Source organism: Aphelocoma coerulescens, chromosome 13 (assembly GCF_041296385.1).
Source record: "Aphelocoma coerulescens isolate FSJ_1873_10779 chromosome 13, UR_Acoe_1.0, whole genome shotgun sequence".
Lineage (NCBI taxonomy): Eukaryota > Metazoa > Chordata > Aves > Passeriformes > Corvidae > Aphelocoma > Aphelocoma coerulescens.
Genome location: NC_091027.1, coordinates 8,892,954 through 9,017,741, shown reverse-complemented (window position 1 = coordinate 9,017,741; position 124,788 = coordinate 8,892,954). Strand labels below are relative to the sequence as shown.

Genomic DNA, 124,788 nt, shown 5'->3' with positions numbered 1-124,788 from the left:
CTTAGGCTTTTCCATTTGCATGTTAAAATGTATGCTGGAGTCAACCACTGAATGGGTGTGGAAAGGGTGTAAATATTTCAGAGCAAAGGACTTCCATGGGAAATTCATATCAGCACCCTTGGGCCTAGCCAGAAGAAAACACCTGCTCAGGAGACAGAGGCTGAGGCCAGACTAAGCCCCAGTGCTTAGCTCAGTCACAGGGACGTAGCTCTGACTCAGTTTCTTCAATTTAGGGTTAATTGGATTTATTTTGAAGAACACGCCTTACTCCACAGAACTTACCATATTCCATTTATTTCCACAAGTCCCCATCAGCTGCAGAAATTTCCTCCTTTGTTTCACTGCATTTGACAATAGAAGAGAATTTTCCTCTCAACTGGCAGATAAACCATTATGGTTAGTGAAAAACACTGTCCAACAGGGTTAAGGCATCCCACTTAGATGGCTTTGACTTTGCCATGCCAATTACTAATTTCCATTAAATTCAAAATATGTTTTATGCTGATAAAGCTTCTTAAAGCATTTTCTCTAAAGCTGTATTAAAGAAAGTGATGCTTACATAAGTCCTTTGGAATACCTAATGTGCTGTGACTTTTGCTATAAATATGTGCCAGTTCATAATTTTCACTAAAGTTCACAAGTGGGTAGGTATTGATTACTTTACAATTAAAAGGGAAAAATCTTGGATAATTGCACATGGTCTGGATAAGCTTGCAAAGCAATCTGCTGCCTTCAGTCTGGCCATGTGGGTGATTATTTTCCTGGATTTCCTACCTTCTGTTTCCTCCTGGGTTTTCATATTTTTATGCTGGACAGTAATTTGCTGCCTGTTAAAGGCGCTTTACTGATAGGATTCAACTAGAAAACTCTCTCCCCCAAGTCCAAATAGGTTTTTCACACCAGGGAAGAACCTTAAAAAAAGCAAGGATGGGAAGAGCTTTAGAAAAAATGTGAAGATGGGGTGGTGAGGGAATGTGAGTCCTGGCAGCTGGCTGTGGGTAGAGCCACCTAATCAAATAGAGGGTAGAGCAAATCCCTCCTCTATAGGATAGACAGGATTTAATGGATCTATCTGCACAATGGAGCAGCATCTCACACAATTTGCCCAAATTGGTCCTTGTTTGTCTCTGACTTCTACCTTAAAGCTCCTGTGGCCTCAGGGTGATGGGTTCCTGGTCCAGCACCCACAGCAGGCTGAGAGTCACTTTGGGATGTTTGTCCACATTGTTACATACAATTTAATTAGCCTGTCTGCCAGTTGATTGCCTGCTCCTCTTGCTAACAGGCCCAATAAAGCAAGTGAAGGGCTGTCAGTCTGGTGTGTTTTAGGCACCTTGGAGCAAATGCAGCGAGCCTGGCTGCTGATGAAACTGCTGTCAGCTGAAGGACATCGTGCACAGTGCTCTGGGGACGAGCCATCAGCTCTGGGCCACTTTGGTTTGCTGCTTTGCTTTTCCCTGTCATTTTCTCACACAGAAATAATTTCCAAGGTCTTGTGTTCTATTATAAAAGTCTATAAAATCATCTTTCTCTGACAAAAATAATTCAACACTGTCCACGGTCTTCTCACCTCTTCCATGGTTCAGGAGATTCACAGCCATGCTGGATGTGACCTCCAGTTAATCCTGAAATTTTGGAGTGTAACATGTCCTTTATTTCTGAATATCAGAAAGGAATTTGCTAATTAGGGGGAAACCAAGGTCTCTCACACGGGGAACATTTTGAGAAAGCAGAAGTGTCATTCTTCTGTGACAAATGACACTTAACAATGATAAAATAACATTTTGTAGCAGCAGAGGTTATTTGCTGCTGATATTGCAGAAGTCAGAAACTTTGAAGGACTTGAAAAACTTGATCTGTACTTCCAGCTTCATAAGACAGAAATAGAGAAAAGCAAAACACAATTCCTTACTTAAAATAAGAGAGGGGGTAGGAATGGAAGGAAGATGACTCTCCTACCTCCAAAGGGAAAGATGTCCAAAGCCCCATCTGGCATAGCTGAAGGAGCAGGCAGAGCTGATACTGCCACGTTGCAGCTTTTTACACTAACTTCTATCACCACACCTTCCCTCCACTCTGAAATTACCAGTGAGCTCAGTTCACTGTGGGAACTGGGTTAGGCTGAACTGGGGGTTATTAATTTTAGGGGGAAGAAGGAGGACTTAAGGCAAATGCTTGTGGCACTGATAATTCCCATCCTGGTAATTCCCATCCTGGCTGTTTCGCATTGGTTTCTCAGTGGAGGCAAGCCCTGAGGATGTGACTTTGATTATCTGAATCAGGCAGCTCCAGATTACCGTGATGTGGTGCTGACTTCATCTCATCTGGAGCACTCATGCCGAAAGGGTGATTAACCACGCAGCCATTAACCGAGCACGGCCGAAGGCAGCCGCGACCGGATCAGCTCCGGGGGCTTGGTGAAATCCTGCGAAATTGCCTGGTCTGGTTTGACACTGCACCAGAGCAGACTGGAACAGCAGCATCTGCTCCTGATGGATGAGCCCTAATTTATTTCCACTGCAAGAGGTTTTGGTGACACGGTTACCCTATAAATAATGTTTAAATTGTAATTTTGCTAAATACCCTTCTGCTGTAGGAAAAAAAAGAAAAATTGTTGCCTTCTTTGATTATTCCAGATATTCAGTAACCCATCCTCATGTCCAATGCTGTCTGTTATTTTATACAATATGTCTATTTTTGTATAATGTGTGAATCTATGTGTACATGTATTTATATATATATACACATATATGTATATAGATGTGTTATCAGGAGAAAGATAATTCATGGAGTGATGCTTGATCCACCTAAGATCTGCACAGGTCCATCAGAGCCATGGGCAGCCATCACAGCTGTACCTGCTGCAAGGTGACACATGGCACCATCCCTGTGGGACATCGTGTGCCATCTTCAGGAATGTGTCATCACAGCATTTGCTTCTAAGAGATTTCCTCTGGCTCACAAGAAATGAGGAGATGCTTTCTTCCTGACAAGCCGTGGACAGGAAGTGACTGAAATCAGACATCAGAGACACACACCAGTGTGGGGAAGGGGAGGCACAGCCCTGGGTGTGCGTCCCAGTTTCCAGGGCAGGGTGGAAGCTCAGTGGCACTGTGATCCCTGTCTGAATCTTTTCCTGGAAAGCCTCAAATATGGTTCTGGTTTGACGTGGAACAGAAGAAACATGGACAGATGACTTCCCATCCTGACTCCCTGATTTATTCTGATTCTCTTCACTGGGACATGGGGCAAATTAAAAACTGGGGCTGCTGCTGAGAGATCCAGTGGCATGTGCAGCACAGTGGCTGCTGTTTCCCAGCACTGTCTGTCATTTGTGTTCTCTCGGTGCTGGTGCTGGCTATGGCTTCATTAATAAGGAACTGACCTTTTCCGAGCAGCTTGTTAGCAGGAGAGGTTTCAGCTTGACAGCTTCTTGCTCCCAAACGTTACCTGGTGCCTGGCTGGGAGAAAGGCAAGCTGCGAACACAGCCTTGGAAAACCTCCTTCCCTGGGGGCATGTGGCAGAGCGGCTGCAAACTTTTCTCGGTTGATGCTTGAGCGTGATGGTTTCCCCTGCAAGTAGCTGGGACCTGACTGGTGTTTGGTTTAAAGGTTTAATTTTTAATAGAAATTTGGCACTTGATTTTGAGAACAGCTCACTCTAAAAAACCTGCATATATTTTAAAATAATTTTTCTACTATAGACCCTTGTTCTTTTTCTGTAGCCTTATTAGGGATGTGTCAGCCAGCAGAAGGCCAGCTGATGTCTCAGGTCCAGGCGTTTTGTCTTTAAAAAATGAGAAATATTAACATAAAACCGGGATGTAACAAGTGTGTAATTTAAACAAACTTCGGGGGAAACAAATGGGTATTTGTTTAAGTCTATCTTCAACGCTTTAGCAGACAGCTTAGAAACTCTTCTGCCTGTGAGCAGGTTTGCTGGAGCATGATGTGAGCTTGCAGCAATCCTGCCAAAAGCAGCATCGCCTGTTTTACGAGTGGGTGTATTGCAAACACTGTCTGGAAAAACTGTTTCGAGGGGTGTCATTGGAGGTGTTTCAGCCAGGATGACACCTGGGGTAGCACGGGCAGGTTTAGTGACACAACCCGGCTCATCCTGGACTCATCCCAGCCATGGCTGCAAGGAACAGCCCAGCCCCCGCTGCCCAGGGGGGTTGGCCCCATTACCAGCGCTCACACAGCACCTCCCCACGTTCGGGCTCTGCCAGGATGGAAGATAAATCTCCGGGGGTCATCTCCCCTCGGGGATTTTGGCAGCTGCAGCACATGGTGCCTTGCAGTGAAGCAAGTCTGTCTGCTTTTCCCAGCTCAGGGCTGTGTCTCCTCTTGGGTCAGATTCAGTCAATGAATCCTGTTTCCCCATCCCCTCAGAGACAAGCACGAAGGGCTGGATGGAGATTGCCTGAGGAGCACCAGGAACTGGCAGCAACAATTGCTCAGCACCTCCCCTAGAAGCCTACCCACTGCTTGGAGGATGTGGAGATGCATGTGGCATGACAAAGGTCACCAGTGGGTATGTGACACGAGGATGGCAAAAGTGAGGCACTCCAGATACCTACCCACCACTGGGAACTTACATTGGTGTGTTTATCCAGGCACAGGGGGAAGGAGTGTGCTGATATTTACAGCCATTAACTCAATTCTCAGTGCAGAATATTATTTACGTATTTACCTCAAAAAATCCCCTTCCAAACAATCTAAAAACCTTCATAGGGGAACCAAGGAATTTATAAGGGCATGTAATGGTAGGACAATGGGGAGTGGCTTCAAACAGAAAGGGAATAGGTCTAGATTAGGTATTAAGAAGAAATTCTTGCTTGTGAAGATGGTGAGGCCCTGGCACAGGTTGCCCAGAGAAGCTGTGACTGCCTCGTCCCTGGAAGTGTTCAAGGCCAGCTTGAACGGGGCTCTGAGCAACCTGGGATAGTGGAAGGTGTCCCTGCCCATGGCAGGGGGGTTGGAATGAGATGATCTTTCAGGTTCTTTCCAACCCAAACCTCTCTGTGATTCCACAATCCTGTGAAATAATCGAACTAAGAGAAGATGTTTGCAAAGGTCAAACAAGTGAGTTGTTCTGCCCTAGAGTCAGAGAAACTTCACTTGAGTCATAATTGATTTTTGTCCATGGAAGAAGTCTGAGACAGACCCTGAGACAGACATTCTGTCTACCCAGACATCAGGGAAGGACTTCTTTCAGTCCCAGGGATGTGACTGCACAGGACTCAGGACTGAGGGCTTGAGCTCCCTGATTCGCTGCAGTTATCTAATGGGAAGACTAATGTGAAAGGTGAGAAGGGTTCTCAATTATCAATTTATGTAGCTTAAAACTGCATTCCTGCCTCTCTGGAACACTGCTGCAATGAGACACTCACCGAGGAGCAAAGTGCAGAAGTCTTGGTTCAGCAGGTCCCATCACTGCCAGGTTAGAAGCCTGGAAAATCACAGGTTGCAGAAGCATACTGCCTTAACCTTAACTACAGATGTGCTCCGTAATTACAGTGCTGTTTATGTGCAGAGCCAAGTCTGCTGTGGGACACTGTTCTCAGCTGGAATTAATGAAAGAATCCAGCAGCCCCATTGACTGAGCAAATCAGGAGTCAGTTAAGTGCATTCTATCAGCAGAAGGTGATTTTAATACTAGGCTGTGGTCTATCATTAATTAAAATAAACATCTATTATTTGGTTTTGAGATTTTTCCAAGAAGAAAAATACAGTTTGGAAAGGTTTTCAAAGCTGATTACTTTGCACAGCTAGGGCTATGCTTGAGACAGGCACGAAGAGGATCTGGGAAAGGAAGACAAGGATCAGGAGGAACAAAAGGTGTTGAAATCAATGTCAGAAATTAGAGAAAGAACAGGCAGGGAGGGAACAGAAAAAGCAGCAGAATAAAACCAAAGAAGACAGATAAATGTGATTGATTGGGAGGGAGGGTGGCAGAAGACGGCTGAGTGACTGGTGGGGGTGGCAGCATAGATATGAAGCTGGGGAGGTGGGTCTGGAGACATCGTCCCTGGGGTCTCTAAGGACAGGCTGGGGAAACATTTGCCAGGCATGATGTTGGCATGGTCATTGCTCTCTGAGGTGGAGGTGGATGAGAGGACCCCAGAGGTCTCCTCCAGCTCTGGTTGTGCTCAGGCATCCCATGGCACCCTGTGCCTGCCCATCCCCTCACCCAGAGGGACTGCAGGTGGAGGCTTTACCTGTCAGATCTTCTCCCAGATCTCTTGCCAGCCCACACAGGAGGTAGCCAGATGCAGGAAAGGCTTGGAGACTCCTGCTTGGCCAACATCATCTCCATCCTGAGCACACACACAGAGCCCAGGGCCAGCTGCAGCACATGCTGTTCTTGTCCTGCTGTGGTTAACCAGCAGCAGATACCAGGTAAGCACAGCTTTCCTCTGGGAGTGGGGTAGAAATTCCTGGTACCTCCATTAAACATGTCCATAAAACATCTGTGTGTGCAGGGGGTGTCAGGGGAGTGCTCCAACCCCAAACCCACATTCCTCAGAGGCTTCCTTCACTGAGCAGATGAGCTTTTGTGGTGGCTGCTTGTCCTGCAGGGACCTTGAGTCCTCTGTTCTGTGGCTAGAGGAGAGGCAAGCCTGCACTTAGCCATAGTTTATGCTCTCTGTTTAGTTCCCAGCAGAACAAGGCGCTGTTATTTTATGGGAGGTGTGATGCAGATCTAAGGGCAGAAGGAGGGAAATGTAACAGAGCTTCACACCATCTCTGTAGACAAAAAAAAAAAATAACAGCAACTCCCTAAAATCAGAGGGTTTTTTATTGCTTGATGCTACACCTATAGAAATCAGAGGAGAATCTACCATTGAAACCAGATTAAATGCTGATATTGTCATTTTGGGTTTTATGTTGACCAATAATCTGTTGACTGTCAATAAGAGTAGACAATATGCAGAGAGTGCAAGGTCTGTAGGCAGAGAGAATTTTTTTTTAATTGCTCTGGTGTTACTGGAAAGTTAGGAGGGCTTTTCACAATCCAAGTGCTTGTAAGTAGGAATAGCAGCCTTCAAAATTAAATAGGAATTGAGAACAGCTGTTAAGAGCTTACCTGGATATCTGTCCCTTAGACCATGATGGGAGGGAAAGAAGCAGGTGTAGTACTGGCCAGCAGTGAGAGCAGCATCTCCTCATCAAGGGCTCCATGTCTTGTGTGCTTTTCTGAAGGTGTCTCAGGCTCCTGTGCCTGCTGCTGGCTGGGAGAGACAGGCAAGGAGGGAAATGGGAAATTCAGGCTCAACCTCAGCCGCCTCTGGACAGTTGAGATAACCCAGAGGGGGATATTCCAGTTAATGGGATGGGCATGGGATCGTGCATTGCATGACTCAGTGGGCACAGGCTGCAGCCTGGACAGTTGCCTCCCCCTGGAGCTGGGTACAAGGTGTCCTGAGAGAGTGCAGGGCTTGGGATGCTCAGATGGTTGGGAGTCTGGAGATCCTGTAGCCAGGTGCAGATTTCAAGGACCCACAACCCCAAAACATCAGGATATTTTATGCCTTTCAACTTCCACCTGCTCATTCTCATTCCTGACCCCCCATGGACCTTCATGCCCGGGGAATCCCATGTTGTGCATGCATCCATGTCACAACTGAGCACGTTTCCATCATTTTCCACTGCTGCAGAAAAGCCCTCAGGGATGCCTTGAGATTCCCGGGTGAATATAGACACAGACACAGCCTGAGCTGTGTGGCCCACATGCCATTTGATAAATTCTTAGATAAACTCCTTAATAGTATTTAACTCCCAGGGGGTTTTTAGTCTTTAATGTTAAAGCTAATGGTCAACAGTAGCAAAGAGTTGCCACAATATCAAATGTGAGATCAGAGATGTGGCATTGCTTATGTGCTCTACACTAGTGACTACTTTCAGAGCATTTGCTCAGACATCCTGTTGATGGGGGAATGTTTTCCTTCTTCCTGTAACTATTTCACACTTTAGAGAAATCAAAACCTGCTTTCCAAACAGCTACAGACACTGCCTGTTTTCAAGAAGGTATTTATGGAAAGATGCTCAGCACCTCCTACGTGGTTCTCTGCTCCCCTTGAGCAACAGCACCGTGCAGGATGAGGCCCCGTGTTGGCATCAATTCCTGAGTAAATTGCCTCTACAGAAATGGAGCATCTGTTTCTATTAGCAACAGCTGCTTCTGCATGTAAGAGTGTGCTAGTGCATTTAAACACCTCATTATTAAATTGTGTTTGTTTGTGGGTTTGGGGAGTTTGGGGGCTAGACGGTGAGGAAAGGGCTGCTACAGGAGAGCAGGTTACTGTCAGTGGGGGAGATGGGAGAGCACGATTCCTACACTCGCCTGCACAAGAGCCAGGCATCCCTCCAAACCCCCTATAAAACCTCCTGTAAAACAGGGTGTTTTGTCAGCCAGGGATGTGCCTGATGGCCAGAGAGGAGCAGAGGTGAGTGTGGCTGAGCGCCGTGCCCAGGGCCTTGCTGTGTGTCCTGCTCCTCCCAGCCAGCCAGGACAGACGGACACGGCAGATAGCAAAGGGGTGAGGTAACATGGGAAAGAACTTGTGGGGCAGTTCTCGTTCAGAATAACAGGATGCTGCCAGCATGTTCCTGTGGCTATTCCCGGTAGGTACAGGGAGACGGAAATGCCTTCTGCCGTGATGACTAAAGCAGCACGAGAAGAGCCGTCGGCTTTACCTTTCCCTGTCACAAGTGCCGGGTTCAGCATCGGCGGGCGGGGTGGGATGGGACCGAAGCCAAGCTGCTCGTTCGCTCGGTGGGCTGGGGGATGAAGCCCAGCATCTGCTGCACCTTCCCGGTACCCGCACGTCTGCAGCCTGCATCCACAGCAGGAAAATAAATAAACACTACGGAGAGGCTGGATGTGGGAGGGTGGGACGCTGCAAAACAGGAGCAGCTTCAGCAAAGAGCAGCTCTTGTTCACAGTGCAACCAGCCCAGCTAAAGGAAAGGCTGGAGAGCAGCCACAAAGCAGCCGTGAAAGTTTTTTCCTATTTAGCTGCAGGGATTTTGTTGCACGTCTGAAGGAGACTTTTTCATTTCCTTTGGAAAATAGGCTGCAATCACCCAGAGAAATGGCGTGTGACAAGATTAGGGCAGGAATCACCAGTGAGATGAGCATCCAAAGTGGGCAGGAATCACCAGTGAGATGAGCATGTTTCACTAAAGGTGTGAATATTTTGTTCTGCTGTGCTAAAGCTTCTATCGAAGTATCGGTATTTCCGCATCGAAGAAAACAAACCCACGAAACTCGGAGTGCACAAGGTGAAAATTACATTGAAGTTCCTCTCAGGCTCTGACTTCCTTTCATACAAGCTTTGTCCAAGTGGAACTTACCGTTTTCTGCCATGGAAACGCTAAATTCTTCTGACTCAAAAAGTTGTGCTGGAATGACTAAACAAATCCGACAGGCTTGTTTGGAAGGTTAATGCAAACCTTAAAAGCTGGGCCAAGTTTATAGCAAATTCAGCTAAGCAGATTAACATGTATGAATCTTGCAAGCTGCCAATCCCTTGCACAGGATTTGTATTGGGCACTTTGGACACTCTTGGCGAGTCCCTCTCGGCTGTCACTGCCTGCTCACTCCAGATTCACTGAGCAGGCAAACTTTTCTGCTCTTCTTGGGCTTTTGTACATCAGCTAGTTTCCCTGAGAAGGGGGAAGGGAAACACATTTACGTATTGCCATGGTTGCAAAACCTGGCATTCCAAAGGCAAATCAGCTCCCTTTGTGTGTTATTGGGTCAGCTGTGATGAAATGAGGGGCAAAGAATGTGTCTGAGCCCTTCAGCTTTTGAATGTTCAATGAGAGAAGCATTTAAAGGGCACCAGCAGGTCGGCTGTGATCTTGCTGCAGCAGCTGCAGAAAACATCTCCACTTGATGCTCACAACTCCTCAGCTGATAATAACCACTGTCACAGCCAAAGTTGACAAAAATTGCATAAAGGCTACTGTTTCTGCACAAAATCAGCTGGTTTATTTAAACAACCTTCATTGGTACAATTAGTGACCAACCCCTGTGAGCTGAGCTAGGATGGAGGGGGGTGGGAGGGGGAAGGTGTGCAGGCAGCGTCTGCATCTCCAGGTGACAGCAAACAGCCCGAGGGTTGGGGTGGAAGGAGGGCATGCATACAACTTCTTAAATGCCTCCAGGCAAGTTTCCTGGCACAACACGTGTTTTAGTCATCTTTTAAAAACAGCACAATGGTGAATACCTGAAAAGAGAGCACCTCTGCTGTTTGGGAAGCAGGTGGCAGCTGACTCCTGTGGGTTTCCTGGATCTCCGAGGTTTGCTCAGCAGACAGCGTAGGGAATACTTTCTAGTAGGGCTGCTGAAAGATCTTGCTTTTGCATGATGTTAAAAAAAAAAAAAAAAAGAAAAATAGGAAATGCTGCTGAGACTGCTCATTGCACCTCTCACTTACTCTGGCCTCGTTGCTGTTTGAGTATTTGCTGGTTTTCTCCTCCAGTGCTAATCCTGTGCCTTATTGCTGCCATGTACGTGATTTTTATCAACCCTCTAATGGATACCGTTGATGCTCTGCCCAGTAAGGCAGACGGTAGCCAGGAAAACACATTCCTGTGAGACCCTGCTCCAGAAAAATACATGCCGGGGCTGTACGAGTTCCCTGGGTCAGCAGTGGAGGTGCTGCCCTCTCTGCTGGCTGTCCACAACCTCCGCTGAGGTTGGAAGACAGGGGTTCAGGCTGGGATCATTCCTCCCAGGTATCCATCTCTAATCACCCTTACCTTCCGCAGTAGGAAGGAACTAATGTTGAAACCTATTTGCCTGGAAATGAGCTTTTCCTGAGCAGGCTCATGATTGGCTTCCTAGGTGAATTCCTATAAATGTGTTTATAATTATTTACCTAATTGCAAGTACTTTCACCAATGCTGTTGTTAGCGTTTACTGGGACTAAAGTGACCTCTGAAGTTATAGTAATGAAAACGTAATGCTACATGAGAGCATGATAACACCACCAAAAGGACTGGTCTGAGTGGGAGTAACATCTCAAGATCCCAGCTGTGGGTGGGTAGTTAGGAGCTCTCAGTGCAAGGAGTTGCTCTAAAGTGTGGACAGGCAAGGGGCATGGGGAGAAGGGAGATGGTAGGGATGTAGAAAAGAGGAGAATGTAGGACACCAGGAGATGAGGATCCTTTATTAGAAGCATTGTCAGGCTATAGGTGTCATGGGCACCAACAGAAAGAAATACTTTTTTTTTCAATTGAAAGGTTTGGTTGGTTTGGTTTTTTTGGTTTTTTTTTTTTTTTTTTGTTTTGGTTTGGTTTTTTTTTGTTTTTTTTTTTTAAAGTGACTGGTGCTCTGAATATAGCATCCTGGTTTTCATTGTCTTTTTCTTCTACAATGATGTGAGAATTGCAGGGTGGTCTTTATTGATGAAAAAAGACAGTTTCAGTCTAGAATACAGAGTCCATAGAGGGGAGTTCTGTGGAGAAGGTACAGAGGAACCTGTACTGAGTATGTGCTGAGTATTCAGCACCACTGGTGCAGGGCACAGCCCTTTGCCGACGCCCCTCCCCCGCAGGTAAGACTGGAGGTTAATGCTCCGTGGGACGGATCCAGAGGGACCATGCAAGGTGCAGAGGTGACATTACCCAGGCCATGAGGACACTTGGCCTCTGCCCGGGAGTACTTTTGTTTATAAATCAGTATCCACTTCCCAGGAAAATATTTTTGATGTTGACTTCAGACATCCTCTCTGGGAGACGGCCCAGCCTCCTGGCTTGCCCAAGAGACAATAGAAGGAAAACAAGCACAATAGGTGCATGTGCTAAACACTTTAATGAGCACTTCCACACCATTCTCCTGCATTTCCCCACAACCCCATGAGTCAATAAGCACCTCATGCAGCTTTCTAGATAGTGTGAAATAAACCGATGCAGCCACAGACCAGCCCGAACATCAGCTCTCATTCACTGAATAATTGATGGAGATGTGAAGTAATTTTGTGCCGTGTGTATTGTCTCAGTGACTATTCCCAGTAATCTCTGTGCCTGTGTAGGCCTCCTACAATGAGATTATGCTTAAAATATTTCAGATACAATTATACTCATTTGTGCAAGAGGCACTGAGACAATTTTTGCACATGCACAAATGCCCAGTTGATTGATCTGCACCTGCAAACAGAAAAGGGCCCTTGAATTTGTTGCCCTGTGGCTCTGGAGGATGTGTGTCTCTTGTTTTCTCTGGTTCATTTTGAATAGTAAGTTAATGACAGAGCACAAATCCCCAGTGATTATGCTCTGGTCTCCATTGTTACCCAACATAATGTCCTCCTCCTGGGGCTCTTTGTGATGATGCTCTGTGATGTACAGAACAGTCAATAAGTGCTGTAAGTTCAGTATTAGAAACTCAGCATTTATAGTAGTTAGTTGGGGCAATTTTATCTCCTGGAGACAGGGCTTTTAAATTGTGACTAATACATGCTATCTGGGAGTCTTTCATCTCCAGCTCTCTCTCAGATATTTAGCCCAGATATACTCCCAAACCACTCAGCCTTTCTCTTCCAATGCACACAAGAGAAATTTTTATGATTTATGTAAATGGAAAATTATCAGGCTTCAGAAAGTTTATTTATTTTTTAATATTGTTTACATACAACCAGTAAGAGGATCTGGACTGAGGGATGTGGATAACCGAGCTTTGCAAAGAGAAAAGAGGTGTGAGCAGAGAGGACTTAATTCTCATTCATTTAGACATAAATTAATAATAAATATGCTGGTTTGGGATGAAATTCTGCCTTCATGTCCACCAAGACCAGCTATTTTAATAAAGTTGGTTTGGCTCTGAGCTCTATGTTGGTTGCACCAGCTCAGGACCTGTTCTGATCATTCCTGCCTCTCTGCTGACTCTCTTTGAAAGTTTACCAACAGCTTTTCAATTATCTGAGCCTGTGAAAAGCTCATATAAGTATCTGATTTCATTTAGTGTTTTTCCATCATGCTCTAGGCTACACTCAGTGCTCATTATCTTTGCACATTTAGGAAGTGTGTGACTACAAATATAACTTAGTGTGAGTATTCAGAATTGGGGACTGTTGGGAACTTTTCAATGAAACATCTTTGCAGAAGAAAAAGAGTTCTCAAACTGGCAGTGCAGCACTAAACCCAACTACTGTACTAGGAAAGGTGATTGCTCAGGGTATTGGAGAATGGGATCCATTTTTCATGCTGCCTTCAGTAAATGCTGTAACTCGACCTTTGCACATCTGGGTTGGTATCTGAATCAGCTGAACTTATTGGAACAATTTTATTATCGAAACAGGGATTTTAGCCTTAATCTCTCAGACTGTACCCACACTAATATAATCAGCAATGCTTCCCAGGCACCCCACTCCAGCAATATACTTTCTCCTCTCCTCTGAGTGTTTGTCTTCTTGCAAAGGCAAGCCAAGACTGAGGCAAGAGTTCTTCTGCCCTCAGTGAGTGCATATCACTGAGGGAGTGATGTATCTGGTGCACTCTCAGCCATGTCCCACAGCCTGCTGGCCTGGCCTTGTTCCTCCTGACACAGAGACCTTCCATTAATTTTGGTTGGGGAAAAAGAAAAAAACCCCACATTTTTAGGAAGTTCTTCATTTCATCCCTCTGCCAAATCAGACCTTTCTGAGTCCTTTTGATGGCCAGAAGACTTTGGCAGAATGAGGCTATTCCTCACTGCCCTTTATAGCTTTAATCACTGTTTTCCCTGTTGTTCATATGATGAACTCCAAACCATAGCTTGGTTGGCAGCTCAGTATCTCTTTAAATCACTACTGGTTTCTCCTATGTCATTAATATTTTATTTATGTTGTATTAAATTTCGCATCAGTCTCCATGCCAACAGTTCATGCCAGCAGCAATGTCTGACAGAATAATTTAAATCCTCAGAGATATGAGCAATTTCTTTTTGAAAAGCATCACAAAGTTGGATTCATTTTGTCCTTGTTTTGCAGTGTCAAGAGTTAGGCCTGGACACAGAGGGGTTTGTGTTGGAAGGGACCTTAAAGATACCTTGTTCCAACCCCCTGCCATGGGCAGGGACACCTTCCACTACCCCAGTTTGCTCCAAGCCCCATCGAACCTGGCCTTGAACACTTCCAGGGATGTGGCAGCCACAGCCTCTCTGGGCAACCTGTGCCAGGGCCTCACCACCCTCACAGGGAAGAATTTATTCGTAATATCCAATCTAAACCTGCTCTTTTTCAGTTTGAAGCCATTCCCCTTGTCCTAGCACTACAAGCCCTTGTAAACAGCCTCTCTCCAGATTTCTTGTAGCCCCTTCAGATGCTCAAAGGCCACAGAAAGGCCACCCCAGAGCCTTCTCTCTCCACACTGAACAATCCCAATTCCCTCAGCCCTACGTGTTCCTCCTCTGGCCTGTGTCTGTGGGGACACCAACAGGGGCACCTCTTCACACAGAGAGAGCTGGTGACTAACACTCAACCCGGCATCAAATGTCATCTACGACTGACACCAAATCCTAAGGGAAAGGCAGAGCCTTTTGCTAAACCAGATAATAATTCTGGGAAAACAGAAGGGTTTGAATAGAAAGTCCCTTCCTCAGGACACTTACAAACTCTTGCTTGTGGAGTTGCACCATTCTGGCTACACCCCTGTTACTGCTCTCATTCCCATGTTAAGTGCAATCCATGTAATTATTTTTTTGTTTCCCTGTTTATATCGTTTATCTGAACTGAAGGTTCGTATCTGCTTGGCTGCTGTCAAGCAAATCTCTTTGACACTGATCTGGAGATAAAGACACTGAGAGGGAAAACCAACAGCCAGCTTAACTCCCCCTTAACCACATACGGTATGGTCTTAATTTGGATTTATTCATTTATTTATTGTTATTTCAGCCCTTAGTAGATCTCCAGTAAAGAGCAAGGAATGGTACTCTGTCCCAGAGGTTCAGCAAGAAGGGACAGCTCTATTGGGACTGCATGGCATCCATCCTGTCATCTCTGGGATGTCACACCAGCACCAGAGAAATGCAAAAACCAATAATAAAACAGTGAAAAGTTGAGTAGAAATAAAAAAGAAGAGTAAACACTTCAGATTTAACTAAGAGAAGAATACTCGAGAGTACAGCCAAAAATGGATGGAGTCTCAGGGGAAAGAGCAGCAAAAAAAGCTTGAGTGTGTTTCTTCATATTTAACAAAAAATGCATTCAAGGGACCCCTAAAGAATCGCTATTTGAATGTGAAGTCTGGATAAAATAATGTGTAAATGGGGATAATCTAATGCCACACAGGGAAGATTCGACACTCAAAACACTTTAGTCTCCTGGGGCCTGACAAATTCAAATTTTCTCCCACCATATTCTCAAAATCCCAAATCTGCAAGACTTGGGGAATGCCATTAATCACAGGTGTAGCCAGAGGCAGAGATCCAGGAATCACAACTGCCTTCATAAGCCTCCGCAGCAGAGGGGATTAGAGAGAAATGAGTTTACTCGAGGAACTGTGGAGTTAGCACATATCATCCCGAGGAGCAATTTGTCAATATTCAGCAACTCGCTGTGAGTGGAGGGGAAGGAAAGAAAGATCCAGGCAACAACTGCAGCTTATCCACATGGCTGTATTGATTTTCCATGCCAATTAATGCCAGCAAAGAATACATCCCTGGAGACCACACAGAACGAACTGTAGGTAAAATTGCCTCTCTTGAGACTGCTTTTGCAGCCTCATGGTATCAACCCTCCTTGTTTGCTTCTGCTTCTTTTATTAAAAATCCACAGTGGGAAAGAGGCTGGTGCACCTTCCTGCCCTCGAAATGTAGTTGAGGGAATATCCATCTGTTTCAACAAGCCAAATCTATCCTCTATCTTGTTATTGTTGTGTTTTGTTTTGTTCTTTGTGAAATATAATGAATGGTCTTGCTTCTTTCTCCCAACTAGCAATTACTTTAGAGATCAAATCACAAGCAGCCCTATAACCTTCTGACCGGGCAGGATTGTGAAAGACCTGCAGAAGTGTCATGCAGACTCTGCTGTGAAATATGACAATTTAAGAGGTTCCATCTTGGTCTAGGCAGTGATGATTTTTGATACTCTTTCAAAATATCCTGCCTTTTTTTTCTGCTCTGACAGGTATTGGAGAAATAAATGAAATCTGCAATCTTTCTGCAGATGGGAGGGCATTTGACGATTCACTGGCCTGGAGGGTGCTAACAGCCATCCTTTACATGTCTTGTCTTGGTTTAATAGGTGCTTTGCAGCTGTGGGATCATTGCTATATTTCACACTTTTGTTCTATTATTAGGTATTGGGGGAATATGAGACCATGGACAGTGTTGTGTTAAACTACCGGTTCCTGTATTTATGGGCACCACCTGGGGATTAGAACAGCTGCTGTCACTCTGCAGAGTTATCTTCAAAGCAGGGGAGATATCATGAATACATGATCAAAGCACCCTCACTTTGTCCCATTGTGCAGTAATTACAGATGGAAATGTTCTCTAAAAAGGCAGCGTTGGCTCAGGGGAAGCAGCAGACAGAAGCTTTGCCCTGACACGGGAAAGCAAAGCCAGTCATGGAATCATGGAATATCCTGAGCTGGGAGGGACCCACATCGAGTCCATCTCCTGGCCTTGCACAGGACAGCCCCAAAGATCTCACTCTGGGCCTGGCAGGGTTGTCCAAGCACTCACTGAGCTCTGTCAGGCTTGGTGCTGTGACCACGGCCCTGAGGAGCCTGTTCCAGTGCCCAGCCACCCTCGGGGTGAAGATATCCAACCAAAACCTTCCCTGACACAGCTTCATGCCAGTCCATGAGAGCTTCAGTGGTTCAAACACAGGAAATGCTCAATGGTTGTTTTGGCCCCCTGCAAAGAGGAAGCCTGTGAGAAATTAGACAACTCTTAGTTAAAAATTAAGATAATTTATTAAAAACAGAAAAATTGAAAAATTGCAAAAATTAGAAAAATATAAAAATTTGGGATCCTAGTGGCTCAGGAGGTATGCCTGCCCCAGGAGCGCAGGGATTAGAGATCTTCAGGCTTAGACAGCACTGGACCTCTGGTGGAAGAACTTGCAGTGCTGGGCTGACTTTTAGCTTATCCAAAAGTCAAAGGTAAAAATTATTAAAGGCTCCTTAAAAGGAGTAAGGCTTACCCAGCACTGACCTCTACCTCAGCAAAGCTGGAGAGAGAAAAAGGGGCGTGCCTTTCTCGGATGCCTTGTTTTATAGTGCTTTTGCTCCGCCCACAGCCCGCCCACAGCCCACCCCTTCGGTTCAAGGTGATTGGTGTTTTCCCTTTGACAGATTATCTCTGTCCACCAATGGCTCATCCTTGTCAGAGGGGTAGTATTAGTTGAGATAAGGGTCATTGAAATTCAGGTTGCCATGGACTTACAGGGTAATGGCTGTGGGGGCTGGGCTGTTTGTTGGAACTGGGGTTTTGAAATCTGCCTTGGAACCGAAGTAGAAGTAAAAACATAAAAAAAAAATACATCCAACACATCTTAAAACACTTGTAAAAGTATACAGTAAACACAGGAAAGATAACTCTTATGGTGTACAAGTGATTAATGGAACTTAATTTTTGGTACCTGGGCTGATGGGTTAATTTTAACATTCAATTTAAAAATATTTAACTCAAAATTAATTAATTAAAGCACTTCATATGCAAAGACCAAGCACAAATAGGGATTTCATGTATGACAAAGCCACAGCAGGAGAGTCGAGCAGTGCCCTCCAGGGCATGTGAATACCCGGGGGTAGCAAGATGGCTCCTTATTCACAGTGACCAGAACCACATTTACAACAAAAACTCTTTCCATGGCCTTTTGTGATAATTTCAGCTCATTCTGCCATGGTTCCTGGGCAAGATCCTGCCTCTCCAGAGGTTGGTTGGAATCTTTTCACCCAAGGAGAACTCTGCGCCCACGGGAAAACATATTTACCTTGAAAGTAGCCTGGTAATCTGTCCTTTAGAGGAGAATAGGAAGGAACTGTTGGAGCTGGGATGGTGTATGAAACCTGTGGCAGAGCCACCGGCATGTTCCTTGCATGGGCAAAAGGAACTCAATAAATAATGCAGCAAATGCATAATAAATAATTTAGGTACCATGTGGCTTGGATGAGATACACAAGAACCCCTCCTAAATTTAAAGTGCCTCTCCCTTTTTGCATGGCAGGATGGCATCATCCTCTAGGACCCGTGTTGGTGGCATCCTGAGTGTGCCACTGCCCATCACGGCTCCAGTTCAGCAAGTGACACACACTGAAAGGCAGCAGTTCCAGTAAAGGCCTGAGTGAGTAATTTGAACATTAATTTGCATTTATGTAAAGTGCAGCTCTGTCACATGACTGCAGCCCTGTGCAAGGTGATGTGCTGGAGGTGTGTGGTGGCTCTGGGTCAGTGAGTTTGTGGTAAGTCCTTTCTGGGACCTGCACGGTGTTGCAGTTCAAAGTTTGATGATAAGAGGGTGTTGTGGTTAATGATAAATGTGATCTTCCTCCTTCAAAAACTGTGGGAACTACTGAGGGGAATGTGAAGCTGGAGGCCAGTAAGAGAAAGGCAGGAGCTGGATCCCGACAGCCCTGTGTTCTAATGGAGCCCTCGGAATAATTATGAATAAAGCACTGTTCTTCCAAATCACTTTCTAAAATAAACCATCCAGATGGCTGTAGGGGAAGACCTAGTCATCAGTCTGAGTAATGCTTATTTTGAGTACATTAACCATGAAATGTGTACAGTTGTGCTGGATTGTGCACAATGAGGCTCAAACGGATGCAGAAGCAGGAATATCCCAAGTGCCAAACAGTGGTGGCCCACGCTGTCATTCTGGGCTTGGTCTGTGGGACAATCCTGAGAGCTGTTTCAGAGTGTCTCACATGTAACGTGTAGAGAGGAATGTCTTTTCTTTCCTACAGCTTTATTGGCTCTCGGATCACTCAGAAATACATATGAGGAGATACTCAGTGCTAAGAAAAGGTAAATGTTCTCTCTTTCCTTTTTGGGAGATGTGGAGAGGATAGAGACATTTTCTGATAGTCTGTGTGAACAAGGTTATTTGGCTTTTCAGTCAGTGCTGGGATTCTTGCCCCTCCTTGCCCCCAGAGGGTCTAATTCAAACTTGATAAAAATGAAATCTGAAAAGCAACACTCCCACAGAAAGGCAAAACCCCGGTGCTCTGATAGGGCTGCGTCTGCTGCAGTGTAATAGAGTGAACTAGAAATTCACAGAGGTGTTTTCCAGCTGCTGAGCCCAAGCTAACACCTTGTTTAGTGCTTGTACTGCACTTCCTGGTACGTGCAGAGCCGTGCTTGACTGCTTTTTATGGGGGCACTCAGCAGGATGGCTTCCAGCAGCATTCGTGCATAAGTGGTGAGGTATTGTCACTAGGGCAGCTGGAATTGTCACCAGGCTGAGGAATATTGGAAGGGTCTTGTTGGCTTCTGCCATTCCTCAAACCTTGAGTGAAAAGCTCTCCACAGGGAACACCCCCATCTGGCTGCTGGAAAGTGCTCCCCCAGTGCCAGGACAGGTGGAGGGGCCTTGCAGAGCCCCCACCCCACTGGGTCCCTTTCATTGGGCCCACCTGCACATGGCAGAGCTTCAGCTGAGAAAAATACCTCCTGAAACTCAGTTTGGCCACCACACACTAATTTGCATCACCAGACTTTGTGCTAAAATATAGCCTGAGTAATAGCAACTGCTGTATCTATCTAATTTTCCTGAATGCAATTTTTATTAGCTGTGAAATCAAGCCCTTTCTGGAAGTATGTGAGCAGCCTTACATATAGGAAGATTATAATGGTATAGCAGAAAAATCAAACCATTGGAAGCTCTTGAGGCATAAATTCAAACCCTCATTAATCTCTGTGGGCTGCATCTCAAATCTGAATTTTTATAGAACGTGGGTGGTGTTTTCAAAGTGAGTTGCTGGAACTGGTTGGCTGAGAGGATTGACTTAGATAACAATACGTTTCTGAACTGCAGCCTGCTGCCTGAACAAGATGCAGGCTGTGGTTCAGGCTGAGCACGTCGTGTACAGAGGGGTGCCTGTGGCGTGGGGGTGGCTCCAGGTCCCCACAGTTCAGGGCTGTGGGAAGCACAGGGAGCAGTGGGACTGACACACAGAGCTGTTGATAGACTCGTTTTGATGTTTCTGATGTTCACTAATTCAGTTACAGCACACTTTTATGTCTGCTTTATTCTTTTTTTCCAGAAACAGTTGAACTTCTTTATCTGGGCCAGCTCAGCTTTTTTACTGTGAATACCCAATTTAAATTGAGGTGTGGTGGGTGTGTCATCCCCATAATCCCATATCACTCCTGCCTTTCACCCCACCCCCACAGGAGTCCCTTACTACTGACAGAGCATCTCAGGTACTGCTGGAGACCTGAACACCAGGAATGAGTTAATGCTGGCTTTGGAGAGCTGCACTTGGCTCCTGAGTTTTCACCTGTCTCCTGTGCTTCTGCGAGCACCAAGGTCGTTGGTTTAAGCTGTTATAACACGAAGATTTCTGACTCACTTCTGCAAGAAGACTAGCAAGAAATAAACTAGTGCACTTATGGAACTTTAGGTTATGGCTGAAGTGCTGTCTTTAATCAAGGACAGGCTTTGTGCCTAGAAGGGGGAACAAGAAAGAGGCTTAAGGCTCAATTCCAGCTCCAAGAAGGATGAATGTTGGAGGGAATCCCCATCAGATTTTGGAAAAAAACTGTCAGTCATTCTGCTATCACAAACATCTTGGTACCTCAGATGTAAGAATTGTCCATATTTTGTTAGAAATACTCCTAAAATTGGAAGAATGGATTAAGGAAACCCTGCATGTGAGATGATAGCAGAAACATGATTTTATTTTCTAATTTAAAGCAGTTTGGTGTTGGCTTATGTCGGTACAGATTGGAAGGGAACCTAACCTTTATATTTTTAAATAAGTTTAAATAGCAGAATCTCTAATTTAAGGAAGCAGCATTTCTGGCCACAGTGGGTCCTACACACAAAATTCAGCTGAAGAGGGAATTTTCTTCTGGAGCTCTATGTCTACATTTTGTATGGTATGAATGAGAGAGATATTGAAAGGTGTGGTCCCCTGGGAGCCAGCAGAAACTTAAAAAAAAAATAAAGGGTAAGACAGCAAAAAGCAGAAGACTTCTTTGAGTTCATCAGAGTCAGCTGAAGAAGTATTGACTTTCTAACAAGAAAGCATCAGCTCAACATTTCTTTAATAACAGAGTTTAATAAGTGCCAGATCCTTGTGGCTTTATGGGCTGTTAAAACATGCAGGCAGGCTGCTGTAATGAGCTGGAGAAAAACCCTGCAGAAAGAGGAATGTTTTTTTCCTGTAGCTTTGCTTTTACTCCGGAGCATCCCAGAGGCAGAGCTGTGGATTTCTTGTTCGTGAGCACAACCTGCTGGCTTCCACCGCAATCAGCAGCGAGAGGCACGGGTCCATCTCCCTCCTCTCCCATCCACAGCAGTTTGTGTTTGGGAATGCTCTGGACTGTGTTTTCCCCTCGTGAATGCCTACTGAAATCCCTATGAGACATCTACAGCTTATTCTAAATCACGGAGAAAATATTAAAAAGCCAGGAAAAGACTCCTGAAAAAAAAAAACAATCGAACAAACAACAAACAGTTTCTCTCCTCTCAGAACACCGGGTTCTTGGGGGTCTTGGGCACTGAGGGCTTACTGCAGGCTGGGGCATCAGCTGACATTACCATGCACAATGATCCCTACCACCTTATGATGCTCTCTCTGAGCCACAGCCAGTGTCACAGCATCACAGAATGAACTAGCTTGGAAGAGACCTTTGAGGTCATCAAGTCCAACCTATGACCTAACACCTCCTCATCAACTAAACCATCTCAGTGGGTGCCACGTCCAGTCTTTTTCTAAGCACGTCCAGGGATGGTGACTCCACCACCTTCCTGGGCAGACGATTCCAGTGCCCAATCACTCTTTCAGTGAAGAATTTTTTCCTGATGTCGAACCTAAACTTCCTTTGGCACAGCTTAAGACTGTGTCCTCTCATTTTGTCAGTTGTTACCTGGGAGAAGAGATCAACCCCCACCCGGTTACAACCACCTTTCAGGGAGTTGAAGAGAGTGATAAGGTCTCCCCTGAGCCTCCTTTTCTCCAGGCTAAACAACCCCAGCTCCCTCAGCCATTCTTCATAGGGCTTGTGTTCCAAGCCCTTCACCAGCTTTGTTGCCCTCCTCTGGACACGTCTGAGCATCTCAACATCCTTCCTAAACTGAGGGGCCCAAGACTGGCTTTTGGCAGACTCTGTAGGTGTATCCATGCTCTGTTTATCCCCAGGGGCTAGCTCTGAGCCAGCACAGCTTGGGTAAAGGTGTTCACAAGCAGCAGTTAGTGCTGGTGGCTCTAACTCCAGTTGAGAAAGGGCTATTATTTTCTCTTATGCCTGCTGACACCCACTTTCTCCTCTCACTTAATTATACTTTTAGTTGCACCTTTCCTTCCTCATCATTTTCACTTAAGCCTGGGTGCAGAACATGAGTCCCCACCTTCCCCAATATTCTTCTAAATATTTAAAGAAACCCAGCAGTAAAACTCAGAGACCATGGCCTGTAATTCACCCCAAAGCTTAATGAGGCCCAGGCAGGTGATGCACAGCTCAGTCTCCATGCTACAGCTCAGTTGCCACAAGTGCAAATTTCCTCCCTCCTTCCCATGCCTCTCCTCCCTGCAGACACCTGCTCCCACCCTGTTCTGCTCTGAAAGCAAAACCTGCTATAAGTTTGTGGTTCAAATCTGTAATATCATTGCTTCCCTCCTGCCCTGGAGGAAAGTGGTAGCAGTTTTACCCCCAGACCCTGTTGCTCTCTGAAGCTTCTGTGCCTGTGCCATCACACCCCTCCACTGTATTTCCCACACTGATTCCTGTCACAGCAGGAATGCTGGCTCAGGAGCATCATGACAGAGGTGGCTCTGGTGCGATGCCTAGATGGCAGCAGGGACCGAGCCAGGTGCTACCAGGTACAAAATATACACTTAAGAGTGTTTAATAAGCACCAAAGTCTCCCTCTAGTTGTGTCTTTTCACTTTGCAGTGGATGCAGAGTGTCTGATGAGGTGTCTGTTATTCATTCCCTGTGGTACTTCGATCTCACTAATGCTTTGCCTGAAAGCTGGGAGCTCTCAGGTGTGCTTGGAGGCTGCCCCTCGAACAAGCCTGCTGGCCTCTTGTCACCTGAAGGCTTGCCTGAGATCTGTGACAAAAATAAAAATCCCTAAGCTGTGGGCTCACTTGGCTGCCTGCAAATGCACAGTTGGGAGGAGGAGTGTGGTCTTCTGAGTATCTTGCTGAAGCCCTGTCTGTCTGTCCCGGCTGGCTGCAGGAATGACTGACAAAACCAGCCAGCGCTGCTTCTAAACACATGAGCCCAACAAGCTTCTTTTCAGGATGAGCTCAATTTTTTAATTGCATTTCGGAATCATAAGGAAGATTTGGCCCAAAGCATATTATTGTACAGAGAACACTTTTGCATCAAACCCACTTTTTAATTTCATGGAAGCTTTCATCTTCAAATGAAAACCTTGGAGTGAGTTATTGCAATCCCTGCTGCAGAGCCCTTGCCATCAGGAGTGATGCTGGGTACCAGAGCAATGAGACTGAGAGCCCTGCTCCAAGGGGAGAGCAGGGCAGCAGTGCAGGATGCTCTCAGCTGACAGGGGACAGGGACAGGTTTCTATCAGCTTGTTTTCAGAAGCAAATTGCTATGGAGTCTGTGTGCCACCCACTTGGATGTGGGAACAACCTTCATCCTACGGAAGATCTCAGCCATCAATCTGCTCCCTCGCCACATGGACGTGCTGTGGTGCCAAAGCTGTGCTCACCACAGGGGCAGCCACTGGAGAAGAGCCTGGAGTCAGGGCAGTGACTCTGCACAGAAATTAATCTCCTCACCAGATCCCCCATGCTCCTGCTGTGTAAGCCTAATTAAAACTTTGCAGCACAATAATTAATCATTAGTAAGGGAATTAAATATTAGTCTGTATTATTGTAAACATTAGCTGTATATTAACAGGATCATTAGCTATTCATTAACTCTTTAAGCTCTTCAAAATCCCCTCTGTCACACTGCAGGTTTGTGTTAAATGTCTGTCTCAAATGACCTGAAGTGAGTGCCCTTTTACCTGCTGTTAGAGGCATCACAAATTCCAGAAGCAGTTTAGTTATTTTGCTCCTTTCATTATAATCTATTTGACTTTATTTAAATTCAGCTATACTGAAGACATATCATTGATATAGAGCCACTAAAACCTCCCAGGGATCAAAGGGAATGACTTCCCAAAATTATATATGGTCACTGAGGCAATCATTCTTTTTTTCTTCCCGTTGCTCTTGTGCTGCTGGCATCAGGCATTGGCAGACCTTATCCCTCACTGAGGAGTATATACCCTACAAAGATGCAGAACAGGGACTAAGAGAGGGCAAAGCTAATGATTATATTTTCATTCTAATAAGATTCAGAACCACAGTCCCATTTTTGGCCCCTTCCTTTCAGGTCATTAAGGCAAATCACTGAATTTCTCTGCACCTGCCTTCCTTCACTGGAAGCTAAGGTTATTTCATTTCCCCTGTGCAATCTCTATCCTTTCTCAATAAAAATGTAAGCTTTTAAGGCTGTAGTTTGTGCAGGCCGCTGTCCAGCACCAGGTGTGGTACCTGCAGGGTTTACAGCCCAGTCACAGCCAGGGTGAAATGGGAGTAATGGGACCTGCTGCCTGTAGCATCTAACATGGAGTGCAGAGGGATTTGTGGCCAAAGCAAGGGCAGCACTGTTTTGCAGGTCACAAGGAAAGTATTTATAGTGTCTGGATAGAGGAAACACCTACCCTTCCCATCTGAAAGCCACCCAGCCTTGGCTATGAAGTCGTGGCTTTCCTTCCCCTGCCTGTTGGTTAGCTGGGGAAGCAAACACAAGCCAACTGAGGAATGAAACGCCCTGTTTGTCAGGTTCTTGTTTGCCAGGCTCCTGCTTGTGCCTGGGAGGCAGCAGAGCTGTTCTGTGGCAGGGTGCTGCCCATCCTGCAGGACTGGTCCTGTCTCATCCCTCCCACCTGCAGCCCAGGGCTGCAGCCCAGACCTGGCCATGGCTCAGCAGAGATCTGCTCTCAGCTGGAGATGTGTTTGGAACCCTGTCCATGCTGCTCAAGTCTCCTGCCTTTGTGGTGATGGACTGTGTCCTGGCTTGTCCTTACTGAGTGATCATTCATTTCTTGCATCTTTTAATCAGGGCAATTTCTTTTGGCCTGCTGCAAATGCTTTCCTCATGTAGATTAATTAAAAATAAAGCCTAGCTCTGACAATTTAATATGAGCCCTGGTCAGGGTGCAGGCAGTCTTTTAAGCCATTATTCATTACACCATTCATATTCTTCTTCATATTTACTTTTAAACCATGTTTTTGGGAGCTGAGGACAGTATTTGTCAGTCATTCTCCATAAAGTTTCAGGCAGAATTAGTCCAGCTGGAGAGCAAAGATGTGCATGAAGCATCACATCTGCCCTGTGGCTGCACAGCCCATCTCTTGCTGCTGAAAGCAGGGGCATGATGCCAGCTGCCCTTGGACAGCTCCTTTGGTTTGGGGCTTGCACGTCTGGGCAACAGGGGTCCCTGGCTTAAAACCAGGCAGCTCAGCCCCATGAAATATCAAGTCCTGTTAATGCTTACTGCTGTTTGTTCCTCTCTGTTAGCAGCAGCTGACTGGTTTGGCCTTTGCAAGGTGTGAAACAACTGTCTAGAGACTTGGGCAGTCAATAAATCAATACTGGCTAGTGAATGATTTTGTTCTGATTTCCTCAGGGTGTCTATTTAAGTTCCAGTTTGATTGGCCTGGGGGATTTGCAGAATTACGACGATCCCTTGGAGAATATTCACCTTTCTGTGGACGACTTCAGACTAGTTTCATTTTTATATGACCTCTCTTATTTCCCATAAAAAGATATAATCCTATCTCTACAAATAATTGGGGTAAAGTTCCATCCCTTCACAGTATGAATTTGTCCAAGGAACATTAAAACCTGTATTACAAAGCCAAAGGTAAGAGGTGTTACAGACTGGACCAAACGCAACTCGGTGGGTGGTTGATGTGACACTGCACTGCCAGGAGGTCCCCCTGGTGATGGGAAATGGGACAGGGGACCCACATGTCTCAGGTCTAATCCAATCTGGGACTCACCTACCTTGATTCTTCCTCTGCAAACTCTCTAAGTTCTCCAAGGGATCTTTCAGTGAAGCTTCTTAATTTTAACTTCCTATAAACTGACCTTGGAGAATAAACCTTGCTCCTGCTGGCAGCCCAGTAATACACAGGGAGCAGCTCCTTTGGGTGTGCTACTGGGACCAGATGAGGAAAGTGCTCTGAGGAAGAGGGATTTTGCTTGTCATGAATATTTATATAAAGTCTCCATGCTTTGATACTTTCAAAAATGTAAGTGCAAAAGGGGAGGAAGCAGATTTTTTTAACAGTATTTTTAATACATCTTTTAGTCTACTTTTGAAGTCCTAGAGAATATTGTGCTCTTCCATGGCAGATTCCTGAGTGAGAGCAGCATGCCAACTACCTGTTGCAGGACTGCACTGCTTCACCTGTACAGATGCTGGAAGGACAGGAGCTGATGGGCACAGCTGCACCTCCACCTGGGACCCAAAAATTCAGCAAAGTTATTCACAGTACAGTGTTATTTGTGCTGACCAGACCATGCATTGATTGCAATATTTAGCAGCAGAAGAATATTCCCATAGGTGTTGCTGTACTGTAGATCAGGCATTTTGCTGAGCTGCATTTAAATATACAAAATATAAGTGCATCGTAGCATTTCCACTAATCCTTTTTGCAGGACTTGCATTCAATGTCATGAGAAATTTAAATTATGGTGGTTGTTGTAAGTTCTATCAAGAACAATTTTCCTTAAATCCCTGAAACACTAAATGGGAAGGGTAAAGCAATACTTTGATCAGGAGCCATGTGTAGAGCTGTAATCTGATTAAATTTTAAGACAGTGCCATGACAACAGGGCCGGTTTTTCAAATGGAAAAAAGTTTTACACAGTGGCTGGAAAGGTGGGGAGGGGGAAAGCAGTATTGCCATAACATATATTCCCTGTTCTTATGGGGAAAACTGAACATATATTGGCAGTACTTACTGTGGGAGAGCCCAAAGTGATGAGTAAATGCTGTTACCTGCAGTGTCTGATTTCTCCCACTGATGCTGGGTGTTTCATGCCAACACCACATTGCAGGAACTGTCACACAACAGGACAGATTTCCCACAGCTGCAACGAGGGGTTTGGGGGAGCAAAGCACCCCTCACCCAGATGGGGTGATCAGGGCCCCTTCACTTGTCCTACCAGCTAAAGTCTATAAAACCTTTGTGACTTGCTTTTGACTTTGGTTTGCTCACTCGGTACCACCGCTATGTTTGCTGAAGCCAGCAGAGCTGAATTTCTCTTTTTAGATGTTGATTTTACAAATGATACAATAATTTCAAATTAAGAACAAATGAGGAGTCATTTTTGTGGACTGTAGTTGGTGACACAGTCTTTAAGTCCCTAGTTTTGTTCATTTAAAGTGCATTTTAGTTTAAGTGTTGCATTTTGGCTCTTTCAGGCTTCAGAATTCTTGTGGAAAATTTGCTTCGTATAATGATTTTATTGTTAACATAACACAGAAAAGCAAAAAAAAAAAAAAGGCCATGTAATAGGTAGTCAAAAGATCAAGCAAATATTTCACTCAGTGTACAACAAAATATTATGAGGTAATTTTATTTTTTTTTTCCATTTTTAGGTAAAAATATTACAGTATACAAGATAATCTTATTAAAGGTAAAAATACAGTATTTTTTTGTCTAAACAGATCTACGTACAGTACACTTTTTTATTTTGTTTTCTTTTATTTTTGTACAAATATAACTATTATTCTATTAGGCTATATGTATTCTCATCTGGCACTTAAGAACTGATCACAGGTCACCTTCTGGCTCTGCTTGTCTCAGCTGAAACTTAAATGTCATGTTCATTTTATAGGTGTCTCTTGTAAACAAACAGTCCAGTTCCATGGTTCCCAAGTAGTAAGGTGTGCTTTAAGAAGTTGAAATCATGTACCCAACCATGAAAACCCAAGCCATCCACTTCTGCAGTTGTGTTGCACAGACTCACAACTTTCCTGTTGTAAAAGTGTGATCCTTGTATTACCACAGCCTTAGAACAGTTTGAATCCCTTTCTCACCCTCTGGAAGAGCCAAAAACATTACAACAATTTCTACAATGATTTTTCCTTTATTTCCTTTTTTTTTTTTTTTTTTTTTTTTTTTGGTCACAATATTCGATTGAAGCCTTTTTGTATTAATTTCAAGACTGGAAACTACTGGCCAATGTTCTTTGTGATTGATCTCTCCCTATGGCTTGCAGTTTGACCTCTGGAATCTGAAAGCTGAGCTCAGTTGCATCACTGTCTCTGGATTAATGCTGTTCTTTGAACTGAACACATTAGCACAAGGTGTTTTACCTCTGGGTATTCTTGGGAAGTGAGTTTCACATCATTATGAATATTTCAGTACACTGTTGTTGGAGATGGGATCGACTAAGGATAAAAGAGAGGCTAAGTGCATATAAAGAGACCACATCCATCAGCAGACTAGCTAATACAGCTGGAAAAGGTGGAGAGGAGTGTTTGGCTGGAAATCCTTTCATCAGGTTAAAGGATAATTTACCCCACAAGCTTGATTACATTTTCCAGTGCTGTCAGTGTCTACTTGTTATTCACTGCCTTGGTCACTTCAACAGATGATTTCTCATTAGTTTTTCACTAGCCACAGTGCTGTTCAAAGTTATCTTCAGGGTTGCCAATGTAAACATAAAAGGAGCATACACACCCAAGAATAGGAATTTTAAAAATTTTGCAGGGAATATGCTTGGCACATTGTTTCTTCAGACTTCACCCAATTCTGGTCAGTACAGACTCTGTTGGTATTAATGAGCACAGTTACATTGTCTTCTCTGGAGTCAGATGAATGAAGATCTGGCTTTTTTTGCCCTTAATTGGAGGTGCCTTCTCTATGGTGCATCTATTTCTGATGTCAAGGGGCATAGATTTTTACCATTAAGTCACTTTTGTATCAGAAAAGATTTAACTGGTCACTCACCAAGTGCAGGAGTGACACAAAGTGCTCCTACCAACACTTGCTTGTCAGCAAAAGCTGAGTGTGCAGTACCCATCTTTCACATGGTTTTTGCTTTCCTAAGATGCTGGTTGAGAATGAGCAATGTCTCAAGAACAAGTTGTCTTTCTCTGTATTCACCATCAAATGTCCTTGTTTAAGGTCTTCCCAAACTTGTCGCTCAGCTGCTGTATTAGTTTTGCCAGCTCACCAGTAGCTTGGGACTTTTCCTCTAAGAGTTCATAGCGGAGACTGGAAATGTCTTGTTTGATTTCTTTAAGTTCACCTGAAAGAGGAAAATGTTCTTATTAGCAGTGCTGAACCAAGTCAGTAATCCCTATGATTTCAAGACCCAAGAGAGCACTAATTCCAGTGTGTTTGGTCAGGAATGTGTGTGGAGCTGCATTTGATCTCCCTGCACTATGCACTTGATATCTGCAGTTATAAGGAATAACCTCTACTTGCAGTAGTGGTACCAATAGCAACAGCAAATATGTGTGGAGAGTTCATGATTTTTTCTCAAGTTTGTTCTCTCTCCACATGTTGATCTCCACCTGCACAGGGTATTTGCAGGAGGGTAGCAGTTAAGAGGTGTTGGAGGTTCTTTTCCATCTGCACACAAATCCCACATGCCAGCATGGCAATCTGAATCTGGATCCCTCTCAAAGCAGTGTCCTTGGGGCAGGCCTGGGCAGCGCAGTCAGAAAATGCTTTACTTAGACACCAAGGTCAGGTTGGGTGTTGGCAATACCCTGGTTGTTATAAGGGAAGGAGAGTTAGAGCTACAGGGGTTAGAAGGGCTGTGTGAAGATCCTGTGAGATGTGTGCTCCACTAAGGAAAAACAAGAACCTGGAGTTTCAAGGGTACAAGGGTGGCTCAGAGTCAGCACTGCTCACCTGAGTGTGAGCACGGGCGAGCTCTCTCTACAGAGGATCTTAACTGAGCTCAACCCTCGTACTGGCCAGGTCAGCAGCAATAACAGCACATGCTCGTTAGGTGTATCAATTATAAAATTCCACTTGCCTTCATTGACCTCGTCATTTTCTCGGTCAACCTGAGCCTTCAGCACATAGCGCTTAATCAGACGCTTCATTATCTTCTGAAAGGAGAACAGAACCACTCCTTTAGTGGGAGACTGTCCACATTGCCTTCATTCCAGACTTACTATGAGCAATTCAAACATCTGGCTTCACTAGGGGTATTATTATTATTATTACTATTATTATTATTATTTCTCATTTATTTTATATTTTATATTGTGGACGTTGTACTACAGCAGTTGATTGACAGCCATTCGATCATGACCCCACATATGAAGCACTTTGGGGTATTTTGTGGGATGTGTGTGAATGTAGAGCATGTCCCACAGACAGAACGAAAACCAGCTGATCCAATAGAAAGCTAAGGAATGGGTTCCAAAGCCTTCTTTTGGCATGTTGCTGTCTAATGGTAATTTACAGGAAAAAAATAAATGGTTAATTAATAATGTTAGCAAACTCACTCACGATGCAGCTGACCTGAGTTCACAGAAAGACTGTCAGCCTTGTGACTGGGTTTTTAAGAGAAAATAAATTTAGAGGAGGACAGAGAAAAGAGAGCTTGAACAGAGGTGGGGAACTTGGCTTAAGAGAGAAAAGTTCCTTAGGGAAATGGCAGATTTTAAGAGACATATACAGTGAAAAATACAGAGCCACGTAGACTTACAAAATGGAAGATGATTGTTAGTGAGGAAGGGTATGTATGGAAATAGATCATGGTTATGGATATGAGCTTGCAATGTGCTATTGCTCCAAAAATGTCTAAATTCTTTTTATCTAGAAGGAAAGTAACTTTGGCAGTTGGGCTGCCCACTGGGGTACAGGTGATAGCCTCGTCTTCAGTGCAGAAAAGATACTCAGTGGGCAAAAAATCTCATAATAAAAAGCTATAAAGGAAAAAAAGGAATAAAACCATCTAAACATAAAAAGAATTGCTCTCTAAGAGACAGAGATTTAGGTACATTCTCTGCAAACATAGGAGAGCTCAGTATCTTTGATTGACCAGATGTCCAGTGTTAAGGGAGAAGCCTCTCCCAGCATGGACTCACTTCTTCACAGAGCAATCACATCTCTGCTTGGAACATCACTAAAAAATGCTGCAAAGGGTCTGAAATACAGATTAAGGAAACAGTACACCTGCTCTTTTTTCTGAGCAGCCAAATAAGGCTTAAAGCAGTGCAAAAGGCTTGTGAAGATCAAAGAAGGATCCAGTCATTTGTATATGCCATGCAGCCATGGAATATGGGATGTCTAAGACTGTCCTTGTATCTCAGAGGCATCTGGCTAAGCAGGTGAGTCACTAAGGCAACAGAGATGAGGCACAGTGCACGTACGCTGTGTTGGAGATGGCCAAGGTAGAAGAATCCAGAGGGAGGTAGGGTTGTCACCTGAGAAAACATAAATGAAGTAATGTTTGGGGAAAGTAGGGAAAACCTGGATACAAAAATAAATATTTTTTTCCAGAGCAGAAGTCAGAGGAAATTTAGACTAAAACAAGGAGTCAGAACACAGGCTCTTATTACGTGGAAAAAAAAAAGATAACATACCCTCTCTCTACTCCAGTTCCCATATCCTCTTTGATAAAGGTATCGTTTTTCCTAGACTAGTTTATTCCCAGATCATGGCAGCTGGGTTGACTTGTTCCTCATGCTTTTCAAATTATTGCATGTTTAAATTCTGTATATTTTTGTTATCCCTCCAGAGCACTGTCCATACGTAGTCTTAAGTACACAGACTGCAGGGACTGCAGATACATCACTCAATAAACACTGCTAAAGAAAACAGTTCAGCAAAAAGCAACTGCTTCAAAGGTTTTCCCAGTTGTAGAAGAAAAGCTTGCCAGCCAGATTATCATACTGTTCCTTCTTCTTTATTTTTAGATAATGAAGACTATTATACACTCCTTATATTATTTGGGCAATTTCTTCCTGCAGCAACTGAAATGTTCTAAGTTAATTTGAAGACAAACCTAGCATTATTAAAACAAAATAACAGGTACTTATCCTTTTCTATCTATTTTTCACAGTCACCTCTGGCTTTTTCAATATTGGAAATAAGAGTCTAATTTACCACAACTGTTAGGTGGTCTCACTGAGAAATAATAGCTACAGGAAGAGAACCAGTCCAGCAGAGGCTGACACATCACCTGTGGGTTTGAATGGGAGGGAAAGTGTCAAAAGTGCTGAAATGCCACTTTGAGCAGGACACAATCTCTCATCCCTTTTCCTTTGATGGAATCAAGCCAACTAACTCCAGGTGCCCGAGTGAATGTATCCCATTTCTAACTTAATTTTTAGATACCCCTCCTACTGTGGCAGAAAAGCCTGAAAAGTTTTTTAAACCAGTAGAAATTTCTTACTGGTCATCTGAACAGCTTGGGAGCCCATTGCGCTGGATGCTGTACCAACACAAGACAAACCACTCCTAGAGTGGGCATTGCACATTTTAGCCAATTTAACAATTATTTTCCTCATCTGTCTTCAATGTTGGTCCCTTCAGACACATCACTGGCCATCAGATTCCTTTTCACTATATGTTAAAGAAGAAGGCAAAAATCCTGCGGGGTACATTCTGTTTATTGTATTGCCCTAGGACACACTTGCACAAGAAATAACACTTCAGCTGGCACGACACTCTTGCTGGACAGACAGCTGTGGTACCCTGTGCCACCTCTGCAGCCGCAAGGAGGTCTCTGAACCATAGCACATTGCAGGTTTAGCTTGCCAGGATGAGCCACTGCCAGAGGAAGCACATGCAAATGTTAATGCAGCAGCTGGAGAGATGACTCTGTGCTGTGGGAAATGAAATGCTGTCAATACAAGATGGGAGGAGCAAAGCTTGGATGACATCTCGTGTATTAAGTTAAACACCCTCGAGTGGAATTAATCAGCATGACAAATGCTAACACCATGCGTATTTCCATGGGTGCCAGGCTGCCTTTGTCTCCAAAACACCCCAGCCCAGCCCTGTGCCAGTGCCCCAGCCTGGCACATCCCAGGATGGCATCGACTGGGAGAATGCAACATGACCCCTGCAGGTAAGAGCTGTCCACCGGCAGACCTCTCCCCTGGCTCTTGCTGTGATTACCTGGTATCTTGTGGGCTTGTTATAAGCGTTCTTCCCAGAAAAACTCTCAGTGTTTTGAATGCTAGAGTGAAAACGAACTTTCTGAAATTATAAAACATCATGATATGATTAAATCAATGATAACTTCTCATACCCAGACAGCCCCAAACTAAGCAGAGCTTTAGAAAAACAGTAGGAAATGGTTCTATGTACACTAGAGCAAAAGCCAGAACATTCAGGGCGAAAAAGTAATTTTTTGGAAGACAGAAAAGAGAAAAAAATATAAAAATTAATGGAAAAATCTGGATTCTAAATTATCTAGACAGAAATGGTATTCACACACAAGTTTTAGACAACAAGGTGTTAAGAGGCACAAAATACTTTTAATGAGGCTGATGCTTATCAATTTAGAACACAACTTAAGAAAGATAACTAGTTGTATCTGGAAAGAACAAGACTGTGGTATAAAACCTAATTCTGAAACACAATTGATTTTCACTGGTGCTTTTAAAACAGCAGCACATTTTGCTACTTCTTTTGGCTCAAGAAAAAGATGTATTTTTTAAATAAACCATTTTATTTTTATCAGAGGCATCACAACTCTAGAAGCTTGCAAGGAGACTTTTCTGGACTCTACACACAATATTTGTTAGAGATTTCTCTGACTGTAATCCACCTCTGAGGTTTTTGGTCCAAGTACTAACAACAACAAAAAAAATCACTTATTCAGAGGAATAAATATCATAGACTTCTGCATCTATATGCAATTGTATGTAGAGGGAAGGCCCTGGATAAGGGTTTTTCTTCCCTGGTTGAACCAGAGATCCTGATTATTATTTTTCTTTTTTCAAATCAGGATGCTTGTAATGATTAGATTAAAAATCTGAAGTAATAATGTAATTTTTAAAAAAATTCTTTCTTATTCATCAGGTGTGTCATGAGCTTACAGAGACTCTTGAAGATGATATGTGAACAAAATCAATAGGCAAGCAAGAAATGACTGATACTCTTAATTGTTTATGCTAAAGCCATGGAAAATATGAATTTTGCATGAGTTCCATGAAAAAGGGCAAGCCAGACACTTTCACCCATGTGGCCTGGGGAAGGAGAGGCTTAGAGAAAATTTTATTACTTTGTTTTAGACTTTGAAGCAGAAATTAAATTTCAAACAAAGTGAGCTTAGTGGGGTTTGATTCAAATAACATTTTAAAACCATTATATTTTTAAATCATTATTTGAGGTAGTTGAAGGAGAAACACTTCTTTCATTTTGGTACTCCACTGTTCTAGTGGTTCTTTCAGTAACCAACAGCAGTGCTAAATGAATGTTTAGACATGCTTGTCTATCTTTGCAATGCTCACTATGTTGGTAGTTTAATTATTTGGTAATATGGACTAAACCCCATGGATAGACTTCCCCCTTTAATTTAGGGGCTGGCAGAGACTGGGTGAACACCAGACCCGAGCAGTTCTCTCAAACTCCTGAGAGAACCATCCTCTTTGGAGGCCATGGGCTTTGCCTGGAGCTGGATGGCCCACCATGGGCTGGATGGCTCACCCTGGGCTGGATGGCTCACCATGGGCTGGATGGCTCACCCTGGGCTGGATGGCTCACCATGGGCTGGATGGCTCACCCTGGGCTGGATGGCTCACCCTGAGCTGGGTCGCCCACCCTGAGCTGGATGGCTCACTCTGGCCTGGATGGCTCACCCTGGGCTGGATGGCTCACCCTGGCCTGGATGGCTCACCATGGCCTGGATGGCTCACTCTGGCCTGGATGGCTCACTCTGGCCTGGATGGCTCACCCTGGGCTGGATGGCTCACTCTGGCCTGGATGGCTCACCCTGGGCTGGATGGCTCACCCTGAGCTGGATGGCTCACCATGGCCTGGATGGCTCACTCTGGCCTGGATGGCTCACTCTGGCCTGGATGGCTCACCCTGGGCTGGATGGCTCACTCTGGCCTGGATGGCTCACCCTGAGCTGGATGGCTCACCATGGCCTGGATGGCTCACCCTGAGCTGGATGGCTCACTCTGGCCTGGATGGCTCACCATGGGCTGGATGGCTCACCATGGGCTGGATGGCTCACCCTGGGCTGGATGGCTCACCCTGGCCTGGATGGCTCACCCTGGCCTGGATGGCTCACCCTGGCCTGGATGGCTCACCCTGAGCTGGATGGCTCACCATGGGCTGGATGGCTCACCATGGGCTGGATGGCTCACCATGGGCTGGATGGCTCGGCTGTTTGCTCCTCCAAGGAGAGCCAAGAGATCCAGGTAGACGTAAAGCAGCCTACACACCCCAAAGGCAAATTCTGCAAAGCCTCCTCCAACTTCCCTTTCCTTCTCCTCAGTCTCTCTTTCAAGGTTACAGCTGAGGGTGGGCTGCACACATCTCAGCTGGAGAGTCCCAGTGTCACTCTGCTCTCCCCTCCCTGGGCAGAGTCACAGAGCTCAGCTGGGAGAGCCTGGACCAAGGGCCTGAGCCAGACAAGCTGTGAGCCTGTTTGTGCCTCTGCTTCTGCCCCTCTCTTTGACCTTGTTTATTTGGCCTTGGAGTGCCTGCTTTTACAAAAGTTATAAAAGTGCCTGTTCTTATAAAGGTTGCCCTTTCCCTGGTGTGAGGATGGTGCCTAGGACAATGAGGCCACACCTCTGGGAGGACCCTCTGCTTGCAATGTGATACAAACAACATGCAGTGATGAGGTCCTGTGAGAGGCTGTGCTGTCCCTGATGTCCCTGTGTACCATGCAAGCCCCTCCAGAAGGTCCCTGGCAGGAATCCTTTCCACAAAGAAGCTGAAAAGGGAAGATAAAACATACCCGTTTTTTGGAATTCAGCATCCCCATCTCAAGGTCATTTTCACAGTTTTTGGCCTTAGATTTGCAGAGTTTTATGAGGCACATTTTTATTCTCAGTATGAGATAATAAAATGATTTAGGGCTTGGCACTAGATTAAAAGGAGCAGGTAAAGTCCTTCCTTCATCAAAGTAGGATAGCCAGAGCTTGGCACGCGCAAACTTCCACTCCACATCCGCATCCTCCTTGGGAAGGGAAGAAGGAAAAACAAATCAACACCCAAATTAATAAATAGGAAGGAATTTAGCTATGACTAGGACAAACACACAGATAGGAATTAACTAGAGCCAGATTCTGCCTGCCAGAACGAGGCCCCTGCACAAAATGTGTATTTGTAGGCTTCTCTGTGGTAATCTCAAAACAAGGAAAATTTAAACAAAGTGATGCATAAACAGAACATATGTGCCTTCCAAATATTAGACTATTTCCCTGTATATCGAAGGGGTTGTCTCAGACACAATCTGGTGGTTTTGCTCTGCTGATGAATGAACATGTCAGAAGATAGAGACATGGAAAGCAGGAGAAACTTTTATGAGCACAAGAGCAGCAAAGACTGTTGCGATGAACTGCAGTGCTCTGTCATCTGTCACCACTGCACTGGCCAGGAATCCCCCGTCGGGAGGCTCAGACACTGCGTTCTTCTGTCATCCACTGATTTCCTCATGGATCCTGTCTGCATTCACCACCATGTATCCCTATACACCTCAATCCTCCTACTATTCACCTCCTGCCACTGATGAAGGTGGAGAAAAACTCCATCCTTCAGTGTCTGGGGATCTCCTTTATAAATTGCCAAGGTGGGCCACGATCACTTCCAAGTAACAAGGGCACGGTTAGCAAATATTTTATGGAGGAAACCATTCACTTGGCATTGATAGAGGAGGATGGTCAGGACCATGTATCAGAACCATTTATCAGGCAGAAGAAAGGATGAGATACAGCTGCTGTACAGCTGTGTTCATTGTGGTGTATGTGGAGGGCAGAAGCAGCAGTAGAGGTGTGGATCTGCCAGCTCCCTGTACTCGTGTACATCTGTGTTCTGCTGGAATTCATAACCTCTGATTACCCTGTGCCTCTGAAACCTGGTCAGGAACTGGGCATGACACAATGGAGATGAATTCTGCCACAGTTACAGCAATGTGTCTTCACCAGAGCAGCAGCATTCACTTCTACCATTTGCTCTTCTCATGGTTTGGGGTTGCACCTCACACAATCCTTAAGGTGAATTACAGAACAAACCACTAGTGAGCAGTTCTAATGCCTTTCTGTTAAAACAGTTAAAAGTACTACTGATGGGAGTAGTTCTGTTTTATGGCTGGCAAAAGGATTTCTTTCCATAAATGCAAATTTGTCAGGAAGCACCAATACTTGAAGCATAAATAGAAGAAAACCTGAAGCAGATGAAGAGAGATATTAAATGGAAGGCAGGAGAACATGGTCTTGTCACTCCAACTAATGGTAAACCACCTGCCCACTGACCATAATGGAATTTAATTCCTCAGTAATGTCCATCCTAGGATACTACTGATGTTGCTCTCATCAGACAAACACTTTGGCAGTAGGGACTTTTGCTGCAGTCAGTCACCACCCCTGGGCATATTGAAAGATGTGCAGATGTGGCACTTGGGGACATGGTTTGGCACAGCCTTGGCAATGCTGAATGAATGGTTGGAGTCCATGATCTCATAGGTTTTTTCCAACCTATGTGACTCTGATTTTGCAACTCTCTTTAATCTCACTGCTAGTGAGAACTGAAATTAATTAGTATGAGAAGAACTAGTTTTTCCTCAGTTAGGAGGATCTGGGCCAAACATTTCACACTTGTTTTGCTTGCAGATACTTAAAAGTAATCTTTAACAAAATTTTGAAAATTTCCATACAATCAAGAAGAATGACAAAGCATTTTGCCAAGAAAATGGCCATCAGAAAGTTTAGACTGCAAAGTTAATATAGGGCACCTCTTCAGATATTTTCAGAGATCTTTTTTTTTTCTCAAAAACTTTCAAGAGCATCTCTGTCTACTACAATAAACTAGAAAATGCAGTAAGAGGCTGAGACCCCTTCTGAAGCAGAGCTTGTTTCAGGTGAATAGAATTCAGGAAATTGCTTGATCTTAAGTGATTAGAAACCTTTGGAGAAATGACTCTGCTTTCTGCAAGCCTGGAAGATTCTGGGACAGAGAGCATATGTAAGGTCTCTCTGACATTTAGACTCAGTTACAGCATGCACAGGATAGAGTTGTACTACAGCACATGGATGAATCAGACATTACAGTGAGAAAATATTTTCAGCCCTGGCCGTTTTCAATGTCAGGATCTGAGGGGAGATTAGGACAAGTAATTAATACAAACCCAACTGCAGAAGTTTGACATTTAACAAATCAGAAGTAAGAGTGACTCAACATTAACATTATCCAAATAATGTATTTTTTTTCTGCCTTTATTTAGATTAGCAGGGAGTTGTTTACATCCAAAGCATTTAGCAAATCCACTCTGTAACAGCCATACTACTGAGCAGGGCTGGGTAAACCCTGCAAACGCCTTTCTGCAAAAACCTATTCATATTCCTTGAGGGCTCTGTTTCTATGCTTTAAAAGATGGTTTTTGTAAATGTCCACAAAGTCATGTTTTGCACATGCTAGAGACTCCTAAAAAAAAAAAAAGTATCAAATTTTATGCCTGGTGATTTGAAAATACAGAATTTCTAAATATTTTCATGAATGCACATGAGCTTCAGATCTACATGGGCTGGAATGTTTAAGCAGTAGAGAACAGGGCAAAAAGTCAGAAGAAATATTACTCTGTCGTAAGCAAACAATGCAGCTAAGGCAACACACATTGATAAATTATCATAACCAACACAGAGAATAAAAAATATCACAAGCCACTTTCATTAAATACATGTAAAGGAAATTGGGTTTACTCACAGAGGGTCATTAAAGACAAGGAATCCAAAATTGTTCTAGAAATGATTCACTGTTGATTATTAATTCAGTCATAATCTGGGAACAGACTCAGCCATAACTCATAATGTGTAAGGTCTGTTTTCAGCATTCTAACCTCAGATGTGGAATAAGCTACACTCTCCTTGGGTTTTTACCATTTGCATTATCAGTAACAATTAAGTGCATTGAGTTTATAATCTGATTTCTTATCTTACCTCAATTTCCTGATAGGAGTTGTTGATCATGGCTATTAGCATATTAAGCAGCACAACCACCATAGTCACATTATATACTCCATAGAGTACATATCCAATATTCTCAATGAATTTATGGTCGTACTTCAGCACCACAGATATCACTTCAGATAAGCCAAATATTGACCAGAATAAGGTTTTAAAACTTTCTTCTACCCTAAAAATAAAACAAAAAATCACTTTATAGAGTTGACACCAGGTTAGCCAGGCCACATCCTACTAATAAAAGCAACAACACACAAATATAAATATGTCTTGGCACACTTGTTGTAACCCCTTATCCATCACCCAGGGAGGTGCCAAATCATATTTCCTAATTTGATAAAGAAATATGATTTCTGATTAATAGTACAAAGTTCCAGTGTGCCCTGATATGCTCCATCTGTTATCAGGTGCATTACTTGTCACTTGGATTTTGTGTCCCTAATAGGGATGAAAAATCCATGGGCAACTTGCAGTTTGAAACTTTTTATGAAGCACTTTTTGCTTCTACTCACTCACTCATTTTTCATCCTGAGAAGATAGAACCAGGTCTGACCTCGTTCTATGCAGTTTCCAGGGCAGAAGAGAAGCCTTTTACCCAGGAGAAGGGATTGAAAAGTTCTGCTTTGTGGCATTAATATAAAGAACACAGAGTGCAAATATAGTCACACCATAGTCTGATTCTCTTCCCATCCTGCTTTGGGACTGCAAACGTGTCAGACACCCAAGCATTTGCAGGAAAAAACTGGGCTTAAGGAGTGGTAGAAGATGTTGCAGAGGCATTTTGATTTGTTTATTATCCTTGCTTGAAAGTAGAAAGTAGAAAGGAACAAGAGGAAAATTAAAAGGTTAAAAGATGGGGAAAAGGGGAATAAGCCAATGACAAAGAGAAGTGGGGCTGGAAAGAATGTGGCTGGACTAACATGTCAAAAGGAGAGACTGATCCAAGGAGCCGGGGCTGTAACAGGTGAAGGGGAGCAGCCACAAGCCACAGCTGAAAAGGATGGAAGGAGGAGGGATGCTGGCACAGTTTGAAAGCATTTTGCCTAATAATTAATTTAGAAGGCATTTTGCCTTTGCTGAGAGATCCTTAGACGTTAACAGTTAATTTCCTCCTTTCTCCTCTTGCCTGCCAGGAGGAAAACACCTTCAAATGAAACAATGCCATAGACAAAATAATTTTGATGAAATGTTTTTTACTAGGGTGGCAGACAAATCCTGTTAAATCTGTTAAAATAAACTTATAGACACAAACCACAGCATATTCTACAAGAAAAATAAGCTTTATATCAACTCTGGTGTCAATTACACCATTCACAAAAGCAAGAGAAATTAATTTCAACCCTTTGAAAGGCTGGTGCAGCTTGCTGGGCAGTTCCTTTCTGCTGCAGCAAACTGGGTTTTAATTCCCATCATAATTTGTGTTACACCATGTTTCATTTACAAGTAAAACTGCAGTAAATAGCATAGTTACAACGTACTCTTGTGGGGAGTAACCTTGAGCGATGTTTCAAATAAATGTTGCACAACTTTCTTGATCGAAGAGCCCCTGATACCACAGTCACTGACCCCTGCTGCTCTGCACTGCTGCAAAGATACCCTTGTGGGATGATCTCTGACTGTGTTACACTCAGGTACCAGCACTTTTCCACTTGCTGCACATTTCATGTCCTGTAACACTCTGCTCTTTTCTCCTGCCCTCGTCTGCAGCTGAGCTGACCTAGCATTAATGTGTCAGATTCCCTCACTGTACAGTAGCAATCTGGCCACTGCTTCTTCAATAAATGTTGTACTTTCCAGTTAAGGAACACATATTACACCAACGATCTCTGGCATTGAAACCCACCACCTAAGTGATTTCATAAACTAATAAAATCCATAACCCCCAGCCTTGAGCCCAGCTGCACCTTGCTATTAACTTCCCTTTTAATTTGGAAAGGTTCCCTAAGTTTTCCACCCTGCTGGCAGATTTTAATACAATGTGTCAGCTCTGCTCCTTTTCTGCAGCTTAAACATTAACCTCTACACTTGAGCAGTGCCGAATTCTCCTTGAAAAGTTAATTGAGAGCTGCAAGCAGCCTTGACCACCCTGAGCCCCAGAGGTAAGGGCGGGGGGTGCCGGGCTCCTCTGTACTGTCCATAAACCTTATTTCCAGTGTTAGGTAAGGGACCAATGCCCGTGGTGGTGGGACTGGGAGGGTGGTGGAGATGTTGACCTAACCTGTAGCACCAAAGTGATGCTTAGCAGTGTCCCCAGGCAGATACAGTTCTCCCTCTGTCAGAGGAAATGGTTTAAGGAGACATTGTACTAGTCCATCCCTACCCTTCAAAAAGGCTGGATGACCCTTTTTTCTCCCTTTTAGATTACTGCCAAACTGCACGAGATTTGGCACAGGTTGCAGGGAACATCAGTTGGGCTTTTTTTTTTTAAGAACATCTCACTAAAACGTGAGAGGAGGACCTTGGGAGCCAAGTTCTAAAATACTCCAAGATGCCAATGTGTCTCCTTGTTGCCAGCTAAGGAATTTACCCCCTTCCTGCAAGGTCAGCAGGTGTTTTATCCTTCTCAAAGGCAAACAAATGAAGGCATGGAGGAAGTCAGGAGTCCTGCACAGACTGACAGCTCCTGGCAGCAGGAGGGTCTGGCAGTGACAGATTGGCTGATGCTCCTTGTGGAGGTGGGTACACAGCAATCACCTTCTTTACTGACTGTTGCAGTGGGGAGACCACAGAGATTTTTTTTGTTTTTTGTTTCATTTCACATATTACAGATTTTTATTATATTATAATCTGTATATTATATTAAAGTTTTTGCATCAAGGAAGATGATGCTTCCTAACAGACCATAGCCAATCACCTAGTTGCAGATTTTCCTCGCTTTTGTAAACAGCAGTGTGCTGTTCATCAAAAAGGATCATGGCAAGTGTTATAATTGAACTGACTTAAGTTGGTTTTCATAGGTGAGAGAATAGTTAAGGGTTCTCTGTTAATTGTTAATTAGTTAACCACTTATTACTGGCTTTGTCAGTTGATTGTTAATTGTTAGGAAATTAGCTGATTAACAATTGTTACGGGGAAGTAGTGTTAGGAGCATTTTCTGTATTAGTGTTAGGATGGTGGGGAGTGTTGCAAGTTGGTAAAGAGGGAAAGTTCTAGAAGCTGTGAGGGTCTGTGCCAGTCATGTCTCCTTAGCATAAGGGGATCAATACCACGTGCTGATAGGACCGAGACCAGCGAATCGCTCGATACCCAAGAATCACCCCACTGATGAGAACCTGTGTCCTAGAGGTGACATCTAAACGAGCCAATCGGACTATGGAAGCTGCAGGGGCCTGGGGTGTAAGAGGGTGGTGCCTCCCTGGGGAATAAAAGGCAGCGTCCCTGAGGGGACAGGGATTTCTCCGTGAGTGGAGCCTGCAGCGTGCGTCCTTTCTCTCTGACTGTTGGGCTAATTTGCCAAAGAGATTATTAATCGTCTCAGCTTAAACAGTGAACTCTAAAAAAGGACAACTGGCTGCTGTGGTCATTTCTCTCAGCAAGGCTATGATTTAATATCAGTCTTGTGCCCTCTTCAAGAAAGCTTAAGGCATCCGTTCAGATTTATCTCTTTAAATGCGTTTGAGAACTAACTCTGCCAAAAAAGTAATGCAGTCAATATAATCACAAAATGATCACATTTTGACAAAACAAGTAGAAAAAAGCCTTCAAGCCTCAAAGTAGCTGTGGCACTGAAGAGTGAGTCACATTTCCCTTTGGGAGAGTGAGACAGAAAACCTTCCCTTGTAGCCTTCAGCCTGATTTCTGATGCAGAAAGCAAGATGAACACAATCAGCCTTGCCTCCATTTCGATTTTGTTTGCATAGCATGTTCTTAATTACAGGCTGTTTCAAGAGCTGTGTGCTGTACACAGCATATGATAAACAGATAAACATAGCTGGCGTAGTGGCAACTGCTGAGGAAATGATCTGCTCTTCAGCATTGAAGAACTTCCAAAAAATTTTGAAAGTATCCCATGGTTAGTTAAATAATCTCTATATTTAACTGTGTGGAGTAAAGACAACTGCATCTTTATTTCCTTTGCTTCCAGAACATCAAAATGAAAGAAATGTCACAAACTTCGTATAATAACTCAAATCAGAGGCCACTGGGGTGCTATGTGCTTGTTTTGTAGATGACAACAGAGGAGAAATTGAGCACACGCTTTCAAAAGTACAGTAGCAAGGGAGGGTGAAAGTTAAACCAAACATTCACTAACCATTATCATTAGAACGAAGCAAGCAATTCCCTCAGCATACACTCTTTTTTTCTGCTTACATACTGCCCTGGAAAGGCGTGCTTTTCTTAAATGTGTAATTTGGAGTTGTTTTAGTGAGCAGCTGTTTGTCTAAGGGCTCCCACTGAGGTATCCAGGGAGCTGTCAGTGCTCTTTGGAACTGGCCATAGTCAATTAAGTGCACAAATCCAATGGGTCTTTTTCTGTCACAACTGTCCAAGTGACCTCTGAGAATCAGGTCCCACAGTTAAATAATCACATTTTGGACTACGAAACAGTGAAAAATTTCACCCATTCTCATTAGAATTCACAAACATGCCCCCCAGGAAATGCCTTCTGTGATGTTGCTGAAGTCACAGAAGGGTTAGGAGGGCACCAAAGTAAGCATTACCCCTTTTTGGCCCAATGATTTTTCAGTGAAGGAACAGCTGAGTTCCTTATTCAGCTCTAATACTGAAATCTTCCTCCTTTCCATGAGTAAGTAAATGGCAGCAAGAGACCACCACCTTCAGCAAGGCCAACAAGCAGCCACAAAAAATAGAGCAGGAAGCATTGCTAAAATTGGTGACTGCCTATCTGCCAAAATAACCTTGTCGTTAGCTTATTAAAATTGTTTGAGACTGTCTTCCTCAGGGCTTCTAGTTTGTTGAAAGGAATGTCTAAGAAGGATTTTTTGGAATGAATGTAAATCTATTCTCTTTGTTTCACATGATGAAAGGGCTTTTTTTCACTGATTATCATTTGGCACTCCTGTGTGTTTAAATAATCAGAAGAAAGTAAGTATTTTTAAAGCCTTTTCTGAATTCTTAAAAGTAAAATTTATGCTCCTGGAAAATTTGCTTTATAACAACATGAAGTCCCTCCAGGATAAGTAATCAGCAGGCTGAAGTTAAGGAGGATCTCTCCCCAGTCCAAATATACCTGGGGCATTTAAACAATCTTTACTCCAGTGAGCAGTCATCATTTTAGTGAATGTTTGATCATTATTTCAATCAAAGGACAGTAACTGCTGGAAGATCCACTTAGATAATGAGTGCTAATAAGAGAGTTACTGTGCTGAATTGCACCAGCAACTGGAATTTGTCAATGACGTTCTCCAGGGATGTGCCTGGGGGATGCTGTAAGTGAGGGCTGCTGTGCCACCAGGCACTCAGGGATGGTACTGACTTGATTCTCATTACATCTTGTGCTTCGAGGGCATCTTCTTCTTTTCAAATATGAAGCAAGTCACATCCCACATACTCAGCTCTCTTCTCCCTGACTACTGAGCACAGATAGATGTAAATGCATCTGGTCTCACAAATCCTTCCATTAAAATGCTCCCTGAGGCTACAGGAGAGGTTTAGAAGGCACATTTGGCTCAACAAGGGAAAGTAAACATTATGTTACAGGTTACATGTCGCACAAGAGGGTGTGTGGTAAAACTGGAAGGCAACAGCCACTTGCAGGACAGAAATGATGCTGAAAAGGTCATTTCTCCAAGAGGAGAGATGAGCTAAGCCCCAGGCTCGCTGTGTAACACGTTCCAGAATTGACACATCAAATGCAGCATCAAGTGTCTTCTGTGCACACTGTAACCACTGTGGGCTCAGGCACCGTGGCTGTGGAGTGGTTTTCTGGAAGTCAGCTCACAACAAGGGGAAAACACCATGCCAAGCTTCCCACACACACAGGTGTGTGGAAAGGAGAGCCCCCCCTGTGTCCCTAAGGCAGTCAAGGTGGATTTGTGAGACTCAAAACTGACTGTCCCAGTGCTGTGCTGGTGCCACATGGCAGTGCAAGGGAGGAGGCTTTCCCCTGGATGCATGGGACACATCCCTCATAGTCAGCAGGACTGTCCCCTGCTCTGAAAACTCCTTTAGGACCTCAGCTTTCCCTCACAGGATTGGGACTTGTGCTCCTGGGGTCCTGCAGAATTGAGACTGCATTTTGTCCTGCCACCAAAGGGCTGTAAGTTCAAAAGCAGCCTCCCTCTGAACCTCATTCCATTGGCGTTTTTCAACCTCTTTCTCTTCCCAACATCCCTGACAAGGTGAGGGAGGGGGACACCTAGCACAGACAGCTGTGCAGGGCTGTGGGTGCTGGCAGGTGAGCATGGCCCAGGCAGACTCACTGTGGAGAAGAGCCTGGTGTGATGCTCTGTGCAGCTTTCACATGGCTTCTGCTGTAAAGTTCCCAGTCAGGACTTAAACCCCACATCCCAGGCACCCTGGTTGGTTTTGCTCTGTTTTGAGCACTATGACCAGCAGCTGGCTCTGCAGAAGGGCACCCAGTAATCACACCTGCACTCAGATGATGTCCTAAAACAGATCACACAATCACAGAATATTCGGAGTTGGAAGGAACCCACAATGATAATCAAAATGAGTGATGGCCCCTAATCTTAAATGAATGGCCCCTATTTGTTGGGTTCAGTTCCCCCAGTGCTGGCTCTCAGAGAAGCAAAATCCTTTCTTATTTTACATACATTTCATCCTACAGGTTTAGGAACAATAATCTTAGGTTTAACTTATTCTCCACTGCTTCTCTTCACACACTGAACTGAACATCTCACAAAACATGTCCCTGATCTGCTGTTTTGATTTCCAGAGATAACCATTTCTGAACTGCTCCTCTCCCTACCCTCAGGCCTAGAGCTGGCTGCCAGGGCTGCAGGCTGTGGTACAGGTTTCCCTGTCAAAACCTGGGTGTGATTTGCCCACACAGCTGCAGCAGAAGGTACCTGAGCAGACCCTGCTGGAAGGGACTGAGCCCTGCGAGAGCAGCCTCCTTCCCCATGGTACTCACGTTGTAAACGCGGGGTTGTACTTTGCACCAAGGTAGTAGGAGTAAAGGTTGAACATCCCAATCATGAAGGCTAGGAACACCATGATGAAGATGACCATGAACTTGAAGATATCCTTCACAGTCCTCCCCAGAGAGATCTGCAGGGGGCCGAAGCTTTCGTTGGCTGGAAGAATGTAAGCAATGCGGGAGAAGCTGAGTACCACAGCTATGGCATACAGGCCTTCTGAAATGATCTGAGGATCCGAGGGGAGCCACTTGTTCCTGGCTAAAACAATACATGTACACTAGATGTTAGTAACAGAAAGGGTTAGATGGAAGCTACTATGATAAATGACCCTTTTCCAGACTCAGCCTTGCATTTGGCTAGGAGTTAAAGAGAAAAAACAGCTTTGAAGCAATTGTTCACTGCACCTCAGCATGCTGTACAAATAGGGGTGAATTATTTGTATTTTTCACATGGTAAAGATGGGAAATGACCAAGTCACTGGGATTTACTGAAGCCAGACAGTGAAAACAACCAGCATGGGTTTAAACAAACTCAGTATTTTCTGTTTCCTAGTTGAATATCCACTGGGTTATGCCTTTTCCGTTTGAAGCTCTTAAGATGGAGAACCAAAACACAGTGGAGTGTAGCTGTAGATTTGCATACAGGGCACTGTGTCAGTATTTGGAACGGAAGCATTATGGAGACCAAGATCTCTATCCTCACCATTAGATAAGAAAGTTAGGATTTGTTCGAATAAAGCAAGTATAAACATTAAGTATACCATTTTCATGTTATCTCTAAATTAAAACCAGTTTCTGAAGTCTAATAACTGTAATATTTTTACTTTAGAAAACTCCAGATATGCATCATTTACCTAATATTCTGAAAATTTAAACATTTATAATAATATGGCTTATAAGTGTCCTTGCATCAACTGAGGTTCTTGGTGGAAAGATTGTGATTCACAGCTAAAACATGCAACATCTTCAGGGCCACAGCAGTAAACTTAGGCATTATTTGCAGTAATGTGAACCAAAGGAAAAGCAGCAGATGGAGGGATTCACAGGATCTCGTTGGGATACTCTTGTTCTGGACCCTTTGCACCTTTGTATCATGAACTCACTTTAAATGGGTGAGCAGCAAGCCAGAGAGGGAAAAGCCACATTTTCTGTGGCCTCTTGCTTGCGTGGGCAGAGAGGGATGCAAGAGACTGAGCTGGTGGGGCCACGCAGATCCTGTGGCTCTGTACCCTGCTGTGGGTCAGGCACGTGGCTCTGGGGCTGTGTGGGGTATGTCTACAGTGGAGGAGGTGCTGCCTCAGCTCTCTGCTCCAGCCCAGCACTACAACAACCACCTCACAGCTCTAGGGAGCGAGTGGTGATCTTGGTGCCCAGCTCTGGAGCTCCTGCAGCCCCTCTGTGAGCAGAAATCCCCATGGATTTTGCCCAGGGTGACATCTAGAGTTTGCAGAGGTGTGCAGTGGATCCAGTCCCCACACGGGTGTGAAGCTCTATTCATTTCCGTAAGCAAAGGAAAACCATTTCAGCCATCCAAAATAACTTTTTCAAGGCACTGCTGCTCCTTGCATTTCCCTGTATCAGCACTTATAGGTGATACAGGCTCTACAAAAATGCAGGTTTTGAGGAGCAGCAGCTATTTCTATTTATTTTATAGAGGTGTTGGGTTTAGCAGAAGTACAGACTTACTGCAGCCTCAGTTTACATGTCTCCCTCCTCTCACATCTGGAAAATGAAGCAGATTAATTCATCTGTAATTTAAATTATATTCTGCTCACTCCCAGTTCCTGATTATCTGTTGCTCAAGCTACTTTTTCAGGGTGTGATTGACCTGAATGGCACAAGAGCAGAGGCTGCATGAGGCTTGGATCCTTTCTTACTGGCTGGGAAGATGGCTGGAATGGGTAGATCTAGGGAAAATAATTCGGTTTAATTAGGAAAAAAACTATATAAATTCACAAGAAGAAAGCTGCTTTCAGTAGTGCCACACATTAACCTAAAAGAACAGGAAGTATTAGATAGCAAAAAGCATCTTACCATAGGTAAAGTAAGCAACTTCAGGGGGAAGGGTGACATTATTGAGGTCATCATCTTGAACGTACTGGTCTACGTACTGTTGTGCCTCAGAGGCTTTGAGAAAAGCCATGAACCTGGCAGTGAATGATGCCACGAAGATGGACAGCATCCCAAAGTCCAGCAGGTTCCAGAGATGCACCACATATTCACGTGGACCCTCTTCCCAGATCTCCTTGCACTCTGACCATATCATACCTGTGGAGGGATCAGAGCATCTTTAACTGCCAAACACAGAAGGTGTTTTTGTATCCAGACAGATCTGTTTCCTTTTTCAGTGGCTTCTAAGACCAAAGCAAAAGACTCTTTAATTAAACGACTTTATGGGGAATGGGTCATGTAATCTTTTCTTAAGAATTAATTCAACCTTTTAGTTTCTATGTCCTTTTGTGCTTACAAAGTAGAAATCTCAAAATGTCAATGGTAAAGCTGATTTCTGATGATGACAGAAAAAGCACAGTTCAGAAATTCTGATGACGTGAGAAAATCCTACTGCTGATGTGTTTGGAAAAAATAGATTTCCTTTCTGTCCCCAAAATGACCTTCCTACACTGTGCCACTGAAAATGGCACTGCTTGCTCTGCTGCTCTTTTCCTCCTTCCCTAAGATAGTGGGTGTGTCCATTTTGAGAATGCAAACAGAGCTGTTCAAGAGTAAGTTTAGTATGATTAAAAAAGGGTAGGATAGAAGTTCTGTCCTTCCAATTTCATAAAACTTTCTGTATTAAATAATGAATTTCCATATATCAAAGTCTGATCTATCACTTTGAAAACACTGAGTTTAGCCCAAATTTAGGATTTCTGAAAACAGGCTTAAAAATAAACCTTAATGCCAAACCCAGTGAATTCAAATACTTAACATCCGTGTCCTACTGGGAAGGACTGGGGTGGACAAGTGAATTCAGTGGGCAAAGAGCTCAGGTCAGATTCACTAATTTGCCCAACTTTCCATCCCAGCCGGGCTCCAGGGCCGAAACCTTGGTCCTGAATAGGTAAAGTGTTGGAATATTTAACCCACTGATAAATATTTCCTGCACTCTACCCAGTCCTGTTTCCATAGCAGCAGCAAAATTCACATTTAATCAAGAAGGAGAGGTGCCTGCCAATTTCCATGTGACCTCCTGCAATCTTCTCCTTTCTGTGAACTCCTTTCATTCTCTCTGCTGGAAGCTCTCGTGGTGTGGCATGTAAATGCATTTGCCTGGCTACTTCTGAGACTCCTGGAAGCACAGGGTATCCCCAGAGCTGCACTCAGAAGCTGGGTTACAGGGAGGGAAACAGGTCAGTGGGAATGTAGCCTGGGGGCAGAGGAGTGGAGAACTGCTGCTGTCAGTCCATGTGCATGGGGAAGGATTTAAAGAGAAAAAGGAAAGCTGAGCTAACCATAGCACCATCAGCCAAGGTCACAAGCGAGCCCATGAGCTCCACATCCCTTGAATCTCCCTGGAGATGTACCCTGATACAGGTTATGCCCAGTGTAGATCTGTCTTGGGAGAGAGCCTGAGATCTGCAGAGGCAGAGGGAGGGCAGGAGAGGAGCCTCCCAGCTCTCCTCCTCCAGTCTGCAGGTGCTTGGCTGAGTTAAAAGCAGGAGCTTCATCCTGCACTGGCACTCACCGTGAGTGAGATTTAATAATAAATAGCCTAAGGGAGAAGGTAGAAGAATTGGTTTCTCAGGAATTTTCCTGGAGCGAGGATGAAATATTAAAGAAACATTTCTACCTTGAAAAAAAAGCATCCCAGAAGTGATGGATAGGAGCCATTAGCCCTGTGCATTACATGTGTGCTGTATAAAGGTGCTAAAGCACTCAAGGAAATACCACGTGTGGTAGCATTGCCCAACAAAGCACTTGTTCATTGATGACCAGAAATGACTCCCATCCAAATTTATTTTTAATCTTGCTCACTTAATATACCTAAGTCACAGATTAATGAAGAAAGAAGTGTCTAAAACTGAGGAGTCTGACCAAAATTAGAATCACTAAGTGAAAGTAACGTGCCTATAATTTGCACTGGTTTTTTTCCCCAACTTTGTGGCAATCATTTTTAAAAAAATGTCTATTCAGGACAAGTAGAAAAGTTCCAGTAATTACTTGGTCAGCGCTGCTGGGTAATTGTAGATACATTGTGAGATAGTAATTCAAAGCTTCTCCTTAGTAAAAGTATTGAGAAGAGAAAAATCAGCTAAAATTCAGGGGATGGGACATAGGAGGTGTAAGGAATAAGGAGAAGCAAATAGGCAAAGCAGCTCTGCCAGGATGTGATCACATTTCCATGTGGTGTTTCTGAGGCCCCCAATGGCTCTGGCAGGGGGTATTTCCCTGAGTTTGATGTTCGGAGATGTGGGATATGAGTAGCTCCTATGCTCCAGCTTCTGCATGTCTCTTGTTCCCACAGCAGGGATGATCAGAAATGTCACCTTGATGGGCAATTCTGGTTTCAGCAGGGGAAGGAGAGTCAAGATACAGGCACAGCCCGTCTGGAAGAAGAATGGGAGTGTGAAAGAAGTGCTGTTCACCACCTGTGCACACAAAGGAACAGTTTGTCAGATTTTTATATCCTCTGGCCTGGTACATAAATCAAGAGCATCAGCAGATGTTGCAGAGCTGCCTTTGAGCCTTTGAGCCTTTGAGCCTTCCTGGGTCCACCAAAGGCTGTTGGATTAAGAGATTAAGACTGCTCAGATTGCATGCACCCAGAGTTTAACTGCTACCCTGGCTGCTCTTGCAGTGGGGATTTTGAAATAAACCCCCCTGCTTTCAGTGCACACTTCTGTCCATACTGATCACAAGGAAAATCCCAGCCTTCCTCATTTGAAGGCAAGAGATGGGAAGACCTGGCCACAGGGAAGAGGCATGCAATGAGCCCTGGATGCATGAGCCAAAATTGCTGTGCCCAATGTACAAGGGGATGTTGGTCTTGTTTAACTTCATGAGATCCTCATGGTTCCATTTCTTAAACTTGTCTGGATGATGCATGCCATCCTTCAGGTGTGTCAGCCTCAGCACCCACCATCTGCTGGCTTGCTGAGGGTGCTCTCGAGCCTCTGTCTATGTCATTAATGGTGGCATTAAATAACACTGGTATTAAAAAAAATATGCCCTAGGGTATATTACCATGTCCTGCAGCCATAGGGAGGAGGAGAGAAGATCCAGCAGGCAGGAATTGTGCAGCAAGATTGATTTATTTAATTATTTTACAAACTCTTTTATAGACTTTTTTCTTCTTAGTCTAATTGGACAAAGGATCAGCCACCCCTTGGGGGTGATTGGCTAAAATACTAAAACATCCATTGTGAAAATATTTGTCTACTATACTATAAACAAGACTTTTCATGGTTGCAGGTGGCTTGGTTGTTTACAGAACTCTGCTACCTCTTCTGTGAGAGAGAAAAGTCTCTCACGGACTTAGAAAATAGCAAGAAAACCCTTGCTAGCAGCATTTTTGTATCCACACACTGGTCCCAGTACAGACCCCTGGGGGACACCACTTGTCACTGATGTCCATCATTGGACTCTGAGCCTCTGACCAAGCAACCCTCCAACAGCTTTCTTATCCATCTATCAGTCCACCCATCAAATCTGTCTGTGATTTAGAGAGAAGGATGTTGTGGGGGTCCATGTCAAAGGCTTTACAGAAGTCTGGTTAAGTGATATCTGCAGCCCGTCCCTTGTGCACTTAACAGTCACTCCATCAGAAAAGGCCACTAGGTAGGTTATATTTGTACTTAAAGATACATATTTATAATACCTATAAGATTTTAGCACCAAAAGTTGCCACCCTTGGTGCTTTCAGAGTCCTAAAGTTCAGGGTCACACATGGGGCTCGAGAAGTGCAGGTGTCTGCAGGTCATGTGCACCAAACTTTCACCTCAGTATTGCTGAAACATTATTTGAAGCTTTATGGAGGCAGGCAGGTAAAATGGCCAGAGAAGATTGTCAGTGCAGATGTAGGCAATCATTAGAAAATCTCATTATATTCAGGAGTCTGTACAATGAATCACCTTTCTTCTCCCAGAAAAGTGAAAACCTTCCGTTTAAATGAAATGTTTTCTTCTTCATCTCTCAGGAACTCAACAAGCAGGCAGATACCTACTGCCTACAAGAAAAGAATGCCTAGTTTAAAATCTAATCATCTTGTCCAACTGCTTTAATATAATTTTAAAAATATATCTTACAGTCTTACTCTATCCAGTCTGGAATCTATTCAGTATTTTCTAGCTTAATATCCTGTATGGGATTCTGATTATCATGGGAACAGGGAACAAAGAAACATTGGACAGGAAGTCATCAGATAGAGCAGCCATATCCTATTTTTTAGGGGAATTTAATGCCATCAGTACTTCTGGAACAGTGGAATTATTTGCTGCAAGAAAAGAATCAAAATCATAGTGGTGAGCAAAAATAGATACAGAAGAAGTAGAAAAAGATTCTACAGAGTTGATAAGCTCAATTTCCCAATAAATCTTCCCAAGCTTGTTTAGATTAGTGGTTCAAGCTAAGTGACCTGCCAGGAGTAAATGATGCCTGTAGGAAAAGTGAGACATCTGATTTTGTCTAAAACTCCTTAGAAATTTAACTTGTGCATGTGGCACACTTCTGCACTCAAAGGGTTCACCCACATGAATCTTTACTTTGTAATTGTTGAATAACTTAAATTCCTTTAAAAGATTTGAGCACTGCACTGTCCTCTCACCAGTAAAAATTTCATACTACGAATTTCATAAAATCCAGCACTTGCCTAGCAGGTTTCATCACTAAATCTTGGAGTGCATTACAAAAATATCAAATGACATTATACTCATTTTGCAGACAAAGAAACTGAGGTTCAGTGAATTATAGTAGGATCCCATGGCAGGGTAATAAATCAGGCAGACTCAAAACACTTCTTTCTGCTCACTTTGTCCTAGAGTGAAGCCACAAGACCTTCTTTAAGATGCAATGATTAAACCAAGAGAAGTAAATAGGCAACATCTATAGCATTTACCATGGAAAGTGGAAAATCAGGTAAGTGAGAATTTGCTAAGCATCATTCAATGTTTTCAAAAGTGGTGACCATGATCAAAGTCTTCTTTGCTCATCTTTTAATTAAAACTCTTGACATCAACCTCTAGACTCATAGTTTTGGGGAGTTTTCTTGGTTTGCGTTTTTTGTTTGTTTAGCTTGGGTTTGGTTTTTTTTGGTTAGTTGGTTGGTTTTTGTTTTGGTTTTTTTTTTAATTTTTCCTTTGTCTTGTCACTGTCTATGATGCTATTCCTAATGAGGTTGAGTTTCCATGGAGAACTTGTAGACACTTTGGTTTTACTTACCCAATACCCACTTCATGATCAGCAATTCTGTCCATGAGAACTGAGTTGTTTTGACTCTGAATATTTGTTTTGGATGATCCGTGATGGTCTCGTTGGGGAGATTTTTGACTCCTTCAAAGCGGTCTGAAGCGTTCACTACTAACAGTCCAAGGAAGATTGTGAAAGAAACTGCATGAGCCACAAACTTCATGAAAGGACTTCGAAGGGTACGTCCCAGCTGCAATGGAACATACACAATCATAAGGGTTTAATTTACCTGCCTCCTAGAAGTTTTTTCACTGTAAAAAAACCTTTTGAAAGCTTTTGCCCATGGTAAAAAGGATTCAATAATTGATTCTGGATCATTAGCTGAATAGGGTTTAGATTTGTTCAAGTTGTTATTTGCTATTACGGGACATTATGCATCGGGTAATTTTTATGCATGCCAATGTCTTACAATTCCCCTTTAAACCCACATGTAATATCTAATTGTCCTGGCCATATGGTGAGTGGAAATGAAGAGACAGGACATTTAGATGAAAGACATGTTTGTTTGTGTATGTGTTATATGAGCGCACTCTTGTTTCAATATAAATCCCAGTGATGGACACAATTGTCATCCTTAAATCATTGTTATATGTCAGAATCTTTTACTAATGGTGAATTCTTGGTTTGTTATCAATGTGTAAGAAAGAGCCTTCTGTTTAAATATTCTGTGGCAATGCTTTTCATATGCTTTGCTATGATAGTCTTCTCTCATAATTAGTACAAAAGCTGGAGAATCACTCCCCGAACACAAGGATTTATTTGAAGACATTAAGCCAAGAACCAGAGCAGCAGGTCTCTTCACTACAAATAATATTTGTTCTGCTCTTCTTGAAAAGCTTTCTTTGTTAATGAATTTAAATATCACTCTTTTAATTTTACATTTTCTGTGAACCAAGAAAACATTACTCCAGAAAGATAGAAAGAGTAGAAGCATTTTCAGGAGAACTAGGGCTGAAACCTGTAGTGTTGGACACAACAGGGAGCAATGGAAGAGCTGGCCTTGATGCCATGAAGATTTTTGCCTTTTCTTTTATACCCCTGTTGTACCTTTTTGCAACTTCTGTATTCCTAGTGCCTTTTGCCTACATTCTTGGACTTGTTTGTCAAGCTAAGAGACCAAACATTTTAGAAGCTTTGTAGTTAGGGATCAGTGTGCCCCAGACCCCAAGGTCCTCTCCAGAACACATTCTGTAAACCAAGATAGAACCATCCAGGGGAAGGTTCCTTGGGGAGGGGGGCTCACTCGAGCCTCTCATTGGGGAATCTTTGATAGATCTGCTAATTAGTAAAACCTATAATGTTATACCCAATGTTGGGGAAGGGGTGAGGTGGAGACAGAAGACAAAGGGAGAGATAGACTCGGTGGGGTACATCTCGATGCATATGGACGTGTATACCTAAGGATCCTTAAAATAAATACCAAGGTAAAATCCCTTTTCCCCATCTAACCGTGTTTGACTCTTGATTTTAAGACCAGGAAAAGGCATCAGCCTGGATGGGACCTTTCCAAACCCCCCTCAAAGCAAATTATATATATATATATATATTTTTTTTTTTTTTTTTTTTTTTTTTTGGTATATTACTCATTGATTCATTCCCTTTGATGCCAAGGTATCATCCATTTTTTTTTTAATATCTACTGATTTGATCATAAAACTTCATAGGAAAAAGGACGTTAAAAGGAAAATCCTTGTTTCTTATTTATCTCCAATAGCAGATTAATTCCAAGGAACCTGGTCTCTGCTCATGGCAGAACAGGAAATATTTCAAAAGTGGAGGTCTCTAGGTCTAGCAGAAATTCAAAGGAAGTCCTAGGATTCTGGGGTTTATTTCTTTTTCTTATCAGAGTTTTTAAAATGTCAATTAAATCTTTTATTAAGTTGACAGAATAGGAAATCCTACTGGAAAATTTGCATGTTTCTAAATATGGAGAGACTTTCCATTAAAGAAAATGAAAATGTCTGCCCTTTCCCCAGGTCCTTGCTAACATTCCCTGAGGTCAATAAGGACATGTTTAATTGGGTAGATATTGCACTGACTTGAAAGCCAAGTTTCTTTAATCTTGTCTAGGAATAATATGGCAGATGTAGGAGTGGATGAAGTGTGTTAAAAATAGTCTCAACACTTGCAGTTCTGGTTCACCCCCAGTGCTGTCACCCTTGGTGTAGTGCTAGTTCTCAACAGTTTTTTATGGTTGGTGTTGTGTAGATTTATGCTTTGTAGTAGAAGTTACAATTCCAGTACTGATGGGATGATGGGATAGGCCTGAAAAATGTCCCACACAGTAATAATCTCATATGTTTTCCTCCTGTGACCTGAGAGAGTTCAGATTGCAAGAGTAAAGTGGAAAAACAGCCATGGATCCTTAACAAGAAGTTTTTAAGAAAGTGGATTTTCAATCTGTATGAGACTCATTTCTACCCTGAATTCACTGAAAGAGAAAAATTTAATCTACCTATTGAATCATGAATCCTCTCCAGATAATGAGAATTTTTCTGCTGTCTATAGAAATGTAAAAAAAGAAAGACCTTCCTTAGATTAAAGTAGCATAGTCTCAGTTATGAGAGAAATAATCCCGTGTATTACAGAACGAAATGAATTCTATGGGTAATTTCACTTACTTCTCTCATGATTAAACAGAAATTTGTATTTAGTTAGTGTTACATCAGCCTTTTGTCCCATTTATTACTGCAGAAAGTTTACAATTATTTTCTTGAGCTGAAGCTTTTTCATATCTTCTCAGAAATCTGATTTTTAAGTAAGAGCTACAGAAGATGTTGACTAAAATATCCTGTAAAAAATGAATGAAGTGTCAATTCCTCCAGCTAGTCTACACTTTCTGACTAAAAGATTTTTCAAACAACATGATACATTTAAACTCAAGGTGTGTAACTGCATGAGGGTATCAATTTTTTTATTTTTTAGAAAATAAAAATACCACTTTCATCAAGCCAGGATTGCAGGGTAGTGTCTGGCTGTTACTGCTAATATAGAAACACTAACAGTGGATGAATACAAAGGTTCATTCTGAAGAGAATAGATCAGTGCATTACTTTAGTATCCTGTCTCTATGATAGGAAAATAATGAAGCACACAGACATGTCAGAACAAAAATATATAGTGTGATATCATTACAAAATTTTGCAAATGCTCAGGCAGGAACAAAAAAGGATAGAAACATCATAAAGAAAAAAATCTATTACTGTGCTCTGTGCTATGCTCGCAGCAGAAGCATGAAGGATACTGTTGTAGTGATTTCATGTATTTCAGGGTAAGAAGGTACAGATACAGCTTAGGCAGAGTGAGCCATTAAAGTTCCAGTGCTTAAACAATGCAGAGTCTGTTGCAGTGGGAGCTGCAGTCCACAGTCCCCAGCATGGTTACAGGAAAATGAGAGAACAACCATTGAGGGCTGTGTATGAACGATCTCTGGGTTGCAAAGTTTGGACGTGCACATCAACCAACCCGAGAAGAAAACACATCTTGAAGCTCTACAGACAATCCAAACAGTCCCTCTTGCTCTTGTCATTACATTTTTGGGCAACAGACTGTGCAATTTTTCTATCCAATCTCTTTTCTCTTTTGATCACCAACGAAAAAAAATTTCGGAGACCGACATATAAAGCAATAGTTTATTGCAGATTCATGGCCTCCAGGAGATGGATGAGTGGGCACGGATATTTCAGGATAGGATAGGCTTAAACTTCATGGATCGTGTCAACAGTCTGTGCATCCAGAAATGAATGAATGACTGACTGCCAGTAAAACTGGTTCTAATACAGGCAGCTCTGTGCAACTGACTGGAAAAGAATATATAAGCTTGAGGTGCAAACTCCAGGCAATACTATGTACCAAATTTTTGTGGGTAGTATTTGGTATGGTACATTCTAACCTCACAGAGCTTTATTAAAGAAAATTTTCTCTTGGGGAGGATAGGCTTCAAAGTATGTTCCTAGCTAAGATACATCAGTATCTTTGAAGTAATTTTGAATATGAATTCCTTTACTATCCTATGTGAAACTGCAGAATGTGATCATCATAAGAATATGACACACAGTAGTGTTGATTGGACAGCTCCTATTGCAATATTTCACATTAGAAATTTCCTCCATTTTTATCACTGCCTTGGTCAAGAAATGAGTCCCTGACTCATGCCTGGGCACCTGTGTGTCTTGTAAGACAGGCCTGATTTAAGTTAAATATCATAGCTGGTTGTTGCTATGGAAAAAATATTTCATTGCCCCGTTGTGTAATATCAATATTGCTTCCATCAGTAAAAACCAAATAAAACATTCATAAAGTTGACCAGGACAAAACTGGACTGCTCAGAGTGGAAACGCTGCCTATGTAGAATTTTCTGCAGTAACACTGTGAGAGGACAGAAGGCTCTTGGATCAACCTGCAGCCCTTGAAACTGAGGCCAGTGATTTTGGGTAAGTTACAAATTTGTGGGGGAAAAATGCATTTGTTATTCAGTTATTTCTATCACAGACCCCAATCAAAAATCAAGACTACATTGTTCTGATCAAGGCAAATCAGTGCATTAAAAGACAATACCTGCCTGAAAGAAATTTCAATTGGACTTTGTGCTAGAGGATTACATGTGGTTTTTCACAGTCTAAAGTGGGGTGAAAAGAAAGGAACATTGAAAAATGAGAATGCATAAAGGTTTAGTGTAATGAAATCAAAGCTGATGAAAAGTTAAGTATCCTCCCCCTCCCCCCTTTTTAAATTTCAATACATCTACTTCAAGAAATTAAAACCAAGTAACTTTCTCAATAATTTCTTACTTCTGCTGTAAAACTGTTTTAGTTTTTTTTTTTTTTTTTGGGGGGGGGGGGGTTGCCTCAGTTTCTTTCCCCTTAGTTTTTATGCTTTTCTTTTAAATTGTCTGCTTTTTTCTAGTCTAATTGTTCTTCCTACCTATTGCTATATTCAAATGTGGCCTCTGTAATTCTGAGACTGCGCCACAAACATTGCTCTTGGATGGCGTGCCAACTCCCAACACGTTCAACAGAGGTGAAGGAAATTAAACAGCTTCATAAATCCCTGCTAGACTGGGGTCTGACATGAGGGAATCAAGGTGGTAATTCCACACAGTCATTCCCTCTATGATCCAACCAAAAGCACCTGCAGCACAGCCTGGCTTTCACATGCACTTCTCTGTGAGCACCTCTGGAGTCCTGTCTGGTGCCCATGGAAGATGAGGGGCTCTGTGTTGTTACAGACCTCGAGGAGATGAAGTTACATCCTCATATACTCTAACACCAAGTACTCCTCTTGGAGCTATTTTGGAGGAGACCAAGGCTCGAGCGTGTTTTATTATCTCAGACATACTGAAGGACTGTTTTTCTGATTGTATTAATGTATGTTTCAAATTATAATCTCTCCTCAATACTAATTGATGGATCTATAACTACTTGGGTTTGATAAATTTAGAAGGGATTCCTCACTGATTTTTAGAGGAAATGGGAGAAGATACTTGCAAGACTGAACACTGTACAAAATCACCAGGGGTGATTTTGATCAAATTTGAGTACCTGTGATAAGCTTCCTGCAGAAGACATCTACCTTGGAAGGGATGATGTTGCTGGCTATTGCTGAATGTGAAATGATCTTTTCCCCTGCCACCCCTTTTACTGTGGCAAGAGCAGTGACAAAACTGTTTATCAGTCAGCCACATACCTATTTATCTCCCCTTGTCTGAGCAGACTCTTTCAGGATGAACCCTCTACAATATCATACCACAAACAACTCGAGATTTTACCCAGGCTAATGGTTGGCTCTGGTCCTTTGCCCTTTAGGTCTCAACAAATTCTCCTCCTCCATCTGATCTATATTTAGGTATACAGCAGTATTCCAAGTTTCATCATCTTTTCCCTCAAAACCATAAATATTTTATGATTAAGTCTAGTCTTTGCTGCAACACTAAGAAGTTTCCTGGGGCTTGCCAGAGTATCAGGCCCACGTGTCATAATAATGCTCCACTAACTGAAACCACAATAATGCTCCACTAATTAAAACCACAATAATGCTCCACTAATTAAAACCACAATAAAGCTCCACTTATTAAAACCACAAGCTCAGAAAGAAGGAGGAGAGGTAACAAAGGAGCCATGAAGAAGGGAGGAACCCACAATAAAAAGTGCATGAAAGGAACAAGAGTTTATCAGAGTTAACTAAAGAATCTTGCCTTTAGTTATTTCCAGTTTTGGTGGCTCTTCTGTTCTTGCTTCACTCCACTCCCATGTTGTTATCTCCTATAAATTTCTTGTTCCTTTCTTGTCACCCACTCTTCACCCTCTTTCCCCACCACCCCACTTTTTTCCCTGTCAAGATGAATCCCAAACCATGCCAGTTTGTTCCATTTGTGCCTGTCAAGTGACACCTCAAGCTTGCTCTCCCCCGGGGCAATACTAGAGGGTGCCATTAATCATTTCCCAACAGCATTATGGAAAACTCTGGGGCTTCATTCCAGGCCCTGGGTAGAAATGCCCACAGACCCCATGCACCATCAGGAGTTTGTACCTTGCTGCAGGGAGCAATCCAGTAGGCTATGGCAAGGAAGGGCAGGCCGATGGAGACTCCAAAGACAGCCAAGAACTTCACAGCTATGGATTGCTGCCTTAAGCCTGAGAGGTTTTCATACCACATGGTGAGCAATTGCTGCTGGCAGTTGGGGTGAGCAACAAACTGTGAGAAAAGCAGAAATAGAGACATCAGTAGCATTGTCTAAGGAGGATGAGATTTCAGGGAATAACCTTCTGAACTTGCCCATGGAAGGTGACAGGTCGTGTCTTTGTTGTCCAACAAACAAACAGAAAACTGCAAAGCAGGCACACAAGACCCCCAGGTACTGGCAGAATGTGCATCACTTCTGCTCCTTGTCTTCCCTAGGGTAGAGCTACCTTTATGTGATTAAAAAGCAGAATGTCAGAGCCAAACCCCAAGATCCATGTGGTCAGCACTGACAAAATGCCTCTGAGCAAGTTACCTCTTGGGGTAAGACAGTCTACCTGGGATTCAGAAAAGACACAGATGTACTTGAAAGTCAAGCTGAAAAACACCATGATGACTTTGCTAGAGACAGAGGCCCTTGACACAGCAGCTTAACAAGGCACTAATATTATAGTGTTCTATTCACTGTGTAAAGACCAAAAGGGAGCCATTCTGCAGGGCTCTCCTGCAAATTATGAGATCTGGCTGGTATTTTGCTACTTTAAATGCTTTATCTCAGAGTACCTTTCAAAATATGACAGCTCATTCTTTACTGATTGGACAAAAAGACAAATTCAAAAGCAGAAGGAAAAGCTGTGGTGCTCTGGTACAGAAAGTACCTGTTTTGTACCCTGTAACTGAGACTCTTCTGCAGTTTACTGTTCAGAGGTAAAAAAAAGAGATAAAAGGAAAGGCGAGCAGCAGAGAAGTGAAAAGGGCAATTTCTTAATGGCAAAATTACAGCACCACCAGATCCCACCTGACGGTTTTATAACAAAAGATTAAACTTCTTTATTTCATATTGTTCTTTGAGGTGATTGAATTTAGAATGTGGCTACCTTTAATCACAAAGAAGGATAATTAAAAGGCAAAATAACAGAAAGAAAACATGAAAAATAAATATGTTGCTGATGCAGTTAATTGCATTAGCAGAACTGAGGGTTTCATTTATTAGCTCAGTGGCTGAATGAATGATCCTAGGAGGGAAATGTAAAATGCTCTACCATTTCAATGAGCAGAACTTTCTGGAGGTGAAGGGGAGGATGAAGGGGGTCAAGAAAAAAAGAGAGGAGGAAAGCAGAGGCTGCTGGAGCTTGGTGGCCCCTGCTGCCCTGCCTGCCTGGACATGGACCAGGTCTGGCAGCCTCTCCTTGCCCTGGATCAGCCCTTTAAGCTGAAAGATTTCAGCCGTTGTCTGTAGTTTTCTTGGGACTGAAAAGCAGAGAAAATGCTAACTCTGCTTTCATCTTCACTATCTGTGAAGCATGATCGAATGGGGAACTTAATGGACTCTTTTTGAGATGTTTGCATAACAAAACTGTTACTGTTCAGAAGGAAATACAGTTGCACAGTAATTAGGATTGCTGTGGAATAGCACTTTTCCTTCATTAAAAGCACATTAGCAGATGTTTAAAATGTGCTTTTGAGATGAATTTGGCTTTTCTCAAAAAGAAAAAAAGAAAATGAGACTTTACCCCTTCCACTGAATAAATCAATCAGATCAAAGTAATTTGTAGGTACTTTTAACCTCCTTTGTCTTCAGAATTTTTTCCTGGAAATATTAGCATTTTAATATGCTTTCTTTTAAGCTGCTTTCAAAAAAAAGCAAGCTTTTAAAAAATATAATTATAAATCATGAGTCCTAGTCCTTCTGAGCATTTAAAGTTTGAGGTGATGACAGCAGTATTACATGGAGGCATTTCCTAATGCCCAGTGTTTATGTTTGTTCTAATGCTGCTTGGGCTTGTTATCTTTCTGGCAAATCAACAGAAAAACCAAGTGGAAGGAAGCTTGGTAGAGAATTGATCCCTTTTCCAAATTTTATTTTCAGATATCATGAATTCAACAACAATTGTAGAGGCTCATGGAAAGGGAAATTACACTGGTGAATGTGCAGACTTCTGGGATGAAGGGCCCAAGCAACATCCAGACTTCCTCCTCCTCTTGCAATTGTTCACTGCATTATGAGAATTGATTCAAACAAAGAAATTCAGTTGTCCTTGGCAATGAGACAGTCAAAGACTTCTGGTTGGCATTTCAGAGACTTCATCAGACATTTTAATCTGTCCATTTTTTCACTTTGTCTGGGAACAGCTACAATGAAAATACAAATATAGGAAAATTGAGAAGGAATTGCCATAAAACTCAGTTCAGTGGAACAGTTTATTTTGTACAAGGCAATAAAGACGGGTGGAGTGGCATAGAGCCTCGATGGTGTTCATCTTACTCTGATTATTACAAAAATGAGGGGAAAATAAGTTAAGGATCAGAAAGATCAGTGCATGAATGAGTTTTGAACTGTTATTTGCTGATAGCAAGCAGTACAGTTTTCATTGTTTTCTCTATCAGACATTAATGAAACACACAGTGACCCTTGGGCACTGCCAGCCCTCTCTCTATCAACATTTCAGAAACTCATCTTAGATCTCCTCAGAGATCTTACAGAGCCATTTAACTTTCTCTGTCCCCTGGGAATGGGCACTGACACCAAGTTAAAGATTACACTAATGCTTTGCTTAGTGACTTAGGCACGGAGAAGAACAGAGCTTGAGACAAAAGCTTCAAGGCAGAATGCTTCAAAGCATTATGACAAATGGTGATGTGTGATATTGAATTTCAGAGGACTGAATGCTGCAGTGCTTTTTCAATGTTCCCATTAAATGCTATTTTCCTTTCTTCAGTGCCGGAAAATGAGGCGAGGAGGCTTTTAGGGACAAACTGTGGATGCTCCTGTGCTGCAGACAAGAAAGAGTGGTGTGACCAGGGCTGTGCAGAAGGGCAGGATATCTCTGATTGAAATGGAAGCACTGGCAGTGGAGGGGATTGCCTGGCTCCAAAACCAGCCACTTAAAAGCATTGAGTGCTTTATCTCCTGGGCAGAGGCAGTAAGGTAATGCATCAGGACCTGCGAGCTAAAGCAAAATGTTTTCCAGTGCTTGTGCATTCAGAAACCACGGTGGGAGCTTTTCTGGTCCCATGGCCCTGGGATCCCAGTAGATGGCAGTGCTTTTTGCTGGTACCGTGCATACCTTTTCATATAAGAAGGAAACTGTACTTCCCTCCAGCCAATCAGTCACCCAGCTTTTTAAGTTAAAAAAAGGCTAAAATAATTATAATAAAATCACACATCAATCAGCTCAAATAATGAAGCTGCCAAAGCAGCATTTTTGAGAAGCAGTGAAAGACTCAGGAAAGTATTGACAGCTCCAAAAGCCCCTGTCCTTTGCTACAGGGGATTAAATGAGAGAGATTAGTATTTGTCTGGAATATGGGAAAAAGTTCCTCAAAGACTTCAGTGGGAAGTGAAAGGACCTAAAGAAACAGTTTTACATATAGGAATAAAGAGGGTGTTTCAGAGATCACTGTGGATACCACATTGAGTGATAACTTCTCCACGTTTCTATCTAATTCGATGTGTGGCAGCTCTTTCTGGTAGCTCAGCGTGTATATGCATTGTGGGGAAACACTTTCCAGCCCTTACAACAGAATGAAAGTCTTTTCCTCAGCATAGTTGTTCAAAACAGGAGTTTCAGTCCACAGATGATAAAGTACCTTTATATTTCTGTAAACATATAGAAAGTTACTTCTGATAGAAAACACTGTAATAGAGAGACTTTTATTTCTTATTTTCTACTATATTGAACAGAGAAAGAGCCTGTAATGAGGGAGGGGAGGGGAGGGGAGGGGAGGGGAGGGGAGGGGAGGGGAGGGGAGGGGAGGGGAGGGGAGGGGAGGGGAGGGGAGGGGAGGGGAGGGGAGGGCGGATAAAAATCTCTGTCTTGGACAGAAAAATGGTGTCAGCAGAAATAAGGAAACTTATGGCAAGACAGCTAAAAGACAGAGGTCAGCCTCAGATCATTGGAATTAATCGGGCAGAAAGAAACCAGTCTCTCTTTTATTACTGTAATAATTCTGTTTCCCTTAAAAGTACAGGCAAAAGAATTAACCACCCAGACAGGATCATCTCACTTTTCTAATGTACCCTACACAGAATAGCCAGGAGCTGTGGTAGGAAGGAAAAACTGGTCAGTGAAGCAGTGAAAGCAGTTTAAAACCCTGCATATCAGAGCTAACAACATGAACCTGTGACTGTAGAGTCCTGAGGTGCTCCTGTCATGTTCTCTCAGCTTGTCCCTTCTTGTCAGCCTTATGGCAAACCTCAGTGTGTTTAATCACTGAGTGTGAGCTAAAATGGAGCTGCATAAACAGACTTTCAGTAGAACACTGGGGATGTCAAGAGACATTGGCAAGGGCAGGGATGAGCAATTTCTCTTTCCATCATGTAGCTGTGTTCATGTCCTTGGAACAACCTTTCTGGGTTCATTATTAAGCATTTATCTTTTGATGTAGCTCTTTGCTTCTGCAAACCTACATTTATTAACACATTTTAGGCTGCAGCACCTGCTCACAGGAACCCTGGGCTGGGTGTGTAAGGCTTCAAATGCCAGAGATCTGAGGGAAAATGCTGACTCAAATGAGTCATCCAAAGGGTTTCAATTGTCACCTCCTGCCTCTAAATTACAAGTGAAAAAGAAAGGGACAGCAAATGGGTTGCATACATGGCTTTTCCCATTTTGCCAGCATCCCTGCCCATGGCAGGAGGGTTGGACCTGGGTGATCTTTAAGGTCCCTTCCAACCCAAACCATTCTGTGATTCTGTGTTGCCAGGAACAGAGGAGCAGTGCTCCTTCAGGGATCTACACATTGGAAAAACCAGGTGGGATCTGAACCCCACACACTGTGTGCTCTGGAAAGTTAAAAGTACATCAGAATTATCATGAAGATTTCCTGACACCTCACAGACAAACACAGCCTCAGCTGAGTGAGCTTGCTGTGCTTGTGTTCCCAGCAGGACCAAAGCCAGTGCTGGTGTGGAAAGGTGAGTTGGGGTTTCCTTGGCAGCTTTGCTGTGCTTGAGCAAAACCAGAGGGAGGGAGGGAGGGAGGGAGGGAAAGCTGAGCTTGCTGCATAGGCAGTGCCGTGTTCCTCCTAGCAAAGCACTCACCAAACGAGAAATGAAATCATCCTTTTTCAGCAGGTTGCTGAAGGCGGTGGGAGTATCAGCAAACATTGGCAGGGGTGGAAAAAACTCAGGGAAAGGTCAAAGCAGGATATTACTGCTCTTCCCCTGAAGGGTGAAAAATACACTGCCATTTCACCAAAGAGGATCAGATGAATTAAGGGGTATACATAAGCCCACAGGCAAATGACAGGGGAAAAAAATCAATGAATGTATTAAAACAAAACATAATTTCTTTGCTTTTTTAACACTTTTCCCTTTTGAAGATTCTTTTGATATTTTAAGCATTTTTAAGACTTGAAGCCTAAATAAAGGGTCTGCATTTATACTGAATAAAATACTTTTCTTTGACTGAAAGATACATTTTTGGACACTGGAGGAAACGTGGAAAATGCGTCAAAATATTTTTTTTATCCAGTAAAAGACCCATTGCAGAATCATTTCACCTGATGCAGAGCAGAAGATGAGACAGCTCAGGGGGAATTACTGAAGTTTGCTGGAAAACACACAGTGCAGGGAAAGACCAGCACAAGCAGAAGCCTTTTCTTATCTCCACGTTGTACTCTGCTCTGTGAACCTCCAAGTGAACAAAGAGCCCTTTGTTTTGTAGAAACTATTCTGAGACCTTAGCAGAAGCAGGTGGGGTATTCTATGTGATTCCATGGATTTATTTCATGCTCTGGAATGTGAAAAAATATTCGCCTTTAGCAAATGCTTGTGCTGTTAAATTCTGATAGGTGAAGTTGTCAGAGGGTAAATATGGCTGGAACTTGGTTCCCTCTTTGCTGTTGTGGCTGCAAGAGAGGCAAATAAAACTGCAGAAAGTTTAAGAAATAAAGAAAAGTACATGCCCTACTGTTAATGAATTAAAAATACTAAGTAAAGTTCAATTCCAAAGACCCATGCTGTGACACCAGGACCTTTTCACAAAAGAGACTTGCTCTAATTATATTTAAATTCTATCCATAGCTACAGGCCCAGTTTTAAAAACACTTTGCACCAGACTAACCTTGTAAGAGAGAGTAAAAGCAGGTCCAAATTCCTTTGTCCAGATGCAAAAGTAAGATTTTCATGGACGAAAGAAAATTCAACTGATCAAGACTCGTTTCAATGGGATCTGACCACGGCACAAAAGGAAACACTACGTGACAAAAGATATATATCTGAGATATTGCTGCAGACACCCAGAGAATAAGGAAATGTCCCTGCCCTGAGGATTGCTGCAGCTTTCCGTCTGTCCCTGGGGTTCATTTGACTGTCTAATGGCAGCACACAAATATTCATGAGGATCTTGCTCATCCTGCAGATGAGCTTTGTGACAGGCTTGGTGAATAGTCAGACCTGCTATCTGGAGTCTAACTTCAGTGGTTTTAAACCTGCAGCAAAGGGAAGAGGTTTATATTTGTAAGCAGGGCCCAGATGAGCCAGAATTATCAGGAAAAAAAGCCCCAACTAATTGTGCAACTTCAGACTCTGAGTTACTTTTAAGATGTAAGCCCACAAGTATTTAGTATTGTTCTAGTAATTAATTGCACCTTTCACAAAACCTTTCACATTGTTTCCTTCTGAACCAAAATCTTTCTTGTTAGAGCCATTTGGCAGAGGGCAAATACATCAATTCCTAGGATACTCACACCTTCCCCAGTTTTATTAAAATCCAATACCTGGATCCATTTGCTGGTTGATCTGAGTTACCCAGTACAAAATTATAATTTTGAACAGTTGAAACCTTCACATAGCTCCAGCTTACAAGCACATCTCCTTCCTGTGACTCATTCTGCTCTATAAAAACAAGAGTGTTTGGGGCAGATCTGCTCCCTGCTAAATCAGTGAGTACGTTAGCAGGACTGGGATCTCACTTGGCAAAGGTGACAAAGGACAGAAGCAGGGCAGTGAAGATCATCCCGGTGCTTGTGTGATTGTCCCAAAGCCCCCGTGTGGCTCAGCTCCTTGAAGGCCATGGCACGATCCTGGCAGGATGAGCAACGTGGGTAGAAACAGGCTTTGAGCACACACCATTTAAAACCCAATAAAAACAAATTAGTCTAATAGAAGACAAAAATGATGGGGTAAATAAAACTGCCAAGACCATTGCAAATGCAATTTGCCCATTGACACTAATGCTTTTCAGTGCTGACTGGAAAAGCAAAATTAATAATAATAGTGGAAGAGACTTTTGTTGTTCTCCTGTTAATTTTGTAGCATATGAAATGAAAACGTAAGCCTGATATATTTGAGGTGTGTAACTAGAAAATGTAGAGTTTACACAAATTCTTTGGTTCAGTTTAAGCCTTGTTTTGCCTTCAGTTTCTTTATAATTTGACTTTTCTGAGACAAAGATAGGACTTTTTTGGGCTCAGCATTCTTCTCTAGGGTAGGGAATAAGGCGGTTGGCTCTTTGGAAAACATCAGTTTCTTGTTCTAGTGGGCTGCATGTTTGCTGAAGAGATTTATTGTTACTGTCTGATTTCTCCTCTTTTTACATATATGAATAAATCTTATCATTGAATTATTTATCTGAAAACAAGAAACTGAACTGCAAGTCCCAGCCTTTAACATTCCAGAATTTTCATATCTGTGCAAAATCAAAACCACTTGAAAATCCTTATTATTGAATTATTCATCTGAAAACATGCCATAGTAAAAAACTACCAAGCAACAGTGTCCCTTTGGTATCTCAAAAAACAGCCACAGAGGGCACAGAAGAAGAGATTTAAAACGCCATAGCCTCTTCCTCCCCCAGGAGAGCCAGGAACTATTTTCCCTTGACCATATGGTGAAGAAACTGGGCTGGTGCTCGAGTTCAGCTGCCTCTAGTGTAGATGGATTTATTCCCAGCAGGGCTGGTGGGGAGACAGACTCGCCCATAGGATGAGACTCCTCTCTCCATCAGGTATAGAGTCCCAAAAATATGCTCAAATGCAGACATCTGCAGGAGTGTGACAAGAAGCTCATGCAGGAGAGCCTCACCCTGGGACAGTATTCATGCAGGTCCACATTTAAATATCACTTGGGAAAAGACCCTCAATAACTTAAAATACTGATTTATTTATATTTACTTTAAGGGTTCTATTCATCCATATCTGACTTTTCATCCCAAATGCACCTTTACAGATCTATTGCCTGTGGGGAAATAGGCAAAGTCAAAATTGAAGTCACGTAAGGTCAGATTTGTAGCAAACCATATCAATTGCTCTTTCCTGTGGGAATTTTATTATTAATAAAGGTAATTTTAGTCCTTTCATATGTGAGGTACATCCATGCAATGATTTTGATGTGTTCCTCTGCTCACTTGTCTGTATCTTGATGGACATTTAAGACCGTGACACTCTGCAAATGAAAATAATTGTCTGCATATTACAGTAAATTTGGAATATTGCAAACAATATTCAGGATGGAGAAATGATTCATTGAAACCTTAAGAGGATGGATGTATGGGCAGGAAATAACAAAATGAGATTCGTCAAAGAAAAGAAATTAAAACATCTGGGAAAAAGGAAATAATCAGAGTCACAGATTTCAGTGGGAGGAAGGAACCTTGCTAATGAAATACTCAGATATAGAAATGCATTCTGTGGGGAAGGGAAGTAACTCCTTCCCTTTCCAATCTCTGTCAAAACATCTGCAACATGCAATTAAAAGTGTAAAAAGAAAAATTACATGGATAAGAGTCCAGAATGACTACAGTGTTTCCACTGTTCACTTAGATATTAAATTACATTTTACAGTATTCACTGGCTCTCCCCTGATGGAAACAAGAGATACTTTTCTTCCCACCACCACTGTCCAAGACATCAATGACTTCACAAGGCCTCAGTTAAATATTCCTGAAACTAAAATGTGGAAAAAAAAATTAACGAGGGATTGCAGGAACAAAAATGCAACTTCCTGAAAGCCCTTTTGATTGAGGAGTTCTCCTCCTTGAGGCTTCTCATTTGGTGGTAAAACATAGCCCTGTCCTGTTCCAAGCTGTATCTGTGCATGTTACAACCACTGGGGTGCTGAAAGATCAATGTTCATCCTATGAGAAATTCCTAAACTAAAGTTGTGAATCTGAATAATTTCATTTGTGTTACCAAAATCTAGTTTTCCATTGGTGTTAAGGCTGGTGTGCAGGCTGTGGGCAGTGCCCTGGTGTGCCCTCTCCCCTTTCCCCTGCAGCAGTCCCTCCCCAGGGCACTCCCCACAGGATTCTGCAGGATAACTGCAAATTGAGAGCACTCAGATGTCACCCACCATGGCACGTGGCACAGATACACTCCTTGCTCTCCGAGGGGAGAAGTGTCAGAACTTCTTGTCAGTTTTGAGTTTCTCCTGCTCTCTGTTCTCCACCTTATTTTCCTGTGCTTCCCATGCAAAACCCAAGCTTTCCCAGGTAACCCTCTACAGGAGCTGTCCCCCAGCCTGTGGCTGGGACAGTGTCTGTCACTGCATGTTTTGGGGTCAAAACTCTCTCTTCAGCACAGGCAGGGCTGGTTCTTTTGCCCATTCAGGGACTAACCTTCTCCAGCTCCCACTCAGGATGTCTTATGCCCTCAAGTATCAGAGTCGTGTGACCAACGCAGTGAAAAGTTATAATCTAATGCAGCCACGAGTACTCTGTTCAGAGCATCCTCCATATGTTAATTATTAATAATACAGTTATGAAAAAAGTTCCTGTTCCAGCTCTCTCTTAAATAGGATTTACACAGCCATCTGGTGTTCTGTTTAAAATTTTTTTTTTTCAACCCAATTTGTGTGTCTTACTGTTAATTAAATTAAAACTCATGAAAGAGAAAGGTGCTCTGGCTTTATAGTGGTTATGAACGGAGCTGCTGAGAAGACAGAGGTGGGCACTCAACATTTGCAATTAAAAGAATAGAGCAATGATAATTCTGCCATTGGGAAAGAAGGAAAATGAATGTCACCTCCTACAGAGGAGCAACAGCTTTCCACCTAAAGGTAAATGTCAACACAAGTCCCCTGCCAACATTGAAGAGAAGCAAGAAAGGATCATATTGGTACAGACTAAAATGAGGATATAAAATATGAAGGCATCTGTGCAGCTGATACACAGCAGCAAAATGGTTTTGTTGTGAGACATCAAAACTTTAATTTTCTCATCATTGGCTGTCCAAAGGTATTTCCAACCTCTGCTTCTCAAAAGAAGAAATCATGTTCTGGCTTAATTAGAAATGAGTTCACACACAGAAAAAATGTGTGCTACTCTTACACTTCAAGTACCTGAGTGAAAACAAATTTGTTTGAATGTTTCAAGAAAAGAAAAAAAAATTATTATAAAAATTTCAGTCAAGAACACAGTAAGCTTTGAGATGTTGTAAACCTGCATGAGGAGCAGCTGAGGGTATCCATGGCCCACAGAGCTCATCATCCTCGGGATCAGAACTTCCACTAGGCAACTGAAGCCATTTCTGGTTATAATCCACCAACACCACCTGTTCCACCTTAATGCTGCTTTTTATTTTGCCACTTCTATGAGCAGCTGCTGGACTCCACAGTTTGCTCTCACCATGAGACTTCCCAGCCTGTGCTCCAGTGTCCAGGTTAACACCTGAACAGCCTAGCTGCAGCATCATCAGAGTGCTTGGCTGCTCTTCCTGCACCCAACCTCCCTGTCCCTGAGACCCTGCATGGCTGGAAGAGCAAGAAATCTCTTGATGGCTGAAGTGTGCAAGTGCAAAGCATCACTAAATAAACCAGGGGAGACAATGGTAAATTTGCAGCCATCCCATAGCATGGGATAAAAGTCTAGTTCTTGGAAAGAATCCAGGACTCAGTAAATGCTTAAGTGTTTGAAAATTGTTTGCTTTGCTCTTGACAAACTGTTCCCATTTTAATAATTTTCAGGGAATCAGTAAGACAGCTGATCTAAACAGAAAAATGCCTCTGGAAAACTTGAGCAGAGGACATTTGAGTGATTTTTTTCCGAAAATCCTGGGGTACAGAGTGATTATTTAGTTCTTTCAAAAAGTGGTAAGAATAACAGCAATACAGCATTTTTATAAACAACTTTGTAAACTACTGTAATTTTGGGTTACTCTTTGGTGCAAAATATGAAAAAGCAGAATTTCCTAATTCTTCAAATATCTTTTATAGAAAGTCCTTTAATTAGAGCCTTAAGCTTCTCACCATCATCTCATATGTGCTAGTAGCATGCTTTGCAAAAGGAAAAAAAGGAAAAAAAAGACCAACAAGTGAAGCCTGTAATTTTTGATGCTTTCTTGAATGACTTTACTCATCTCAAACTTTGTAAATTAGGAAAAAAGATACTGATCAATAAAGCTGTGTCCTTTCAGTTGACCAGAGAATTGCTTTTCTGAAGTTGAAAATGAATGAAGTTAACAGGGGACTTTAATGGGAAGCAAAGAAGGAAAAATGCAGAGACAGATCATTTAGGGCATGGACAAAAACCTGCTATAGGTACCAGTTACAGGTTTCCTGAGCAGGGGAGGTGTGAAGGCTTCAGCCCTGATGTGAACACGATTTTCCTTAGGCACTGTGGCTGCAGTGACTGCACTGTATGAGGACAGTGAAGGAACAAAGATATTTAAAAGAACAAGGGAGATTTTAAAAGATTATGCAAAGACCTGATGAAACTCTGTGCATACAATTGCTCTTCTGTCTGAGGGTGGGAGTCCTTGACATCTTTCCCAGACTCTGGAAATAAAAGCGTGATGAAATACAGACTGCATCAGCAGCTGTAAAAGTAAAATAATGGATATTAAATAATAATTTTCAATGTGTTTCATTGTTCTCTGCAATTTTTCATCAAAGAAAGCCTATTGTAGGCACTGAGTGTTAATATGGAAATGTGAATTAGGAAGCTAATGGTAGAAATAGATTTTTTTAAACATCAAATATTTCTTAAAATTTCACATGCAAGTGCAAATATTTAGTCTGCATATGAACTTAATGAAAAAATAACTCATAACCTCTTACTCCTTTTTTTGGATGGGGCTTTTTTTTTCAGACCGTTCTGAAGTCCCTAAAGTTGTCTTGTATAAAACTCCTGTGCAAGCAGGGTCATCCCAGAGCACACGGCACAGGATTATGTTTGGACAGTTCTTGAATATCCTCAGTGAGAGACTCCACACTCTCTCGGCAGTCTGTTCCAGTACTCGGTCACATGAACAGTAAAGAAATTCTTCCCATATCCAGGTGGAACTTCCTGGGCATCAGTTTCTGTGTGATGCCTCTTGTCCTGTTACCTGGAGCACTGAGCAGAGCCTGGTCCATCCTCTCGACACCTTCCCTGCAGACACTGATGGACATTGATGTGCTCTCCTCTCAGTTTTCTTTTCTCAGCTCTGAGCAGGTCCAGCTCCCTCAGCCTTTCCTCATAAGAGAGATGCTCTGGTCCCCTAATTACCTTTGTTCTCTGCTGGACCCATTACAGGAGCTGCACATCTCTCTCAGACTCAGGAGCCCAGGACTGGACATGGTCTAGTCATGATGAGCCATTAGCTTTGAAAAAGTGACTTGAAATTTACAGAATCTGTCCAAAAATTGGTCTGTTAAATATCCATAATCACCCTCCCTCTCACCTCTCTCAATTATAGGATTTCCTTAAAATGGAAATGGATTTCAAAGCACTGGATTTGTACACATAAACCTAAATATCTCTCAACTGAATAAAAAGCTTGCACCTGAAATGCATTGCCTCTTAAGGAAATAATTACTGTGTTACCATAACAATGTCTTTGTTCAGCAAGTGTGACCAAAACCAGTCTATTATCATGTCACTGCCAAAGCCCAAAGCCATTTAGATAAATGTGTCTGTCTCCCACAGATTCAAGATAGCTGCTAAGTACTCATCTTACACATAGACACACACCGGCTGCTGAAAAGATCGTGCTGAAAAGGGCTGACCTGAGAGTCATCACCAGACTGCTGAATGCTCATGGTCATATCCTGCAATTAGTTTAATGGTTATTATCAGTGTGCAACAAGTTGCTGTGATCCAGAAAGGATGCTCAGCTTTCCTTAGGAAGATATCCTATAAGGCATAGGAAGATATTTATACATGAAAAGATCAAGTGTACATGACCTCCCACGGGTGCTTTAGGTCAGCATTCATGCACTGTGAAAAGTTGTACATATAGACAGGATAAGAAGTGGGGGAATGTCCCTCTGGAACCAGGCAAGCCAGGATGGAAGTGCTCAGAGCAGCACAGCAGCTTCAGCTCATGGCCTTGGTATCGAGAGGAGGACACAAATATTTAGAAGGATAAGTGAGCAAAGCAGCACAGGAGAATCCACACGCTGAAAAGGCTCGAGGTTCTGACCAAGGTCCTTTGCAACTCAGAATGTTCCCTGATTCTGTGACTGATGATTCTCAGGCCATGGAGCACTGGGCACTGTTCCTTGATGAGGTACTATCTGTGTTGTTTAGATTAGTTCATTATCTGAAAGACCATCAGAGCAAGTTTGGCCTCCTGATACCAAAGCAACAGCTTCAACAACTAAACTTGACCCAGCTTGTTGAACATCTGACTAAGAGTGAAGTGAGATGTTCTGCTTGGTTTTGGTGATGGAACAAAGCTGATACACAACATCCTAGGAAAAAATATTTGGCTCCATACTACATGCTTCTGCATGAAAGCATTTAATTTCAAATATGTTTTAAGATTCTCTTTAATTAATGGCTTTCGTAGCAGGAAAGGACTTTCTCCAGCCAGCACAGCAGCACAGTCAAGAGGCAGAAGGAAGCAGGTGGTGGGTTTGGGAGGGGAAAGAGAGCAGATGTTAGCTTGAAAATTTGGAACACTCTTCGAGTCCCGTAGCAGGAGCCCAGTTTCCATCAATGCATATTGTAGGAGCAATTAGTTGGGACCACCCAGGCCTAGAATTTGCCAGAATAACATTTTCCGTTCACACAACACACTTCTGTAAGGCTGAATCATTGTTTTAAATACTTGTAGAAGAATTTATTTTTCACTTTGCAAATAACCTCCAAATTAAAAGATGTGAGAAAATGCAAATCAAGCCACAAGTTGCTAAAGTTCCAGGGATAGTCCTGGTCCCACTGAAATCTATCTTTTGTTTATTTTTCAGGTGACATCAATGAAGCATAATTAAATGTGACGACATATTCACCAGGGACCCAAAGGGAGTTCACATGTACAGGAAACTTACTTTAAGTTTCAAATAGTAAAGAAAATCAATAGAAGTAATAAAAAAGGTTGAGAGTGGACTGATTCTTACCTTTTTGACCTCATATTTAATAGCAAGTTTAATCCTGCTCAGACTTGGCCGGTGGTGCTCAGGGCACAAATGGATGTTCACATCTCCATTCAGAATAGCCTCCACTTCTTCAGTGTCTCTGCACAGGTCCAGCACCCCCACGACAAAGTCCTTGCATTGCATAGATAACTTCCGATAGTCATTCTGAGGGAGAGCAGAAAAAAAGGTCTTTATTTGTGCTGCAAACAGGCAAATGAAAAAAGAAGAGACAGCAATTGTGAGCAAGGTTACTTCTGCCTGGAAGACTAAGAAAGCATTTGATTCCACACAGCATGTTGATGGCTTTTCATGAAAGTACAGGAACTCCTCCAGACTTAATTAGCAATGTCTTTATCAGCAGCATAGTTTGCATGACAATAGAACAAGTTTTACAGAACAAGTAAATAATTTCTAGAGAAATTTTGATTTTAAGCAATTAGTTGATCTCTCCTCTCTGTGTGGCATATTTCTAAGAATGTAAAAATATGTCCAAAAAAAAGGTCCTGCTAACTGTATTAAAATAATACAGCAAATTTTTCAGTTTAGGTTCTTTCCTAGTAATTCTTTCTTTAATAACTTTCAAGAAGTTTCAGACTGGTACAACAAGCTGGAGCATCACACACAGATGTGTTCAAATGAATTATATAGTTGTAATACCAACTTCAGCCTCAAACCTTAGAATTTAGTTAACCATTCCCAAAAGAGCATCCAGATGATCATTGTCATAACACCTCTCCAAGAAATGGGACTTCAGAAACTCAACATTACTTCCTGTGAAATAATTTCACTTTGCAAACCCAAATTACACTTACAGGAAAAGAGATAGCCTATTGCTGACTTGACAGAGGGGTAGAAGAGCAATTTCCCTGCCTTAAATTAAATTGTGATTGATTTTCACATCCTGACACTTAAAAAACAAGGAAAGTGCCACCTGAGTAAATGTAATTTAGAACACAATTACGGCTACCATTAATATCATAATAAAATGGTGATATTAAAGGCTCAATGCAACAAATAGAATAATAAGCATAAGACAAGCTCTTACTGACTTGAGAGATCTTTTCAAATTAGGTTTGATGAGTTAATTAAATTCAGTACCTTATCTAATTAAGCCAGCAGCCAAAAGAAGAAGTAGTTAAACCTGGATTTGCAGAAATGATAAGGGCAACCTGACTTTGTGCTTCTATATTTTCTAAATTATCAATTCTATCATTTACACATACCAACATATCAGCCTTTCTTGTTAGACAAAGATCTCAAAGCACTGTGCGAACATTCATTAATTAAGTAGAACAGCACTGTCTAGAACATGTCATTAGAGGTGGCTTAACTTCTTTGGTCAGTTTTTACCCTTCAGGACTGAGATGATAAGGACTTTTTGACATCAGGGGGTTTAATGACTTTGTTATAGGTTTGAGGTTGTTTTTACTGTGCATGTGTGTGTGTGTGTCCCAACTTTGCTTTCCATGCATGGAAGAGCTGGGAAGAGCACAGAATAATTGAAGAATCACAGGGAACCAGAAAGCCCCTCAGGACTGGAAGTGGGGCATTCTCACAGGAAAGGGAAGAAGCAGTTTCTGATCCGTGTTTAGGAGAAGGGGCTGAAGACAGCTGGGGAATAGCAGGGATTTTACTGCTGAGACCTTCTGCAAGGTGAAACTTGTATGGTTATCCTCTTAGCTATCAAAAAGGTTTAAATCTGAGTTCCTCTTTTTGTCCTTGAGTGCTGTAATCAGACTGGATGTTCTCACTGTGTTGTTAATGGAGAGGAGCAAGAACTTCAAATCTTCTTAAGAGGAGACATAAGAGTCCAACAAGCAGATCTTTATCTGGATGAATGCCCCATTGCAGAAGCTGGGGCACCAAGACTTCCACAAATGTGCCAAGCTGGAGCACTAAGATTTAAGATGTCCTCATGGCTCAGGCAGAAAACGATGGTCCATTTATATCTAAATCTAGTACCTGAGCATTTTGTGGAGATAGATGGGATCTGTGGAGTAAATGTTTTTTATTACCAGGGTGAGGTAAGGTCTGAAATGTAAATGAAAGACAGATTGTTCTTTATGGCTTCAAAGTGCTCCTCTCAAATCAGTTCTGTGCTTTAATCTTCCCCACACCAAGATGAATTTCAATAAACAGAAAGCTTGCCTCTTCACTGAGAGAATAGATGGCCAAACAAAAATATCAGCCTCAAAATAACTACAGGAACAGTGAAGGACAGCAAATATAGATGGATTTGAAAGTAGATGCAAAGTGGGAATGAAATGCCTTGCTGCCACAGGTAATGGAGATACTTAATTAACTCCGCAGCTTTAAACCAACAAAAGTGAGAACTCTGCTGAGCTTCAATATCATTCTCTATGTACTGTTTGCAAAGTTCACAAGCTTATCTCTTAACCAGCACATTTTAGGAAATTCTCATCACCACTTCCACATCATCTGAGCAACTAGCTTGTATTAGATTAGGGTTTTTCCCCTCTTCTCTTTTCTTTAAGGAAAGAGTTTAGTTAGCAACTAGAAAAGTGCTTCCAAAACATCTGCAAATGGCAGGTTCCCAGCTGGAAAACTCTATCACGACCCAACTTTATTCACATCTCCAAGCTTAATGTTTTTACTGGTTCTGTACGTTTGTAGAGACTAGGGACGATTTCCCCATTCAAAGTTTTTTACTCTGATTTTTAAGTAGGCACAAGCAGCCATACACCCTATCCAAGATACAGGCTGTAGAAAGAACATATAACATAACATAACATAACATAACATAACATAACATAACATATAGCATAGCATAACATAACATAACATAACATAACATAACATAACATAACATAACATTAAGTAAAGTGCCCTCCAGCAATTCTGCAGCCAGGCAGGAGAGCAGATTACATCTCTCAGGAGACTGCTCATCTGTTAAGACATGTCTCAAAGATAACTGAACCTGCTGTGTCTTCTGATGATCCCTTTTATAAAACCATTTGTCATCTTTGTTCTGGCTTCCTTAATGCTCACAGTCTTCACAGAAAATCCTGATCACCCTGATGGCAAGAACACACTCAATGACTCTCCTGTCAGTGTATTTCTCTCAAGCACACATTATTCTTTACTTAAAAACTGAGATTAACAGAGGTCTGAAAGCCAAGCTTCTCCTGATCCTGGCTTGCAAAGCACAGTTCTGGTGATGCAAGCAGAAATTCTGTACCTGCATCTAAAATCCTGAATTGCGAGTTCTGACGCACAGGAAAAATCCCAAGGAAGCCAAGAAGATTTATTTACAAGCAGCATCCAAGCTCTATCAGTGTTTGTGCCAGCACTGGGTATTTCACACATTTGCCTATATTTCACACATTTAGAAGCATCCAAGATCCTGCTTTCCCTGCAGGAAGGAGTGTGGGACAGTGGATGGAAGGCTGCACCCCAGGGCGAAGATCAGTGAGGGGTGGGAGGAAGAGGTGAAGGAGAGCAAGCACACATTTCCAGATACTCCCAGACACTGGTGATCAGTGACAGGACCTGAGGGAATGGCCTGAAGTTGTGTCAGGAGAGGTTCAGGTTGGATATTAGAAAAAGGTTCTTCACCCAGAGGGTGGTTGGGCACTGGAAAAGGCTCCCCAGGGCAGTGGTCAGAGCACCAATCTGACAGAGCTAAACAAGTGTTTGGACAAGGCTCTCTGGAATATGGTGGGATTCTTGGGGCTGTTCTGTGCAGGGCCAGCAGCTGGACTTCGATGATCCTTGGGGCTCCCTTCGAACTCAGAGTATTCTGTGATTCTCTGCGATACTTGTTACACCAAGGTTTAGAAGATCATAGCCCTGAGGACACTCGTGACTCTGCCAGAACACTGAGGGGCAGATGGGGTGTCTTGGGGTGCAAAAGGACAGTTACCACTTCACCACTGCCCTGCCAGCGAGGTTCAACCCCTGAACCAGGCACCTCATGGCCCTCCTGTCTAAGTAAGTTTTGTGGAGAACCATCCTGGCTGCAAGCCTGGACAGGCAGTGGGCAGCAAGTGGGGTCAGACTTGTACCACAACAAGAAACTCAGGGCTGGAGACACAAAATCCAGCTCAGTCCTCCTGGCAGTGCAGCAGAAGCAGACACAGGCAATGACAATAACTCAAACCTTCCCAAGCACCCCAATCAGGTGCCATATTATAGAAGTCTGAGGATTATGAGGTTCATAAACCAGATGGATTTTTACAGTAATGAAAACTGCAAATCACACATGAGAGATGCAGGGGCCTCATCCTTACAGACTGAGAGCTGTCAAGCCTCAGGGAAGAAGATGAGGGATACAAGCAAGTAGGCAACAGAGCCAGTCTGTTTCAAATAACACATGGAACAGAATTTTATTTCCAATAGAGGCAGTGAGCAGAGAAGGGTCAGGATAATGCCTGAGAATGTTACAATATCATTTTTAAAAACTAGAATGTAATAAAAGGATTTCAAATTAGTCATTTCCTGCTTCTTGTAACACTGTTGTGCATGTGGAGTTAAAAATGTCTAATTTTGCTGTTTTGAAAAGGCTGATGGTACTTGTCATTCACTGCAATTTCTCCAAGTACCCTATTATTATCTGTTGATTATGTTCTAAATGAACTCTGTCATGTCTCCACATCTGTTCAAAAACAACCAGATTTTTTCAGAAAGGAGCTGTTTCAGGTCAGAGGGATGGAGTTTGAGTAAAAAGTTAAGTGAAATGAGAAAAACTAAGACCAAGAACCTATCTGGAATTACTGGGTAGCATTAAATTTGCTGTGCAAATGAAAGCTGTAGGCGCATTGCACAGAGCCTCTTTTCATGTTTCCATGAGCTCTTGGCTCTTTGTATTTAATCTACATCACATATGCACATATATCAAGGGGAGAAATATTGCATTGCTTAGATTAGCATTTTGAGAAGAGGCAGCAGAAAAAAACATGGAGAGGTAATTCTGTAAATATGAACAGAAAACTCCCCCAAGTAAAAATTATTGTAGAAAGAAAACAAAGCTGAGAGAAAGGAGGGGGAAAAAAAGCAGAAATATTTCATGCAATATTTGAAATGAAATTGTTAAATAAGCCATCATATCAAATATTCAAAATGCTTATAAATATTTACCAATTAGATATCATATGAAATATGCACAAGTCGATATAGAAAAGCTGTGGGACAGATTTCCTTCTGGGTATTTACAGTGTTGTTGACTGGCCATATATTTGGGAATGAAAAGAAGCACAAGGCCTGTGGGAGGGAAGGCAATGAGAGAAGATGCTAAGGAAGGGCTCTGCACTGATCCTGACCATGTAACCTCGTTATCCTCTGAAATGCACTGAGCACCCCTCCCAAAGAGCTTTGCCAGCTGCTGACACTTTTGAATACAGTTGAGTGCATTCCTATTGTTTCCAGACTAAATGCCTACATGCACAGTCTATGTATGCCAAGGCTGTACAGTTAATTTTCCAGAAAGCACATCCAGTTGGTCTATGTTCTCTTGCTTCTTAAGTGGCAGCAGGGAATTATTGGCACTCTGGGCATACTGTGCCATACCCAGTGGGCATGTCTCTGAGTTTAAAGCCAAGTGCTCGTTTAAAACATTTCACTACTCAGGTGCAGGTTACTAAATGTTTCTAGAGGTAGGAACAGATGCTCTGGTTCATTTTTAAAATAATCCAGACCTTGACTTCTTAATCTCCAGCGAGCATCATATAATCAACAATCTGTTCATATACAAGAGTTTGACATTTCAGAAGTGTGACTCTGTTGCTTTCCAAGCAATTTGGACCCTTCTAAATGGATCCAAGAGAAACACGGCCATGGTTTGTCCTCTGAACAGTGCTGCAGCATGGCAGAGCAGAGGGGCCTCCAGGCAAAGGGGGATTAGATCTGTCATGAGACACAAAGAGATGTGGCCAATGTAAGAGCCCAAGGACAAACCACAGTGCTGTCTGTGTTGACATTATTCATCTCCAAAGAAGCCCAGAAAACAACAGGATGATTTGATAGAGACAAAAAATTTTCTGACTTCCAACAAGCCATGGAAATAACATCCCTTGCATCACTACAGGGATTTCAATGGCAGTTGCACTGGCTGATTTACCATAAGACTATTTTTTTGTGTGTGTCTTTATTCTCCTCAGCATTCTAGCTGCAATTCATCTCTTCACATGCACTGCAGAAACTCATCTCTAAGAGAGCATATCCCTCCACCAAGGGGATAGAGCAGTAAGGAATCAATCAAACCACTGACTTTGAATTTCACCTTATACCTATTGTCTGGTAGATATATCAAATCCTTAAAGAAGCTCGAGAAGGTGGTGGTAATGATTCCAGTTGTGGAGTTGAAAAGCCTTTAAAATTTGTCACCGTGCTTTTGCAGCATCATTTGCAGGTGCAGGTATATGTTTAATCTTCAGCAATAACATTCCAAGAACTTTAAAGTGCAAACTGTCAAAGGCAGCAGAAAGGACAGGTTTGCACCTCCCTGTCTTGTTTCTACTCTTTTGCACTTCAGCTCTTTTCTGCTCTAGTTCTTATGAATCTACCAACTCTACCAATAATTTCTTCTGGGAAATTATTCATGTTTTTGATAAATGTAGCTTCTATGCGACCAAAACTAATGAATAAATTTTGGAAGCTATTTTTCCATCAATAAAAACATTAGAAAAGGAAAAATACTTTGACATCCCCTTGGAACAATTCCTTTAAAAGGTGTTTGGTTGTTTTGTTTTTTTTAAATCTAAAATTAATGGATGGATTATCTGGGGAAACAAAGGCAGGAATTGAACATAATCCTTGAAGAAAATTAAGGATTGAGACTGAGCAGAATTCCTAACTCTTCAACCAAAGTTTTAGATTCCCTAGCATAAGAAATTTCAGAATCAGTCCACTCTCAACCTTTTTTATTACTTCTATTGATTTTCTTTACTATTTGAAACTTAAAATAAGTTTCCTGTACATGTGAACTCCCTCTACACTGAAATTAACGGATGACTTGACTTATCCAGAGTTCTCACCCTGAACAGAATACAATCTTTCTTTTTCATACCTAAGAAGTTGCCGGAAAAACACCTCCATCTCTTCTACTCCTTTCTCCCAAAGTCACCTTCAGCCTGACAGGTGCCATTACTGAGCATCCCTGTGCACGAATATCAGTGCTATTCAGCAGAGAACTAACAGTCCATTCCAAGTCTCTGAAAATATTTATTTAACCTAGAACAGAAATTATACTGGTTGACATTTTTTTTAAAATGAGAGAATTTAAAGTCCCAAGGTTGGCACAGCAGCTTTTCCACATAAGATGGCATTTGATGCTTGATGTACTTTTCTTTCATATCACCACAGCTCGTTTTCAAACACACATCACAAATAAGCCACATGCTTTTGATTCCTCAAGTAAGTGAAAGGTGGTTTTTTTCTTGCAGATTTTCCCGAGCTCGTTTGAATGTTTATGCTGAAACACCTGTTTTCTGAAGATAAACTACCAAGTCCCTGGATGTCACAAAACCAGGACAGGCTATACAGAGGTATTAGTGCAATGTGCATGCCAAATGTAGGGAATACATAGATTCGGCCAAGGAGAGGGTCTGTCTCCTGTGCCCTGTCAACAGCTTCTCTTTAAATGCAATCTATGCATTTCAAAAGAATACTCTGATAATTTTATTGTTGAAAAAGAGTTTAGGATCTGTTCACATTAGCAGTAAAGTGAAGCTCATGCTGATGCAGTGCCATGCTCCAAATCCCTCTCCATGGCATTCAAATACTTGTTCACTCCTTGTGTGGGGATATGACACTGAGAATCACTGGTTACCTGGGAGAAAAGGCCAACCCCCCACCCCACCACAACCTCCTTTCAGGTCATTCTGCAGCTCTGACGTGAGAGACGTAATCAAAGTACAAAGTTAGCTCTGGGCCAAGCTTCTCATTCCTCATGCCATGCATACCTTTTTTCTCTCACATTTTCCCATGTTTATTACATTCCTGATCTCTCTGTGGCAAGCTTCACTGGGGAAGATTTCTATTTTCTATACAATTTGAGAGGAAATAGTTTCCTTGCACTAAAATAATTAGCTGCTCTCTCTCCCTCAATTGTGTGGCTCTTTTCAGCTCAGCTGCTTGAAATCTCTGTTTCCTGAAAATCAGATGGGAAAAAACTAGGAGAAAATGATGGATTTAAATTCAAAGCAACTGTTTGCTCAACACAGCTCCATTTATCCCTTAGGCTGAGGTAAGTGTGGCAGCTTCAACTCGCTTAAGGAACACACTTATATGTTCAAAGGTGCTATGAATCCCTCCTCTCATGGGAATTTTGGCTACAAGCAGCACGTGCATATCAGGAGGAAGACTCCTCCTAAATGCATCCTGCAAGTGAATGTTGGTTTAACTGCGAGCCACGGTGCAAATAATATCAATAATTAAAATAACCATATGTCTTCCAGGTCTCAAACAGCCAGCTACCACAGTTCTCAGTGTCCGAGATGAACAACTCCTTATAAAACTGGTCACAAGTATCAATGTGGGTGAAATTCTGGTTCCCACAGCACATAAGCAGCAACCAAGCACTTTGGAAAAATGTGATCCTAGCTGCAGAGTCCTGGCACAGAGCACTCTTGACCATATGGAAATTGTCCTCTCTGTCAGAAGAGCAGACTTAGAAGTCATGCTGCAGAACCTTCTTGAGCAGAAATATGAATATAAAAAGTGCATAATTATATCTCTTTGTTCTGAAATGAGTTCAGATCCTGGGGTTTGGACAGTGAGAATGAAATTACACTCAGTGGGCAATGAGCTCTTTCCATGCTGCACTGGTAACAATTGCCCTGCAACAAATTATATTCCAGAAAAATTCCATATTTGATCACGTAAATGCCAAAACCCCATAGATTCTATAGTACCTAGCACCATTTTAAAGCAATATAAAATTGTTTGTATACCATTACTGTTTATCCACAATTGTCTGAATAGTCTGCCTGGGCTCAGTGAGGATAAGTTCATCATAATTATCTACAATAACAACAATTAACAACATAATGAGGGATAAACTAAATCACTTCCCATCTGCATCCTATTTAATGTCAGACTTGAGATCCTCAGAATGTGTTACTTCGTTTACATTCATTAATATGATATTGATTCCCTACTGTGCCTTGGATAAATGTACCTGGCTCCATTCTCCCATCTGCTGATCTAACATCATTATTCTATTCGGAGCAATCATCCTAATTATGCTCATTTGTAGTTCCAGTAGATATCCCTTCCCAACGTGAACAATGAGCAGCACTCTTTGGAAACCAGTCATCTTGCTCATAATAAACCTCCCGGCTCCTAACCATCCCCAAACCCCCAGTGCTGATACCAGCTGAATGGTTGGCCATTGGGTGTTACTGATTAAATGCAAAGCTTACCAATGTTGTATTGGACTGATATTACAGTCGTGATCACAGCCTTTTCTGTCTGTTTTCCTCAACAAGAATTGGATTTTGGCTTTCTGAAAAACATCTTTGGTGGTCTAAGGTGGACCCCTCTTGGTTCCACTCACTGCTGATGGGAGGAGGACAATAATTGACAATAAATGACATTGCTGTGTCATTTTATATTAGTCAATGTGCTGAGAAAATTCTCTTAGATGAATGGTGAGTGTGTAAGGGCAAGGTCAAAGTCAGAGGAGCTCTGTAGTCACTGCAGAGGATCCAGTGACTGGCATGGAAAGAGCCAATAAGTCTTTCCTTTCAAACAGCCAGCTCTGGGCAGCAGGAGCCCTCCTTGCTGCACTGCCATCGAGTGCATGCACCAGTTTGATTACCAGGACTCATTTTGTCTTCCACGCTCAGTAGGCAAGAAAGGAAAACACTCTGTCACTGTTAACTAAACACAGGCAACTGGCCAAATCATTCTCCCTACTGATTGGAGCTCTCTGAGCAGCTGGCAGCAGACCTGGCAGGGAAATGCAGGATGCTCTGCTCTGGAGCAGCAGCGAGGGCTCCGGCTGAGCACCTCAGCAAGGGCCTGGCTCTCGGGCCAGGCAGCCAAAGGAAGAGCGGGAGGTGGCACAGAGGAGTTTGTCTCACCTTTACTGCTTAGAGACTGGAGGGACCAAGGTACATTCTATGGGAGAATCAGATCATTGGGAGAGGTTGTGGTAGACATAGGTCCCACCTACTGATACACCAGCCTATCACACCTTGCTGTGATGGATGGCTTGATGTGATGGATGTGATCCAATATTCCTCATTTGTATAAAGAGAGGAATCCATGAGCAGGGGGCAGCCTTGGATCAGACCCACTGGTCACCCCACTGGTCACCCCACTGCTTCACTGCACATGATTCTTTCAAAGGGTGAGGATGAAATCATGGCTTCAACGAATCTGAAGGTGACTCAATGGTCAAATGGGTCATGATTTTGCCAGCTACTGAGCTTTTCTCCCATGTTAAAGCTGTTATAAAGATCAAAATGTGACAATAATAAGATTGTGGTAAGCTGAACTTTTTACACTTAAATTTTGAAAGTATCTCTAAACTATTTGTTGCTTCCCTGCTGGGTTTGTGACAGTCATTGTATCTGTTAGATTCAACCTTCTCAGTATCTGTACTCAAAAAGTTGTTGCAGAGTAGTGCTTGCACACAAAAGACACAATGCAGGCAGGTCATCTTCATTCCTAAACTCAAAATAATCTCTAAATCCAAAGAACTTTCTTAACACCTTGTCTCTGAGGAGCAGAAACAGGCTGAGGAGCAGGTATCAGCCTCACTTCTGCTACAAGAGCTCCCATTAGCCAGTTAAATGCCACTTAAACCTTCACAGCAGTTACCTTACTCTCCCTTGCTCAGCCATGTGTGGTGTAGATGACTCCACAACACATGTGGACAATATATTCATTTAATTTGACCTTATTTCACTTGCTTTATATCATAGTAGCACTAATTAATATAACTGTATTTAACCTTGCCTTCCCACAAATCCCCCTAAACACAACAAATTATCTCAAAATGTCAGGTGTTTATTTTCCTTCTATTTAGTCAAAACACTTTACATTCCTGATTAACATTACAAGCTTTATTGTACTTCACCCTGACTACAAAACATTCAGCAACTGCTTGTATCAAAGGTAAATGACTCTTGTATTCACTAACAGAAGTTTAGGTTTAAGAAGTATGAAAAGGAGATCCCTCAGCTCTAAACTCCTTCTAAACATATTCAATATGCTCCATGTTATGTATACAAGATGGCACATACACAAATATATTTCCTGAAAATAATGGTTCAGTAAAATTACTTGCCACAAGGCCATGGTGCCTCAGAAGGGTTTACAGAAGTCATGTCGCATAACAAAAATTAATTTCCAAATTGCTCATCACATCCAGAATTTTAAGAACTATGTGGAAAATCTGGACTTAATATAATCATTACACCAGGCTACAAAAGGAAAAAGTAGAAGTCACCAGCCATTTATACAGAGAGAAGCGTGCTGACAGTCCCAGTCCAACCCATTTACTGGCAGGTTGAAGCTTCAGATTTAGAAATTTAATATCAGATGTTTCTGGCAGGGGAGAAAAAAAATGTAATGCTGGATTTCCCCCTTTTTTTTGTTACCCTTTCATCCCAGGATTATTTATGTGTAAGAGAGTTCACTCTTGCTCACCACCCTTAGCAGCTGCTGCCTTTCAGGTCCCTTAAAAATGTATGTTAATAGGGGTTTTCCAACTCCACAGAAATGTGCTCTTGTTGGAGGATGGGCTGCTTATTTGTAAAGAAACACTGAAATCCCAGAAAGAAAACTACCTTAAAGCAATTTCAACTGGTTCCAGGTTTTACACTTATTTCTCTACCTGGCTAAAGCATCACAGTGATTGGCTTAAAAGTTTTATGTATGAAAATGCTTCTAAATTGCTCTTCAGTGGTGAGACAACTGCTGTGCTACTTCCTTATGTGACACTTTTCTGTTGCTTTCTACTTTCCACCTAGCTGGTGAACCCACCTGTTGCCTCCTATTAAAGATTTAAGAGGATTCCATGTTATTTTATATTTTTATGATAATGTCTGTTGCTCACCTAAACCAGAATCCTGCTCCAGGGACGTGTTCAGTCAAGCTGGGAGCAGTAAGCTGTAAGTGCTGCAGTTGCAATGTTGCTCATCCTTAACTGAGTAGGACTAAAAATGACTTCCCAGGGAGCTGTAAAGGGTAATAAACATTGCAGTGATGGCATGCACACTGTCATTGCCAAGAATCTCACTTGCAGTAGCATCACAGGAAACAAAAGTACACCAGCTATACTCTGGGAGAGTCAAATATTTCCAGTGTTTCAGCTGTCTTGCCATCCTCAAATGTTGAAAGTTTCCTTCAATTTTTAGGGGGTTTTATTAGGGGAGCAGAACCCTTGAGGCATTAATTCAAATACTGCATTTTCTTGCACTGATGCATTGTCTATGATTTGATGTGTAGAAAGAGTCTTTTTTCCCCTTTCACTCTTTCAAAAGAGAGAATGGACTGGTTCCCCAGGAAAGTGAAGAAAACATTTCCCTGCATAAAGTGTTTTGGCAACATTTAAAGAGGTTTTCTTTTAGCTGGGACCTTTTAACAATGTCACTCATAAAGCAGGTGAAATACCCTCGTGGGCAGTGGACATTATCCAATTTTATGTGAATGCTCAGTGGCTTGTGCTGCCAACAGAGTTACAAAAATAATGGTCTTAATTTTTCCAGGTACAGGTGTGGGTTGTAGATGACTGAGTGTTACCCTTCACTATGGATCACAGCATCCACTACTCTGCTTGACTGTGAACAGACATAGACAGATGCTGACACACCTTCACACACACAGATACAAATCTGGATTGCTCAACACAGCTCCAGACATCACAGCTTTGGCATCAGTTCTACACCCCTCTGAAAAGCTTTGAATTTTCTTCTCATGCAACATTTTAAAACCATTTTCTTGGGCAATGTGCCAGGCACAAAATGATTTAATCACAGAACCTAAAAAGAGCACTTACAATAACAACTCTCAACATATAAAGGATATTTCCTAATTTATAAATATTTAAAGATAGCAACACAAGTCACAAATTTGGTGGGGTTTAAGGGCAGAAAGACTATATATATCCTTTCTCCACAGTCTTTGCTACATATCCATGGAAAAATGTAACTGCAATTAATTAATTTAGCTCTCAAGACAAAGCTGGTGTAGCATCTATTATTAGTGAATTTGTCTCTGAAAAAGAACAGCATAGAGAATGAGTTCCTTCTGCACAGAGCAAGTCCCACTCAGAGAGCCAAACACTAATTTCACTACAAGGCTTAAATATCTTCTCCTTCTCCCAGGCTATTTCCATTATAGTTTGTAATTTCCTCTCTTATTTTAATACCTCATTTGTTCCAACAAGAAGTTAAACTTCTAACAATAGGAAATTTGTTTCGCTGCTTTACTGGGACTTGATTCTTTCCTGTATTATGAGTTGGATAATTGGTTGTACCTTCTTATGCATTTGCTTTGCACAAGTGAAAATTGAAATAAAAAAAATCATAGGTTCTAAATGTGCATGTTCTCATGGCAGTGGGGAAAATTGGCTTATAGGTGAGAGGGGAAAAAAAGATAGTTCTTTTTAAAGGTTAAAAAGCACCAAACCACATCCCTGACTCCATCCCTAAGAGAAAAAATAATATTCTCACTAAAGACTGACCTGGAAAAGTTCATATAAAAAAAAAAATCACTTGGGAGTAGTGACTGTTCATTTACTCATAAGTATTTATATTGGTGATGCTTGATTTTCAAAACAGGCACTAGGTTAGACTGAGAGCTGTGCAGCAGAAAATAAAAACAGAAGAAAAAGGCAATGAATACATTCTGCATACCAGACCAAATTTCTGAAGTTCCCTTCTGCCTTCTCTTCTTAAAACCCAGCAAAGTGAAACATGAGAAAAAAAATGAAAGCTGCTTGAGTAAAAAATACATCTCTTTAAAATATGTAAATCCTGTCTGGAAGAAAAATACAGAAAAGAACAGAATTTCTGAAAAATTAAATGAAAACCTAAACAAATGCCATATAAACACACTAAAGCCTGTAAGAGCAGCTTGCTGAGATGTTAAATATGAGTCATAAAAAGCATTCCCAAACATAACAGAAGCAGGATGTCTACCAGAGAATATGCTGAGGCCAGAAATCAAGAAAAGATTAAAGGATCACTCGAGGAAGAATGGGTCAGAGCAGAAATATTAAGTGAGAGATTTACAAGAATGTTCATGAGGCTAATTAGGGAGGTTCCCATGCCAGTTTCTGGTTTCAGTGGGAGAGGAGTTGCAGGCACCTGCTCCCATCAGTCAGTCCTGAGACCAAACAAATCCAAGAGTCTGTGCAGCCTGGGTAGGAAGCAGAGTTTAAAATTGCAGCCTTGCTAGTTTACAGTCTGATGGTTTTCAAGTATTCTCTTTCCAAGCTCACTGCTATCCTCCATTCTCACAAATCCACTTCCTACTATTTTACTCTCCAGTGTTTTCTGCCATTTTCTGGTTTTTATCACTCATTTCAAAAAACCAAGAGTCTAATAATGATTTTCTTAACGCCATGCAGCATGGAGCCAGAAATACCAAGAAAATTGACAAAGTAATTTCCCTTAAGATGTTTAAGTTAAGCATATCCTGTGAAGTTAAGAATTTGTAGTTAGGCAGAAGAAAAGTTGGAGCTGACTTACTGAGGCAAGAGGAATGCCACATCATCCCTAACAGCCACAGGCCATTGAGTCTCAAGGGCTGTTTTGTTCTCCTTTGGACACCATGAGAATGCAGGGATCTGAGCCTCAGCTGCTTTGCATCACTGCAGCCCCAATGGAACAAGAGGCAGCTCCCAGCAGGCACATCCCTGCGGGCATCCACACGCTTGACTTGCTGCCCCGCCAGCCACCCATCCCACAGCCACTTGCAGTCCCTCAGCCAGCTGAGCCTGGACATGATGCTCACCTGCACATGAGAGCAGGTTCACTGCCAGGACCCGCTTTTGGATCCCAGCAGCTTTTAGAGAAAAGACAACAGTGAGAGGAAAAGCGACAGCAAAGAAGCATAGGAATGAGAAACAAAATGTTACACTGTAGTAAATACCCTGACAATGCTGGTGGGAGCAGTAAACAAAGACCACACACCACATGTCTTCCAGGTGGTGAATTTCATCTTGCTTTTAGTAACATTTTAATCAAGAGGAGCTGAGATCTGATTTACTGCTTATGGTTGGTGAGATCTTTCCTAAGCCTCCTTTGCAAGTCTCTAATTTGATTTGTCTGGATTGCTAAATGGAATGATTTGCCTGATTTACTTCATCACAAGGATGTTTCCTGACATACACAAGCATGTGGTCTAATTTGAGAGCATGCAATGCTGTAAAACAGTCCTGGCTGTGGAGGGGGATCTCACCAGAGAAAGGAGTACACAGCCAGGAGTACACTGCTTTAGGAAAAGTAAACAGAGCTATTATTCTGGGTTTCACTCAGTTTCCTAAATGTGGACAGTAATATTAAGCCTGATGCTGCTATTAAAGACAGTTTCAAGGGCATTTCCTGCAGGCTGGTTGCTAGAAATTCAATCTCCTAAGGCTTTTGATGGACATATAAAAACGATTCTGTTGACTCTGCTTTTAATATTCCAGTCTTCGAAATGAGTCACCTGGCTGTGAACAGCTGGCAACTGTGCAGACATCTGCATATGCTTTCACACCAGGCTGACATGAGGGAGATAGATTTCTCTGGACCAAGGAGGAGAGCAATTCTCATCAGCCTGGCTCAGGAGTGATCACTGGTTCAGATGGACAAATCCTGGCTGTGTTATTCATACTACAGGTGACACAAGGGTTATTTATATGAGCAGAACAAACAGAATCCTCTGGTAGATGGCAGAAGGATTATTTACTTTATGACTGAGGTCCAAGATCTGCAAGCTTTTAAAGAAATTGGAATGTACAGCAATGGGGTTTTTGAGTAAAAAAGGGAGAATGCGAGAGGAGAATTCTTCCTGTGTGGACTAGAGGGATCCTAGCTCTGCTAGGCTGACAATAAATGCTTTTCCCCTCAAAACAGATTCACATATTAATCACTAGCCTAATGTCTGTTTTTCACCCTTTGTGGAAAACTACAAACCACATTAACTTTGTTCTATATTTCTGTCTTAATTGTACTTTTGATTTTTTAATTGATGTGCCCCTCAGTTTCCTACCCAGTTGTTTGTACACTCTGCAGAAGAATGGTCACTTGGAACCCTTCAATCCACACAGGATCCTCTCTTTCTGTGTTTTTCCAAGAGCAATACAGATAAAGGGACCCATCCTGTGGAATAAATGAGGCCCCCGAGCTCTACTGCCTTTGCTCCAGTGGATGTTTTTTTGTTTTTTAAAACACAAAATGAAAACTAGAAACAGAGAGACAGTCATGAACTGGTTCTTAATTCCCAGCACTCAAGTGGGATATACAAAACTGAAAAAGTGCTTCATTAAGGTTATTTTTTCAACTTGGGCTGCCTCCACTACAGGAGAATATCATTGCATAAAGATCTGCAAACAGACACAGGGACTCTGATGTTCACTTCTCTCTTTTCTGAAGTCCATCTCCTAGGGGTGTCCCACCCACCCCATTCCTACATGTATTTTCATAGAAACAATTGGTTCCTTATTTTTCATTTTACTTTGGGGAAAGGGCCTTACTTATTTCTGGATTAATGGACTACATATTTCACAGCAATTTTTTTTTCTCCAATTAATAAGAAAACTTTTTTGGGGAACGTTTTGCAAAGCTGTTTCATCAGATCTGCAGCATATTACTGAATCTTAGCAATTTAGGGTGAGAAAAAATCTATTCAGCTTCTGCCATTGTAAAAAACCAGAAGAATGGATAAACTGGCCAACCACAGGTAACACAAGTTTTCTCCTTTAAAGTGGTTCATGTGGCTGTTTTGTTTCACATTTCTCTGTACAAAGAGGCAACTTGCTTGAAAAAATTCATGTTCTCTAAAAACATAGCACATGTATTGGCTTCTCATTTTGATGTGCTGAAAGGTGCTATTGCATAAGAGATTTGGGGCAGCAAGCAGCAGGCAAGAGGCACTGCATTTATATTTTAATTAGCTCATGGTAGGAGTTTCTTTAGAGGTTACTAAATTACTATTTGTCCACCTACATTATTAAAATTTTGTGTCTTTCCGTTTCAAGGACTCTTTGTACCTCCTGAAAACTGTATTGCTGCAATTGCATATCATTTTTAAATAATGTTCTTAAATAATCCAAAGTGATCATTTTATAAATCTGTTGAGCCAATTTTAATTATAGAACTTTAGGAATCAAACAAGTTAAGATTCTGGGAAAGTATTATTTTAGTCACAAAAAAGGCCCTCTACAACTTGTCTAATTTCATAAATCTTCTTCATTTGTGGGCTTCTTAAATACATTTTCAGCAATTGTGTTCTTTCCTCAAAATAAATTCTTAAATTGTCATGTTCTGTGAAAAAACCCCCACTGTTTTATTAATACCCTATTTCACATCACACTGATTATGTTAATAAGAATAAATATTTTTACATAAATACATACCTCTGGGGTTTTTTTGCTACAGTGAGGATACATTAGAATCCTGAGAAATTTCTAATTTCTGGAAGAATTAATACACTAAAAGAATGTGAAATCTTTGAAGTAAACTAACGGTAGGGGTAGGTACTTCACTAACATGTATGGATGTGTGTTGCACAGAATCTTCCAAAAAGACAATGAACATGGAAAACCTGGAAATGCAGTCATTTGGCAAATGGTTTCTAATGTGTTGGGGTTTTTTCTAGTATTGATTTATTCCCATCCATTTGCCAGTGCAGAGGTATAACCACCATGAAACTCTTCAGCATTTGATTGCTGGTTTGCTCCTGGAGGATTTGTGTACCTGCCAGTGCCAGTATTGATGCTGCTTTCTGGTAGAAACATTTACTCTTCTGTGGCAAGACACTTATCAGGACTGACAAGCATGCAATGCTGAGGCTGCTCATGCTCCACTCAATATAGAGTTTTCTATGAGAAGAAGCTGGAGCATTAATGAGATATTAATGTTGTTAAGTGTGAGCATGAGCCTAATGGTTTCACACTGGAGCAAGCAGTCGGGTTCACTGAGCCCAGTGAGGTTGCTTCACTCAGACTGAATCCAAATAAAACTTCCCCTTCAATTTATTGTGTGCTTGCATTCTGATACAAATGAGGAAAAAGAGTTTGCAAAATCTTACCCTGATTTTATTGCCCAAAGATCTCAGTGGTTTGGGAATTTTTTCCTGTTAGAGGGTTACTAAAGTGTTTTAAAGCCCGAGAATATGTTTTCTTCTTACTTTTCAATTGGAGAGCATAGATTCATAGAACCATTTAGGCTGGAAAAGCCCTCTGAGATCCAGCTGTAAACCCAGCACTGCCAAGGGCACCACTAAGCCATGTCCCCAAGTGACAGACACATCTACACATCTCTTAAATCCCTGCAGGATTGGTGACTCAGCCACTTCTGTGGGGAACCTCTCCCAGGGCTTGACCCCCTTCTCTGTGAAGAGATTTTTCCTAATATCCCATCTAAACCTCCCCTGGGCACAACTTGAGGCTGTTTCTCCTGTTGCTTGTTACCTGGAAGAAAAGACCAACCCCCACCTCGCTCCCCTCGGGGAGCTGTAGAGAGTGAGAAGGTGCCCCCTGAACCTCCTTTTCTCAAGGTTCAGCCCCCTCAGTTGCTCCTCATCAGACTTCTGTTCCAGACCCTTCCCCAGCTCCCTTGCCCTTCTCTGGTCCTGGAGTGAAGGGCCCAAAACCAACCCAGGATTCAAGGCGGCCTCCCCAGTGCCCAGTGCAGGGGGATGGCCTCCTCCCTAGGCCTTCGTAGTATAGAGCCACAAATCTTGAAATAGATGCTTTAACACATGAATAGTTTTCTAAATTGGAAATAATGGATTCCTGGTGAGCATCCTACCCCAGTGTACTCACAACGTGGACTTTATTACCCCAGAGTCACTGATCATGATTGTAGCTGCACAATAGTCATAAGTCAGAGAACAGCCTTATGTTGATGGCTGAGCCACTGAAAATGAGGGGTTTAATGACTAATTTATTTTAGAAAGGGAGAAAATGTCCTTTATGTCATGTAAATGGCTTAGAGAAATACTGCAAATGGCATTGGACATTTACAAACTCATTATGATAATGGAAATCTCAAACAACTTGTAAGAGAGTTCCACAAGCCACACTGCTGTGTTTGGCATGATGATAAACTTCATAACAATTTATTGATTGTTTCTCTTTTACTTTTTTCATGAAATTCATCATGTATAGTTGCAGCAGCAAAACATTAAGAGGCAATGCAGTTTAAATTATTTTACAGAGGACCAAAATGTCTTGATTTATACCTTTTATCATTGTAGCAGAACTAGATGTACTGGATTCTTAAAACAGCCTCTAGAACTCTGCCTCTAAAATAGATTGCTCAATTAAAAAGACTTACCTTTTTTACAAAAAATGAGTCTCCATTTTTGGAATAATCTAATTTTTATTCCTGCTGCCAACTAGAGATTCTCAGCAATTCCAGTGTGCAACACAGAAACTTAAGCTTCTGCTGTAATATGCAATGTTCAGTTCCAAGCATTTATTAACTGGAGAATGACAGTGATCTGACTCTGTGCATAGCTAACACATCTGGCAGTCTCTGCCAGTCTCTCTTACTCCCCCACCCCTCAAATAGCAACCCAAAATTTGATCAAACATGTAAACCACACAATAGCCTGAACACTCTCAGCCCGAGGAAAAAGGCACAGTGGTGAGTTACCTTAAATTCAGTTTCAATGTTGGCTAGTCTGGCCAATTCATTGCTAAGCTCTAGAGCAGTAAGGACAGGGTCTTCACTGGACAGAGACAAATAAGCAGCACTGGCTAATCCTTTGTAGGCATTCATTCTTGAGCGAGAGTGACTAAAGGAGTCTTTCTTCTGCTTTTCCATACATTCATTGCACTTGCAAAAATAGTCATGTGGCCTTTCAATCCGTGCGCCTTTTAGAAGTAAGATGTGAACAATTTCATACTCCTGGCAGTGGGCAGCAAGTATGATGGGGGTAATGTCATGGGAGAACCGAGTTCCATCTTCATCGTAAGCATAAAAATCATCATCCCTCAGTTCCTGCTCGAGAGGGCTGAGTGTGAGACGCTGTCCTTGTGCAAAGGCTGGGTGGTTCAGTATTGCTTCTACAATGCGCACGTATCCTTTGCTGATGGCTAACAAAAGTGCGTCCCCAACTCGAGCGAGATTCTCCTTCTTGAGGAGCAGCTCTGTCACTTCCAGATGCTCATTCCCTACCGCTAACTGGAGGGCATTTTGTCCCATGTAATCGACACAATTGAAGTTCAAGGTTTTGGATTCCTCCAGCATTTTTCGCACAACAGGAATGTTGCCATATTCTGCAGAATCGAGGAAATGTTCCTCCTCTGCAGTGAGGCTGGTGCCTTTCTCGTTGAACATGTAGGCAGGGCCACGGATGGCCTGGCGCCGGCCCTTCTCCCGAAGGGTCGCGTGCCTCCGATGCATGTCTTTAGAATTGCTGTGTCTCAACCTGCAGAAAACCAGAAAGGAATGTTGGTTATACTCTGGCAGAGTCATGATTTCACAGAACCTGAAATAAGGTTGGAAATGTGTCATTGTGACCAGATCTGGCCTGAGCCGGTTACTTATAATCATTTAGGACACATGTGGAATGAAGATTAGCTTCTGAACAAAAGACAAGCTCTCCTGTGATTTGTTCACCCTTCCCGATTGCAACAAGGATACTCAGCATATTCTTGACTTGATAAATAGAAAAAGAAATGCTTGAACACATAGTTTTCCATTTGTATTGTTTAGAATTTCAATGCCTCATATTTAGGATTCATATACACAGGACAATATTTCTCTGGATTACTCTTCTTGAATTTTGTCCTTGAGGGCACAAGCCCTAAAGAAAGTTAGCAGGACTCTCTCTTGTCAGTAGACCTTGGATCAGGCCAATAAACTATGTTCCATGAAGTTAAAAACCATGTTTCTAATTTTAAACATGTGGTAACAGGGATAATTATATTGCATATTCTGCTAAGATTCAGCTGGTACAAGCAAGCCACTTATTCATTCTCTGCTTTTTTTCATGGTACATAATACCATGTTTCTGTTTCCTGATCTAGAGCAGTTTAATAATGATCTATCTAATTTCTTAGTGAAATACAGTTGGCAGCTACACCAAATACAAGTCCCCAGATTCAGGGGAGAGTCTAGAAAAACACAGGAATAACTCTTGATGTAGTGTCACGTCAGTCCCCAGTAAGCACCTTTTAGAGAGCTACTGCAGAAAGACAAGATACAGATCTCTCATCACAAACTGAGGGCAGGAGAAAAAGGGTCATTAATTTCCCCACTGATTACGTGGCTGAAATGCCCTTCATTTGGAGCTGGTGAGATGAAGACAAACTATTCTTATTCCACCTTCTCTGGAAGTCCCAAAGAAAGCTATGCTACGTGCAATTGGGCTCATGGGTGAGAAAACACACTGTTGTATGAAATTAACTGAGATCCTAAATGTATTTGTGCCTTTAAAACGTTCACACTTTGCATTCAGTGCTGTCTCAATGTTGCTCTTCTTTAAAATTTTATTGCAGCAGAATTTCAGCAAATTCATAGTGTCTTTTAGAGTCTAAGCATGCAGAGTTAATTGCCATCCAAAGCCCATAGAATGTGCAGCCTGAGTAAAAATGTAAAAACACCTCTTTCACAGACAGCATTTGCACTCAGGCCAGTAGCAAGTCCTAAATCACTTGGGTAAAATCTTCAGGAGCATCTGAGCTGCAGTGGACAGATGTAACAAATAAGCAGTGTTAATGCTCAGTGGGTGGCAAAGGTTCATCCTTCCACACTCCATCTTTTCTCCAAGTTGGTTATGACCTTCAGTCAATGAAAAGTTCATGTGTTGCTCTGAAAAAATACTACAGAATTTGGAAAGTGCTGCAGTGAGTGATGAGAGGGAACTGTGCCAGGAGACAAAGTGGAGAAGATGCATTGCCTTCAAGAACAGGTAGCAAAGGAGTAAAGGAAGCAGCAAGAAGCTGGTAAAACACAGGGTTATCAGAAACCCAAAATACCTAAAGATCCGAGACACAGAAATTCTCAAGGTAGCTGTTCTTATGGAACTAACATATACACAGGTATCTATCATTTTAATTCATTGCTTTTGTACTGATCTGGAACAGAAAGCTAGTACTGAAGAGTTTCAAACAAATTTTACAGCAATTTTTTAGAAGTTACATTAAAATGTAAACAAATCCTAAGAAATCAAATTTGTGACCACACAAGGTTGAAAAGGAGGTTCGTAATTGAGAATCTCTCCTCCTAAGCTTTGATGCATCAGTGTAACAACTTAATAAAAGCTAGTAGGAACTGAACATATCATCTCAGGCTCCACAGAGAGATAAAGTGCTGTATGAATCTTAAAACTATTTCCTTCCAACATGGTTTGGAGTTGAAGAAGCACACAGAAATGAGGGATACAAGAATAATGAAGGAGATATGGTTAAGTGAATTAATTCCCTAGACTGCATGAAGTTCACTATAAGAGAAAACAATAACATCTAAATAAATAAAGTATGCAATTAACATATCTGACAGGGATACAGAGTTTCCTAAAGCAGAAAAATGCCTGGGGTAAATCTGGGGGCCCTTTGAAGTCAAAATTTTATGTTTCATTGGTTTCAGTGGAGTCCAAATTCTGGAAACATATATGCATACACACATATATTTTCCTCAGCAATTAGCTTTCATCTCAGCAGCAGTTCCAGTGAGGCCAGGAGGAGCAACATGTGGTTAAAATGACGTTTTTAACCATATGCACAAGTGCTTCTTTAAACTGGAGCTCCTGTCCTTAGCTATTCAGGACAGCATTTAAGTTTTAAACATGTAGTGAAACCTTGCTGAGTTCAAGCAAGGACTACACATGCAAATAAACACTTCTCAGCTGTGACTTTGTTAAATGGGGAGTTACAGAACCAGAAAGCACTTTGCACATTTACAGCCTTGGGAGCTCCTGAATGTTGAATTAAATCTTTTAAAATGTTAAGCAATTTGAAAGGATGAGCTGGTGATGACTTAAGCCATCATTGCTGGGATCACGTGGAAACCAGTCCAGCTCTGGTAGGTGCTCAGTGATCACCCTTGAGTGCAGGAGCATTGCACATGCATGAATATTTTAGGACAATTAATTTTATTAGCTGCTTCAAGCTGGAGGAGTTCCACTGGGATTTTCTGATATCCAAACCCATGTACAGTAATATATTTGGCAACCTTATATTTGTTGCTATACTTAAGTGTCAATACTGGAAGAAACTCAGAAATATCTATAATTTTCAACAGCAAGGAATCTATTAGATATTTTCCCTGATGTAGAAGTACAGTTCTTGATACTTTATTCTTTTTTTTTTGTTGTTAGCAAAACTTTTTTCTTTAGGTACATTATTACCTCTGAAGGACAACCCAGATAGATGGGACAGATAACCTTATAATCACACCCAAAGTAAACATAAACCAACATAAAATAATACTGTTGGCCTAGTTCTAAGATTTTTGCCTGCAAAAGAGGTTAGAGTTTGGCCTAGAGCTAATTCACACCTGTTTGTTGTATATGTAATAACATGCCAAAAACAAAGGACCTTCATTTCACTTTCTTCAATTCAGAGGGAACACTGGTTTCGTACACGGTTTCTAACAACAGAAATTGCATCAGAAAAAGAGGAAACAGGAAAGCACGCCTGCTCTTCAAAGAGATAATGATTATCCAATATTTATCCTGCAATAAGTGTTCTGCAGGGATTTCCCTACAGCACAGAGTTGATCACTCCCTGCAGGTAAGCGCAAGAGCACCATCATTCAGAGGGCTTCACCTCAGATGAATTTCGACCCCCCCCATCTTGGCCGTCAGCAGAGAAGATCAATATCTCAGCTATTATACTTTACCATCTTTATAGAGATGTAGAGATGAATAAAAAATTACACTTTTAACTTTGAATAATTTAATTAGAAATGCTCAGCTATCAAACCCTGTTCTGAAAAAAAAATTATAATTATGCTTGACCTGAGCACTGAATCATGACAAGAGAAGCAGTAGTGCAAAGAGTGAAGTATGCAGCAGCTGAAGCTCTTGGAAACTGAACCCTAGTGCAATGTCACAACTGCACTCAGCACCTTGTTCTGTTCTGCTTTTCAGTTACACACAGGCAGATTTAGAACTAATCATATTTACTGAGCGTGTATAATGTGCTCTCTTAATAAAAGTAATTGTAACTTGATTGCATTTATCTTGCCATTTTTCTTCAAAGGTGCTTTGGATTGAAATGACTGTATTTGCATATTTTATTGAGACAACTAGTGATCAAACTCATCAGGCACTGCAGTTAAATACTGTGTTTTCTAGGAAAGGATGCCAATGCATGCAGTGCTGTTGGAGAGAAAATGGTCTGGGAAATGAAAATAAAAAATTTCAGGGCCTGAGTACCTCTTGCAGCAAAGCACATCCAGCTTTCCACGGCTGTGGGAGCCACAAGATGTCTGGATTCCTGGGGGGAGTGGAGAAAAATAGCTCTTTCTGAAAGGTGATTTAGCTCATAACAAATCTTCCTGTGGGAGTGTTTCAGGTTCTAATTAAAGTGACTAAGAGCAGGTCCTTGCAATTGGCTCTGACAGTACTTGGTGCTGAGACACTCAGTGTCTGAGAGGGGAACATGGCATAACACGACATTTGTTCTTAATGTGGTGGCATTGGAAACACACTGAAGCTGAAACTCTTTCTTTTCTCAACCACATTCTCTTAACTGGTCTGAGTGCTGATGTGTAGGACAGGGTGGACATAGGAAAGAAGTTGAGCTGCTTCATTTCGAGCTTATTCCAGCAAATGGCCTCTCCCTGACCCTCCTTTCCACAGTGCTCCTGACTCTGCCATTCAAGACCTTCTGCTGCCTCTCTAGTCCCACACAAAAACCTATGGAAGGGCAGGGCTACCACCTGGAGCTGGGGCTTGGAGAAAATATTCAAAGGCCCAAGTGCCTTAAAAGGCTGAATTGGAGTTCTTACACATGACTTTTAACCAGAGTTTTAAAAGTGTATAGGAGAGGCTGAATAGTACCTGCTTGAGTTTTTAAAACATCTGAAGTCTATAAAAGGTACTGAAATCAATAGGTATTAGGAACTGCAGCAATTCTGGAATTCTCAAGTGATGTCAACCTTTACTTGTCTTTAAGCCTAAAAATTGAGCAGGACATTTACAAAGGCAGCTTTAGGAACTTATGGTCTCTGACTACACTTTGGGTTTGCTTTCCCTAAGTGGAGAGAGGTTGGCAGGAGTCTCCCTGTGCCCTTTCAATGGCCTTCTTTGTCCAGAAACTACAGAAGACTCTTCAGATATGTAACCATTACTATGCTCTATAAGCTCTGTAAGCACCCATCAGAGCAGGCTTTGATGAGACATTGCCTCTGCCTTGTTGAAAAGAAAATTTCAGTTTCTGAAAGCCATTTTGAAAGCACTGCCCTCGGTTCCCGCAGAGCCTCAGAAACTGTCAAATTGACACTTTACTTATTATTTTTCTTTCTACTTACATCAATACTTCTGAAAAGAATCAGGGCACATAAAGGCTGCAGACTCCCTGAGGCCTCTTTGGAATTGACACAGCTCTTATACATCAAATGGACCATTTTTCTCTGTTAACCCTTAGTTCCACACAGAAAACCTGGCCAGCCAAGATATGCTATAAACACGAACAAAAACCAAGGAAGTTGGGTTCTAAAGGCAAACACAAATTGATACAGAAATCAATCCATTTAAAAGAGTAATTCGAATTGTTTGGAGTAAAAATAGGAGGATGTTTAATCTTTTAATTAAAAATTGCAACTTATTTTGAAGTATACTCCAGACTTCAGACAAGGAGCACAGACTGAACACAACTGCATACATTTATTATCCTGTATGCAATAGGCTGCTCTGGCTATTCCAAATGCTGCACAGGCTTGTATTACCAGAGTCCTCTGATATCCCCTTTTTCTCCAATAGCTTGATCAGCCTTCTAAATCTTACCTTAAGTCAAGTTTTTTTCCTGTAAGACAAGACTTTTAAGTATCATTTTCCCCATATTGCTGATTTACTATGTAAACAGACTCGGTATAATTTGGGATGGCTGCCTTGATGGACGCAGCTTATTCTGAAGTTTTCTATGCTTTGAAAAGCTGAAGTGCCAGTTCATTTATTCTTGGATTGTGGCCAACATTGAAAACCCCAATTCAATGCTGTCAGCAATGTGGCCATTCTTCTACATGAAAAGTTGAGTACGTGTCTAGGATGTACTATTAGATTTTTTTTATAATAGATTTTTAGATGTAATAAATAGAATTTTTTAGCCTGTGCAGGTAGATATTCATTCATTTGCAGCATAGCCCTACAAACCAGTAGCAGGAAGCAATATCCCCTCCCCATAATTCCCACTGCTCCTACAGATAAAACAAAAATTTGGAAACAGGTCTTTCTCCTTGCAGAATTACAGGAGCAGTCAGCAAAACCACACCTTTTCAAATCCCTTTAGGGCATGGCAGCATGAGAATGTTCAGGAAGACAAACCAGGCCTCTTGTGCCATTAAAAAATGCTGATCAATGACACACACAAACACTTTCAACATCTTCATGTCATGAAGCATAAGGTCTGAGGACAACAGCCAAGAAACATTTAGGAAGACCACCAAATCTTTACCAGCATCTACATTTTCAAATCCTCCCTGATCTCTTTTAGAAAGGAGGCTCTGTCTTGTGGTTTGGAAAAAAAAGGAAGTGGAATTTGGCTTTCTACCAGGTATCTTGCAGAAAAAAACCATCCACTGCTTTTCAGCTGTCTCGCCCTCCTCTTTCTTATAAACTAATCATCAGCATTTTCTTTCCCATCCCAAAGCAATGTCATGGACCAATACAAGACTTTTACAGCAGGAGCGACTGAAAAATAGTCACCTTTGTTCTTTTATTCAAGTTCTTCTTGTGTTCTAAAATAAATACTAGGTTACTTTTTTTCCCTTCTGTCCTTCCTTGTTTCCCCTTAATCTACAGTTGTGAAGTTGGCTAATTATTGCAAATTTATCACAGAACACATAAGATAGGTCTACCAAAAATAAGGCTATTTTTACATTCTCTCCCATTGTTCATTCATTAATATGTTTGACCACCAAATGAACTGTCCTGAAAAGAACGAGTTCTACTTTTCCTTTTTTTCAATCTGGCTTTGGGAGCTAGGAATAATTCAGTCTCGCTGTTGAAGCGCTTCAAAACTCAGGCTCAGATCATAGTGAGAGCACAACAGAGAAATACCTGTTCATTCATAAATTTTTACTAGTGATGAGAGCAACGAAAAATCCGTAATTGTTCAAGCAGGGGGCAGTGTAACACTGTTTTTTAACAAGCAGTTCTATTAAAAAGAGAAAGAAAAGCTTTGAAAAGAACTAGTAATCTCTGTTCTGGCTGTATTTCGTTTTTCCCTACTGATGCACCCTTTTCAATGCTCACTAGGTATCTCTAGACAGGAAACAACGTGGACAGAAGGACTCCTGACAACCATTAGACCCTGCAAGCTGCAACAGGAATGATACAGTGTCCCCGTTCACTTTTTCCTTTTTAAATTTATTTCACCTTGCCTACACTACTTTCACGAAAAACAAACCCTTACAGTTCTCCCCCAACTACAAAAGAAGACAACAGCGTGGCTCCAAACCATGCGGCTGGTAACAAACAACAAGCCCTTTGCATTACACTGAAACCAAGCACAGACTCCAAGAGTAAAAAGCCAAACCACTGCCACACGCAGCCGACCCGCCTCACTCTCACCAGCCCATCCTCAGGCTCGCAGGAGACCGAGTCGCCCCGAGACGTCTCTAACCCCCACAAAACTTCCCAGTGCCTAAGTAAGGAGCGGCATTAGAGCCAGGGCGCTTCTCAGAGGAGCTGAGAGGAGAACGGCTCGGGCAGGGCACCACCCCCGGTCAGCATCTTACATGTGCGCGTCGGGGCCGGCTCCGCTTCAGCGCCGGGGCGCGGGGCGGGCGCGGCCGCCCATGTCCGCGGGGCCGCTGTCCGCGGTGCTGAAGCGCCCAGCGCGGCCGCTGTCCGCGGTGCTGAAGCGCCCAGCGCGGCCGCTGTCCGCGGTGCTGAAGCGCCCAGCGCGGCCGCACGGGCCGGCCGCTGTCCGCGGTGCTGAACCGCCCAGCGCGGCCGCTGTCCGCGGTGCTGAAGCGCTCAGCGCGGCCGCACGGGCCGGCCGCTGTCCGCGGTGCTGCAGCCGCCGCCGGCGCGGGCGAGGAGGCGTCTCATCCTTATCCCCTCGGCGCTGCTGGGGCAGAGCTCCCCGGGAGCCCCCGGGATTCGCTTCCTGCAGGAAGAGCCGGCTGCGAGGTTGGCATGAGAGTTGCGTTGTTCTCCCCGTCTTCCCTCCCCCTCTTCCCACGCCGTTGTCCTCCTGTAGGTGTGGATTCGATTCTGTTTTGGGAGCGCCCCCTTCTCAGCCGGAGGTGGACGAGTACCCAAGGGCTGCCCCAGAGCAGGCGTGGCGAGAGAACCTTCCTGGAGAGGGCAGGGCCGCCTGCAGGCTGCCCAACGGGTGGGGGGCTCCGTCGGGGGTTTTCCCCCTCACATGCCACACTCCTGCCTCATCCGGCTGTGCCGCCCCTCTGCTGGGAGTGGTTGGAGCCGCTTCTCCCCATCTGCCGTGCCCAGGTTGAGAATGTCTGGTCCCTTACCTAGGAGGTTTTGTCTTTTAGGAGGTAGCAGAGAAGGCGTGTGTGTATGTGTGTGCCAGGAGCGGAGGGAAAGGGAGAGTGAAACCGACATGCAAAATAATCAGTCAATTCAATGAATCCCCTCCCTTCCGTGGCAGAGGAGAGCTGCCAGAACAACTTCAAGATGCATCCAGGAGCACTGAGGCATCATTCTGCACCCCATTCCAAGTGGTAAGAGCAGGTGTTCTTTCCTGATCACCCCCCAGGATGCTCCCACTGCCTCCCATGCAGCTCCAGTCACACAAGGCTCTACAAGTCCATGACCTTCTGTGTCCTTCCCCACTGGTGCAACTCCCCTGCCCACCTGCTTTGCCTTACCTGTGTGCAGGGATCCCCACCTCATCATACACCCCATTTCAATTACCATATAATGCCACCCTGTCTCACCTGCTGTGCCTCTGGGAGTTTAAGCCCAGAGGAAACCCTTTTCCTGGAGAGATGATAGTGGGAGACAGCCCAGGGGTCTCTGAAGCATACATGGGAGGATGGCACAATGATGATTTGCCCCAAGTTCTCCTTCTACCACCCCCTCACAGCACTTCACGAAGTGAGAACACTGATTAAGAGGAGATTTTTCACCATCTTTCAGTCTCAGATCTGTGTAATCAGCTGAGGATGTTATTTGATTGAAGCACCTGAGGGCGCTGACCACTTTGGCAAGGGCCACGGAGAGCTTGGTGTGGCTTCTGCAGTGGCACTAGAAAAGCATCGCAGGTGATGCCTTTCAGAAACCTTTACAGGTGGCAGATGCAGGACTTTCATCCCACATCCTTGGGCAATGAAGTTAGTTTCAGCAGCCTGAGCTGTCCTCACAGCTGTGAGGAGGGTACTGAGAGTACCTTTCCCACTGAGAGGTTTTGTCTTGAATAAGGGGGAGAGAGTATTAACCTCTAATGATCACAGGCAGCAGCCAGACCTGCAGGGTTCACTGCACTCTGCTTTGACACTGTCAGTACCTCCTGTTCTGTAAAACACAGCGATTACTTTGGTCTTGCCCTGTTTAGGGCTTCTTGACGTTCACTTAGAAATTAATGAGGGCCCGTATTGGCCAACATATGAGAAGGATGTGGATGTTACCAGGCTCAGGGGAGAACAGCACTGTGTGGGAAGAGACAACCTGTGCAGACTGGAAAATAAAATGAAAGAAAACAAAAGAAAAACTCCACAGCAACATACTAATTTATGCTGTTGAGATAATTTTGAAATGATATGATGATGCAAAGACACAAATGCCTGCTTTGGGTAGCAAACACAGCTTGGGGTAAGATCTATACCTCTCTTGCTTTTGGACAAATCTTTCCCAAAGCAAAAAAATAGCCCTCATAGTACCTTGGTACTTGTCTGGGTTCTGGTTTTGCTGGGGTACAGTTAATTTTCTTCACAGTACAAAGTATGAGGGTGTGTTTTGTGTTTGGGCTGGAAACTGTCGATAATTTGGGGATGGTTTTTGTTACTGCTGAGCAGTGCTTACAGAGTCCAGCCCTTTCCAGCTTCCCACTGTGCACCCCTAGTGAGGGGGCTGGGGGTGCATAAGAAACTGGGAAGGGGCACAATCAGGACAGGTGGCCCCAGCTGACCCAAGGGACATTCCATACCGTGTGACATCATTCTCAGCATAGAAAACTGGGGGAAAAGGAGAAGTGGGAGATATTTGGAGTGGAGTTTGTCCTCCCAAGTCCTGGTAATGTGGGATGGAACTCTTCTTTCGGGGACATGGCTGAACAGCTACCTGCCTATGGGAAGTGGTAAATAAATTCCTGCTTTTTGGGGTTGTTTTCATGTGTGGTTCTTGCTTTACCTATTGAACTGTCTTTATATGCACCCATGAATTTTCTCTCTTTTACCCTCCTGATTCTCTCCCCCATCCCCCTGGATGGGAGTGAACGAGCAGCTGTGTGGGGATGAGTTGTCACCCAGGGTTAAACCATGGCAGTGAAACTCTTTCTTCTTCAGGGTTCCTTTTTCTGCCATTGACTTTTCTGTCACCATAACAAACTAATTAAGAATCAAATGTGTTTATAGGCTCTTACATTAAAACTGTTCATTTATATTTCATTTCTAAGGCTTGGGAATACTTGCAAAAGGTCAATTTTTTCACTTCTTTGGGTTTTTAATGGGTAGATGGGAAATGGAGCTTAGACAAAACCAGCCTATTTTTCATTTATCTTAGTCACACACAGTTTTGCCAGGTCATCTGAAAAATATTAATTTTAGGATTGAGCATGGAATTGATTTGACCAAATATATGTAATATTTCTCCTGCATATATCCTGGAAAATATTAAGGTATGGAATTGATGTACTGTATCGCTGCTCCATGTGTCCGCACAGCTGCAATTACATGTCCTGATCCTTTCGAGTTGTAGCTTCACTGGAAAAAATTCACCATTTCTATTTTTGTGCTCATATCTTTTTTCCCCCCCCTTTATTAAAAAAAAAAAAAAAAAAAAAAAAAACAAACAAACCAAAAAACAAAAACAAACCAAAAACAAAAAAAAAAAAACAAACAAACAGCAAGAACCAACCATAAAGCCCTAAAGCCCCAGCAATGTCTAGCACTCAGTTATCAGGAGGACCTTCTTAATAATCTTAATAATCAACAGCTTACCCACTCCATAAATCTGCAGCTGATAAAATACTGACAGCACTCCCAATTGCAATTAATTATGCCAGATTAACATGCGAAGCAAAAAAAGTGAGAGGGAAAAAGGGGACTGAGAAGTCTATAGTTTGTTATTATTGAGGCACATTAAAAGTGTACAAAGTACTCTTGTAGGTTTCTGGTATGCACGGCTCAGAATCACTGGAAACCCACAGCTTCAGAATCAAGAAATCTTACACTTGGTTCTTTTAAAAGGCATTTAGCAGAAGGTTCTGAACTTCTGCAAGTTGCCTTTCATCGTGATTAACTTTGCATTTTGCTATTGCAACGTTTTCCTATGAAAAGAGTGTGCTGAGAAATCTATTTCTAATATTATACAAAATCCTTCTGACTACAGTCATATTGACTAAAAAATTACAGAGAATTTCTGGGTTTTTTCCTTGAAATCATCAAATATTTGCACTCTTGTAGAGTGTACCAAAAATGTTCTTGCCTCACTGGGGCAAGAACCATTATTGTATGAAAGAATCAAGTTGTTATTTTCTTCATCTCACCCGTGCCTTTGACTAAAGAAAACACACGGTAACTGTTGCATCCTAGGAAAACCAAGCAAGTGCATATTTCTCTGCAGAATGAAAAACATGGAAACAATTAAGCAATTTTAGAAGTCATGGAATTGTATAGTTATGTCATGACATTGAATGAATATTGAGACTTCAAACTTTCTCTCAAGGTTTGTAGTTTTGAAAGTTTTTCAGTTCTTTTTGGGCTCAGTATTCTTTATCCTCAAATATTACTGTATTCCCAGATATATTGAAGGAAGAGAATTGCAACATATTCATCTTAAACAAAAGTCTACTTTGGTTTGCTTATGTCTGGTGTTTCAGTTACATGTGCATCACCACAAAAAGACTGAAGAAAGATTATTGGGGAGAAAGCTTAAATTAAATGGGGAAAAAAAAGTTAGAAATCGCGATATTAAAGATTTTATTGATTTAGGAGTAGTTAATTACCCAGTTACTCATCAGAGTAATTTCTCCTGTTTCTTAATCATTTCCACCTCTTAACTGCTGTCACAACCACATCAAACAAGAAGACAAAAGGAAGTTCAATGATTTGTTGGAAGAATTTTTGCTTCTATTGATAAACATTTTGTCATTACCATTGATAAATCATTTTGTCCAGACACTACTGCATTGTTTAGTCACTGATAAACTTGATTTGGTCCTTCCTTCAAACATATGCATGTGTTAAGCACCAACATTTCAACCCACTTCAGCTAAAATATAAACAATAAAGAAAAACGCATTAAGAGTACGAACAAGCTTGGTAGGATTCCATCTCTTTTTTTCCAGTTTTTTGCACTGCTCCCTGCTCCTGTTCCCCAGACCTGAAACAACAACCAAAGGACCAGGAAAGAAGCAGCAGAGTTCTGCTGTGCTTTTGGAGATGCCAATGAAGAAAGGTGGGGAAGGAGGAAGGGCTCAAACTCGTCAGTACCTGTAACTCACTAAAGACATGGACAACCAAAAGCACATTGAATTTTCTACCAAGCCCACACAGAACCAGTTGTACCAACATCCCACTACTACTATCCCTCTAGATGTTTGTACAGAGCCTCATCCTGCATAAGCTTTGACGATTCAAGAAGATAATTCCAGTATCTATGATACGTATTCCTAATTACTTCTGGAATGGTACCCACCTGAGCCAGCTTTGAACCGGGGATGAAGGGCAAAATATTGCTTGGCATTTTTATATTACTTCCACCATCTCATGAATTTTCCACTCTCCAGAGCTATTGGCTGTGATGACTGGCAGCTTACAAGGGTATCTATGAATAGTAACCCTGTTGGCTGTACAATCTCATCTCATATCTTTCCACATAAAACTGTGAAATAAATGCCAAAGTCTCCTCACATTAGAAAACATAATAAGCAGAATACATTTTTATTACTCACTCTCTGTCTAGCTGTGAACCTTTATATTGAAGACAGTTTTATTCACTTCAGTGCCTTTTTTTTTCTCTTGAAACTTCTTTTACTGACCTAACTGCTTCAGGATAACTTTACTAAGACTAGCAGCTGTCTACCCCCAACAAAGAAAAAATTGATCATAAAGAGTGATGACCCTCAGATAAAAGAAGCAGCAGGGGAATAAAATGATGGGTTCATTTAAGATACTAACAGCGATATGATTCGTCTGAAGAACTTATTTCTTTTAATCCCCTTTATTTCAAGAACAATTTATATGGTAATCAGATCTGGTGCAATTTTTTCTCATTATAAGGGCATGATCCTTACATGCGAAAAAAATGGGTTTCTGTTAATAAATTGGACAGTTAACTCCTGAATCAGAAGAAACTCTAGAATACAAGTAAACATGTTTAATTTCTTACAGAACCGCATTGCCATTATAAAGTTATAAATACAGAAAAAAAGTATTTACAGTTTAAAAAGCTGGAGTTTAAACTGGAAATATAGAAATTCTGTTATTTTCTTTTAATGAACATAACAGTTTCCTTCCTTATATTAAAGACTGCTTTCCTTCTAAAAGTTATGAGTAGGTTTTGTCAAGGCCAAAGACAGTGATGTTTCTAATCATGTCTTCTGTACATATCTCGGCTGCAGAGTACTGTATGTAAATACTGTAAATGTATTTTTTAATGCTCATCTTAACAGCAGTGCCAGTTCTTTATTCTCTGTGTGAGACTTTACTGGCTGTGTACTCTTTGCTGTTTATAGAAGTGCATGTGCAGGTGTTTGAGGTTTTGCTGCTGTTTCCCACCAAACTGTCAGATGATGAACTGTTGCCAACCTCAGATATTTATTAAAAAGGAAAAGAGCTTCAAGTAGCCTTTCTGCTCTCCTCAAGTTTTAATGCTCCTTCACAAGCTTTGCCAAAGCTTTCTAGAGCTTTTATCATTTTCTTTATCCCATTTCTCTCTTTCAAGTATTTCATTATTTTTGCTCATCTTTTTTGCATCTAAGCCATTGTTTCCTTTCTCCTGAGGGTACAGGTTAGGGATGAGTTGCCAGATGGCCAATCTAACACTCGAGCTTATTAATTAGCCCTAAAGTCTTCCCATTTCCCTTCTGAGTCCTTTCCCTCTGCTGTCTTTGTAATCAGATTTTATGCAACACTTCCTGCATGCTTCCCAAACATGTTTGGTTGCAGACCCCTTGGCCATTTCCCCCCGTGATACTTTCACTTTCTGAATCCCACTCTATTTAGATGCTGCATTTAGATGTCAGAGCATATGTATTGCTGTCATGGTGCTGTCCATCCAACCTTATCATTTCTACTGATGTAATCTGAGTTACTTACATTTCAATTAACTATTACTCCCTCTAGAAGTATCATAGAACAGAACAGATCTGGAGGGATTTAGTCAAGTGAAGTTTTTCTGGAAGGAGGAAGATGTAGCAACGGAGGAGTAATATGAAATCTATCACCAGTATTAAAAAAAAAGTAAATTCTTCTGTGTACAGGTAGAGCTTATTGTGTGTTTAGTTAATTTTTTTCTCTCTCAGACCTTCTCAGGATTTTTTAGAATGTTCAGCTCTTTTTTTTTTTTTGTTCCTCTCTTCACAATATTGTAAATTGGCAGAATTTCAAGGAAAAAGAATTTTATTCTAATTGCACAGTAGAGAACATTTACATCTGTTAATGCCAAATCTTCCTTTATGCTGAAATGAAATAACTACTTAAGGGAAAAGAAACTTACAAGGTACAAAATTGCATACAATTGTGTGATTACTAGAGAAAATTCACAGACTTGTGATTGTTCAATATTTTCATTTCTTCACAAGTATTCCCATGGACAACATTATCGATAAAACTCTTCACTAAAACATTGTACATACAGAAAAAACAACATAAGCTAATTCATTTTAATGGAAATCAATGCACAGGAACACCTGAAATAAGAGCCCCCAAAAAGACTAATTTTTTTTTTGTAGTTTGGAATGAAAGAATCTCTATCTAATAAATACTTGAGAATGTGGGAAAGACATAAAATAAACCAAAATATTCCACTTAAGAATCAGAACACAATGGGAAATTCTCTTTTCAGAATTTTTGGGGGGGGCAAAACAAGCCTGGAAAATTACAAATGATTTTTGCATTACAGTAATTATAAGTCAAACAGACTTTTTTGCTTTTTCATAGTAAGATATTTCATACCTATTTTCACTGATTCTAGAGTATAATCTGTTAACATGGCATCATTTTAAAGTCAAAAACCACAAAATATTGATGTTTTAACATGTTTTTAAAGCAAGTGTTTAACTACATATTAGAGAAATGGCCACTTCATGGAAAATGTTAACAGTAAATTCCATGTTTTAGTAGAAATTTTAAGCACAAAACCCTTTTTCACTTTTCACCCCTCAGAAATATGCACTGTTCCTGGCCCTTTCAAGACTCTGTGATACCTCTTAGGGAATGAACACAAGCTCTGTCAATGACAGTCTGAACCCTCAGCTGTGCCATGCTTATCCTATAGGTTTTCAAAATAATCAGATTAATAATACTGTCAGTGATAATATCAATGCTGGTTTCCTCTCACCCACTTTTCATCAGGGATAATTTAGAGCAGTTTAATGCTGTAGGATACTCAAGAGTAGCTCTGATTTGCCAGGGGACCTTCACCAAGGCCTTCTGGCCAGTGTGATCCTCATGAGCCTCTTGAGCAGCAACAAGGTCCCAAGAGTCCAGCTACACTTCCCAATTCCTCTCCTTCACAGCAGAAAATTCCTCTCTTTCACAGCAGAAATTAGATAACACTTAAAGATAACTTTTCAATTTCTTCAAGCATTTGAAGAAGCCAAGAAGCAGAACTCAGATTAACTGTGTTGTTCTAAAAGAAGGTTTTCCACCCAAATGTTTGTGCACTGGAAACCATATATAACATGGCACAGATGATGATCTGCTTCATTCAATTTCACTCTAATTCAGAAGAACTTTAAGTACAAGCTACAAAATGAAAAGCATAGCCTTTAAATCAGGGTTTCCATTAAATTTGCAGAGTCCTGGCAAACACGGAGAGCTCAGACTCTGCTGGTGGCAGCGACATCGGTGTCAGCACCAATGCTGTGAATTTTTGTGGTTAGCAGCCTGTCTGTCCTAAAGCATCCTGCTATGTGTCCTGGGCCTGAAAGTCAGCATCTCAAAACATTCTTCTGAATCTGACTTGGTTTTGGCCTTCCTTCCTCTCTGAAGCATTTTTGTAAACACTGTTATCACCAGACCAAGCTTGTCTAAAGCCCATCTGCTTACGGGTGCTGATGTGATGCCAGTGCTCTTGGAGTTACCAGCTAAAGCAAACTGGCTGAAGGTGAACTTTCCAGCAGTACTTAAAAAACTTTAAATCTCAAAAAAACCCCAAAAAACTTCAGAACTAGCCATTTAAGATATTTCAAAACCAAGAATGTTGTTGGAAACCACTCAGAAGCAGTTGCTCTTGGAAATAGCACAGTGTGATCAGCATATTTGAGAGTAAGGCCACACAATGGCCTTTTTTTTTTGCTTTGAGACAGTGACAGTGATGAAGGATTGGCTCAAGCACAGATCGATCTTTCCGTCTGAAGGAAACAAGTCCTGAAATTACTTAAAGTTTCATACTGGATGTCCTGGGTTGAGGTGTATTCTATTACCATCCTCATGAGCTGTTGAAATCAGGTGGGGCAGTGTTTCCTTGCCTCCTCCCCCCAGACTATCTTTCTGTTAATGGCCCATCATTGTCCTGCTGCATGACTCAGAGATAACTCCCTCCGGACTATCTTCTGTTAACGAGCCTAATCAACACTTGGCCTCATGACTCATTACCCCATTGTGAGATGCTCCACCCAGAGGGAGGAACCAAGCATCCCATCGTGGATATAACTGGGACTCTGAGCACGAAAGAATCTGGCTCCACTGGATTTCCAGAGGATAGGAGCTACACAGCCACTGCTGGACTTTCTGAGGAAGAGCAGACCCCTTCTACTGCAGGATCACCACTTCAGAGGACTGCAGCCACCATTCCACCAGACTGCTACCACTACCCTGCCTAATAGGGACTCAGGTTGTATCTTGACTCTGTCAGTGTTTTCTTTTACTTTCTGTTCCTTTTCTTTAATTTCCATTAAATTGTTATTCTGACTTGGTGCCTCTCACTGGTTTGTTTTCAAACTAGTACACTGGAGAATAAAGTCCCTCTCAGCAGCCTCTAGAGTCAACAAGAGGAGGTAAAACAATCCAGATTAACCACCAAAAGCTGATGAATGAAAGGTTTATTAACTGCACCAAATTTAGCCTGGAGGAATCCCATGAATTTTTTTGACATAATATTACAGATACACATTGATTGAACAAAAGAGAAAATTAATGGAGATGACAGCTTAGTTCACAAAACCACTAGTAAATTGCTTGTCCACAGGATATTGAATGAAATCAACAGACTCCAGACACTGTATTTATTTAATTTGTTCTTTCTGTCTTTGATCTTCCATCCCAAACACTTTAATCCCTAACAGTTTTTCTTTCCTAAAATAAAATCCAGAAGAGAAAAGCTATTCTGTATGACACTGGACTGTGTTCATCACGCAGCTTAGATTTGTGAGTACCTCATATTATTCTGTATTTTCAGCACAGAAGAAAAGATGAAGAAAAAATATCTGAAACAACCAAATATCTTTGTGTGTGTGTGTGTGACTTAGGGCCTTTTAGCAAAATCTGTGTTCATGTCATCTCTGCTGTGCAATGAAATGTGATTGGCATAGCAGAATTTAAAAAAAACCAAACCAGATCCAAGAAACTAAAACTAGATCTCAACAGTACTTCAAAAAGTGTCCCAATTTGACACTTGTGTAAAATGAACATAATATTAGAAAACACAGATGCCAAAGTGGAACCTGCCTAGGACCAGTAAAGTCCTCTGAGTATCTTCCAAGTAACCAATGGTCAAAAACTGTTTGCAGAAAGAAGACAATTGCTAGGCCTTCAGAAATATTTTAATAAAGAATATTCATGTCATGCCAACCAGACTGTGAGCTTCAGCTGTGTCTAACAAAGTCCTTACTGTCAGTGATAAAAGAATCAGCCTGAGCAAAACGTAACATAGATAGGCATCTTTCTGGACATATTCTCTATTTCAGTAAAGTCTGGTTTTCTTCCGAGGACAAGTTTATTTCTTCAGTAAGATAACCTCATATCTGTTCAAAAAATACTCACAGAATGAAGGTATTACATAAACATTCATCTGGAGACTAACTGAAATAGCTATCAGTATTAGATATGTGATACCTGGCTTCCAACATTAAATTCTATTATATGCTGTAAGTTGAATACGATAGATAATAAACCCACATCAGATCCTTTTTGAAGGCCAGCAGTCAATTACTTGCCCTTCTTAAATGCCTATTTCCAGTTTGGCAGCTGCCTTTTATGGTGGTATTCTGCAGGGGTAGGGAGGAGAAGAGAGATCCAGCAGGCAGGAATTGTGCAGCAAGATTGATTTATTTATTTAATTATTTTACAACTCTTTCATAGACTTTTTTCTTCATAGTCTAATTGGTCAAAGGATCAGCCACCCCTTGGGGTGATTGGCTAAAATCCTAAAACATCCATTGTCAAAATATTTTCCTACTCTACTATAAACAAAGCTTTGCAAGGTCGCAGGTGTTCATAGTTTATAGAACTCTACTAATACCATCTGTGAGAGAAAAAATATTTCACGGGACTGGAAAGAAGGAAGAGAAATTCTTGCTAGCTGCATATTTGTATCCACAGCCTTTCCTCCCTCTTGGATAAGAAAAACTCAAGAAAAAAGTAGAGCTTTTATTCCTCTACCTCATCTTTTGTACTGTACACCAATACTTCAATTATATGAGATTTCTCTTAGCACTCTCAGTGCAGTCCCTGGCATATGAAGTGAGCTCAGAGATAGGAGTTTTAAGCTGACCATAAGTTTTGATATTTGGATTAAGAAGTTGCAGTCTTAATCAGAACATCTTTCCTCCAGCCTTTGCAAACCAGGCCTGCACCCAGCAATCCCATGCCCTGCAGTATTGATATGACCATCTCTATTTCTCATTGCTGATGGATTCAGCACAGACAACATGCAGGATGAACTTGGAGCACAAAGCCCAGTAAGGCACAGGACAACAGCAGAGATGGGAAGTGTCAGACTCAGCACAGGGAGTTAAATAACTCGACCACAGCATAACAGTTCAGAAACTGTAGGGAACTTCTCTAGTCAGGAGTATTAGGTGTGGCATTTTACAGTTCTAAAAAGCCAGGATCAGCTACACACTGGTATTTTCACTGGGATTGTTGCTTGGTACCCAAGCAAATCAAAGACATAGCAGACTCCTACTGTCTATTTAAGAACCTTGTGACTGAGGGGTTCAACACTGCAAATTCCCTCAATATCAGTTCAAAAGGGGAGAAATGTAACCCAAGTACTATTGCAGTAAATCAGTGTGTGCCAATTGTCTTCAAACACCTTTCTATTCCATTGCATCAAACTACCCCTGATCTACTTTGTTTTCTTCATGTGCCTAGAGCACGTATTTCTTGCTCTTTACTATACTGGAAAATGAGTTTTTTGAATTACTCCCTCAGAGCATTTGATATGCACTTCATTTTAAAGGCAGCAGCATTTGAGCATTCTTCAAACCACATACTTGTTTCATGGTGAAAACAAAATGTCAACAGTGTCACCTTTGAAAGGCAGGGAAATAGGTCTTTCATTCTACCTTGTTGAGTACACCTGTAAGTCACTTGAAGTTACACTTGACATGCTCCTATTTTGCAAGGAAGGTTGCAAGAAAACAGGATTCATGAACAATAGATACATGATATATTATCACAAGAAAGCAGTAAAAACTTAACATACCTTTCAAACAATGTCAAAAGATTTGGAAATCTCTCCTGCCATTTACATGGCTCAGACTGAACACTTGCCACAAGATGATTGTCCTGCATGCATCCATCCAGCAAAGTGATCCTGAATTTGGACAGTTAACAATTGACTAACATTAGAAATAAATTTATTCACCAGGTGTAGACATCTTTCATCTTCCATAACTTCAGAACACAATAGTTACAATTTACATTCTGAATTTCATGTCAAATCTTTGTGAATCTAACTGGTATGATAAATACCTCATGTTTATATTCTGATTTCAATCTATGTAATAATCAACTGTGGCATTTAAGAAATGAGGTGATTGAGTTTTGAGTAATTTGGTCTTCATTGTTAAAAAAACCCACAAATATCTGAGCAAAAGAGGATCAACTATCACATTAAAATTTTTTTCAAGCATCATTACTAAAGCGTATTGCATTCTGCATATAAGGCAGTATAAAATAGTATGCACTGAACCCAGAATGCCAGTTCCTTTCAGAAACACATCTGTGGTTATTTAATATCTCTGCTCCACATAACCTTCCCCGCCCTTCAGAAAGGGATGGTGCTGGGTAAAGGACATTGGGAAGAGAACATTTTCTTCTTTTTTTGATTAGAAATTTACTGGGGAAGAAAAAATGTGATCATTGATACAGTGGTGGAAAGTAGGTTTGCTCTTTTCTTCTTTCCTATGCTGTTCAGTTCGGACTCAGGGATCAGATAACTATTTATTCTTCAAACACTGCCACAACTACCCAAGTAGGTTACAGGATGGATCCATATGTGGGAAGAGCAGGAAAAAGTGAAAGAAGATTCCTTTTACTCAAACACAGGTTGGGCAGATGACAGTGTGACAAAGTATGCACCAGTTTGCCAGTGAAAACTTCTGAAATTATGTATTTTTTAAAATGTCAGTCATTGCTTTTAGCCAGTTTGGTTTATATTCCTCTAGCCTACTCTTTTTTTTTTATTATATTTAAGCTTTCTCATTAGACCCCAGGATTTAATTTCTCCCCAAATTAAAGCAAAGCTCAAAGAGTGGAATTAATAACATCACACATACTCCATAGCCACAGTGCTCTTCCCAAACCAGCCTCAGTATGCCAGCCTGGGAGCATCTTTATGCTGTTTGTTCTTTTTAAAACCCTTCAGATCACATTTTAGGCATAATTTTTGTCTTCACTTTGTGCTTTAAAACAAAAGCTCTCCTGAACAGGCCTTTGCTAATTGCTGAGGAGAACAGTCGTGGTAAGAATCCCCCTTTCCTCCCCAGCCTGAGGCCACTGCAGTTACTGCACAATTCACGCTCATTAATGGGAACAGCCCACTTCCCTGTCAGTCTGTACTATTTGCCTCCCTCCTCTATTTACTGTTCAAGAGAAGCAATCAAGGGAAGCTATGAATGATGAGGTTTAATTAAGCTGCAACTCCATTAACTGAGATCCCCCAGGAGTTACCCAGCAATTATTCACCTGCAGAAGGTCATCCTTTCGTCTGTTGTTTCCACCCAGTGAAGGTTTCCATTGATTCCCCACAACACAGCCTGAGCTTTGCCTTCCCACAGGTTTCCTTCTGCATGAGAGGCTTGTTGCTGTAGCAAATCTCTGCCTCCTTTCTGTACCTCCTGGGGGTGGGATTCATCTTACCTGATGTTAGGGGTTTACAGAGAGAGGATGCAATGGCAATCTGAACTGGACATACAGTCTCTTTGCTGTCAGAGGAAAGAATTAAGCACTTAAGGGTGAGATGTGCTTTGTTTAGATGCCTTAAATCTATTCCTAGCAACCTCTTCTCCTCCTGACAAGACCTTAATGTAGACAATGATTTAAGGTACAGTTACAGATATCTGAGTCAAAAAGGACAAATCCCACTTTTAAAGAACCAAGTTACTATTTATAAAATACCTAACCTGTAGTAGGTGAGGCTCAGACTGAACACTTGCCACAAGATGATTGTCCTGCATGCATCCATCCAGCAAAGTGATCCTGAATTTGGACAGTTAACAATTGACTAACATTAGAAATAAATTTATTCACCAGGTGTAGACGTCTTTCATCTTCCATAACTTCAGAACACAATATTTAGGGAGTTTGCATAATTTCTAAATTTCTTTCAAAAAAAAGGACTAGATAACTTACAGTCTACCTATCCTATTGTCTTCTTAACCTAAATCAACCCTGAGAGCTCCTTTTTGCTTTGGCTTTTCTTCCAAAACCCTAGATCTGTTTAGAAGCCTTTCCCTGAAATACGGTACTCATATTATCACCCTAAATCTTTCTCTGTCCTGATATTGCACTTTAAACCTCAAACTGATTTCAGTCCTTCTTATTGAAGCCAGCAGTCAATTACCCATCACTTTTAAATTCTTCTTTCAAGCTCAGCCAAAAAATTTGCAGTCTCAGCTCTAGAAAAGTGAGACCAAACTGCTTGAGCATGAAACCTGATTGTTCTAACTCTCCTTTTATGCCAACCAGCAACAAGTCAGTATTTTGAAAGTATTGTCTGGGTAGGTGTCTGCTGTGTGAAAATATTTCCTGAAAAATTACCCAAGTGTAATTACTGTGGATTCTGCACTTGCAGTTGAGCTTGCACGGCTTAATGAATAACACATGGTTGCTGATGCTTTATCTATTATCGTGATTTCACAGGGGTGATTGGAATAAAGATTATTAAATGAAAATCCTCTTTATAATGATTATTTAAACAAACAGGCAGATCAGATTTTCCTGATCTTTACAAGGCTTGTTTGTGCTTTGTCTGGAATCAATAGGAATTTTGTGACAAAATCCCTGAGATTCAGTAAAGTTTCAGATGAAGCCAGATTAATTTTTTTTATCTTCTGATAATCACACACCAACTGAGCATTATTGGGATGGCACACATCACCTGATGGTGTAACACAGTTTTCAGCCGAGCACACCCTGACATACCACTGTGCAGAAAAGAGCCTATGCTTCCTGGAGGAAACGAAATGAATCTGTGTTGCTCTTGGAGTCATCTTTGTAGACCTGCACTGAACCATCGCTGGAAAACAATGTCAACCATGTCAGCAACATCACTGCAAAATGCTGATTTCATCAGCAGTGTAATTTTCAACTCATCTCAATCTTAAGAGGTGCTTTATTGTATTAAGACAAAGCTTGTGGCCAAGACTAATAAAGAGTAGTATTAAATAAATTGTCTTTCTATGATCAGTTTTATTTCCTAGCATCTGTGCATCTTAAAGCAGTGCAAAAAGAATGTTCTGTAAACTTCTGCCATAGGCATTCTGTCCACAGCCAACTCTGATAGCCAGATAAAAACCCCTTATCTCCTTGAAACACAGGTAGAGAGTCTTGTCAATAAGAGATGATTCATGAAAGCCATTTGCCTTATGCTGTTCTTCAGAGAAACTTGGAAGGGTGAGAAGGTGCATCTTACAGAGATTTATCAAGGTGATAATGGAAGAAGAGAGAAATCTTTCTTTTTCAAAGTTCTAATGGAAATCTAGCACTGTTTCCTCCACCAGTTCAGAATTTTAAGAGAATACTCAAGGGGTGAGGGGTGGGTTTGTCCATCTATGCAGTGCACACAATACATAGGAACCCGGGGTACTATTTAGCAGAATCTCTGGCTCAGTGGCACCAGTAAATGACCAAAGGTCTAAAATAAAACTAAACCCAGTGGGTAGAAAAAACACTGAGTTTACAGGGCTTCCCTTGAGGCTGATTACTCACAGCACCTCGAGACGGTGTGAATGATGCTCCTCCTGAAGCTTTCCTGTCCATCTTTTTCTCATAAATAGAGATGCTGGGTTGATAACTGGAGACAGATTTGTGTATTTTGGATCACATTTATGACAAGTGCAATTTTTTTTAATGTTTTTTCATGCTTATTTTGAAAAAGGCTAACCACAGTCAGAGCCTAATGCTTCCTCTGCTGAGAGGTTCCATGGAAATATTTAAAAGGTAGCACTGAAGGTCCTGCTCAGGCTCACATCGAGGAAATATGCCTTTTCAAAACCCTTTTCTCAAGGGTTTTCTTTCAGGAAATGGGAGTGTTTTTAGCTAAACCAACCTGAGTAATCTGTACAGACAGAGGTCACTGTGGCCACTTTATGCTTTCAGATTTATTTCAGTTTTGAGAAACTGCACACCACCTGCTTCTCCAGTCTGCTGCTGTAACTGTGAGCGGGGTGAGAATCTTTTGCCCTACCCACTTTGAATACTGAATTAAATAAGGAAAATCTCCCTGCTTTTTTCACAATAAGTCTTTCAAATATTACTGTTTAGGCTGCAGAAATAAAGAACAGAAGAGTAATTATTCCTTATAAAAATGCAGAGACTTTAAGATTTTTTAGTTTGTTAAAACCTAAAATAAAAAAGTTTCAAAGAGAAATGTTTTTGCAGCAAGGGCAAAATCCTTGTTACATCAAATCTGAGTCTGTTAGTTTTCAGGTGGCTGCCAAGCCAGTTCCTGTCTTTAAGCAGAAACCCTGAGTGAACATCCCTAGCAGCTTGTCTGTGTACTTCATCTTGTTGCACAGAACAGGGGATCCAGCACATCGCTGCTACAGCTTCATTACTTCCTGGGACCGAGATCAGTGCACTGCAGTGCTCACCGTGCAGGGTACAGAGCCCTCTCCTCTGCTACAGCAGGTACAGCAGAGTCCATGCCACAGGACTGGAGCCAACCCTGTGTAGGCAGATGAACATCAGAATGCAGTTTCCAGATATGGCAACTTGGTGATTTTTTGCTTGGAACTGATTTCCTAAAATGACCAGAAAACAAATCCAACATGAGGTTGTTTTGGGAGATTGAAGGGAAAGATACAGCTGCAGCCCCTTGTAAGCCTAATGGGAAAACAAGTTCCATATGAACTGAGGAGTGGATAATTATGTGTTGCCTAAGAAAAACAAAACTGTTCCCTCCTAGAGCTTTTTTGTTTTGAACTTAAGTACTGCTGGTGGATTTCTATTGAGGCAAAATGATGGCAACAGAGGAAACTGGGCAGGAGAAGCTACACAGGGGTTTGTATACAGGAGCAGGAAAATATGCCAAATTAATTCCATAGAATCATAAAATGTTTTGGGTTGGAAGGGACTTCATAGATCACCTAGTTCCAACTCCCCTGGTGTGGGCAGGAAATCTGGCTTTTTGCATGTTAAAACAGGTATTTTGGAGAGGGTGAAGTAGTTATTTAATGAAAGAGAAAGCAATATGCCTATTAAAGAGGGATTTAGAGTGATACATATGAGTCAATGGATTTCTTAAGGAGAAAAAATTAGGTGCTTTAAGAGAAAAAATAGTTTCCTAAACATGTTTCAGTAGATAAATACATGGATCATAGAAGGCCGCAGTCATTCCTGTAAACCAACAGCAGTAGACACAGGGAAATGAGGCTAAACTGCAGGGGGCTTCTTAATGGTGCTTGAAACTAAGAGGAAAAAAAAGCAACAGCAAAACAAAAAGAAAAAATCCATTTGAAAACCTGCAGAGATTGGAAAAAATATGAAAATCAGATTCCTCTTAAACTGTGATTACAGTGACAAGAGGGTTTTTTCTAGGACATGCTCTCCCACGGTCTGCTCTGGAGGAGGTCAGAAGTGCACGAGTCAGGCAGAGCCATGCTGAGGACAAAAACAAGCTGGCTTCAGGTTTGAAAACCCCGAGGTAGCTCAGGGCAGAAAACTCACAGAAATAGTTCAGCACCAGCCTGGATGGAAAGTAAAGGAATTTCTTGGCTGAACAAAAAATGAGGCAAGACACAAACCCAAGAGAGTCTGGTCACAACAGCTATGTGATTAATGAAAGAAATTTTAACAAGGACTGCTGTGCTCATTTTAGGTCACACATTTTGAATTCACGGAATGAAAGGCTGAGGTTGAGGTTAGAAGGGACATCTGGAGCTCATATGGTCCAAGTCCCTACTCAAGCAGGGCCACCTAGAGCCAGCTGTGCCCAGGACTGTGTCCAGACAGCTTTCCAGTATCCCTAAGGGTGTAGAGCCCACGGCCCCTCTGTGCAACCTGTGCCAGTGCTCAGTCACCTTCACAGCAAAAATTCATTTCCTTGTGCATTACCAGCCCTTGTAGATAGTTTGGCACTGGACTTGTCTTTATTCCAATGGTGTGAAATATTACCTTCAATCAACTCAGCATGCATTTTTCTCCCAGAACTGAGTATTGGAACCTGTAAATCTCAACAGCAAGTCCTATACACAGCTTTAAAATTGGGTAATGGGTAGGACCTACTGCTTTTAATTCTCTTTTAACCTTTGGTGAGCTTTTTCCTTTAAACTGCTGCCCCAGTCACTTAATTTGCCTCTCCATCTTTATCAGTTGGTTGGAGTTTATTTTATTTGCATGGGTTTTTTTTTCTTTTTTTAGGAGTTACTGTTTGGGGGTTTATTGTAACTTAATTGTTTCTTCTCTTTTGAATGGTGGAAGAAAACATCCACATCACAGTGATGCAGCACAAATGATGGGCACCAGCCTTGAGGATATCCTGGCTGTGCCACAGCAGGCAGAATGTTGGCAGTGGCTGTGTCACAGGGGGTTTGGTAGCAGAGGTGGGCCAGGACGGATATAAGGAGCGTGGTAGCACTGCTAATGGCACAAAATCAGCTCTCTGCTCCAGAAAAATGAGCTTTCTCACAGGACAGACAAACGCAGCATGCTGGGAAGTTGCGTGTGAGGACTTGTGCTTTTAGAGATAAGGAACGGGCTCACGGCAGGCAGCTGACCTACATTTACAGCTGAAGAGGTAGAGCTGACCCACAGGGAGTTGCATCTAACCTACCAACACAGAGGGAGTGCTACTCAAATGGACTGTGCCTTTTAAAGTGCCAAACTGGGCTGGAGCAGCTACATGGGGACAGGCTTTGTTCCTGCTGCCATACATAAAAAGAAAACGAGATCAATACTTAATTACCAAGGATTATCTGTAATTGACAATACCCTTTATGTAGGATGAAGTTTGCATAGTTTCCAGTGCAATACACACTCCTTAGTGACTAACAAAGTTTTTTTCTCTCCCAGTCTCATTTAAGCAATGGCAGCCCCACTTCTGTCCTGGTTCCCAGCAAATGGATCAGCTGCTCCAAGGTAAAAATTCTTTTCAGAAACAAAAAAGCTCTGCTCTATTGACAATTTTAAGGCAAGATTATTTTCATAAACACTAGGCTTGTCTGTTTAGAGGTTTCATGTGTTATTGACAGCTATACAAGTCAGGTTATGCAGATGGAAGAGATGCTGCCTTTTTTAGGTATAATTAGCATTTCATTTCCTATCAAACAATTTCCCCATCATGTTGAGCACCACCAGAGCAATGGGAATATTCAAAAGAATGCTTCATTGCAGATTTTTGCTGTTAAAAAACCCCCAACCAAACAGAAAAACCTAAGCAGTTTCTGAACTAAGGGGTATTTTGTGGTCTTTTTGTTGTTGTTGTTATTGTGGTTTTTTGTGTGCAGTGATTAATTCAGTAATTACCAGGTACCACATCTAAAGCTTTAGGAAAGTTTGAACTCTCTATATTTTCTACTGTTATTTAATTTCTCTCATGGATTTAAAAAGTTACCTTATTAAAACTCTTCTTGCAGAAGGGAAGTTTTTAGTGAATAACATAATAGAAAGGGCACCATTAATCTCCTTTGCTTTTCCCAGACAACTGGGGATGATTTCCTATTCTCCCCAGCTCCTTGCTGCATGTGTACAGCAGCCCAGTTGGGCTTCTGAGGGGCAAGAAAGGAGAGATGAATCTCCTGTTAGACCCATGCCAGGCTGCATTGGGATTTGGGTGGGCTGCTGAGGAAAGGCATGAGGGTCAGCAGCTCATCAGGTCACAAATCCAACCCCAACAGTTTGAATCTCTTACACCTTCAGAGGATTATGGTAGGCAAAACATCTTGTTTTGAGAAAATTTCCAAGAGAATTCCTGTCAAAACTGATGCATCTCCGTAAGACGTCTGGGGTTTAGTAGGAGGTTTTCTCGTGGCTGATCCCTCCTCTGTGAGCTGAGGTCGTGCAGGATCTGGCTGGGTAACAGACAGAAGATGACACCTTCTATCACAAGGCTACGTGAACATTACGGTGCTTTTCTGGTTACTGGGGGGCTCTCTGAGGATGTAAAAAGACAAGCAGCCTGACTCCTGCTGAATCCTAGCTCAAAATTCATGATCCACAGGATTTTTTTAGCATGGCAAAAGAGACCAGCACCTGACATTGTAATTTATAAAGCTTCTCCCTGACAGGATTTAACTACAGTTTGCCACCAACGTCAGCCACTGCTTTAATAGACTTGATGTGTCATTCACACTGGTCTTGCCTCCCACACAATTTCTGCAAATCATGAGCAATGTTCATTTTGCTGTTCAGTGACAGCAGGATGCCCCAGCCACACTGTCTGCTGTGTTTCAGTCTAGTCATGGAGGTAAATACAGCCAGAAAAGCAGGCTGTAGGTTCAGAGTCTGCAATGGTGACCTTTGGTGCTTGCCAGAGGTGTGGTACCACCCAGTGGAACTACAGCATCCTCACGCTGAAATCGGTTGCGATGTAAAACCCGGTGGTGTTTCCTGTGCCAGAACAAAGTTTCTAAAAAGTCATTGTGTAACCTTGACTATCCTTTACAGAGCAACTATGGAATAACAAGAACAAGTGTCTATGGCCTCTAAGCATAATATTTTTATCTTTAAAATGCATTAACTGTTTGCAATTTAGGTTTTGTGGCCGTGCTTTGATGAGAATAGAGGTGAGTGGCAGCTGTCCCCTGGCAAACAGAAATGGCCTCACCTGATGTCCATAGCAGGGCAGTTTCTAATATCTTGTATGTAGTGAATGAGAATCTCCAAGAAATGAGCTATAATTACTGTCCTATAGTAGAAAGTGGCTTTAGAAGGTTTGCAGAGTGGCCAGTTACTTTCTACTTTAATAATATTACTGATCTTTTGCTATTATGGGCTCTCAGGCACATGTTGTGATTCTTGGGGTGGTCCTGTGCAGGCTTCTGTCCAGGAGCTGGACTTCAGTGATCCTTGAGGATCCCTTTCAGCTCAGGATATTCTGTCATTCTGTGTTTGTGTGGCTTGACCTGGTGATCACTGGAAAGAAGTTTTAAAGAGACAATTTAATAACACTTGAGGAACAAGAGTTCATAGTGTACTAAGTTAAAAAATGAGCTGTGAAAGGTTGTAAGAGCAGGGGTTTGATTTCTATGGTAACTGGATGTACACAATAGAATGTTACTTCTTTAAGAAATTATCGATAGGATTATGGTTTCTGTGTTAGCTACATCCATGAGACTCATGTAGCCATCCTTAAGCAAAAGAACACAAAAGCCTCAGAGGATTTTCATGCTTACTTGTCACCTTGAGATAAAGAGCAAAATTCAAGTAATTTCAAAGGGAGCTTGAAAAATGCAGCAATAAGATGAGAAGTATTGGGCAACCATTAATATTTATTGAAAGCATAAAAAAGATTTATTTTCTGCATAATCAAATCCACACATAAGCATCTGTTTCTACTATTGTAATCCAATAAAAGTAAATTAAATGGTGTCAGAATTGATGGCTTTTCCTTGTGAAACAGATGAGTCTATGGAAATGAATCAAAGTATGGGTTCAGTTCATAGTGTTTAAAGAGAGCAGGAAAACCCAGCAGCCATGTAAGGACAGAACGTGATGGTAACTTTGCTTCATTCCTTTTACACTAAAAATTCTTTAATTATCTTCTTAAGGGTTTTTTTTCTGAGTCTTA

The 124,788-nt window shown here is 42.0% G+C and overlaps 1 protein-coding gene across 1 annotated transcript; it reads right to left on the bottom strand.

The window, feature by feature from the left end:
• Positions 1–29,314: 29,314 nt before the first annotated feature.
• On the bottom strand, positions 29,315–95,294 carry TRPC7 (transient receptor potential cation channel subfamily C member 7). The gene is made up of 12 exons (XM_069028881.1): positions 94,524–95,294; positions 74,725–74,907; positions 60,312–60,476; positions 53,757–53,973; positions 48,414–48,647; positions 46,374–46,638; positions 39,293–39,488; positions 36,097–36,318; positions 33,297–33,377; positions 31,544–31,597; positions 30,196–30,271; positions 29,315–29,457 (listed from the first exon to the last, which is right to left on the bottom strand). Exons 1-12 carry the CDS (start codon positions 95,274–95,276, stop codon positions 29,315–29,317), a joined length of 2,589 nt encoding a protein of 862 aa, XP_068884982.1. The 5' UTR covers positions 95,277–95,294.
• Positions 95,295–124,788: the final 29,494 nt, after the last annotated feature.

Coding starts and splice junctions, on each gene's coding strand:
- TRPC7 (XM_069028881.1), bottom strand. CDS start 95,276: ATGCATCGGAGGCACGCGACCCTTCGGGAGAAGGGCCGGCGCCAGGCC. Junction 48,648..53,756: donor GATCATGAAGTGGGTATTGG/GTAAGTAAAACC, acceptor ATCCCTCCACAG/GTATGATATGGTCAGAGTGC. Junction 30,272..31,543: donor TTGGCCATCTCCAACACAGC/GTACGTGCACTG, acceptor TTCTCCTTTCAG/AAGATAATGAAGCGTCTGAT.